This window comes from Pogoniulus pusillus, chromosome 34 (assembly GCF_015220805.1).
Source record: "Pogoniulus pusillus isolate bPogPus1 chromosome 34, bPogPus1.pri, whole genome shotgun sequence".
NCBI lineage: Eukaryota > Metazoa > Chordata > Aves > Piciformes > Lybiidae > Pogoniulus > Pogoniulus pusillus.
Window position 1 is genome coordinate 8,374,920 of NC_087297.1, and position 144,179 is coordinate 8,519,098.

Here is a 144,179-nt window from a genome sequence, read left to right on the forward strand (position 1 = left end):
AATCTACAAATCCATGAATGACAAATGCAAAGCACCTCAGAAGAGCCTTGTGAGGAATTGGCAGGATGTGATCCAGCTAATTAACTCTAGCTACTGCCAGGCGTTTGTGTACATCCAGGTTTGAGTACAGCTCAGCTTGGCTACGGCTTTACTGTGCTCTGCTCTAACATCTTTCATTGTTGTCAGTGGAATGTTAATAGATGAAGGCAGCACAACAGGGGTGAGGACGGACAACTGGGAAAAGTTTAAGATAATGTCATCAGAACTGAGTGCTGTCACAGTATAATGGTCTCCTGCTGGCACCTAAACGCAGAGGAACTCATGGAAAATTAAACATCAAGGCACGTTCATTTGCAAATCTGGAGATACAGATCCCATGGCAATGTCCTGTTACAATGGGTTTATTTCTGCTTTATTGAATGGATGTGGATGCAGTGGACCAATGCTGGCAGGTTTTCTCTATGTGACCAGAAGCTAGGTGTATTTTATTGTATAGTTCATTTAGGTGGAGGACCATCTAATAGATAATGAGTTTAAAATGTACATTGAGAATGGGTTTGGATTCTGCTGTTAATCCTACTTGTGATTGTAATCTCCTCTATCTCCTGGGTCAGGGGCACTTTGGATGTCAGCTGCAGAGCAGGAATTTTGATGTGAAAGTACCCCAAAGTCTGGATGTGGTAGGAGCACTTCCCCAAGCGGCTACTAGCACTCGCTCCGTAGATAATCGCTTAGTAAGATGCAGTATCTCAGTCAGTTTGTGTTCTGTGTCAACCGTACAATGGGCCAAGTACTGTGCCAAAAGTTTAATGAATATAAACCTGGAGTTTCTCTTCTTAAAGGAAGTAAGACAAGGCCCTGAATTTCCCCTTCTATATAGAAAAGATGTAGTACTTTATTGTGTGAATCCATTAGGACATGCTAAAAGAACCCAGAGAGGAAGGCAAGATTTGTATATATTCATATGACTCCTGCAACTACTGCTTCAAGGAAAATACTGATTACTGTTAAGAGACAAGCACAGGAGGACCATGAGAGTTGGCAGGGCTGCTTCACAATTAATAATGTGTGACAGGTCCAGTAACTAGCAACAGCTACTTGTTATTCTTTTGTTAGCCATGAAACCATGTTACATTTGGATTTGGTTTCCATAAATATCTAAGCTTGTGAGTATCTGGATCTAGGATTTTGGCTTGGATTCAATTATAAATTGGATGTTGTCTGACTAGCTGAAGCCTTTTAAATCTGTATCATTTAGTAGAGAGCAGCCACCTAGCATAAATACTGCTGGCTGACTGCTGGCATTTCAAGAAAGCGACTTCAACCCCTACATATTTTTCAAGAGTTGCCTATCCTCATACTTTAATAGGTTCATCTTAAGCCAACAATTTCCCCAAACTCGGTGAAGATGTTTTCTGAAGAAAAGATGCTTATTTTTTTTATGAGTTTTTTGTCTTTGTTTTAACCAAAGCGATTTAACAAAGCTGTCACCTCTCAGAAGGAATGCAGGATTAACTTCTCTGGTGTGTATTTCTTCAATCTTTCTAGCCATTTTAGCAGACTTGCTGCACAGATGAGAGTGTAGGTTTATGCTGTCACATTTTCAAGCTGGGTTTTTTTTTCCCCTTTATTTTTTTTCCTCTCCTTCTGCTCCCTTCTCTACCCCCCTCCCCCCCCAAACTGTATTTTCAGACATTAGGTAGTGCTGGAAGTGGAAGTTTGATGGAACAGTAGTCTTTCAGCATGACACATCACGTGTAATCTTTCACTATTGTCCTTTGTCCTGCAACAGCTGACAGAGAGAGTACCTGCACAGTAGATGATGTTTTCCAGACACCAAAAAAAGCCTGATGTTATTTCTGAAGAATGCAGCAGCTATGCTACAAACTGGAACACCACTCTAAAACTAATTCTTCTGCTGCTTTCCCACCTGCCTTCTTGCAGAAACATTTGCCCCTGCTGATGGCAATGAAGATACTTTCTAAATTGACTTCTAAGGGCTGTAGCTTCTCTACTTGTATGAATGCTGAGAGCAGAAAATGCAGTCCTCAGAATACAGAGGGGTCGTTTAGGAACACGCTAGGTTGATAGTGCTGGTTACATGTGCAGGAAGATGAGAGTGCAGAGGTGTGCTCATTCATAAACAGGAGAGCCACCTTTTGCCCTGTGCATACTGTATTTCACTCACATTGGAGCATGGGAATCATTCTGATATGCTGTCCTGTCGAGTCTAGCACACTGAACAAAACAGCACTGGCTTGGCATCAGACTTGAGGGATCCTGGAAAACTCTTAAAATATTGCAAGAAGTGCTTTCAGTACAAATCTCTCAGGTTTGAGAGGTGATCAGATTTCCCATACCTCTTCCTTTTCTGGTGATCTCTGTTACTGGCACGTTACATCAAGTTCTAGACATCGCAATGAAATCATCACTACATCTGTACCAGCTCTCTTTAGCTGGGTATTGCATAGATGACAGAGCTTAACAAGCTGCTGCTAGAGCTTCTAGATTCTGGATGACTATTGTACAGGGCTCTTGACTGTTCAGTTCTTTAAGTACAGGGATAGTCATCCTTTTTTATTTTTTTCCTTGGCAGAAGTCTTTGAGTTCTTGGCCCATCTAAAATCCCCCATCATCACGCTTGAATTTAACTTTCTCCCTTGATACACTACGTGCTTCTTTGTTCCAGTCCAGAAAACACCTTGCATTTTTGTGATGATGGAAGAATTCCAAGACAGAAATACCTTTTACGTGGCTGTTGCAGGAAAGCACTTTGGATATTTTTAGGATTATTCTTATAAAAGCTCCCCTTCCCCTGTTTTGATTCTGTGCCTAAGTACCTTTGACTTGAGGAGGAGGTGAGTGCATACCTAAGGCTAAAATATGTTAGCTGCTCTCCTGAGCATTAGTGCAGGGGCTAAGCTTATACACAGCACTGGCACTCTTAGAGATGTAAGAGCTGCTCATGTTTACCTGTATCTTCTCCTTTAGGATGAGCTCTACTGCTGTAATACATAAATCCATTCATTTTCGTGGGCATCTTAGGCTGAACGAACTCCAGCAAAGCAAAAAGATCAATGGAAATTTGAAAATTGTGGGAAACTTACCAGAGACTGCTCTGCCATGCTGGGAAAGTGCGTATTTGGGAAGTGCTGTTACATGTGCTTCCAAAGGCTTATTTGAATCAGCCTTAATAAATTAAGAAAAGTCCTGAAAGCCCTCAAGAAAAAGCTTTGAAACTGGACAAATCGTTCTCGCCACCTCCATCAATAAAGCAGTGTTCTGGCTCTGCTTTAAGCAGACAAAGTGCAGGAAGTTTAGAGCAGGAGCTGTGAGCTACAGCCTTGTGACCTGGGGAGGTGTTGCAGCTGATGCGTGTCAGCCACCACAGCAAAGCCGGTGCCAAAACGTCCTGCGCCAGCATCTCATTAGCCGGGCAGGGGGGGCCAGCTGCAAACGGAGGCTCATCCTTGTGCCCGGGATTTTTGCCTTTCTGCAGCTCTTCAGACGCTGGCCTTGCCAGCAAACACAAGGGCAGTGCCCGTGAGCGGAGGAGCAGGTGGTGGCCAAGGGAATGTTGCAGCAAACGCTGTTGCTGCACCAGTCCGCGGCAGCGGCTCCTGGGGCAGGCGGCTGCCCTTCTGCCAGGCAAATCATCAAGCATTTAATAGCCCTCTGCTAGAGAGCAACATCTTTACAGCAGGGCTGCAAAAATAAATAGGAGAACTTAACCCAAATTACCTCATAAAATGGAAGAAAACAGAGCGCTTGGTTTGGCCCGTTTGAAGTGCTGGAGGAAGCCCGAGGGCCTGGCTCTTCCTTCGCACACGTGGGGGCTGCTGGAGCCGATGGTGTTAGGCTGATTTAAAGGTGATGTGAGACCAAACAGTGCTTTTAAAGCAAGTGGACACGACTGAGTTAAATTAATCTCGGATGCAACTGCAGGGATCGAAAGGGGGTCAGGTTCCAGAACGCTCAGGCCATGTGAGCGCCGGGAGGGCAGGGGCTGCGCCCCGCAGGCCGCCGAGGCTGGTGGCCGGGCTGTGACAGCCTGCGCTGCCCGGAGCTGAGCCTGCCGGCCGGGCTGTGACAGCCTGCGCTGCCCGGAGCTGAGCCTGCCGGCCGGGCTGTGACAGCCTGCGCTGCCCGGAGCACGGCTGGCCGGGCTGCTCGCTCGGCACAGTTGGGCTGGATCACGCCTGACACCGGCAGAGAAGGCGCAGCCGCGGCTCCAGCCTGTCGGGCCGCTCGGCAGGTTGATGGATGTGCTGGTCTGCGTGCGCTCGCCACCCCGGCCAGGCCAGCCCTTCCACAATGAGTTACAGTTTCCCGGACTCCCTCCCGGCACCTCCTTCCCCTCTTCCTCCCTGCTGCTTGGCCCGCAAAGCTCTGTCCTCGCATGGCGATGCCCACGGGAGCCGGCTGCTGTCGCTCTGCAGCACAGCCTTAACGAGGCCCTGGGCGACGCCATCCTTTTACCTTACCAGCGGGACACATTTTCCTCCCTGGCTGGAAGGGACTGGATTTAACTGCAGGGGACAGTACACTGGTGTCGCCGGGGGCCTGGCTGGGGAGCGTGGCTGTTCCCAGCGTCCTCTTGCCTCTTCCCACCTCCTCCTGGGAAGCTGTCCGCAGGGGAGCCGCCCGCAGGGTGTCCCGAGGAAGTGCTCAGCTGTCTCCCAGGGAAAATGTGCTTCAGCCCTGCCGTGTTCCCACCAGTTTCTCTTTTCCTCTTCACGCATCTGTTTTCGTTTTCCTCACGTTTATGCTTTAAAGATGATGTTTGCCCCTCCACATCCCTTCCCTCTCCACCATCTCCTCCCCCCCCCCCCCCCCCCCCCCCCCCCCCCCCCCGCCCCGGAAGATGAATTTCATCTGTGCCTTGAAACAGGGCAAGAAACAATAAATATTTATGGGTACCAGGGGAAGGTTGAACTGTAAACCACCACTTATCCCTATGCCTCTTATGAAAGGAATTAGCATTGCAAAATTTACATTAGGCAAAGAAAAAAAAAAAAAGACGAGGGAGAAGCATTTCTATGATGTGAAAATGCTGTGCCTCGTACCCATTTAAAACTGGAGCAAACTACCTCTTCACAGGGCCAAATCTGTGTCGTGGCCTTTTGACTGCAGTGGCCAAATTAAAACAAGTGGCCAAAATTCAACGCTTCAGGCCTTGCTGGATGTGAAAGTTCAAGTGATGAGGAAATACGTGTGTAGCAGATTGCTTTTCTGCAGTTCTGTGTGAATGAAGTCCTAGGGTGTTGTTGGGTTGGTTTGGGGTTTTTTGGTGTGTTTCTTTGTTTTAAACAGTTTTATGCATATGCAGAGGTACTGCACAGATAAAGATATGTAAGACCATAAAAATGCCAATGCATGCAGCCAAGCACAAACAGCTTATGTGCTTCTAAATCCAGAAGGAGCCATAATAACCGACTGTTCGGTATGGGTTGTTAGATGCCCAGGCACAGATAAAACTCCAATAAAAAGTGCATTCTTTTATGTTCAGTGTTAAAGGAAAGGCAGTGTAAAAGGAGGATTTATGGTTGTGAGAGTAGGCAAAGGAATATAAGCCCTTTAATAATCTGGTGCTGCGGGAGAGGGAGCAAGCGCCAGCGAGCTTTCAGAAGCTCCCTCTGGCAGCAGAAGGGGCCTGAGGGAACCTGGCTCTTCTGGAGCAGGGCTGAAGGCTTAGAGCTAAGCAAGGAGTACAGGGATGCTCAGCAAATTGTCTGCTTCCTGGTAAATCTGGGTAGAGCATCTAGGTTTAAAGTCCTTTTTTTTGTTGTTGTTGTTCATTATCCTCACCAAAGTCAGTTTTGGAGTATGATACTGGTGACATTTACCCTCTGGCTTTTCTCTGGGCAAGGGTGATGCACAAAGGGCCTTCACACCAAAATCAGGTTACTGATCCCTCAGTAGAAGCAAGATTGTGTTCTAAAATCTCCTATTGTGATATCCCTGTGGTCCTGCAATAGCTGGTTCAAGTGTTTGGGAGTACTTGCTTGGTGTAAGGAAAGTAAGGGCTTTGTCTTTTCCCTGTTGATCTCGTACATAGCTGCTGGGGATGGAGCATTTGGTATTCTAGTGAACTTGGGCTGGTTGATCCTAACAGATAACTCGGACTGAAACTGGAGTTTCCTCTAACCAAAGCTGAAAAGTCTTTTTATTGCTTCCTGGAAAAAGCTTTAGTTCCTCAGTTTATTCATCATACTTATCCATAATAGGTTCTCTCAAAAATCTTCTTACTCCGTTCCAGTTCTTATAGAAGCATTTAGATACTCTTTTGTGGCTTCTGTGAAAGGCCCAACTGAACAGAAACAGACACCCAATAAGTCAGGTTTTGTTGTCTCAATAGAAGATCGATAACAGCATTTTCAGAGGAGAATGAGTCACGAGGAATTGTTGGCAAGGGTGTGGGAGCTGAATAACATCATCTTAAAAAATATGGTGTGACAGGGTTTCTTTGTCTCTGGGAGAGAAGTGAAGGAACAATCAGACTTGTCATTTGTTCAGTGGGATTACTGAATTAGTTTTCCTCCAGAGTAAGAAAACTACTGGTAAAATAGGCTCTTAGGCTCTGACTCTGTAAATCTTTTGGAGGATAGAAGAGGAGAGAATTTTTTTCTGTCTGTTTTGACTCCAAAATTTTTATCCAACTCATTTCTTGTGTACAATAGGGCTCAACAAGCCTTATGAAGCAGAGCTTCTGGAAATTCAGTCCATGAAAGGGAGCTGAAGCTGATATGGATGTTAATAGAAGCTGTAAATAGGAAGAAAACTTGGGAGTAGCTGTCCTAGCATTGTGGAAAACATTAGCAAGCCTCTACAAGTAAAGGTTTGCTCTCAGAGCTCTTAGAAAACTCTTAATTTTCTGCTGGTACATTTAATTGCAGTTTTCCTAAATTCAGGACTGGAATGTTTTGGACAGCCCTCCCACAGGATGGTCAGTTTGGGGCTCTTTATAGCATTTGTAGGAATCTTCAAGGGCTTCAGGGGAGCTTAAGAGACTATTGTGAGAGGTCCTTCGTAGAGGTGACATTTCTAAGTTCAGCAGCAGAGGGAGAAGAGGGCCTTACAAAAGAGGCATAGGTATGGTCTGCCAACCACCTGTCTAGTGCTTTTATTTTAAAGAACAAGTGTCATAGCAGAGGTTTTCAGTGAGTTGTGTGAGTGATGATTATCCACTGTGTGATGTGCCTTGAAGTACAGATGATGCCACTGAGCTCAGTCCACACCCGAGTAGCCTGCAAGTGAAATGAAGTAGCTGTGTTGACTTTATACCAGGGCTGTTGCTTTGTGCCTGGTGTCCTCCTGAAACCTGATTCTTTGACCTGAGTTTCTGTACAGATGCTGGTGAGATGCTTACCAAGTGAAACAGATTTTGTACAGCACATGGAAACTCTTCCCGACAGGCTTTTCTCTGGGGTAAGATGGTCTGGAAAAAGACGATACAAAGAATTGCCAACTTTTTCTGGCTACACAGGACCATTTATGTGGGTATTTTTGGGGGGTTCAGCCCCAAGCTCTGGCTTTCCCAGACTTTGGACGCTAGCTGTATGCAAAAATTAAGCTCTATCTCCACATATTTTGATTCTACCTTTGAGAACGTTGGACAAAAGCAGTAATTCCATGAATTTTACTTTCTTCGGTTCAAAGAGCTTTGACTCAAGACCTGATAGACTTAGATTGAGGTATTTAAATAACCTTGAGTTTGATGGTGTGTGAAATATTAGTACCAGGGCACATTTGCATAGATAGATTCATGGAATGTGTGTTATGTGTGTAACCAAAATAATGAAGTGGCAATTCTTCTTTTATTTCTAAGAAATAACACATAATAGCTGTAACTGGTGTGTTTTCTGTTTTCAAAAGAAAGTGATTTCTGGTACAGAGCTGTGTTTTGGAAAAGGAGAAGGTATAAAGGAAAAGGACCTTGGAGTTTTAGGAAAAACAGTGATCCCACTGAGCTAATGGCAAGTACTGGAAAGCAAAATGGATTTCATGTTATCAAGAGTAGAAGAGGGCAGAGATATGAGGGGAAACCAATTGGTGAAAACTAATGTAGCTTACCTATATGAGTTATAAAATGTAATGGCAGTTAGTTTTGGATGTAAGAGAGTGGAGCATGTTTGCAGTTAAATTCCTAGGAAGAAGTTCTTCACAGAGAGAGTGATTTGCATTGGAATGGGCTGCCCAGGGAGGAGGTGGAGTCGCCGTCCCTGGAGGTGTTCAAAAAAAGACTGGATGAGGCACTTAGTGCCATGGTCTGGTTGACTGGATAAGGCTGGGTGCTCAGTTGGACTGGATGATCTTGGAGGTCTCTTCCAACCTGGTTGATTCTATTCTATGATTCTATTCTATGTTTTGAGATATGTGAGACTATGGGAGAAGAAAAAGATCTGGGAAGGTCAATATTGAGAAGAGAGAGGATCCTGTGAAGTGCCTTGTGCAAGGGCCTGTCACTGCCTAGAGCTGTTTGGGCATTTTGGTGGGGCTGGGGTAGTTCTTGCAGCCCTTGAGCCTTGCAGTCAGCAGTAGTTCCTCTGTAGGTGGTACATCCTCACCTGAGTCAATCCTCATGTCTCAATAGGACAGAGGGAAGGAACACTGCTGATGTGGGTAGTATTGCTCAGAAAAGGTATTATAAAGCTTCTTCACAATTACTGGTCTTAAGTTCTGTAATCGTTTTTCTGGCAGCAGACTTAATGTACTTCAAGTTGCCCTAATCCTAGTTCCACTTGAGATCCTTCTGCTTACATGATTCCCTCTGAACTTGCAGGTTGGATGTGCTGTTTTCCTCTCTTTCCTGTGCTAATCTGTTGGGTCATGTTGCTGCACACCATTACACATCTCTTGCTGTGCGCTGCAGAGGCTGTGTTTCATGAGCTGAGTCTTAATTTAAGTTTACCAAAATGTTTTTTCAGTCTTGAAAAGCAAAGTGCTAAAATACTACTGTAACAATATTTACCAGTTAATTGTGTTTCAGTCACATGTGTAATGCTCTGGCTGTGTTTTAGATGCTCACCTTCTTGGAAATGAAATCCCTGTAACCTTTAATGTGATTTAGATCCTGGTTAGGTTGATAGTTCTGCATGTAAGTCCCAGTCCTTTCCACCTTGTTACATATTGATCCAGCTTACCCTATAAGTGTTTGTTAATCCACAGAATACCCTAGGGAAGTAGAGAAGTCCGTTATATATGTATATATATCAGAGGAGAGGCTGAAATGGAGGCACAAGCTATATGGTTTGGTCAGATATGCCCAGGAATTCAGCAGCAGAGATGGAGGCAGAACGCAAGCATTAGCTTGGCTTTCACAACACACCTGCACAGAAAGGGCTGGAGTGTTCCAGAGCATCACTGAGGTTTTCAGCCTGGCATCCATGAGTGGTGTTCGAGATTCAGCACAGGTGACTGAAAAAAAGTCAGTGTGGGCACACAAATGCAACAGGGAATATGTCAGTGTCTGTCTTGACAGTGATTGATGTTTAGAAGTTTGGAAATTAATGGGAATAAATGAGTTGTTCAAATATCTACCTTGGATACTGGTAACACTGTGTCATAGTGGCATGGAGCTTAACACAAAAAAACTAGCTGTGGCTTACCTGTGCTGGCCTGCTTCAGTCCTGTGCCAGCAGGGCAGGCACAGCTCAGCTAACCCTAGAACACAAAGTACATGGCAAATACGAGGCAAAATTGTCACTGTGCCATGCTGTGGCTTTCAATAAAGCCAGTTTTGAAACCTGATTCCATGGATAAAGGAAAAAATCTTTTCAAGTGTTTTCAATAAGAACCACAACATGAAATCTGGGTGGAAGTTAGCCACATCCTCACCTGATAAGGAGGTTTTCTTTAGTAAATGAGTTGTGAAAACCTGTTTGCAATTAGATGGAACAACTTCAGCTTCTACAAATGCATTTTTTGGGCCCTGATTTTTGTTCCTAGATTTGATCAACGCCCCTCTGAGTGCAGCAGCCAGGTAGGGATCAGATCCAAAGCACATGTTGAGGGCTTTTAGCTCTGGATAGCATCAAGGGAATTGGACTAAGATACTTCAGTTCTGAGAAAGGGCTTGATATCCAGATAGGAGAGGTCATAAATGCTATATGAAGGGAAGAAAGCCAGAGGATTGAGCTGACTTGCAAGTGAGTTTCCAAGGTCAGGGCATTTTATTTAAAAAGCAATTACAAAACTTGTTACAAATGCTGAGGGATCTAGGAAGGGATTAAGCAACCATTAGTTGTATCAACCCTCTTATGACAGCAAATCTACCCCTAAGCTAATGAGGCTTGTGTGACCATAATATCTGAGCAGAGTGCAGTGACTCTTCCCCTGCAAACAATGATAGGAAAAATGTTGCCTGGCTTTGAAGAGAGGCCCATTGTGTTCAGTCAGATGCAAAGACATCTTGTTTAGATTCTCGAAGGAAGAGTCTCAGGCTGAGAGGCTGGCTGGGAGTCTGGGCAAGAAAACAGTGGGGGAGGAGGCTGAGGATGCGGGCTGGGGCAAAACATCGTTAATGGTGAAAGCAGTAAAAGGAAGGTGGCAAGGGAGGAGAGGGACCCAGAGAGAGTGATGTTTTCAGGAATGTGGCTGTGGATGCGTGTGGATGCCATGTGCATGTGTGTTCTGTGCTGGAACTCCCAAAGTATTTCACTCGGGACTCAGAGGCAGGTATCTGAGTCTCCTTAGTTTCAGAAATCACAACTATGCCTATAAATCTCATCTGCTTATACGCATGGTTAAATTTGGCCTTCCTCCCCTGCGTCCACAGTTTTCCTTGGTAACAGGCCATGACACTAGCACGGTTTTTACTAAATCTCTCTCTTACAGTTGCTCATCATTTTTCAAGAAGCTGTATTTGGTTTTATTTTTTCAGCAATTGATCTTGGCTAAAAAAAAGAGGGTGTTTAAAAACTTGCAAAGTAGACCACAGGACACTGTGTGTATTTTCTTCTCTGCATACGTCTTTGCACTGATCTACATGTTTGTATTTCTTTCTTTATGGGGACAGAGAGCAGAAGGGAGACAAATAAATAAAAAGAAACATGACATTGCTGATACAAATGACCAGGCCATTGCTTCAGTGTCAGAATGCAATTAGATCTGACCTGGGACTGGAATTCACTTCTCAGCAGGCCTGCTTAATGATTAGTTTTATTGTTTCTTCATCACCCCTACTGGGGGGGTTCATTTATACTGGTAATGGAAAAAGACTGTTGCCCCTGGATAAAAAGCTGGTCGTGAAAGACAAAGGGCTGATTGAGGATGGCTAGGCTTTTCATACCACCTCTTCTTCTGCTGTCCTGGCTGACAGCAGGAAAAACAGCGGAAGGGGTCAAATCTTAAAGGGCCTTTGGGGTGAGGAGCACTGTGCTGCACGCAGAAATTAGCTGGAGAGGCTCCTGTGGCTCAGAGCAGTTCTGATCACTGGTGTAAGACAAACGGAGGAAGAATCTTTGCAGAAAGATATTGCCGGTACCAGGCATTGCTGGCGCGATTACTGTTGAGCCTAAGCAGGGGTAGCAATAATAGCTGTGGTTTGCAAACACCTGCTCACGCTCCCAACCCCAGCAAGCAGGTACAAGTACACTTCTAGCAACAGCTAGAAATTTCCCAACAGCTGCAACAGGTAAAGACTAGTTTAAATCCTTGGCAAAACCTGTGTGCCAGCTGCTACCTGTTCGGAAGTGTTTCCAAAGGGGTTTATTATAAGCTGTGGCATAAATGAGAATACAAATAGTTCCTGTTTGTTTGCTTTAGTCCACTGGGTACATGAAACATGCAGTGTGACTCACAGCGTTGTAGGATGAGTCTGAGGTAGAATTACAGACGTTGTGCTATCTGATATTATGAGATGTAACAGGTGTCTGAGAAGGCAGTTTCCCCATCTGGAAGTGGTGCTTTGGGGAATTGAGGCTGCTGATGGAGGAAAGGCTGGTTGGTTTACACCACTGCTGGTGCCTGAGCTGCCAGAGAATTGCAATTGGTGGTTTTCTTCAGCTGAGCATCTATAGACTGAGCTGCATATTGAAACCACACTAACTGAATGTCTTGACTTTGAGCTTTATGAGAAGATAGGAACCTGAGGGAGTCTTGCCAAAGAGCAGTGACACTGCTTCCTCCCTATGATGGTTTGGGTGTTACCTCCCCCCCCCCCTCCCCCCCCCTTTAAGAAAATCACCCAGACTAGACTCAGAGACTCAGCCAATCTGGAAATTAAAGAATGAAGCTTTGTATTTACAGCTTAGCACAATATGCAGGCAGATATCTGCAATATTTACAGCTATAGACAGAAATATACAAGTTTAAAAAGTAATACAGAAACACAACAGCCCTCCCAGAAACCAGAGTCCCCAGGAGGGGCTTCCAACCACCCTTCCACCTTCTTCCCACCCCTCTACCTTATCCCAGACTTTGCCTTGCATTCAGAGTGAGTTTGGGGAATCGGCCAGGAGGGTTAGGAAGCAGAAGGACTAGTTACACAGATGGGAGGTTAGAGAGAGAAGGGAAGCAGCCAAAGCCAAAGAGCAACTCTGTTATCTATATTTATGTTCCACCTATTGCTGTGTTTTCTGTGATTCATTGCTGCTGAACTTTCTGATAACATATACAATGACACTGTGATGGGTTGGGTGTTACCTGCCCCCTCCTCCCCCACTTAAGAAAAATCACCCAGACTAGACTCAGTGTCTGAAAATGAAAGAATGAAGCTTCATAATTACAGTTTAGCACAATACACAAGCAGATATTTACAATGTATACAGCTATAGACAGCCCTCTCAGAAACCAGAGTCCCCAGGAGGGGCTCCCAACCACCCTTCCACCTTCTCCCCACCCCTCTACCTTGTCCCGGACTTTGCCTTATGTTTGAGGTGGGTTTGGAGGATTGCCCAGGGGGGTTAGGAAGCAGAGGGATTAGTTGGGCAGCATGTTAGAGAGGGAGAAGTGCATGTAGCCAGAGCCAGAGAGAGCAACTCTGTTATCTATGTTTGTGTTCTTCTTTTTATACATCTCAGCAAGCCTATGAGTGCAGTAGACATCAGCATTGTTTCCTTTTCACAGCCTAGAATCTAATTCTTCTCACCAAAATATCCCAGCTAGGCTCAAACTAGCACACTCCCCACACCAGTTCAGCCAGGCAGGAATGAAAACGAAAGAAAGCTTTTTAAACCCTTGATACTACAAGACCACTCACTCATGTAAATTAGCCATCGTTCAAAGACTTCAGCACAGCTACGCTGATTGTATCAACTGTGGAACTGGCCTTTAGTGTTTCATTTTGTTATAAATCACTGAATGATGAACTTTTTTTTTTAATATAATAGAATCTAAAGCAGGGAAGGTCAAGAGGGAGTTAAAATTACACAGCATGTGTGTAAAGATGAGGTCAACTGTGAACCTCAGACTTGCTCTCTCAAATGAACTGGAAATAACAATGGCCTTTAAATTTGTCTAAATTCTGAAATGATTCAGAAGGACAGGATGTGAAATCTGAACAAACCACTGTCTGCAGTGTGTGAGTTCACCTGGGAGCTGGACACGCTCTCGTGATCTGTTCCAAGTGGAAAGGTATGTCCCAAATGTTCCTAATTAGTGCAGGTAGTTATTTGGCATTGATAGATAATTCTGGTGGTGTCAGTTAGGGCCCTGGCTGCCACATCCACAGTACTTGGTATCCCTAGGACGTGTGAAATTCATCTCTTCAGCCTGCTGAGAAGTTTGAAACAGCCAGAATTGGAGTGAAACAGCTGGAAGAGCTGGCAAGAGCTGGGGATCGACCTCGAGCCTTGTGGCAAATCTCTGACAGCCTTCTGTGCTGTCTTCTGTGTCCCTCAGGCAGCACCGTGGTGGCTCCTCTGCTCAAGGGCTTGGAGTAGATGAGGCTCCACAAGGCAGGACAGAGCAGGACATCTCTTTTGCTTTCCTCTTCTGTCAGGAGGTAGGCTTTAAGAGAACCTCTGTGCTGTTCCATCCTGACCATGTGCCCAGAAGCCTGGACAGTCACTTTGCACTTGACTTGGAGGCTGCCCAGGAAGAACAGAGAGCATGTGTTCTTGAGTGGACTGTGCAAAGCTTAGAGCCAGACGCTGCTGGCACAGAGATCTGACAAGACATCTGTATAGAGCCATGGCCAGAGAAACTTCTCTTGTTGTTTCCTATCCTTTGCAAAGCTGAGGTATCAGGATTTTGGTAAGGCACGTTTGACTCCCAGTGAGCTGCCTGCCTGCCAAGCCTCTCAGATGGGCTGGAAGGCTGTTTCCCTTGTCCAGGGCTTTGTATGACTTCCAGAGGTAAGGTCTTCACGCCCAGTCCCTTGTGTATGTGCTCCTGAGGGAGTCTTCCATTGCTCTCCCTTCCTATCTGGACTTTGCTGTGTGCCCAGGTGTTGGTGAGTCCTCCTGCTCCCATCTAGCTCTGTCATCTCCCTGCAAGGAGAGCACATCCAAGCCTTCGAGAATACCTTAAGGAAACAAAATTAATGCCTGCAGGCCTTGCTTGTGTAACACAGCACAGAGCCCCTGGGAAAGGACAGCACTTTTCCATGTAGACATTAAGGCAAGTGAAGCCTGTGGAGTCAGGCATTGTGCTGTAGGTGATTGTGCACTGCTAGAATGACTTAACAGGGCATGTTTTATATAGCTGAAAAAAAAATGAGGACAGTGTCCAAAGGCATTCATATTTTTAAGTCAAATATAATTTGGTGTAGAAGTAGGAAATAGTGCTCAATATTTTAAATTTTTGGGCCAGCCTCACAAGAAAAAACTCAAATCTGTGGAATAACTGGAGGTTGGGATCTAGTTCTTGGCATCTGAAAGACTGAAGTCTCATCCTTCCTTTGTCTGCCAACACTTCATCCCCAGGATGAAGAGAGCAGCAGAAGGATATGGCTGGAGTGGAAGAAATAAGCTGTTGTTTTGCAGACTTCTAGGCTGGTGAACACAGCTAGTCCTGGCCTTACACAAAGGGATGGAGACAGTGTCTGCAAGTGGTGCCTGTCTTCTCATTTGGCTGAATTACACACTAAAGTAATTTATAACAAAGGGGGAAAGGTGTATTGTCAGTAATTGTTCTGCAAAGGAGCAAACCTAACCTGCTGATTTAGCATCCACTTCCTCTTACAAAAGAGAGGAGAAAATGACAGTGGAGGGTGGGGAGACTTGGCAGGGAGCAGCGTAGATGATAGGAGCATTTCAGAATGATTTCTGCCAGATTTCTGCTGGGTTTGGTGGCTGCTTTATCTCATCTCTTTTCTTAACTGGAGTTTCAGGACCAGCACACCCAGCAGGGATACCACATCAATTCACCAAGGAGCACAGCTCAAGGATGGAGAACAGTGAGGCTTCTATGGAGCATCTGCTGAAAAGTGTGGTGGGAGCTGAGGCAGAACTATGGAGGATGCTAGCAAATATTCAAGTGCAAAATGGGTGACCTTAATTTCCTCAACTTGATTAAGTTAGTTGCTGCTTGGTCACTTTATCTTGCACTTTATGATTATTGATGGCTTGGTCTCTAGGTTCCCTTCCTCTGTTTCATGTGCAGGCTGCACTGTCAGAATTTTTGAGCCTGGTTTGATGAAAATTATCTTCAACTGTGCAACCCTGAAGATCACATGAAGGTAACTCCGCCTGAGTGGCAACTTCCTCCATGGTGCTGCTGGCATTTCTGAGTTTATGGGCACACATGCTGGTTTTATGAGACCCTGCAAAAAAACAGATGGGGCTGCTGGTGATTCAGACTGTCAGTGTCATGCTGGCCTGCCATGTAAATCTCTTGTTGACGTAGATGAGGACCGTCACACTAATAAAGCAGGGGGCACCAATAAGCTGCTGTTCCAGTGCCTTTTCCTGGGGAATGGAGTCGCTCCAAAGGCAAGGCAAGCAGCACTTGCTGCCCCACAGCAGGCTGTGACTGTTGTGTTGAAAATCGATGCTATGTCTCATGAGCTCAGCAATCTTCTCACCAGATGGGAAACCATCAGTCTCAGTGCAGCAGACTGTACACCAAGAAGTGGTGATTCATAAGGGTGAGTCGCAACCACCCTCACAGGAGTAGCCAGCTGTCTAGAGCCAGCCTGGAGGCAGCACTGAACTTTAGCTAGGATGTGCCTGAAGTCAGAGCCATCACCAGGCCTCAGCAGGGTTTGCAGAAAGATTGCTCTACCTAGCCATGATCATGGAATCACAGAATGGTTTACATTGGAAGGGACCTCAAAGCTCATCCAGTTCCAACTTCCTGCCATAGGCAGGGACACCTCCCACTAGAACAGGTTGCTCAAGGCCTCATCCAACCTGGCCTTGAACACCTCTAGGGAGGGATCCAGAGCTCAGCATTGTCTTTGAAGCATGCAAAAGGAAGCAGTCAATTGGTCTTCCACAGTGTAACCAGAGAAAAGCTTGCAGGTTAGAGTGCTTGTCTGGATAGGAGAGACATAGGATCTGTCTTGTTATGTATGGAGGGAGAATTAGGAATAAAATTATTTCTTAGGCTCTTCCCCTAAAAAGTTGTCTGTCTACCAAGGATGAGACAGAATGCCCTGGAGCTGTTTTCCATGTGTGCCACTGTCAGTTGCTTGCAAGACACACGAGATTAATTGAACCAGAGGGAGCAAAAAGCAGTGTGACTCTGTTGCTTAGTGCTTAGGGCACTCTGTTGGGGGGCAGGAATCCTGCTTCTGGTCCCACTTCTGTATATTATTAACCTGGTGTTGAATGGGAAGAGCAAAGATGTCACTGACACAAATTCCACTTCCTGCTTCATTAAAGCACTGTGTCCACAACTGGCTTATTGTGGAGACCTCTGTGCTGAGCTTGTTCTGAAAGAACCTGTTGAATTTGTTTCCTTGAAGGATACACACTGAGACTCAGTGTTCTAAATCATGACTGTGTTCACAGACAAAGGTGTTTAGCAATCCAAGTTCTGGTATCTTCTTGCTGCTTCATGTTTTAAGTGGTATTTTCTGTATGCCATTATGAATCTTTGATTTCTTGCCTGTTTCTTTTTGACTGGAAGAGTCAAATGGGGGGGGGGAAGCATAGAAATGAGGCTGTGAAGTGAAAGGATGTTTGAGTTAGCTACAGACCCAGAGGTACTATGGAAACAAGTCTCAAGTTGTGCTGAGGGAGGTCTAAGCTGGATGTTAGGAGGAAGTTGTTGGCAGAGAGAGTGATTGGCATTGGAATGGGCTGCCCAGGGAGGTAGTGGAGTCACCATCCCTGGAAGTGTTTAAGAAAAGACTGGATGAGGCACTTAGTGCCATAGTCTGGTTGATTGGAAAGGGCTGGATGATAGGTGCTAGGTTGGACTGAATGATTTTGGTCTCTTCCAACCTGGTTGATTCTATGATTCTATAAACTGGTCTCTCAATTGTTGCCTGAACTTCTAATATCAGCTAAAAGTAGCCATTACCTGTTAAAATATCCTGCAGTTTGAATTTTAAGAGAAGTCTGCTCTCAGTTTTGGGCTGTATAGTTAAGTTTGTCATTTCTCAGAAGTCAAAAGATCTTCCTGCCTTTACTTAGAATATGGACATAACCCAGAAAAAAAGAGAGGCCTTTTACATTTCCCTGATGCTGGTATGAACTTCTGTGGTTTTATTCCTTTTACATACCTAGCTAAAATAAACCAAATAATAATAAGTCCAACAAAACAGCCATGAGGTTTAATGATCTACACACAGAAATGTGAATAGAATGTTCTAAATTACTCTTATTTTCCAAACTCCACGTAATTCATTGACTGACTCATGTTTTACAGCAGCTTAGGCACTGCAGGCTGATGGTTGTCAGGTGGCAGTAAGCTGGCAGCTGAAAAGTTGCCTCTTTAAGTAGTCCCAATCAAATGAATCGCTCACTGTGAGCAGGGGTGGAATCTGGCCCTGTGTTTGCTGAGACACTCTTGGTTGAGGCTCTTAGGATACTACTGGTATCTGGCTCTGCCTCCTGTGGTACATTTTTCCCTGCCATGGGTTGGAAAAAGTGGTTAGAGGTAAGACTAAGAGGGGGTTCCAGAGAGTCAGTGAGTCTGAGGCCTTATCTAAACAAAAATCCTACCAAATTAAGTGAACCTATTTAGAAACAGAGGCTGCTGAATGAATGCCATCCTTTCCCCCCCCCTTTTTCTTTTTTGCTTTTTCTTCTAGGATCAAATCTGGGAAGAGGCATTTTTCATGCCAGTACAATTTATACTGTTTCTAATGGCTTTATTTTCCCCTTCATACCATCAACAGCACTTGTTTTGTAACTTCTCTGTGCGTATTCCAGCATATTCCTGGACTGTGAACCAGAAACTGGGTTCTTGCTGCTCTTGCTGCTTCATTTCTTCCTTCATACGTTATTTCCTAACCCTTCTAGTGATAATCTGAATATTTAGCTCAACTCTGGTGGTGTTCACTTGCAAGGAACAGTTAAGATGTCTCTCAGTAGGCTTATTTATAGAAATCTCCCAAATAATTTCTCTGACTCTGTTGTGCAGTGTGGTGTATGAAGTGGTGAACCTTGGCAGTCGTGGAAGGATCCTACCAAAGTTAACATTTACCACATCAAATGGCAAATTATCTGGGCTTTCACCAGAAGTTTCCATCGTATGCAGAAATTGGCTCATGACTGACAGTAGGAAGGGGGTTTTCGTCCAGCAGACAATTTGTGGCATTATATTCCATGTGAATAATGAGATATAAGGAGAGACCCAAGGAGAAGAACAGATCATTAAGCTTGGTTTGTTGTTCTCAAAGGTATTCCTGGCACCTCCAGAAAGATTTGGTGATAAGTGGTGGTAAAGCTGTGCCCAGGAAGCATCCCTTGTGAGCAGGCTTGCATGTTAACCCACATGACTTCCAGGTCTGAGAGAAGGTGTGGCTCCAAAAGGGAGAAATCCCAGCAGCGAGCTGCAAGAATGACTTTTTCCCCCTTTGAAAGAATAATGTCAGAGCTGTTATTACATTTGGCCCGGGGAGTGGGTTGGAAGTGTTTCTCAGAAGGGAAGTGCTTCCAGCTCTATGTCTCTTTCAAGAGCTCCATTCCCATGTACTTGCTGGAAACCTTTCAGGAAACCACATTGCCTTTCCCGTCCCTGTTCAGCAATGTGATCATTCCCAGCCACAGCAGCTCACAGGCTGCCTCATCAGCCGGGCCTGGGAAAGGAATGCGACAACGAGGGGGCAAAAGTGATGGCACTTCCAATCCCATCCTATGCTGCCTTGCAGAAGAACCCTCTGGCCCCCCTCCATTTTATGGAAGGGTTTTCTACATCCATAAGCATGTTTAGAAAGATCTGCAGTCTCTAATTTTCCAGCTTGTGGTGGGAGAAGAATGTGATTTTAGCTGGAAGCAGTCCCACGGCCAGATCCTCAGCCTTGTGCAAATCTGCCTGGCACTCTTGGGGTCACATTGTGGTGTGCTCGTTTACACTGGCCCAGCATCTGCCTCCCTGAGTTGCCCCTGATGCTCCTAAATGATAGCTGGGGTCTGGCAGTGCCCACATACAACTGAAGCACCACTGCTGTGCAGAGGAAATGCCCTGAAACCTCGTGCTAGTGCCAACAATTCAAATAGACAGTAGGTGAAGAAATGCTGTTTATATTACCAGTTTCAATAAGTAAGATAAGGGGGGCAGTCATAAGAGAAGGGATCAAGGAACTGTTAATGGCTCAGAGGACAGAATCGTATTAGAGGCAGAAATGTAAACTTGTTTGGCTGCTGCTAAAAGCCCAGGAGATACACATTTCATTCTGCAGAGGAATATTCTGATCAGGACTTTTTTGTCATAGCAGCAGGCAGTTGAGTTTGGATTCCAGCCAGCCTCTTTTATCCTCTCTTTAAACTAAACAATTAATTAAAAGAGAACACAAGGCAGGATAATTTAGCCAGCTCTGTTAGTTTAGACAGAATGGGTTATTGGGCAACACCATCACGGCACAGAACAATCACTCCTAGCTTCTGTGCCACAGGAACAGTTAAGCCTTCCAAGATGAATTTCCAGCCCATTGCTGTTTGGATGATTTTTGTGCTGTTTTCTTAATTCTTCAGTTTTGTGCTGTTTTATTTGCTCATAATTTTTACTGTTTGTATTGTGTGCTGCATGGGTGGCGGTGATTAGATAGTGCTTCTCAACACAGCAGCTTCTCTCCAAGCAGAGATTTACCCACCCTGAGACAAATGCTCTCCAAAACTGAAGCAAAAGAATATGGGAGGGAAGCTTTGTAGCCACCAAAGTCAAAGAGAAGCGTCTCGTTGACCTCAGTGGGCAGGAAGAGTGGCAGACAGCTGTTCTTTCCATGTTTTGAAAGACTTAAGAAGCTGAGGCTTAGGAAAAATGAAGATAGGTGGGTGACCTTTGGAAAATATTTGGGAGCTGCAGGTGCACAGCAGCTCTTAAAATCACAATGGTTAGTTAGGCATCAGAAATGGCTTCAGGGGACATGGTTTCAGTGTAGGAGCTTACTGTTCTGTTTCTGTTTTTTTATCTAAGTGGTTCAGACTGTGGACATTATGGTTAAGTGGGCAAGGCTTGGGGAACTGAATTTTATTCCCCTTCCTGACGCTCATTTAATGTGTCCCCTTGCAGTAGCTGTTGCATTTATAACTCATCTGCAAAGTGGGAATAACATTGTTGCCTCCTCAAGTTTTGAAGCCTGACTGAATAATGTTTGTAAGAAACTATGTGAGGCCAAAGTCATTCTGGGGCTAATCAGTTGCAGAGATGGAGCTAACACACAGGACTGTCTATAACTTGACACCATATACATTTCCTTTACAGAAGTGGTTCCCAACCTTCACTGGCCCAGGGGAAGGCCAGTGAGCAAGGAACGTGCTGCATGTAACATGTGCTTTGCTCTTTTTCACTGCTCTTCACTTTAACTCTTTCATTTCTAGCAGCCACCCGCAGCAGAGAGGATTTTAGTGAAGGATTAACTGACTTCAAACTGGAATGTAACTAATTTCACCTGGATTTTAGAATCATAAATGCTCTCCCACTTTGTGCACATTCATGAAGTCATTAAATAGAGGTTAGAATTGGTTTTGTTGGGTGTTTGTGTGTTCTCCAGTGGGAATAAATTTTGCACCGGAGGCTCTGTAGGGAAAAATGAAGGATTTCTTCTTGTGTTTGTGTGAAACATATTGTTTAAAACATCTCATGACTTTCTGAGTTGAAAAAAAAAGTGTCATCACCTTCATTTCATTCCACTAACTCATCTTGTGTTCAGCTTCAGCTATGAAGTATTTTTCACTCCCTATTCTGATACAGTACACAGCTGCAGAATGGCAAGGTTTTGTTAAACAAACAAACAAATCCAAAGACCACAACAAAACAATGAAAGTCAAACCTGGTCCTGAAGTGAAGCTCCTGGTAGGTGGGAACAGGGTCATGGTTCAAGTGTTGTTAAGAAGGAAGTGTTTGCTGAAGAACTGTAATGTCAAAGTTGCAAGTTTATTTACAAGATTTAAAAGGTTAAAATCAGAGGGAAAATGTGAAGTGTTCAAAGTCTGAAACTTCAGTAAAATTTATGTCCTGATAGCAGTCATGAAATTAAATCATACGGTTGGTTTGTACTGAAGCAACAGAATCAGCAGGCTTAAGGTGAATTGAAGAACAGGGACTTTCTGCTCCTGACTCATGGTGTGGCCCATCACAAAGGTTGCTGAACAATAAGATACAAATCCTACAACCTTTTTTGCTGCTGTGCTATTCATATTCTGCCTTCATGCAAGGAAACATGTAAATTATTTCCAGTGTCCTTCAATTTAAATCTGAAATCAGTGATCACCTCAGGTAGCCTTGGCTGCAACTGCTACCTTCCTTTTCACAAAATAATAATGTGTAGCAGTTGGCTTTGCAAAGTGATTTGAAACCTTCTGGAAAGAAGTTTGCCCAGGGAAGTGGTGGAAATCCCATCCCTGGAGGTTTTTAAGGCCAGGCTGGATGTGGCTCTGAGCAGCCTGGTCTAGTGTGAGCTGTCCCTGCCCATGGCAGGAACTAGATTATCCTTGAAGTCTCTTCCAGCTGTGACAGTTCTGTGATAACGTGCTGCACAGGTAGTCACCAGTAAGCAAACACAGGCATCAGCTGCACAGCAGTGATGTGCCTGCTTCCAAGCACTGATAGCACTCTCAACAACGGCCTCTTTTCTATCCAGGGGACTCCTACCAGGGGTATGACCTGCTGGATAAAGGAAGGGGACACTACCTGAGGCCGGCATGATGTGTTTGGAAGATTTAACTATGACCATTTGGCAGCCTGAAATACTCTGGGTCTGTGGGCTGAAACCACTCAGCAAGACAACCATCAGTTGATGCCTTTTAATTCCACCTCATGTGTTCTTCTGAGGATGCAGAACCTCCTAGGTTCTGCTCCTCCTGGGAGGCTAATACCAAATCATGTGCAGCAGTGACCATAGGGAGAGGCAGTTGTCAAAGAGTATTTGCCACGAAAATGGGTTCCTATCCATCATTTAAAACGATTCCAGTTTGCTCGTAGGAATAAGCTGCAAAGTCAGTGCATCTGTCTCAAGAGTAAAGTGATATGCCACACACAGAGTGGTGAGACATAAATAATCATGGCACAAGTTATGTCTTCTATTAAAGAAAAGCCCAGTATCACCTGTTTCAAGCAGAAGAGATCTATTTAAAAAACCCAACAAAAACCAAAGAAAGACTGGTAGTATGACATAAAGTAAGCTCCTTCAATATCAACCAACTGATTCAGCCTCTTTAGCTGAAACACTGTTTAAATCACATTTGATTATGATTTGCAAAGTTGCCTCCTGACTCACTGTGTACAGAATCTGCATTGCTATGTTTCTGGGTTTGAAATAAATGGATTTTTGCCCTCCCCTCTTTTCTGCATGTGGCCCTTCCTAATTCTCTCTTTTAATAGCCTGCATGTGAACAAAGACATGTTTGTATTTTGGTGTCAGCAGTTGTGCATTGGATGTAGCACTCAAACTTTTAGCCTGGCACTCCTGTACTTCAGAGGTGAGCTTCCAGACCTCTCCATCTCCCATTCTCATTGAACAAAATCTCTGTTGCTGCCTCCTAGCATGAGAAAGTGGTGCCATGGATGACACATGGCCTGGCCTCCGGTGGAGCCGAGCACTATTCCCAGCTCTGCCATTTGCTGGGTGACATCCTGCAACTCATTGAAACATTTTTGTGTCTCAGTTTCTCCAACTGTGCAAATGAGACTAGTGGGCCAGCATTTCTCACTGAAATCACTAATAGATTCCTATTGAGTTCAGTGGCGCTTCAGTGCTTCGAGATCTGTGGGGAAAGAAAAGCTAATTTTTGCTTTTCATATGTTTTCCTTGCTTGTCATTCACCAGTTCTACCTCACATGAGCATGACTCAGATTTATTCTTAGCCTTCTCCTTTACCAGTATGAAACACAGCCTCTTATATAAAGGTTTATCAGCACTTCTCTAACGGCCAGTTCTGCTCAATCCTTTTCTAATGTTTTGTAAATATTTCTTTCCCCTTAAATTTCTGCAGTGTAAGGCAAACCTAATTCCTTACTGCCATGTAATGTAATACAAACGGAAGGGACAAGACAGCATTATTCAAAACTGTTCAGCTTATGAAATACTAAGTATTAGCTGACAGGCCCCAGAGAGATAGGACTGACCAGCTGCTCTGGGTGAAACAAATAAAGAGAGAAATCCTTTATTAATGATGTACTCTGCAGTATTCTGCAGGGGAATTCTGCAGGAACAAAGTCTTTCTCATCCCTTCCCTGTAAAGGGAGTAGGGAGCAGACTGAGTTCCTGGAAGTTTGGTAGGCACGTATAGAGTGCACAAATACATAAGGAATGGTTGTACTGAGGGAGGATTTCAGCTTTGGTAACCACCACATCTTGCATTTTCTTTGGCTTCCTTTAGTCAGTTAAAGCCTGTGGGTGAGACTTTCCAAATATAGACAACTGAAATTCTGACCAAAAAATACACACATTCTCAGGAGCAGATTGGAGCAGGATTCATGGATCTGGGCCTGAGGGCTGGAGGGGTCTGTGCAACCACAATGTTTGGGCTGAAGTATCCGGCAGCTTGAACTCTAGTATCAGGTAGGGCTGTGGGGTGGGAGGTAGAGCTGAGAGGCTACGGAGGCGGTTGAGTCATGGGAATTTCTGCTGTAGTTTGGGTGGATTTGGTTAGTTTATTGCACTGCTCTGGTTTGCTTGAGGCGTGCTGGTGGCTTGACTCCAGGTCTTTAGCCTTGCTCTGCCCCAGCAGTGGGTCTCTTTGTCCCACAAATTGCAAAGTCACAGAGAATGCACTTACTGTGTTTCTGTTGTGAGGTGGAGGACAGGTTAGTCCTGGCAACAGGCAAACTTTTGCATACTGTTATGAATTCCTTGAATAATTTAGCTTGTGACAGTGATGGTGAGACCTTCTCCTTTGGCTCTCTGCTTTCTGGGCCAAACCAAGCAGCTTGCTCAGCTGTCCTCTCCAGTCACGTACTCCAGCCCTTTGTCCGCCTTGGTGGCCCTCAGCTTTGCTTGCTCCAGTTTGTAAGAGTCCCAGAATTGGATGCAGTACTCCAGATGTGGTCTCACAAGTGCTGAATAGAGGGGAATAATAATTTCCTTGACTTTCTGGATATTTTCTTAATAAAACTGCACAGTATGAGGTTGGCTTTTAATGCTGCAGAGGCACAATGCTGAATCATGTTCAGTTTGTCCTCCAGGAGCCCCTGATCTTTTTTTCAAAGCTGCTTTCCAATCAATTGGCCTCTAGACTATCCTAGATTCAGGCTTTTATTGAACATGATGAGCTCATGTCCATCTTTAGGCACAGATGCTCATTTTGCACACCCAGTGAGTAATTGGAAGTGCGGTTACCTGTTTGTATGTGTATCCACCAGCTTTATAGACTCATTTTGCTCTTTTTTGTGTTGACAGCCTCATTGTTGCCAGAGAGCAATATAATAGTACAATTCCTAAACTTCATATATATGTAGGGAGATCTCTCTGGGTGCATTTAGCACACTTAAAACGCTAAACCTCTCTGTTAGGTAGGGTTCTGTTTTATTTTTCACTTGCTCTCCTTGACTTTTCCCATTCTAAGATAAGGGCAGTGAGAACCACATGAGGTATATTGGTGTAATCAGTAACACAGACTTGTCTGGACCTCAGAAGAGAAGTCTGCACTGTATCAGCAGACAGCACCTCAGAATGCTTTTCAAAGGAGAAAGTTTCATAGAATCACAGAATGTTAGAAGTTGGAAGGGACCTCCAGAGATCATCGAGTCAAATTCCTCCCCCAACCCTGCCAAAAGCAGGATCACTCAGGGTAGTCCACACGGGAATGCATTCAGGTGGGTTTTGAAGTCTCCAGGGGAGGAGACTCCACATGGCCCCTGGGCAGCCTGCTCCAGTGCTCTGTCACCCTCACTGTAAAGAAGTTTCTCCTCATGCTGAGCTGAAACCTTCTGTGTTCCAGTTTGTATCCATTGTTCCTTGGCTTATAACTGCACACCACCGAAAAGAGATTGGCCACTTGACACCCACCCCTCAGATACTTATAGACATTGATCAGGTCCCTTCTCAGCCTTCTCTTCTCCAGGCTAAACAGCCCCAGGGCTCTCAGTCTCTCTTCATAGGGAAGATGCTCAAGACCCCAACTCATCTTTGTGGCTCTGCATTGCACTCTCTCCAGCATGTCCCTCTCTTGCAAACTGGGGAGCCTCAAACTGGACACAGTATTGCAGGTGTGGTCTCAGCAGCACAGAGCAGAGGGGGGAGAAGAACCTCCCTAGGCCTGCTGGCCACACTTTTCTTGATGCACCCCAGGATGCCATTGGGGCCACAAGGACACATTGCTGTCCCCTGCAGAACCTGAAAGATCTCACAGTTTCTATAAATATAATTTGTATTTGCTTTTTTACTTTTTCTTAGTTTTCCTCTTTATTTCCTCTTTTTTTTTCTCTTAGACAGCTGTGAGTTGTTCTTCAGCCAGCATAGTAAGCCACTGAAGATGTCTGGTTTCTACTCCAAGGAAAAATGACAAAGGGTTGGTCATGAAAAGGCTGATCTCAATGCAAACACTGCAGTCTAGTTTTTGTTTAGTTAGTTTTGTCTCACTTCTCCCCCTTCTTCTTTCCTTTCCATCTCCTATTTTCCCACCGCCTTCCACCTTTTCTTTTTCCATCTTTTCGCTTTCCATCTTCCTCTTTTCCTTTCTATCGTCTTCCTTTTCCCCCCTTTTCTTTTCATCTCCATGCTTTTCCTCTCCATCTCCTTTTTTTCAGCACAACCCTCCCCCCCTTTTCCATACTATCTGCCCCTTTCCCACCCCACACAGCATTTGCACCTCTTTCCCCCAAACGCACAGCACCTGGGTGCTGTTGAGTCTCCTCCCTCCCCAGGTGCGACCACTTTGCCCTCCCTGCTCACTCTCCTTTGTCCCCCAGACGCACAGCACCTGGGTGCTGTTGAGTCTCCTCCATTTTGCCCTCCCTTTATAACTGGCCCCAGAAGGGCAGAAGCTCCAAGTTTGCCCATCTGGGCAGAGGGATCCTCCTCCCGACGTCACCGGTGAGTCCCCGTGGCGTGCACTGGGTGAATGGTGGAGGGGATCTAAAGGCCGGGGGGCCTGGTTGGCCCCCCGGTGTTAGGGAACACAAAGGCTCAGTACTGCAAAGGCTTAGCGACTGCTGTAATGCCATGCACGGGTGCTGGTTGGGCCTGCTTGCTTAGGTTGAACTCCTCTGTGTTTAGTTGCTTCTTTCATAGAGTCATGGAGGCTGGAAAAGACCTCTGAGGTGATCAAGCGCAGCCTGTAACCTAACATCACCACATGAGCCATGCTGCTGAGGGTCATGTCCCATCTGTTCCTAAAGACCTCCAAAGGTGGTGACTCCAGCACCTCCCTGGGCAGTCCTTTCCCCTGTCTGCTCACCTTTTCTGTGAGGAAGTGCTTCCTAATCTCCAGCCCTAACCTCCCCGGTGCAGCTTCAGGTCATGTTCTCTTGTGTTGTCACAGGGTGCTTGGGAGAAGAGCCTGACCCCCGCCTGACTACTGCTTCCTTTTAGGTAGCTGGAGGGAATGATAAGGTTCCCTCTAAGTCTCCCCCAGGCTGAACACCCCCATCTCAGCCTTTCCTCAGACAGCCTTCCCTCCAGCCCCGTCTTCAGACTCATTGCTCTGCTCTGGCCCTGCGCCTCCATTTCCTTGAAGCGAGAGGCCCAGAGCTGCAGGCAGTGCTCAGGGCAAGGCCTCCCCAGGGCCCAGTGCAGGGGCAGAGCCACAGCCCTGGTCCTGCTGGCTGCTGCCTTTCAAAAGCAGCTTCCTCCTGTTGCCTTTATTGGAGGTCACATTGCTGATTGGCCTCCTCCTGGGCTGGAGAGACTCCTTTGAAGACCCCTCAGATTGCATTGGAATTATCCAGACGACTGCATGGCAGGGCCCTTTTCATTCCAAGCTACCCTGTGGCTCCTCAGAGGTGATGCTGCTTTAGAATCCCCATTGCAGGTAAACAAGAAAACCTTTTTCTGGCAGCCTCCCCTACAAAATGTGCCTGAAAAGGCACATCCAATTGATTTAGAGCCTCAACTGCTCTCTCTAAGTAGTGTCTGCACAGTGGAAACCTCTCCCAAATTAGGCATCCAGAGGAATGTGTTCATCAGCAAAGAGTTACAGAGCAACATGTACCTTTAGTGGCCTTGTAACTACAAAACAGAATAATTCAGATGTACAACATGAAAATGGTTACACATTTCACCAGTCACAGCACAAAAGAAGGGTTCTTGGTTTTCAGGTGTGCTGCTGGGTGCTAAGAGTGTGAAAATCGACTGATATAACAGTGGCCTAAGCAAGATCTTTGGACCTTAACCTGCTTGAGAATAAAAATCACTAAGCTAGAATGAGATGGGTTGAAAATAATCCAGGATTATTCAAATGCCAAAGCTCAGGCTGAGTTTGGCCTCTGTGTAAATATTGTTTGGTCTTTCCCAGGTCCAGGAGAGATGAAGTCCCTGACATTCTTGTGGGAGAACTTGTAGTTCATTCTTTCAGAGCTCTGGACTTCATCCATTATTTCCTGCAGGGAAAACCTTGGTTAAAACTGCCCAGAGACTCTGAGTACAGGCAACAGCATGGGGGTGAAAAACTGAGCAGCCTTGTTGCAGTGACTAAATAAAAGCAACAGGTTATATCTTTATTGATTCTGCCTTACTTCCTTTACACAAAATAAGACTTTTTGCTGCCTTATTATTGGTAGAAGTCCTTGGAGTGTATAACTGTTAGCACCAGAAGGAGATGTTGTGGGCAGAAAACTGAGGGAAAGCTACGAGTGGAGGTCAACCTTTGTTAAGTGTAATTAATATATATGAAAACACAAAAATGTTTGTTTTTCAGTTTCCTATCACATTTTCCATCTGTTCTCTGCAAAGGTTTTCAACTTCCACTTCCTCTGTGCCGTTTTGCAATATTCCCATCCACAGGAAGTAAGAGGAAGAGCTTTATGAAGGATATGTTACAAATAGACTCTGTGTAGGTGTTTGGACAAAATAACTGGGCTCAAATCTCCTCTAGTATAAACTGAAGACTCTGCAGTGTGAAATTCAGCTCGTTTGGGATCTGGTGCTTCATTCTGCAACACTGCTTTTGGGGTTTTCTTTTGGGTTTGTTTTTTTTTGTTTGTTTGTTTTTATCCTGTTCCTTTTAATCTGTGATATCACAGAAACATCCAGGCTGGCAAAAACCCTCAGGATCACCAAGTCCAACCTAGACCCTACTCTACAAGATTCACCTTAAACCATATCCCCAAGCACCACATCCAAATGACCCTTCAACACATCCAGGGTTGCTGACTCCACCACCTCCCTGGGCAGCTCCTTCCAGTCCCTGACCACTCTTTCCATGAATTTTTTTTGTCCTAACGTCCAATCTAAACTTGCCCAGACTCAGCTGGAGGCCATTCCTTTTGTTCTGTCTCCAATTCCCTGTGAGAAGAGCCTAGGGCAGCCTCTCCACAGTGTCCTTTCAGGTAGCTGTAGGCAGCAATGAGGTCTCCCCACAGCCTCCTTTTTCAGACTAACCCTCCCCAGCTCCTCAGCTGCTCCTCATAAGATTTATTCTCTAGCCCTTCACCAGCACCTTGCTAAGCAATGGTGAAGGCCTCTCCAATTTTAGAGTTGAATGACTGCAAGTATGGCCTATGCCTAAGAACTGCTTCCAAGGCCAGCAGTTGGTAGCAGACTTACTGAGCCAGGTCCCATTATTCCCAGTTCAAGACAGTATCAGTGTGCTGCTTCCCAGAGAGAATCAGCATTTCACAAACAGAATGAACAACAGCGAAGTCTGCTAAGAATGAAGTGATCAGTTCTAGCTTGGGATCACGACTGCAGAGGTTAGTCATAGGACTCATGAATGTGGCAGGAACAGGAGGGCACTGGTGGGTTGTATTGCTGTGCTCAGATTGCCCTCAGCAACAACAGGACCCCCAGTTCCAGTAAGGACAGGCTGTTGCTCACATAGTTTTGCAACAGCAACACTGACATTCTGCCATGTACAGGTTACGTAGCAAGGCTGTGGAAGCCTCCACAGAGACATTTTTCCTTTTTTTTCCCCCCTCTTTCATCACTGAAGCCAGCTAGAGCCTTCCAGTGTGAAATTTGAGAGGGGAGCCAAGCTTCCTCCCCTCGAAACATTCCAAAAGATTGATGAGCTCCAAATCTGCATCAGGATTAACATCCAAGTTCTGCGAATGGCATCTGTCTTACTAATTAGCTGATCCGAGCCCCCAGATCTCAAAATAGCAATTTAAATATTCCATCACTTTATCTCCAGTCCAGCTACAGGATACCTATTCTGTTACTTCTGACAAATTTAATTTCTTACTAATTTTACTGTTCAGAAAAGGAAATTAATTGTCATAAAAGCAGAGTGGTGGAAGTTACTTCACTTTTTCCTGAGAGCTTGCAAGCATCCATTTGCAAAGCTCTCCTCCCTCTTGTGCCTTCTCCTGCCTCTTTCCCAGCCCACAGGTACAACAAAACAACCTTGCAAGATGAGCCTTACAAAGTCTCCAAACACAAGCTTGTAAATCTGGCACTCAAACAAGCTCTATTATTTTTAACTGCTTTTGTGTAAGAGAAGAGGCTATGTAAAGAACAGGATGTTTTGAACGTTGAGCTCTGGTGCATTACCTAATGCTGCTGCTACAGATTTGATGTAATTTCTATGCAGGTGTCAAAGGCATCCTAAAGAGCATGCTACTGGGATATGAGGCAATTGGCATAGATAAGCCTGGTGGACTTACTGATAGTTCTTTTATGAACAGAAATGCCAAGTTTGCAGTTGGTGTTACAGACGATTTCAATTACAGCACAGCTCATTCTTGCAGCCTCTCAGGTTTTGTTTTTAAATAACTCTAGACAGGATACTTAAACTTTTGTTAATCTCCACTTTTTAAGGAGATGCATAAAGAGAGCCACCCTTGGTTTCCTCAGAACGTGGGGCTGCTGTAATTTCCTTAAGCAGGGAAGGATAATTGCACCCCTATCTACTCCTCAGGATTGCTCTGCAGCCAGGTTCTCAGTTGCTCATCGTGTCTCAGTCCCTGAAGGAAATTCACTGATACAGAAAGTAATCCTTCCAAATAATGCAGGTGTCAGAGGTCTGAGTAAGAGAGAGGCTTGGCAGAGTCTTCTGTGGAAACTTACACAACATCTGCCCACACAATGGCTGGACAGTACTGTCCTTCCTTCAGTTGTCAGGTGCACTGGAATGTGTATAGAGGAAAACCCAAAGAAAATAGTAGATCCAAGATCCTAATGCACGATTGCTGTTGGAAACATGAGCCATCATTTCCTTTGCAGGCAATTACGATTATGTTGTTAGTGCTTTCTGTCCTGCAAGGGGGCACATTGTGTTAGCTTAGCCATCAGAGAGATGTTATCACACCGAGTGAGCCTTTCAGTTGATCTCATCTTTTTCTGAACGTCTGCCAGGAAAAAAATGTCCTTTCTGGTTATATTTGTGATAAACCTGAGGCTAAGTGGCTGCACTTATGATACACATAGAAACAAGGGCTTGATTTGATACTGTACAAATACGGCTAAAACTAAAGTGGAAGAGCACAGTTGCTGTGAGTTAAGAGCATAAGACTGAGCTGGCCTTCTCTCAATAGGCACGGGACTATTTGCTCTGCCGTTCCTTTCTCACTGATTCATTTTCAACACCCTCTTCATGCTTCACTTATTTTGCGTCCTGGTTTCTAGATACATTCCTCCATGGTCACTTAGCATTGTCTGATATCATCTTACCATCATACAAGGTTCTTTACAGACAACTATTATCAGCTTTACGCTCACTTATTCTCAAATTAGTGCCATTATTGTGGTGGATGGGCTAAGGACTGTGCTGCTCTTGGTGTCCTCTAAGTATCACAGTTCCCCTGGGCCACTCATTCAACATTGAGTGGGAAAAGTCACATTCCTTGCTAAACTCAGCTACTGTCTAATGAGACCCGTCTGTGTTGCCTCTCTGCATGACAATGCTGCTTGTAGAAAACACCTGTTCAATCGCCCAGTTCGTATTTCTCTCAGTGTAAGGGCAGTGCTGGGTGTACATTTGCCACTGCTAGGGCCACCCTAATTTAAAACAGTCAGTTTTGAAGGTAATTTCCATCCCAGTTTCAGTTTTGGGGGTAATTTCCATCCCAGTCTCACCATCCTGATTGGATATGCTCGGTCTGTGTTCATTTTGTCCGTCTGTAAGCTGTATAAGGCATAAAGCAATGGTGAGAACTCTCTTTAGGGGCTAGCTGGGGCATGAGACTGAGATGAGAGGAAGTGGTCAGCACAGAAGAGCTGATGTGACACATAGGCTTGGCATCTTTGGCAGGTGCACTGCTGCTTGCTGGAGGCTTATTGAGCTTCTCTATTGCCTGAATTCTAGGGTAATGATCCCAATGCCCTCGGTGTTTGAAACACCAGTATGGAATTTATGCATAAAATGAATCACATTTGCTTCCATTGTTTAATCACATAAAACTACATGTGTTCTTTGCAGTCAGAGTCAGAGCACCACGTAGTCTGCAGGATGATTGAGTTAATCTAGAGGGAAGGGAGCTTACTACCCCACCCTGTCACTGGGGGGGGGGGGGGGCAGGGCAAATCAAGTCCCATAGACAACTATTTGTTGTGTTGCCAACTGTTAGGGCTATAGTTGAACCCAAATGATATTTGATGTTTTAAGCCTTCATTCCTTAAATGGAGGGATACTGCAAGAATCTGAGCATTATGTTAAAAACCCCCAAAAACCAACTTCCATACTCCTAGAGCTTGTTCAGTAGGTCTCCTCTCCTCAGCAGCCAGCATCAGAACAAGGGCACACAGTCTCAAGTTGTGCCAGGGGAGGCCTAGGCTGGGTGTTAGGAGGAAGTTGTTAGCAGAGAGAGTGATTGGCATTGGAATGGGCTGCCCAGGGAGGTGGTGGAGCTGCCATCCCTGGAGGTGTTCAAGAAAAGACTGGCTGGGGCACTTAGTGTCATGGTCTGGGTGATTAGATAGGCCTGGGTGCTAGGTTGAACTGGATGCTCTTGGAGGTTTCTTCCAACCTGGTTGATTCTATGATAAGTACACAGGAAGGCTGAGAGGGGATCTTAATGTCTGTAAACATATGAGGGGTGGGTGCCAAGATGAAGGTGCAGGCTCTTTTTGGTGATACCCAGTGATTGGCAAAGAACAACAGGTGTCAGCTGGAAACCAGGAAGTTCCACCTCAACATGAGGAGAAACTTTACTGTGAGGGTGATGGAGCACTGGAACAGGCTGCCCAGAAAGGTTGTGGAGTCTCCTTCTCTGGAGACTTTCAAAACTCCCCTGGATGCGTTCCTGTGTGACCTGCCCTAGCTGATCCTGCTTGGGCTCATGCTCTATGAAGGTCCTTTCCAACCCCTAAAAGTCTATGCTTCTGTGATAGAACCTTTGGAAAATCTTATGACTTCTTTCCTTCAGCCTCCTGATTCTTTTCAGCTTTGATTCATACTTTTTGATCATGTGGAGCAACTGACAATATTTGCCTGCTTAAGGTGCTGCCATTTAGCCTGGATGGTACCCAAAGGAGAGCCTCCAAAATGCAGATCTCGTTTTTTACCGCACAATGGAACAGGGAGCCTTTGCTGAGGATTTCAGGCACAACCACAGTAAAAATAATAAATAAATGAGGCATTTCATTGTGCCCAGAGATGCTGTATAGAACTGCACACTTGAAAATAAAAGCAGCCTAAATTTAACTATGACTCAATTACACTAAATCTGACCCGTTTTGGGTCTGTGTTTCAAGTTTACACTTATTTACATTCTTAGACTTGGGGCTGTTGGAAGAAGGGGGGGGGGGGAGGCAGGCATTTTGGTCCTCAGATTTGCTATTAAAAAATGGTGATTAGGAAAACACAGCTACAGTCAGCTCAAAGCTGGGTAGCTCATTTGAACCCACTATAAAAGAGAAGATAATTTTCTCATCCTATTAAAGCTCAGTTAGCAGTGGCTGTGTAGGCGGCAGCAGATCAGAAGCGAGCATCCAACTTGGAGCTAGGACAGCTGGGGCCGGGTCCAAAGCAAACTGCCTGATTAGCGAGACAATTTGTATTTTACAATGACAGCAAATAGGTAAATCTTGTGAGCGTCAGGAAATCCTGGAGGATCTCGGATGGGAGCACTGGCTGGACTGCAGGTTGCGCTTTGATTAGGAGGCAGCTTGGCTTTTTTTGTGCTCGTGTTGCAGGGATGTGAGCAAGAGAGACTTGCGAAGGGTATTTATGCCTCTGTCGCTCTCTCTCGTTTTCACAATCCGCATGCAACGACTAATTGGCTGTGTTTTCCCAGCCGTTTTATGTCGCTCTTGCCCTGGTTACAAGTCGTACAAACCCAGCACATCCACGGGGACCCATAGACAAGCCCACATCACCGAAAGCTACGCAGCGTTCCCCTTTCTCTCCAAATGTAAAACATTTACGAGTGAATTTACAAATGCATTAAGGACATTTCCCCCGTTGGCTGTTAGTGTTTATTTCTGCCCCTTCTCCTCCGGGGAGCGGACACCTTCCAGCCCCTCACCTTTCACACACTGCTCTCCCGTTATTTGCCTCCTTCCCTCCCTGTCGCCCCTTTCCCTCCTCTCCCTCCTCCTCGTTTTCCAGTTCAGCAGCGCAAATTTCTGTTTGTGCCAGTGGGGCGGCCTGGCGAGACCGCAATTGCTCTACCCCACAGATTGACGAGCCCTCAGATGCCGATTTACTGTAGATGGCAGCCACGCTGGAGCCGCGGCACATCTGGAGTGGAGTAAGCTTACTCAGAGCTGGGGGCCAGCTCCAGCCCGAGCCAGCGGAGCCGAGCGCGGCGCTGAAAGGCAGCCCTCCTGCCTCCCCTTCCCCTCCTGCCTCCCCTTCGCCTCCCCGGGTACATTTCCTAATGTAAACAGAGGCCAGGGGGGAAGGACACAGTAACTCTTTGCTGCGTGTTTGTCATTTCGTGTTCTTTATCTGCTTGAGGTCAAACTCGAGCGCTGGAAAAACAGAAGCTTTGCTTTTCTTCTAAACAGCCGAAAGCCAGCGCTGCTGAAGGGGGAAAAGAGGAGGAAAAAAAAGAGTTGGTTTGCTGTTGTGTTTATTTGTTCCACTTTATGGTGATTTGGGGGATAATTTAATTATTTGCAGCCAAACTGAACACAAGCTGTTGTCGATGCTAATGATACCAGCGCATTATTTCATGTACAGGAGTGGAGTGCTTTAAGCCACAAGTGGAGTGGATTTCTGCATACAGCTGTACCAATGTAGCTTCCCCCCCTGGCCTTCTATTATCTGGAAACAAAAAGAAGTTTATAGATGGATGCTTTGTTTTCCAAAATGGCCAATACCTTACACAGCCCAGTGCCATCTTTCTGTCCCACAAATGCGTTCTAGCTATGTAACTGCAAAGAAAAAGCATGCCCCTTTTTGGGGTAGATACACTGATTTTATAGTCCACCTCCCTGGACTGCTGAAATTTAGTCTCTGTAAAAAAGGGGGAAATATATATATATATATATATATATATATATATATATTTTTTTTTTTTTTTTTGGAGACACTTACTGACTGTCAGCAATCTGGATGAGGACACTGCAGTTCTTTACAAGTTTTATCTAGTTTTTATTTCTTCTTTCTAAATGATAAAGTTTGTAGGTTAGTTGTTCAAATGACATGAAAATTATGAACGTGCCATTTAAAGTGGCATTTACACCTCAATATCCCTTGCAACTGAATAGATTTTGCAGGAAATAAAGGAGAGCAAAACCTCAGAAGTGGGTGCTTAGAACATACTGATGCATGCTATGTTGACTTAGCTGTCTTTAAAGACAACGACTCTCATTCAGATGCAATCAGTGTTTTACCCAATATGAAGAATGTTAAATCAGTCCTGATGAGTAAATTTATGAATAAACCACTGCAGGTCAGCTCCTTGAAACATTTTTGCCTATAGGAGTAGAAAATTTTTGATCCCTGTAGAGTTTCCTAGGACTGTTGATTCATTGTCTCAGTTCAGAAGCCCTTTAGTGGATAAAATTGTGACCTTCCAGATGATTAAGTGGCTCTCTTGATGGAGACTTTCCTATCTATTACAGAGGAAAATCTGACTTGGATAGCAGGTGTGGTTGGGCAGCAGCTCTTGCAACCCAGGTCGCAAAGTTTCAGTAATACATCCCCCCCATAGGATTCTTATGACTGATATATGTCCATACACTGCAACAGGACTTGAGTTGAATCCCCATCCCTGCAGATGTTTAAAAGATGCAGACATGTGGTGCTGAGGGACATGTTTTAGCACCAGACTTGGTAGAGTTAGATAATGGTTGGGCTGGATGGTCTTAGAGGTCTTTTCCAACCAAAACAAGTGCTCTGACTCTGTGTCTCGATGCCACAATCCTTACACAAGAGACAGCACTATAGGTTGCATGCTTCTGTGTTACTGTTTTTAATGGAGCCTCTTCTAGCTGATTTTAGTAATTTTGTCACAATTAAGTTTTCTCTTACTTTCCTGGCAATTCACATCCCAGTAGGAAAAGGCCAAAATTCCTCATGAATCACCTTGGCTGGGTGTCAGCCTTCTCACCCAGGGAAACACTGATCATTACCTCTCTATGGCTGCTTGAAAACCACTCGAGATGAAATTCAGTAAGGAGAGGACTTGACTGCGTGGCAGAGATGTTGCTCAGTGTGGAAAGACTGAACTGCTCATCTGCAATAACCTTTCTGTGTCAGAAGCCTGAAGCCCCATTGTGGATCCAGGGACAAATCTGGAGATGTTACAGCATAGTACATGTTTTGGGTGATTACTGAGGTAGATGAAATGGTTTGCTTGGAATGAAATATTTATTTGGAAACCCCAACATTTCTTTGCTGAAAAGCTGATGGAACCAGTCTCAAAAGTAAAGATGTTTGGCAAACTTCAGAGACTTTGGCAGCTGACTTAAATCTAAACTTTTTGCAGGGACAGTTGGATTTTGGCTAAGTTCTGGAAGCCTGCAGGGCTCTGGAGGAATCCTCTCTGGCTGGCAGACCATTGCTCAACCCTCTGACTGCCAGGGGAAGAGGATTGATGGCCTGTCATTGAAGGGTGGCCCACCAAGTAGTCTACCTTTGAACTAGAGACCTCAGGGCTTCCAGGTTTCAAAACTGGGGACAATACTTGTTTTGAAACGTTGTTGATATATTTTGATATGCCTTGGAAGTATTTTGATTTCAAAGAATTACCAAATCCTGACCCCAAAAAATGTTCCATAGGCATTTTTTTTGGACAGCTTATTCCAGTCTAAGTTTAATGACCCTGAGGGGGGAAAAAAAAAAAGAGAAAAGTTTCTCCATAAATAAAGTAGAAATAAAACAGTATCCAGTGAGGGAGTCTGAAGCAGGATTTCTTAGATCCTACTTACTGGGCAACTCTCTGTAACTGTTGTTCGTAGACCTCCATCAGACTGGTGTGGGCTCACACAGTTTTTGTCTTAATTTTGACCATGACATCCTGATAATAATTGTTTAACTATTTGATATCCCCTCCCCCCTTTCCACTTAACACACATTTGAAATGAGTTCAACTCCTGGTCTTGCACTAATGCCAAAAGTGTCCATGAGGTCTCAAAATGAAATCTTCTCAGTAGATGACTATGCATCCTGCTGCTTATGCTATTGTGATTATATTAATAGCATGTTCTCCAACTTAAGCAGCGTGCAGGTGCAAAACCCTCATTCAGCAGTACATAACTCTTTCATCTGTCATTTCTTGCCAGTAGATTTCCTGCCCATATGAATGTTTCTTGTGAAATTTCTGGAGAATTGTTGCTGGGGTTTTGCCAGTTGTAAGGAAACAAATACACAAACAACCCCCTTCTGAAACTCAATCACAAGAGGAGGCTGGTGCACGAGTACACAAACAACCTCCTTCCAAAAGTCAAGGGCAAGAGGTGAGTGGTGCTAATAGTGCCACTGTGTATTGATATGTCCCTTTGATTCTCAGGAGTGCCTCATTTGTACAATGTGCCTATGGCTATCCTTATTCAGTTGCTCACTTCTGACTTTTTAAAGAGGTCTTAATGTTGGTTTGTTTTTTTTTAAGCAAACACAATTTGGGTTCTATATGTATGCTCAAAGAGCAGTGAAACCTGCATTCACAAAGTGTTTATTCCAGTAGGTTTTATGCTCTGTGACCATCATCTAGAGGAGCACTCTGACAACCAGAGAAGATTTAAGGGTTTGAAAAGTGCATCTGAAGGTGTTAGCTTGGAAAAAAAAATGTGTGGGGAAAAGAGCAGTTGAACTAACCCAGCTATTAAGACTGTGCTTTAAAATACAACAGATCTCTTTAACATCTAAACAAACGGAGAAATCTGCCTGAAAGGACAAAACAGAATTTCCAGTTTCAAGTGTGTTATTTCCTCCCAGTGTGATTATTCACAGTATATCTGTTCCAGGTTCTTTGCGAAAGATGCTATTGACATTTGAATGGCATTTCAGCACAAGATTATAGGAGATGAGAAACAGTCAAACACCAACATTTGCAACATTTTTTACCCTGGGATAAACTGCTGTCCTTAAAAAAAAACCCTATTGTATTTCCTTTGCCTGCTTCCAGTGTTTTGGGTTGGGGTTATATTTTGTTACAGCAGTAGAGGATTCATTGAACTGGAGCCTGCCATTTGTTATTGGCGTTTCTCAGAAGAATAAGAACAGTTCTCAATTACGTATTTCTCCAAGAAAAACATATACTCAGTATATAAATGTTCAGATTCCACCCCAAATATACATGTATCCTAAAAATAAACCACAATAAATGTTAGACTAAGGAAAAATTAAGAACAGTGAAAGAATGAAGCAGAGGAAAAATGTAGAAAGAAAACCACAAGAGTAAAAATACAGGCATTAAGTAATATAGTGGATGTGAAAGAGCTTAGAGATGAAGTTAAGAGAGAGAAGGGAACCTATCCACTGAGTTGTTGCAGAAGCATAATTTATTACCACCAGGCAGGTGAAATTCTCATCACAGTCACTGCAGTCAAGTCAAGTGTCCTGAAACAGCAAGTAAAACCCAAGGGCTTTTAAATTCTCAAGATTAAAAAGAGATTCCAGTGAATTTCAATGACTATCAAATGATGAGTTAATAATTGTGTCAGGCCAGATTTTTTTCCCCTCTGTAAGGTTTAAATTGAGTTACACAAATAAAAGCTGCAATTTTCTGAAGAATGATCCTCTTCTCATATTTTTCTGAAGGAAGAAAGGAGCTTTGGAGGCTCTCTTTTAGAATCAGAGTTGTGTTTTGAACCTCCATAAAATGATGATGCATTTTGGCTGAGGTACTCCAAGCTGGACCATCTCTATTTCTGTTGTCCACCAACTAGGAAAATATAATAGACCTCTTATGCAGAGCACGACCAAAGTATGTGAGTCGAAATTATTCCTCTAAGTGAGTTTGAACAAACTTGATGCTGTTTAGTGGATTCAGTGCAACCACAGGACTCGGCTGTATCTTTAGGTAAACATGTACAGCTCTTGTCAATCTCAAAGGACTGCACAAGTGCAACAGTGGCCAGTGCTGTACTTGCTTGCTATTTTTTGCAGTAAAGCCTAGTCATAGTGCATGTTCCTTGTTAGTAAGAGTGCTACTATATTACTTTTCCAACAACACTCGCAGAATATTGCATTACTTTTTGGTCCCCTGAACTACTGAACTGCCAGTTCTTAACAGAAAAGGGCTGTAACTGAATCGCTAGTAAAAGGGGCAGGAAATTAGATAAAAGGCTAACACTGGTTTTACATGCCTAAATGAAAAGGTGTTAGTTTGAAATATATGGCCTTTTGGTGTATTTTGCAAACCTTCAAAGTCCCTGACTTTGATTATCTCAATGCTGCACTAAATTAAGCGCCAGTGCCGCCCCATGTGATGTGATGGCTTACTGCCCGTGATCAAAAATTCAGGTGAAAATTCCTTATGTCCTGATAGGCACTCTGCTGTCTTTGAAAAATAAAAATCATAGAATGGTTTAGGTTGGAAGGGACCTCAAAGATCATCCAGTTCCAAGTCCCACCATAAACAGGGACACCTCCCACTAGAACAGGTTGCTCAAGGCCTTATCCAAAAAGCTTAGGGCTTGCTTGAATGCAGCACAGCCACTGGGTAGATGATCTCTTTTCTGATAGTTGCTTAATAAGGCATTGTTTGGAGGAAGCTAGCAGGTAAATATCTTTGCTCATGCTACATGGAAAACTGTGGTAGCAGCAGCTTTGAAACCCATGTGCCACACATTGTGGTGAGAAGAAACTTTTGAACCATCACATCTGGTAGGGAAAAGGAGTTTTAAAAGCAAGAAAACAGGTTAAATTGGGAGGGAAGTATCCTATTTAACTTTAGCCACCTGTGTTAAGAGTGTGCCTATTTTAGTGTTCCTTTACAACCAGCAGGGGCTGAGAGATTTCCAGAAGATAAACGATCTTTTTGGTCCTTAAGTTGTCAGCTGCTGGAGTATCTCCCATCATCGACTGCAAAGGGGATTTAGGAGTTCTACAGCCCACAGGTAGCTGCCTGCATTCAGTGCCTGTATTTAAATGGGATTAAGCTGGGACTTCCAGTATAAGTTATAGATGTAGGATGTGGAGTTGCTGAGCTATGTAGCAAATGGAGTTATTAGTCCTGTCTAGGAAACCTCAAGTTAAACTTTTCTAGGTTAACACCAAGTCTACTATACTGCTAGGAGGGGAGGAGAAAGAGGAAAGAGAATGCATCCTGGGTGAAGAAATAGAACATTTTCTCAGATGCTTACTCAATAGTGTTGTGCTTCAGGCTCAGGATGTTGCTTCATTGTCAAGTGGCTGATCTTTCCTTGTCATGCCTTCCTATTGTTCTCCATTCCTTAAATAATCCTGGCTTTCAGCTGCGTTTTTCATCCATTTAATTAATTTTCAAACACCCTAAAAAACTAAAGATTAGTTTAGCAGATCAGGGATGAATTAGAAATGTTACGTAATGGGCAGAGTCACTACTTGCCTTTGCGTAGTAATAAAGATGCAGTTAATAGCTTCCACTTAATTTAGCTGCTAAATTCTGCTTTGTTTCAGAGATCAGCTCCACTGCAATAACAACATTGTTCTTTGCTCATTAATCACTGCTATTTGCTCTCCTTTGGATTGTTGTGAAGTTTTGGGGCATGGGCAGTCCTCTGGCAGATAGATGAATGTGTTGATCTATTAGATGGCTTAGGTTCTATAATTTAGACAAAGTATCACTATTATAATGGCTTGCAGACTTCAGTGGCTCATTTTAGGGCTGCTCTGTGCAGTCAGTGATATCACAGCAGCTCTTAGGTCCTTTGGTGTCTTATGTAAGACATAAAGGAGCGGCATTGTTAGCTACTGTGCAGTCGATATTTGTCGGTAGTTTCCAGACCACTACAGAATCACAGAAACGTTATGGTTGGAAAAGACCCCCAGGATCAATGAAGTCCAACTACTCTACAAAGTTCACCCTTAAACCATGTCCTCCAGTACCACATCCAAATGACTTTTGAACACATCCAGGGTTGGTGACTCAACCACCTCCCTGGGCAGTCCATTCCCATGCCTGACCACTCCAGCTGTGAAAAAGTTTTTCCTAATGTCCAGCCTAAACCCACCCAGTGGCAGCTTGAGGCCATTCCCTCTTGTTCTATTGCTATTTACCTGTGAGAAGAGACCAGTAGCAGCCTCTCCACAACCTCCTTTCAGTTATACTTGCAGTGAAATCAGAAAGTAAACAGGGGGTTACAATTAACACCTGAGGTAAAAAGAAAGCTTATATGCATGCTACACATGTCCTTGCAATACTGTGTGCTGCAGAATGTTGCCACAAACTTACTCCTTGAACAGAAGTCTTGTATCATAACAAGGTCTGGCAGTGGATCTGTAAACAGTTGTAGGCATACTGCAGTGTTCTTTGGCAAAAGAACAGCGCAGTACAACAGTAGTATGAATACAGATGGAAGTGTTGGAGCAGATTATTCTATCAATTTCATATTTACGTAAGTATTACAATTGAGAGTGAACAAAGCAACAGTTTCCTTTTTTTCTCACTCCCTCACATATTTTTTACAAAATCTTGCAGTTCATACCTCCTTAAACATGCAGGAAAATTCTCCCAAGCAATTCCTTTTGCTCAGACCTTATAATCAGTAAATATCTGTGGAGCAAAAGTGTCATCTAAATTTCTTCAGTGAGGTTTTCTTGCAGTCTGCGATTCACAATCACTTTTTTTACTCAGTGTCCTGCTACATCTGCTGTTCAGTAGTCATAGTTATAATTTCTACCTGTATCTGTTTAATGTGCTTTTCCCTTTGATGGAGCAACTCCTTCCATTGCATGTGCTTCATTTAAGATGCTCTTTGTTTTGGTCAAGTGTAATTGCTGTGCTTGCTCTTCTGTCTTTTGGGTGGCAAAAATAAAAACAGCCGGAGGAGACTTGATTGAGCTCCTACATAGAAACTGTAGCAGAACAATGTCTGCTATTAATTAGTCTTGTACTCATTAGTCCTATATTCTGCGCAATGAAATTGATTACAGCAGTTATGCACCTTTCAAAGAACCCAGCTTGGGCTAGGTGCCAAACTCTGTGTCTCCAGGAGGTGCTGCAGCTACTGAATGGCTTTCAGACCACCTGGGATGTGTCCCTGCAGTGTCCTGCTGAGACCATGTTGTGCCTCTTTGCCCAGAGAATTTGGACTCTGTCTGGCAGAAGTCCAGAAATCTGATAGGTTAATGCCCGTAGCTGTAACCTGCTCTTCAGAGTAATGGCTGTTGGGCATTGTCAAGTGAAGCTAACTTTGCCGGTCCAGTTATCTCATCTTCTGTGTGTTTATTTGAACTTGTAAGGTGCTTCCTGCAAAGAATCTTTCATGAGGGTTCTGTATATGTTGAGCTGTTTGAAGGCGTTGCAGTGCTTCTTTTCCAAGGCTGCACTTTGTGGCTCCTAAACACTTAGGAGAATGTGTGTGTGAGGGCACTCTCTAGCTGCACAAATATGAGTTCCAAAAAACCAGTGGAGAACTTATGAGCAATGTTTGCATCTTTTCCCATCTTCAGTCACGGCTCTCTGCCTGTATCATTGTTCAGAGTAGCAGCTCAGAGCAGCATGGTAAATAGCAGTCACTGAAGATGGGCTGTCATGTGAACAGTTCATTTGGTTTTAGAAATGGTATTTCTCACCTCCTCCACACAGGTCACTTCACTACCCTGCTGGCTTCTTCAAGGGGAAAAAAGAATTTCATTCTGGTTTGAGGTGTTTCAAAACTTGTATGAGGAGAAGCTTATTTTTTTTGGGTTGTATTTGTTTTTATCCCCTCGCCAGGAATATTAGCTCAGGTATGCAACTCACTTCTAAATAAGCTGCATTTCAGGAAGCTTTTGTGTAATCTCTTCACAGCAGGAATGCTCAGAAACATTCACATCTGAAAATGCTGTTGCACCAGTAGATCTCAATAGCTATGTCTGTGGGAAGAACTGGGTCCTTGGTAAAGGTCAAACAGTTGTGGCTGTGCTTGGAGCAAAATTTATTTCAGCTTCTGAGGGAAGTTATGTGTGTAGCTACTTTCATTTGCTGAAGTCCTTCTACAGTGAACAGCATGCAAGTGCACGCTGAAGATGCCTCTGGAGATGTCTGTCCTTGCTGAGTACAGAAGAAGCACCTGTAATCTAAGCATCTTTCAGGAGATGCTTAACTTGAAGACTTAAGAAATGAGGTGAGGTGAATCCTTGTGCTTGCATTTACATATAAAGCTTCTGCAATGTCGATTCCCAGAACCTGACCTTTCAAGTTTAGCTTGATATCTGAGCCACTGACTGAAGTCAGACTTGCTGGCGTTTCCCACTGTGCTGCCTGAATGCGAAACCGTGCAAGGAGTGACATTGAGAACCAGAACATCTGCTTCCCATGCTGTATTCTTGTGGACATCAACGCTGCAAATTAGTGTTATGTGAACTAACTCTTCTCCTTAGAAGACTCACATTAGTAATTCTTAGGCCTATCTTTTAGGCTTATCTTCAGCTTTCCACGTATTGAAGGCTCTTCTTTGTTGATTTAAAATACAAATGTCATTTGCCGTCTCTGCATAGGGAGGTATAGGCATCACAGGCAGTGAGCAGCTGCTGAAAGAGAAACCGGGACTGCAGATACCTGTCCATAGCTCAGCATAAGATCAACAACTTGGCTACAGAAATAGGGAACTCAGTGCACAGTCAACACCTGAGGCTACTTATTATGGATTAGTATTGGGTAGTTTCATCCAGCAATACTGTAGATATTACAAACCATCTATGAACCAAGCAATTGCTGTAGAACACAGGAGCAGTGGCAGGAAAAGCACAGCCTAGTGCTCCTGAGCTGTACAAACCATGGTGCTGTGCCAAAAGCAGCAGTGGTAGTGGCACCTGAAAAAAGGATCAGTCTGCAGTCCCAATACTGCTCCACTAACAACTGGAAGCTTTGTGCAGGAGCAGAATTTTGGCAGACTTATGAAAGTGAGAATTACCATTTTTGATCGGATGCCTCTGTGAGCATCTTGTCTTCAGCACTTCCTATCCCCTTCCTTTGTTATTCTACTTGCATCTCAGTTATGTCCAGAATTCCCAGTAAAACCAAGACTCCACTGCCTAAGCATGCAAAAAACTTTGCTGCCCCAAAGAATTTAGTCTGGAGCTGGGATCTTCTCCAAACTGTTGGAGCTTACCCTATTGCCATAAACCCATCTATCTTACAAGTTCACTCTGGCCAAATACCCTAAACTTCTACTTAGAGGTGCTGAGTGACCTCATTTAAACCAATCCTCAGGATTAGGCACAATGTTTGTTTAAGGCATTTTGAGATCCTGAGATATAAAAAGCTTTGGAAGTGTAAAGATTTTTTTTTTAATTGGCTTAATATGTTTTTTATGTTTATTTGTAGCTGTGGAACTTAGGCAGTATAAAACTTGACAGTTAAGGCTCCTCATGAAATTTCTCCAGGAAAATAAAAACCTGTTAACAATTTGCTGACATTCATGAAAACCTTTAAATGCTTCCAAATCTGCTTCCAGGTACTCATATGCAAGAATCTGAAGTCTTTTGCATTGCAAATATTAGCAAATGCTTTTAAATGATGCTTGCTTTTCACACAGGGTTTATAGAAGAGCTCTCTGAGTAGCAGCAAATTGTAGTCCTGTCCAATTTCAGTTCATCTTCATGATGGCATTTCTGCCAAAATTGGGGTGGGTTTTTTTGGTGGATTTTATAGACAATCCATGAGTACCTGTCAACCATTAAAGATCTGAATATGAGGTTACAAATAAGAGTATATGCTATTAATAATGAATGGAACAAATTCTGTCTGCTTTCCCCGGGTGAGCAATCAGTCACTTTACTTATCACTTTATTTGAACAGAGGAGACTCTGTAGCCCTTTTGCTGCCTTTGGGATTTATTCATACTTTGGGAGAGCAGCAAATAGAAAGCAAAGAAACAATTCATTCTAAAGTCTTGTCTTAATTACCAGCTTTGGATAACATTCTGTTTGAGGCAGTCATTGAATTTTGAATTAAGAATTTTTAAAGACAGTAGCATTTAATTTTACAGTTCTAATACTTCTCTATGGGTTAAATTCTAGGATATTCACCCTAGTTTAAATTTAGCCATCTGCAGAGTAAGCACTGTGGGAAATGCAGAGAAAATGTTACCCCTTTCTCTTGTGTATAGCAAGTTTCTTGAGCCTATCCTGGTGAGTCATGTCCAGCAGCTTTAATAATTTAGTCTCATTATACATTGATTCACCTGAGTTTATAATGGGTTTTGATCATGTACAGTTTGCTTCTTAGTGGTTCTGCCATCGTACCCTAAGGGGCACAGAACTGGGCCAGGCAGGGAAATAGGAACATTTGCAGTTCAGCAACGTTAGATGAATTAATCTACAAGCCTGGATGCTCCTCCTTATTAGCCTTCATTAGTAACCCTTTCACTTCCTTTCTCTAACCTCTTCTGTTGCAAGTTGAGATCCCAGTTGTGTGGATCCCTGGGAAATTCAGTAAGGAGGAGGAGCAGCCCTGGCATCCTAATGTTCAGGTGGAGTCCCATGCACCTTATGCATCCCAGAGGTCTCTTTAGGGGCAGAAGAAGTGGCAGTGTTGACCTTCAGAACTGTGCTGGTTTGAGCCTAGCTGAGATATTTTAGTGAGAGGAATTAGATTCTAGGCTGTGGAAAGGAAACAGTGGTGATGTCTCCTTCACTCATAGGCTTGCTGAGATGGATAAAAACAAGAACACAAACACAGATAACAGAGTTGCTGTGTGTCTCTGGCTGCCTCCTTTTCTCTCTCTAACCTGCTGTCTAACTAATCCAGCTGCTTCCTAACCCCCATGGCTGATTCTCCAAACTCACCTTGAACATAAGGCAAAGTCTGGGATAAGGTGGAGGGATGGAAAGGAGGTGGATGGGTGGTTGGGAGCCCATCCTGGGATCTCTGGTTTCTGGGAGGGCTGTTGTGTTCCTGTATTACTTTTTAACTTGTATATAGTTATATTTAATATTTAACTGTACATAGCTGTAAATATCTGCTTGTATGTTGTGCTGAGCTGTAAATATAAAGCTCCATTCTAATTTCCAGTTTGGCTGAGTCTAGTCTGGGTGGTTTGTTAAGTGTGGGGGGTGGGCAACACCCAAACCATTACAAAAACCAAAATGTACTGTTGTGGATTCCTCCTGATGTTCACACTTTGCTGCAAGTTCTACCACAGCTTGAAGCAGCCTGGCCATTTAAAGTTTAGATTTATTCCTCTGAGCCCAGTTCTTCCTATCCCATTTACTCCCAGGATTTGCCTTCCTTTTGGGAATTTCCAGGAGGAATGTGATAGCAGAAGTTGCCTGTATGCCATGTATGCACATGAAGTGTAGCTTTATGTGACTGTAGACCCGAAATCAAGGCTGTCTTCTGCTTTAATTTATGCCTCTATCTCCTGGAGAGAGGCTTCTCCTGAACCTGCACCTACTGCAGTTTTATGTCATCTGTGGCCACCTTTTGATCTACTCTAAACCCAGTCGTCAGGGCAATGCACTCCTACAAATTCACTGTAAGAGCAAGGAAACAGAAAGAGAAGCACTTTTGCTACTGCCTTGCAGAACCTCTTTTCCCTCCCCCCATCGTTTCTATAAACAACTTTCAATGAGGAAAGTGGGAATTTGGTGTGGAGAGTGAGAAGCAAACATCAGCTTGGAGGAGGCAAAGGAGACTGGGAGGGAAGGGCAGGAGTCTGGGAAGGGGGTTGCAAACTGGAGCCTGGGGGAGCCCAGCTCTGTCTGGAAAAATAGAGCCCGGAGCTCACTGTGACTGCAGATGTGTCATCGCTGCAGTGGGCTTGGTGGCCCCGGCTGCCTTGCCAAAAGCTGAAAGCACACAGTTGCCTAGGGAGCATCGGTAAATCAATCTTATCATTCTCTCTCCATGTCCCAGATAGGTTGTTTAGTCTCTTGTTATTTCTTCTCTGAGGGTCTCTTCCACGAGGTCTTGAAGGACACCTTAATTAACAGCAGCAGTAGGGGCTGGCAGGGAGGTAGCAGCATGTCTCTCCTGCCATTTCTTCGGTCAAGAAAGTCACTTGCACTTTCTTTCATCATTCCTCCTCCTCCTCTCTCCCTCCCCCGTGTCCCGACTCCCTGCCCTGATTCAAGAGCTTGAAGGTCTGCTGGTGGTAGCCTTGGTGGCTGCAGGGCGGAGGGAATGTGTGTGTGGGGGGAGAAGCAGAGGGAGTAAAATAAGTGTCAAGGAATTCATTGTCTGTTCTCCACCTGTTGTTATTCTGGTCCCAATCAACCTGCTAGCCAGGCTGGAGCCAGTGGCCATCTGGAAACACTGCTCTGTTTATAAACTTGGCATGAAGCAGCACTCCCGGGCCCTGACCTCCCACACAAATCTGGAAACAATTAGAGCAAGATGATAGGCAGGGAGAGGAGGGGAGAGAAAGAGAGAGCCTGAGAGAGGAGGCTGTGGAGAAGGGGAAAACCAGACACAGAAAAGGGGAGCCTGGAGAAGATGGCAAATGTTTCTGGGATGCAAATATTTATGCCCACCTTAAACGACCATTGGCTCATTAATTATTGGCCATGCCAAAACAGCCTTCCCCCCCCCCCCCCCCCCCCCCCCCCCATGAAGGCTAAGGTATGCTTCTTTGCCTCCTCCAGCAACATAGGCTTTCCAAATGATATTGTATGTTTTATACTGCTGCAAGTTTGGCTTTATGACTATTAGGAAATTCAGATGGGTCTGTTATGTCCACATGCTCTCAGACCCATGCACATTCTGTGCTCGGTGGTACTGAAAACTGGAGTGCAAACACTACAGCTCCCTCCCATCTGTACTAGCAGTGATGTCTTTGCAGCACACTCCAGCATGCTGCTTTCCAGAAAGGACTGGAGCTCCCAGTCTGCAGCTCGCTGGAGTGTGGGAGTCATTTGGGCTCAATTCTCTCAAGCCTTCTTTTGCCCCACCCTACCCACCCACTCTTATTGCAACTCATCATCATCTTTACTGGGAAGGCTGCACTTTTCCTCGTCGAACCAGACCTTCAGTCACTGGGTTACTCCCTAGCTCCTCTTTGGATTTTGGACCCTTTCCCAGTCCTGCTCTTGCTGTGCAGGTAGGCAGCCTGCCCATCACCAACCTGCTGCTGTGGAGCCTTCAGGGGAGCGAGGAAGAGCCACAGCTCATCACATAACAAAGCCATGCGCTTCCCTTTCTGGATATATGGTATGGCAAATGCTGTTCATGCTTTGGGTGGTTTTAACATAACTAGTACAGATGTCAGAGTGCTAATTTAGTCCCCACAACGTGTCCTTTCAGTGTAAGGTCTGTGAGAGTGAGTTGTGTAGGAGACAAGCCTGACATTCACTTCTGCTGGCCTGCCTAAGGGGAGGATCCCTTTTGGCTCACCTGACAAATCTGTTACCTAGACGTCCTGAGAAGCCAAATGTTGTTTTAGCTGCAGTAAAACACATCTCCATCCTAGTGTGAGGAGATGCTGATGGTGACACTGATTTTCTCTTAGAGTGCATGGAAACAGATCCCTGTACTGGACCAGGTATTGTCCTCAGAGCCACTTTCAGAGCTGCTGCTGGGCACTGGTGCAGCTGAGAGTGGTGTAATGCACACGTCTTTGTTTCCTTGATTCCATTCATCCACCAGCCTTAGGGCTGGACAGTTGTGCCTTGCTCACAGGGTACGTGAAAGGTTTATCTTCCCTGTAATTCATCCAGAAAAAGCTATAGCTCAGAATGCCTGAGGTCAGTATTTTCCCTTGGTACAGGCTTCAGTGGACTTGTCTCTGGTGTGGCTGTCAGGGCAGTCTTTGGCCTATAGGCTCTCAGCAGGGCGAGTGGCTTGGCTCAGCTGTTTTGTGCTGGCCACAGTACAGGCATGGCCCGAGTTAAGAGCAGGGCAAGTGATGATGAATGTAATGCCTGCAGTTGTGCAGAAAAAGAATGATCAGCTGCAAGATGGGGGCTGTTTGAATTTTACAGCTCCTAAAGGGTGGTGGTGTTACACAGAGGTAGTTGTGGTTTGAGGAGGGAACCCTTCTGCATGCTATGGGAGGCACACAGGATCCGCTCTGTCTCGTGGTGTACCTCCATTATCTATGGCTTGTTCTCATCCAAATGATGAGCTAACACCATTGGATACACACACAGTATCTGTGGTCTAGCTCTTTGAGGTGGTGGAAATCTGCTGAAAAGCCCTTAAAAGGGAATTCAGTAGTTCAGATTAATTAATGTGAATTAAACAATCTATTTCTTTATATCTAATTTCTATCCTCATAGTGCAAACTGGCAGCTTTGTTTGCAGCCTCATCATAGCCAGTGATTACTTAGAATGAGGCAGCTATAAATGCATGTCTATTCTATCGATAATCTAGATGATCCTAGTGGGTCTTTCCAAGCGTGCCTGATTCTATGACAAATAAAGGACCTTAAGGTCAACTGCTGCTAACCCAGCACTTTTGAGAGCGCTGTGCTGATGCACTGCCTCCTTCCCTTACCAGAAGTGTGTGTTTCACAACAGCTGGTTACTTTTCTCAGATTTGCTGTAAGCATCAAGTCATTACGTTGGTGTCTGGTGTGGCTATTCCTATGCTGACCCACTCAGGAATGCACTTTGTTTTGACACGACCTTGGAAACTTAAAGGAACACAAAATGCACAACGTGTAGGCGTGTAAAAACAAATACAGGGAACCCACTAGACATGACTAGAGAGGAGGCTAGAAACAATTCAGCCATAGGGCTAAGAAAAATTGTTTCTTTATGTGGTTCTGGCTGTTCGGTAGCTGTACTTCAGAGCAGTGTAATGGGTTTTAATGTTCATAAAAATGTTCAGTCTGGTAAACCAATTTTTAGACTCTTACACAGTCTTGTTGAAATTGGATTCATTTGAACTGTAATATAAAATATTGTGTTTACTTAACCCCTGTAAACTGATCTCCTTTGTCTTCACGAACTTGCTGGCCAGTTAAGGACCTAACATTCCTTCCACAGTTAATAAAAGTTTGCATTTTTCTCTCTATTCATAAACTTAATTACAGTCAGACCTGGTTAATCAACATCAAACTTTTTAGTGCTTATTCTTTCAGATAGCTTTTGGTTGAAAAATAAATATGAGGGTCATACACTGAAGCTTTGTGTATTATTAAGGTTCTTAAAGCCTGCTTGGAGTTTTCCTGTGTGCAGCCCAGCAGATAGTGCAGCAGACTGAGCACTGCTTGTACCTGCGATGCAAGCCTTAAATTGCAGCAGAGACTTTGCTCTTTATGAAAGGTGATAATCCATTTCTGCCCCCATTTTCCACTCAAAAGTTTTGCTGATGGGAATGGCAGTTCAGCAGTCAAAGCTGCTCCTCAGTTCTTCTCCCTACCCATTTCCTGAATTCTCATCTGTCTCAGGCCAGGCCCCTGGAGACATTTCATACAGGCAGCACTGTGTTACTTGCAAGTGGGCAAGTATAAACTACATTCCATATGGCCATCGGGTAGCCTTTTGGTTACATGTACATTGCATTTCCCAAGGCACCCAGGATTTACAGAAATCCTTGAATGGTGCAGTTGATGCTGATCAAAGAGTTTGTGATTGAAGAATTTATGAAGCAGGATTTTGAGATTTTCTGTCTGAAATTTTGCAGGGAATACAGTGGCTGGAAGAGTGTTTATAAATCTTACAGCTTTTTCTGGAGGTAGCTGATAGGTAGGACTGAAATCTCTTTACGGCCTTAGAAGATGCTATAATTTGGCATGCACTTTTGTTAAATAATTTAATGCTGCATGTCTGCCACTTGGTTTGCTCTGCATGGATTGTTGAGCTCCTGGGGACCCTTTTAGCCCACTCTGGGAGTGGAATATGAAAGTGCAAGATTAGAATTTTAAGTAAAAATGAATAGCAAAAGGATGTAGGATGTTTTAACTTCAGATTTTGTCTCAGAACTGATTAATGACCACAGAAGATAAATGTGAAAGGTTAAACCTATCAATTTTAGAGCAAGGAGCAATAACAGAGCTGCCATTTCTTAAGTTCAAGCTTCCTGCTACTTTAAGTCCTGCTTGCAATGGCTTAAGCTGGGTGCTTAGTAAGGCTTATGGTGTCACTTTGCCTAAAGCCAAATTTTATCAGGCTTCTACCCAAAGGCATATCTGATTTGAAGTTCAATATTTTGATACCACCAAGACTGATGTGAAGCTGTGCAGAATTTCAGCAAAGCAGACACCAAAATGAGGTGAGAAAGTATGGGACCCTTTTGTGTGGATGCCTGCACGACTGCTACTTCAGGAAGATATCTTCATCTCTAACAAAGCATCTGTGTTTCATTGGGGTGCTGCTTTTAACCCAGTTTTATGACACAACTAATCAAAGCACTGGGAGATCAAGTCCCTTCCTCAAGGTCACAGATTGATTTGGTGGCTCTGTCTCAAACCTAGATATGAGCATGGCTCCGACTTTGCGATAAGACAGTGTCTGTGAACTCTGAAACTAGAAGCAAGCCAAAAAGCTCTGTGTAGGATAACCGCTACAAAGACTTTTTGTTGTTGCTTGACGTTCTCCTGTAAAACAATGCACGAGGAGGGACTAGGAAGGGAGTAAGTAAAAGAAAACAATGTTCTGTGTCCACAAAACAGTAGCAGGGACTTGCACAAGCCACGTTTGTACCTAGATGGTGAACACACAGCTTGCATGTTTCCAAGTCTTTTCCACAGAGTGCCTTGTAATCACTACCCTCAGCATCCTGTTTAAGAGAAGCTATTAACTACTTGCAGTATTTTCCTTCTATTTTTCAGTAAGATAATATGAGGCAAAGGCCAAGAGCTAACGTCAGGATCTGTCCAGAGCACTTTATTTTATTTTAGTTTTTTAAAAGAGGTCTGCTAGTCGATATTTTTGAAGTGGCAGAAAGGAAGCACCGGGGCAGTGTCCTTCCTGGCTCTGCACAGCTTCCTGCGCGCTTCCCTGCCGGAGCGTTAGTCAGAGCCCTGCAACAATTTGTGCTCAACCTCCCACGCCATTGTCTGCCTGGCTTTGATTCCTCTGGGCTTGTAGGATCGGATGGCCAGTCCGTTCTGGCTTAATGATGAGTGTACAGGTGGCAGAGCAAGGAGCCAGCAGGAGCAGTGCCGTGACTCAGAGATTGCGCCCGATCTCTGCCTGTGCGTCCCTGAATACACCTGCCTTTGAATGGGGCGCTAGACGGGGTTGTGCAATGTACCCAGATGAAAGTCTGCAGGGCTCTTGGATAAACTGGTTGTGGTTAAACAAAAAATCAAATTAGAGGTGACTGATTGCTGACTAAACTGTTTTCAGGCGCACATTTCTCATATCCCTGGTGATGAACTCTCTCCAAACTTCTTCCCACCTGTTTATGGCTTGGCTCTCTGGGCCAGGTACTGTTCCCATTGGCACAAGTGCAAATCCAGTTACCTGATGTAAATTAAAACCAGTTGGGCTACTCAGGCTTCGCATTGTTGTAGTCATTGTGGAGCCACGATTTGTGAATGGAGTGATGTCTAGCACTGTAATTTCCTGCAAGTGGTGAAGAAGATGCTGATTTTGCCTGTAGCAACAGCTGCTGAGAAAGGGAAGAGAAAAAAACTTTGCAAGAGCAGGAGGAGATAACGAAGGCAATGTGCAGGGAGCGAAGGACTGTGATTAACTTAGGCTAAGTGTTTGTTCACTGGAAGAAACGAGGATTCACAGGCATGTTGGTTTTCAGCTTTTTGTCAGTATGCCTTTTATCACATTTCCATTTTTGATATATAACCAGCCTTTTTCTTCTCTCTCTATTTTAATAGAACAACTCTTGTAGGAGCTTCATCTTGAGAGCCAGTGCAGTCTTGCAGTCCAGTCTTTGCTCTCTCTCCTCACCTCTTAACAGTATTCGACATAGTTTTGTGTTAAAAACAAGCCATCTCCTCAAAGAGAGCACTCAGTTCTGGTTCCTCTTGTCACTGCAGTGAGAGACTGGCTTTTACCACCCCATGGCCTAATGCAGCAAGGAAGGCTAACAGAGAGACTCGCAAGAAACAAGCAGGCTGTGACTTTTCTTTAAGTGGACAGAGGATAACAGAGTTTGGGCAAGTTGTACCCTGTGGTAATAGAGCTAATCCTCTGCACACCACCTTACAGCTGTGTCATGAGGGATCATACCTCTCTGCACGCTTGGGACAGATTTCAAGGCAAATGTTTAGCAAGAAACCAGATATTGAAGCAAGAGAGATGAAATGTTATGAGGACAAAAGGATTCTGCTGTTATCAGAAACACCTGGGTCCTTGGATCAGCCAGGGTCAAAGAAACCACCTACGTTCTTCCTGCCACGTATATATGAAATGTAATTTGAATAAAAAGACTCAGCAGCTCATAAGAGATGAGAGCTTTTTGCGCCTTCTCTATTACCCTATTATTAGCTTCCTTTGCTGTTTGCAAGTCAGGCTGTGTTTGTGCACTTCAGTGGGAATGGCTTTGTAACAGAGCTTTGTAGATGACTCTTGTAGTTTTCTGAGCATTAACCATCATGTGCTAGGAAACCATTAAGAGAGGAGTGGATGGGTTGATGTGCTCAGTGATTTTACATATTAAGGTGTTTGCTGTGCAGCTGCTAAACCAGATCTGTCCCTGCCCTTTCTAATTTTTGGGGGGTTCAAGTCCTTTTTTTTTTTTTTCTTGTTAGCTTTGATCCAGCCAGAAAATTGCCCACATTTTTTTTGTACTTGGGATAGTTTATTGTGTGTTTAGTGTATTCCCAATGCAGCATAAATGTTTGTGTTATTATAGTAGCTCTGAAATGTTCCCAAGTAATATTAGCTGAGATTTGATGAGTGACTACTGTTGCTTTTAATGTACATGCGACCCATATATAAAAAGGAGTTTCTTCCAGCCCTCTCTGATACTAAGGCTTGTTTGGTGCATCAGCTGACTTTTGTACTGAGCAGCTGCTGTAATGGCATTTGCAGTAAGCCATGAAGTGGAATACATCTCAATCAGGGGAAGTGGCTCTCCTTCTCTGCTCGTCTTGGACTGAGCCTCAAGTTTCACATAAGTCCCCCCCAGATTTTTGCCTTGAAACCTCAACAGCTCTATTTTGACTTCATCTACCAAAGTGCTTTGCTTTTTTGCAGAATGCTGCAGACATATGACTCTGTCAAGCTACATTTGCTGTTGGTTTAGAAGAAACCTGTGAACTTTGTGAAAAAGCATGGAGAGGAAACTTGTGGTGCATGGTGTCTGTTTTACTGCTTTGTTCACGGTCGCATTATGTACCTTCAGGTGGCGGATGGAAGCGATCAAGATATCAAAGCTGGGCTTTTATCATCATAGATATTCATTTTTCATTATTTCATAATAAAATGCTTCAGTGTACCAAGGCACTGACAGCATCTATAACTTTTAAAGTATTCATTTGTCTTTCGTATTACTGTTTCATAACCCTAAGATGTTAACACAAGGTTTCTGGGAATGGTTATTAAAAAATAGCCACTCTGCAGTACGTGTGTGAATGTGTTTAGTGGTGGTAAAGATTTTCCCTGGATCCTGGTGAAGAAAAAGGCTAGAAAAATGGAACTAGAAGGAAATTCATCTGCTTCAGCCCTCTGATCCAGGCCTTCTCATCTTGGGTATTTCTGGCAGATGTCTGTAGAAATCTTCGAGCTGAGTTTCTCGCAGTAGGACTGTCTGAATGTTGCAGTTTGTATAACCTTGGAGAGACATCTCTGCTACCTTTTAGATTAAACTGTGCTCTGCTTCTGAGGGGTCTGCTGCAAAGGCTTGTCCCAGGCTGCAGAAAGCCACTGCCTGCCATGGCTATTCTAAGTGCCGTATCAATTAGAACTTCTTGGGGGCAGTCTGTGTCTTGGTGGCAGAACATGTTTAGATCACGACCCGCAAGAATGCCAGTTCTAGAGGACCTCAGCTGAGACTGGCCGTGGCAAGAGGGTCACTCAGCACTGCACATTGCTACAGCTTTGCAGAAACAGGAAGGAGGATGCTGGGGGGTTATTTTCAACCACTCTTTCATTGATTTTGCTGTTCCAAGACAGCAAACTTTCCTTATTTTCCTTGGGTGTTTACAGCTTGATGCGGTGATGTAGAAGTGGTGTTTTTTACAGAAGGTGTGACCAGCTGTCATGCCTGTAAATCAGAATAATAAATCATCAAGCTATTTTAAATTCTTTCTTTCTTTCTTTTTTTTTTTTTTTGGTGGGCTATTTCTGCCTGAGAGTTGCATTCCCTGTGCACTAGACAGAACACGTTTCCTGACCACTAAACACCTTTTCCGCTTCATGTAAGCTGACACTTGTGTTTGCAGCATCAGGAAAAGTGAAATCCACCAAAAGAAGTCAGGTTTTGTTTTTCATATGGTCTGTAGGGCACAGATAATTTATGCATCATCATCATCAGGTTACATAGGGGGTTTGTTTCTTTTAGCACAAACCAATTTCTTGAATGCTGAAATAGAATCCCGAGTTCCAGCAATACCCAAGTGTTTCAGTTTTGCTTCTGCTGCCTACAGGAGTTCATAGAATCATAGAAGCAACCAGGTTGGGAGAGACCTCCGGGATCATCCAGTCCAACCTAGCACCCAGCCCTATCCAATCAATTAGACCATGGCACTAAGTGCCCCATCCAGTCTGCTTTCCAGCCACTCTGTCCCCAGCCTGTAGTGCTGCTTGGGGTTGTTGTGCCAAAGTGTAGGACCCTGCACTTGGCCTTGTTAAATCTCATCCCATTGGCCTCTGCCCACCCATCCAGCCTGGCAAGGTCCCTCCTACCCTCCAACAGATCCACACCTGCTCCTAGCTTGGTGTCATCTGCAAACTTACTGATGCTGGAGTTAATCCCCTGGTCCAGATCATCAATAAACATATTAAACAGGACTGTGCCCAGCACTGATCCTTGGGGCACACCACTAGTGCCAGCTGCCAACTGGACATGGCACCATTCACCACCACTCTCTGAGCCCAGTCTTCCAGCCAGTTCTTGACCCACATCAGAGTAAATCTGTCCAAGCCACAAGCTGCCAGCTTTGCCAGGAGCTTGTTGTGGCAGACTTGTTGTGGCTGGTGTTCCTCCTTAGGGAAAACTGATTGCAGAGGACACCCATTTTCCAGAAGGTTTTGGGTGCCTGGTACTGCTTTTATTCATGCTCCATAAGCACATATTCTTTTATAGAAGTGTTGTCATTTGTTTCTCAGGCTTTACCATAGATGAAGTTCTGCAGCAGTGATTTCAGGTGTAAAGAAGGTTGGTGTTTACATCTGTTTGTTTATTTGCTTTTTCACTCATTGAAATGAGAAGATAACAATGCAGTTGTCTGAAGACTGAAAGTTACTCCCTGCTACCTGTTTTGCTATTCCCTATTCACCCCTATTCCTAAAGTTGAAGCCCCAAATTGCAACAGAAGTGCCTGGAGATGTAAAAGTGGAAGTGGGGAGAAAGAACATTTCAGCAAAAAGAAATTACTTCACCAAAACTGTATTTGTGAGTCCTTAAGATGTTTGTGTTCTAGTCAGAGCTTACTCCTTCGTAATCCAGATTCTCCCCTGGCTTAGTGCTGCAGTGAAATCATCCTTCTGCGCTTCTGACATTGCAGGCTGTTGCCAGCATAGAAATGATTGTGATAGCACAAATCCACCAGGGATGGGCAAACTGCATCCATAAAAATAGCAACTGCCATGAACCTCAGCCCAAATTTTGAACTCTTTCCCCACTGCTTCTTTCTTTCTTTCTTTTCTTCTTCTTCTTCTTTTTGTTTTTTTGAGGCTAAGATGATTTCAGTAAGTACCTCCCTGAAATTAATCATGAGGGCTCTACAGTCTTGGCTGTCTTCGCCGATCCAGCTGCTGTCCTCAAATCTGACAATTTCCAATGCTTCCCTTGGGTTAGAGGGAGTGAGTACATTTTGGGGTATACCTTTGACCTGAGGAATGCATGGGATGGGAAGACATCAGCCAGCTGAGCCCAGAAGAAAACGTGCCAAAACAGACTCCCCTGATGAAATATAGCTTGGAGAGTGAAGCTCCAGGAAGCCAGAGGGAAGGATCTGCTTTAGGTGCAGGGGTGGGGTGGGGGGAGATGAGAAAAGGAGAGAAAGACTCTGATTGTGTTGAGAAGAATAAACTGAGAATAGAAGAAAGATATTTCTGAGCATTTCCATAAGCCCTGCAGCATGTGGTTTGGGGTACAACTAGCTTGTGCCTACCTTGGTGAAGTACAGAAGAGCAAGGCTCTGTCTCTCTGTGTGGATGTGCCCTCATGGCTGAAACACAGCCCCTGCTCCCGCGGTTGCCTGTGCAATCTCAGCTGAGGAGAGGAAATGGTCTTGCAGGAGAAAGCAGCTTGGTTTGGGACACAAGTAGTGCAGTTAATTAGCACCTCTGAGGAGGCTAATGCTGAGAAGCTGAGGAAAGTGAAGGAAATGTGCAGTTAATGCCAGTTTTCTGGTGAGCTTTCCAGAGCCTGGAAGTTTCTCTTTAAGCCACGTCCACGCTGCAGAGCAGGCGTGTGGGAAAGGTTACAGTGAATTTGCCCTCACATAAGAATCACTTTAGAGCGAATAACAGTCCCAACATGAGAAAATGATTTTGAGCCATGAGAAGCTGAAACATTGTTCAAGGACTTGTCAGATCTGCTTTCTGCATGGCTTTCTTTCATATGTTTAGCTTAGGTAATATTTACGGGTTCAGGCGCTTGGTTTATTGGCCACGGTGTTGGCTTTAATCAGGCTATCACATGCTGTATGTGCCTCGCTGTGGTCTGCACTGCATGTAATTAAGAGGTAGCTATGCCCTGCTCCCCCAGCATGAAATGTGCTGGCCTTTAGGAGCTGTGCTTCCTCCTGGCTCTGGTGTTTAGCTGCATGCCAAGTGTGAAAATGAATCTGTCCCGTATAAAAATAATGGTATGTGTAGAGTGCCATTGATCTTGCAGTTCAAAATATGGTTACAAGCTATAGAGAATAAATCCCCAGCAAGTACTTCTGAATGTTTCCCCTCTGACTAATGGAGGGTTTGCTTGTGCCTGACAGCACAGAGGAGGCTGCCAGGATGGTGAGGGAAGGAGGCGGCAGGAGCCCAGGGCAGTTCCCATGGGTCTGGGGGTAAAAGAAGCCTAAACTTCCTTTCCTTTTTATTCCCCCCTCCCTGGTTGCTTAATGCAGCGATCTCTATGCTGCCCAGGGAAACTTTGCCCCATCCATTTCAGTTCTCCCTGACTCTTTGTGCAGCTTGCAAGGGGCTTCACCATGACTAACAGGAGTGAGGAAGGGGCGGTGAAGCGAGGGATCAAGGGGGACAAGGGGACGAATGATTTATTAGCTATAGAGCTGCCATTCTGCAGGGACTTTTGGGGCTGCCTGCAGCTGGTGCATCTACTGGGCTTGGCTAGCTGGTGCTGGCCACATCTGCAAGGCTGCCTTGTCCCTCTGGGGTCCCTGCAGCAGCTCTGTCTCTGCAGTCACAGTGTGCTGGGACTGCTGTGGTGTGAAAATCTAGGAGTAATGACTGTTCCCTTCTCCTCCTTCCTTACTGCCAGGGACAGCCATGGGGGAGTTGGTCACTACACACAGGCAGTTGTCAGAGAGCCTGGGCAGGTCTTGCAGGCAGATGTGATGAGGACTTGCTAATGCATCTATTTTTTCCACTCTGAAGGATGGCTTTCTCTCAAATAAGTGTGTGCTCACAGGGCTCCCTGAGCACTGAAAAAGAGAATTAATGTCTGACTGGGAAATGAAAGCCTCAGTAGTTTGATCCACGTTTCTCTTTCTTCCTTCATGCCTTAGCACTCCAAGTAAGGTTCAGGTGCTCAGCAACCATTTTTCAAGAGGTGGAGGGAGGCCAGCACGTTTCAGCGCTTTTAACTGTGCGTGTGAGATTCTTGGATGCTAAGCTGTCAGAAGTCTGCTGTGGGGCCAGTCCTTTGTACCTGCAGAGGAGGAGATTGGTGTTCCAGCCATAATTTAGCCATTACATCAGGACCTTGGATGTTAGACTGTTATTCTGCTTGGGGTAATTTCAGAATTAGGTCATGGTGGGATCAATTGTGGACCTCCTTCCCACAAGCTGCTCTTTTCCATGTTCAAATATCATCTCAGTAACCCCTTGTGGATGCTAATTGTGGTTGCACAAGCATGCTGTTATTGCAGATGTGTAAATTGAGGAAGCCAAAGCTCAGGCACGAGTTCCCCCAGCAAGACTGCTCTGCAGGGCGATGTGATCAGAGGGACAGTGGAGGCAGCTGAAGCTGGTGACATCCTTAGCCTCTTTGCCAGACCCATCAAGTTCCTGCCAGAGTCAACTCTTGCCACTTTCTCAAATGCCACTGCTCTGAGCATTTACCTGGGCACCCTGTGTAATCTGAGTAGCACTGTCCTGAATTCAACATGTTGTCCAGGAAACAACACAAGCATTTGTATTTGAAGGGTGAAAATGAGGATTGTGAATGCTAATCCTACTGGATGCACAGCAGATGATTTTAAATGCAGCATTGTGACAGAGAAACGACAGGTAAACCCTGATAAACCACAGTACACTAGATCTCACCCCATCAAACACTGATCTGGTCATGAACTCCATAGGGTCCTTAATGTTAAAAATCACACAGGTTTTTTTCCTTCTCCTTAATGCTTATTAATCTCTACTGATATCTGCACTCAGACATGATCTGTAGGTGACATGTTCAGTCCTGGCTGTGGAGCTTGACTCTTCTGGGATGTCTATATGATTACATCTCTTTCCTCTTTCCCAAAGGTCTGTAATTCATCTGAAAGAAGTTCAGCACTCCAATGCTTACTCCCTTCCTCATCTTGCTTTTTGCTTCATTTTTTCTCTGCTGTGTCTTATTGATTTCAGAAGCTAAATTTCCAAATCATACTTTGTTGCTTGTTTCTGCTAGTGGTGTTGAGAGCTTGAGTGCATGTCCAAGATGTGACCAAATCGCCGAGAGGCTTTGGCACCTGAATGTCTTAATAAATCTTGTTTAACAAAGGAATTTCTCAAGGGTAGGGTGGAGGGAGTAGAGTAGTAAGAGATATAAAGGAGATGAATAAATGTGCACACAGTGTCAGCTCCCAGGGTCTGGCTGACCTGTTCCTCACACAGTTTCAAGAGTAGAGGGAAAGTTCACCTCTGAATGTAAGACCCACTGGATGGATTTCCTCTCCAGTTTCAGTAGCACTCCTTACACAGTTTGGATCAGTGTTGGAATACACAGAAAAGTGGGTGATGTGGCTACTGTGGTATTCCAGGATGGATCATATGGAGTACTGTGTACAGTTCTGGAGCCCTCTACACAAGAAAGACATGGAACTGTTGGAGCAAGCCCAGAGGAGGGCCACGAAGATGCTCAGAGGGCTGCAGCAGTTCTGCTGTGGGGACAGGCTGAGAGAACTGGGGCTCTGCAGTGTGGAGAAGAGAAGGCTACAAGGAGATCTTGTAGTAGCCTTCCAGTATCTGAAGGGGCCTACAGGAGGGCTGGGGAGGGACTATTTACAAGGTCTTGTCACGGCAGGATGAGAAGTAATGGGTGTAAACTGGCAGAGGGGGAAGTTCTTTGCAGTGAGGATGGTGAGACACTGGCACAGGTTGCCCAGGGAGGTTGTGGATGCTTTTTACACAGATGAAGCAACAAATTACCACTGCATCTTTGAAATTAACTCAAGAGAGAAAGATTTTGGCCATTGGAGGCAGAAAACGGATCTTGTGAAGCAGTCACTGTGGCTTTTGGTACAATGAAGTTCAGAGGTGTTTGGCTAAGACTTTTTATTTTCAAGTGTTGTTTGGTTTGCTTTTTTTTCAAACTGTGGGTTAGGAAATAAATCTTTTCAACAACATTGCACCCTAAAAATGACAAAATACAATGAAGAAAAGGAAAAAAAAAGTCTTGCACTGAGATTTACTCAGCTGACCTTAGCATCAGAAGGGAAAGCATAGTGTCTGTGCTAGTTTGAGCCTAGCTGGGATATTTTCTTGAGAGGAATTAGATTCTAGGCTGTAAAAAGGAAGCAGTGGTGATGTCTACTGCACTCATTGGCTTGCTGAGATGTATGAAAACAAGAATACAAACATAGATAACAGAGTTGCTGTGTGTCTCTGGCTGCATGCACTTCTCTCTCTAACCTGCTGTCTCCCTAACTAATCCCTCTGCTTCCTGGATGATCTTGGAGGTCTCTTCCAACTTGGTTGATTTTATGATGATTTCAATGATGATGATGATTCTGTGGAAACAGCTATTGAATATTTACATTTCTCCCCTGTCCTAAAGACATCCCTTTAAGACAAATACAGGAATGTGATTCTGTGAGGAGAAGTTTCTATTTCATGTTGAATAGACTGTGGAAGGGTCGATGCTGTTGCCTTCCTTTTATCCTTTCTAATATTCTATAACAATGATTGCTACAGAGTCTATAAATGGTAAAAGTATGTTTATATATTATGAATCCTAAAATATCCTCATGTTTTTCTGTGGCTTTTAGCATCCAGGGAGTTGTGTAGTCTTCAGTGCCAGAAGATGACCTGGTTCTGGCAGAGAAGCCAGTGTAGTCAGGTTGAGGATGTGAGCCTCTACATGCATTTACTTTAGATGAAATAAACATTTTCTTCTATGAACACAGGATGTACCAGCATGTGTGTAAAATATTTATACTGTCCTGGGCCTTCCCACGGGCATCGGTAGAAGTTCTGTGTGTTAATGATGGGGATCTTATTCTTCAGCCAACCTCCAGACTTGTACATGTAGAAGATGCTGTGTTTTGAGTCAGATTCAAAGTGAGTGTGAAGCTTCATTGAGTTCCTTCATGTTTTGCTGATATACAGCAGCAGAATTTTGGTCTCCTTAAGTTCTGTCATTTAGAAGGTGGTAGCAGTGTTCAGCATATGGATCTGACCAGCCAGCTGATTTGATGAACACACACAAAGTAATCAAGTCTGCATTTAAGACATTTGCACCTTGCTATTCCCTTTAGCAGAAGTATCCTAAGGCTGGAGCATAAATTTCTCCTTTATTAGAGACCAGAGAGACGAGATGGGAGAGAGACATATGAATTCCCTCAGCATGTGAAAATCTTGACCTAGAATCTGTGACGAAGCTCAACTGACCTAGATAGTGTGCTTAGCAATTTTAAAAAGGCTACAAGCTACTGCCTTCATTTATAAATTGCAAGGGATTTTGCTCCTTTCAGTTATTGAAATAGAAAGCTTGTGTCAGCAGCATAACCGAGAGAGTCTGGTATCAGTGTGGTACCGAAGATAGTGACCCCAAAGAGAATGGTGAGAGATGGAGAGAGAAGGAGAAACAGTTTCTGAAAGCAGGAGGTGAATGATGAGGGCTTTTAAGAGAGCAGGAAGGCCAATGGAGACTTCTGATCCCAGACTGTCAGACGAGCCTTCCCTGCTGAGGTGGCAGCATACATTCACCACCACAGCAAACATGCAAAGCTCTTGTCAGTGTCCAATGGCTGATACATGATGATGCCTCCCACAGTCTTCCATCAAGGGATCTCCCTTGGCAGTTTCTAAAAAGCAATAACTTCTTGAATTGTCTCTTATTTGTAACCTGCCATGTGAGAGCTCCTACTCTGCTTCAGGGCAAAATTGAGGAGGAGACCAAATTCCTGCTAGAAATGCTCCTGTGCTGTGGTGAGTCCTTTGTGAGCTCCTGCAGTGTTCATCAGGATCAGGATGTTCAGGAGTCTTCTTTGGATAGATTACCTACAGGCTGGGGCAGAGGGACAATCCTGGTTCCTTATCTTCTTCACAGAGAGAGTGATTTGCCATTGGAATGGGCTGCCCAGGAAGGTGGTGGAGGTGTTCAAGAAAAGCCTGGATGGGGCACTTAGTGCCATGGTCTGGTTGATTGGCTAGGGCTGGGTGCTAGTTTGGACTGGATGATCTTGGAGGTCTCTTCCAACCTGGTCGATTCTATGATCTGTAAGCAGCTCTAGTTTGTTCTCTAAAGTAATTTAGAAGCCTATGAATTGTTTTGCCATCTCATTCATTAGCTGTTGCTCCTGTTTAGAGTCACCATGCTGTACCCAGGACATCCAAGGTTCTGGATTCATTACTTGTCAAGGGAAGAAATGAAAAAGAAAAAAAATTCAAAGCACTGCAACATTTCATTTGTAACTATTAGAATTAGTCAGCCTGGAGCTCAAACCTGCATACTGTGCTATTCCACTCTGTGGAAATGGGGCTGGGATCATTTATTTACTAATTAAGCGTTGTCATGGAGGGGACATTGCCAGCTATACATTGCCACATCACCACCCTTGAAAGTCACACAGAAGGGGAGCATGTGAAAGTGCTCTGTATTAAGAAACACAACAACATTATTTCCAAACCTGCTAAACTGGCATTATATTCCCTACATTATTATATTTGGCTACTGTTTAGGGATGGAAGAATCAGGAACCTATAATTTAAAGCCTTGTAGAATACCATGGTAGAAAAACTTTTAGCTCATTTAAAGGTTTTATTCCATTTTGGAAAGTGTTAGACAAAGAGAGAATATTTTTTTCCCCCTATGAAAACTATTTTTGACTAAAGTGATATTTGAAATAAAAGCTTTTTATATCTTCTGGGAACCTCAACATTTCTCCTATCTTCCCTTCAAGCTTCATAAACTCTTCTTATTTTCTATGTAGCAGAAACTAATCCCGTTGCTGAGGGTGCCCCTTAATGCCAAACAGAAATATGGCTTGGGTGATGTATGCAGTCTTCAGGATCAAGACTGAAATTCATCCTCCAACTAAAAATTATAGGAGTGCATTCAGTGATTAGTAGGATCAGATATAAGAGCTGACATCAGCCTTTGGCCATCCCTTACTCAGGGATATTCGTTGCAAATGACAGTTTGATTCTACATAATGCTGCTAAGAAGCACTCGAAGGCTCTGCTTTCACAAAGTGCTGAAACTCCTGCCCTTGCTGTTCAAAAATGGAGTTGAGCAAATGCCTAGAGCTTCTGAAAGTCTTACTGTGATTGTGCCAGCTTCACTCACCAACATCTACACCTCACTCTGAACTGAGTCAAATTATTTTTGGTGGAGCTATTTGAAACAATTCTTCCACTCCATCTTTCCTCTTTCAAAGCCTCAGCTGGAGACTTGTGACCATTTTGGGTACTGTATGCCAAGACAGACAGAAAACAGTTGAGAAAGATCCAGACAAAGCTAGGAAATCTGAGATATGGGAAAGAATGGAAAAACTGAGTTTGTTTATCTGGAAAATGAGACTGAGGAGTACAACATCAGTATTTAAACACACAAAAGGTGTCAAGAAAGGGAAAAGAATAAACTGTACTCCAAAATGATTTGAGTAGTACATTCAGAATAACCTCCCAGTTGTAAAGATAGCTGAATGTCTTAAATAAGATATTGAGGAAGGCTGCAGAATTGCTGTAGTGAAGATGTTTAAGAATAGGTTGCACACACATCCTACCAGCCTTAGGTCAGATGAAATTGAATCTAGCTTGTGTCAGGGGGAATAGTTTAAGGGTTTTTTTTCCTCCTCCCCTTCCACCCCCCATATCGCTTCAAATAATCTTCTGACATTTCTTCCAACCTATTTTTTATCATGCTGGAAGTTTCTTTGTTGAAAGAAGAAAGCATAGCAAAATGGGGTCTTTTGTTTCACATGAAGAACAATTTCCAGGAATAGTGTTCTTGCTGAATGTGGCATTTGGATAAAAGTTTCACCCTACAAAGCAAAGGAATTTGATATCTGCTGTGTGCTTTCTAGTAGCTCACAGTTGGTTCATAGCTGCATGCTACAGAGTTGTGCCAGAGCTGAGCTGGGGAGTGACTGAGCTGGATGCTCTGTTTCAGACGAGGAGGCCATGTGAGAGGAACAAAGAATGGGACAACCTAGAGTGACTTGTCCATCTCATTCAAGCAGCAGCAGCAACGGTGAGAAGGAGAGGGAGCTGAAGATCCAAGAGGCTGAAGGAATGTTACAAGAAGCATGAGATACCAGAGGGTGGAAACCTCTCAAGAGTTCAATGGAGAGTTGAGAAGAGCCTTCAAGGGCATAGATGAAGTTGAATGAAAGGTAGGTATGTATTCTCTGTGTGAACCCAATGGGATAGACATTCATATTACATAAGCCTGTCTGGACATCATCCACATCTTTTCCCTCCCAGCAAGACTGCCCTCACTGTTAAGACACAAGAAATGTATTGTCTTGCTATTTTCTTTCTTGCTTCTTTCTTGCCAGCCCTTGTGTATTTTGTGTGCTGGACTGTCCAGTGTCCCAGCTGCCAAAGGTGTGGAGAACATCATGCTCCAGGGCAGGATGTATCCTAGCACCCAGGAGCAGGGCAGGCTTCTCGGGGTCGTGTATACAAGGTGGGCTGTGCTGATGCTGCTTCCAGCTGTGATCCAAGAGAAATCAGAAGGTTGCTGTGCACACAGGCAGAAGCTGTAGATTCCCAGTGCCAGAAATGGCAGACCAGTTTCCCACAGGTGCTTTTAGCTTGAGGAGAGGGGCAGGATGGCAGAAGAGCTCCCTCCCTCTTTTTTTAACCCATGTTGTCTCGATGATGTCTCTGCTGATGCCCTGTGAGCTTCACACTGCTCATGGTGAGAGGGATGTAAAGCAGGTAAATGAGGCTTTCAGTACAATGGGTTTAACACTGGCCCCAAAAGTTAGCTATGGCAAAAGGAAGAGTCCACCATACCTACACCCATTCCTGATTTCAGCCCAGATCCCTACCCATAAATAGCCAACTGGTTTAACAGTGCTTACACTGCTTGGGTTTTGCATGAGAAGGCTTTTTTTGCTGAGTTAGTAAAACTCCTCTGTGATATGGACATATTCCCCTTTGCTTCCTTGGCATGATTGTTCCTATTTATGAATGATTACTCATATTCAAAAGTTATTTTCTATCTTTTGTTGGTTTGAACTTTAATTAAATTTTAATAAATACATTCAGCTTTTTGAAGATGCAAACCGAGCAGCTGACTAGCTCAGCATTTTGATTCATGTAATTGTTCCTCATCTCAAATGCAGTGAAGTGCCCTAAATGTTAATAGATAATTAAAATGAACGTGGCTGAATCACTTCTCCTCCTCCTTTTGCTCATCCCAGGGATGTATCCTACATCCTGGTCTATTCTTTGTCTCCCAAAGTAACAAATTACTAACATGAAACTAATATTGTATTTTCATGGTAAAATGAATTATTTTGGGTGGTCCAAGAGAGGATAAGTACTGCACTGGGGCAGAAACATTTCCTAACTATGAGGGTTATTATTAGAATAATTAGACCTGGTAATTGTGTCTGTAGAGGTAGATCAAACAAAACCCAGTGCGTGTCATTGTGTGCCCTGAAATACACATCTAATAAGGGAATAAAATGCTCTAGAAATCCAATTGGGAACAATGATCATTTGACAGTGTCAGTGAAAACTAACCCAAAAAGTTAGCAACTGATTTATTGAGAATCAGACACGTTGTGAAACCTTCTCAGCCCACATCCTGTTCAAGGTACTGTGCGAGATGAAACTTGGAATACACCAAAGCCGAGAGGTCCCTGGTGTAGCAATATTAATAGGCTTTTTGTTGTGCTACTTCTGGTTTAATTTGTTCTGGACTTTATTAAACTGCTTTAAAACATAAGCTTTATTAATCTCCATTTGTAACAGACACCCGAGCATGCCAGGCTATTCCTGGAAGACTGAAAGGCAGGGTAAGTAGAAAAAGTAATTTATTAAAACCAGAAATCATCATGGGATTTTTTTTTTTTTTTGGGGGGGGGGGAGGGTGGGGTTGGTTAGATTTGAAGGAATATCAAAATACAATTCATATTCTAATGCTATTATTTGTGAAGACTTGAAGGTAATATGCTCTGAGCTATGTAGTCTTGCTTCTAAAACACTGATGAAAGCAAAAAAACCCATTTCTCCCCTTTACTAACATCTTGCTTAAAAAAACAAAGTGTTTAGACCAATCAAGAACCTTCAGAACCCTGTGAAGAAGCCATTTAAGGCATCTCTAAGGAGACAAGGGACCTAGTCCTGCTGTCTTTCACTTGAGGTCCAGCATCCAAGGCCTCCAGATGCAGAGTGGCATCATTGCATTAATCACAGGATCATTCAGGTTGGAAAAGCCCCTCAGGATCACCAGGTCCAACTGATATCCCTACTCTAGAAGGTGCACCCTCAACCCTATTGCCAAGCACCATGTCCAAATGACTTTTAAACACAAAATACATCAAAAGGTCTTGCGTGACCTTGAGACTGACAAGGTTTCTGAGCACTGAAAACAAACTCTGCATGGATTTTCAAGCCTCATGATGCCCATCACTCATAGCATGTGGAAAGACCTCTCATGTGGAAATAAAATCATGCTTTAATGAGATTACATTCCACCTCACCACTAATGATCTCACTGGGAAAGAGTGGGGCTAGCCTCTGCAAATGGAAATGGCTTTTTCTGCTAAGCAGGCAGCATTAGTACCCTAAGAGCACACCTAACGAAGCTGTGTGCAGCTCGGGTGCATTTTCATCTCCATCCGATTTAGGCTGCGCACCATATGTGAGACTCAGAGGGAAAAATTCCCCTTTCTCCATGAGAAGCCCTGACATGTGGCACTCATTTAGACAAAGAACTCATGCAGAGACATGGAGAGGCCTTTTTGATTTTTCATTTCTCTTATGAAATATGCCATTTTTGTTAAGCAATTTCATGCTTGGAGAACCTCCTCCTTATTTGTCTAACTTAGCCTTTTCCAGAGCGAGGACATCTTTCTCCAGCCTACGTGAAGGAGACATTCACGTCTGAATGAGGTGTAAGGGACATGGGACAAATGTGTTTTACCCAGGGAAGGAGTTTTAAAAAAGCCTATTCCATTCTGCAGAAATGACCCACCCTATCAGATATTAAGTGTGAAATTGTTTTTCCTCTCTCCCATTTTCTTCACCTCCACCCCATGAAAATTCTAGTTCCAGACCATTAAAAGAGCAGGTCATGCTTCACGGAAATCCAGAGGAAGAAAAGAAAAAGGAACAAAGGAAATGTTAGGAAGGTCACCAACACAACTCTCTTACCCTCACGAACATGAAAGCATAAATTCTGCTCTGTAATCTACCCTTTCGTGTCACTCCTCCTTCAGAATGGGTTGTGATTTTTTGAAATCCTACTCACCCTACATTAGAGAAAGACTTTAAAGCAAATCCTTATTAGACTGGCCTGGTTGCTCAGCTCATTAAGAGCTATCCCAAAAATAACAGAGGACAGCCTGGTCACAGAGTAATGAAGTCCAATTGGAGCTGTTACTTTTGGCATTTCGCTTAATCTCTTATGCATACATGTGATGTCAAAGTTTCTGCATTTGAGGAAAATTAGATAGGTTTTTGGTTTACCTTTTTGGGAAGAGCCTCTACGTTCTAACGTGTGTGTTTATGCATCGTGGCCTTCAGTCTTTCCGATGTAATTCTAGGAGCAAGCACTCTGTGTGGGTTACTAATCGCAAAAGCATGAGGCTGGATTGCGCAATGTTAGGGATGGAGGCAAACTGTCCTGCAGACTGAAAACCTTCTGATGCCTTTGCTCCTCTCAGCTGAGAGAGAGAAGTCTCTCTTGATGGGTACCAATGGGCATCCTGATGTGGGAGAAGAGCTTGGGAGAGCATAGGTGCCAGAGGCAGCTGGAGCTGCAGTTGGGGGTGCACCACTGCATTTTGCTCCCACTCAGTCTCCACAGGTGGGTTGAATTCAGCTGCTTCCCAGCCAGCAGCTTCTCAGCCCTTAGAAATGGCCAACCCCCAAAATAACTTATTAAGGCAGTGTTTCAGAGAGAGAAGTCTTGCTCTTGCCACAGCCTCCCTGCTTGCCCTGCTGTGTTTAAGCAAGAGCTGCTGATGAGCAGTGTGGAAAGTGTTTATGCAGTGCTGTGCACTGCCCAGGTGGGAAGGTGAGATGGGCTTTGGGGTTTTCGTTCTTCTGACTGCTCTGTTTTTGACACCTCTGGATGAGGAGTCCATTGTGCTGTTGGATTTTTTATATACATATCCATAGGGTGACAGCAACTGTGGAAGCTAACAGGATCATAATCTTACCCCTTTCTAATTTCTTATAGAAAAGAAAAAAAGGACACAGCAGGAAAAAATAGAAAGACTGTTCATAGCTGTGTCTTACCAGAGATTTGAAGTTAATAATGGTGTTAAATCCTCCATTAGCCATCTTGCAGAAGTGACAATGCCCACAGGGGCAATCAGGTGTCTGCTTTCTCATTAAATAGAAGAAGTTAGACACTGAGGTCCCTCCATCCATAGTGAAAGAAGTCTTGAGATACTGCAAAACTGTGCTAAGTGCATGGTCCTGCTGTGGCTGCTCGTTGCCTTGAACAGTCGTCAGCAGTGCTGGACCTGCTCTGCACAGCACATTTCTGATGCTGGGGAAACAAGAGCGGCTGCAAACCCCAGGCACAGCTATAGTCCCAGCAGCTTTGCATGCCTCACACCACAACAGCTGAGCTGCAACGTGTTTGGCCTCTTTACCTTCTGGATCATGTCAACAGACCTACACATCTCCATGCTGGGAAGTGCTGTAGACATATGTAAGTCCAAATCTACGTTGTCCTTCGCTTGGGGAGTGTTCTTCTCTTCTGGCTTTACAGCAGCATTCCCTCCCCACCCCTTTGCATATGGAAGAATGCGATCCCAAACTGAGAACAGACCTTTCAGTGTTCAGACCCAAGGAAGTGTTAGTTTAGCTTTCTGCTGCAATAATGAGTTGTCACAGAGGAGCTTTGCAAAAGTGCAGCATTGTCTCAAGACTAGTAAGTGATTAGGTTTTGTGAGGCTGGTTGTTTACGTGTACCCAGCAGAGACTGCATAATCTACAGATTCCTCTTAAAAGGGAGATTATGGCTTTGAATACTGCTTTGATCTCAACATTGCAGCTTCACTACCAAGCCTTAAATAAGCCACAGTGTATAGTGATCTTCTGTGTAAAATATGTGATAAGGACTTGTCTTCTTTTCTATCTTGAAGAGGATTACATGAACTGGACCTGCTCCTGTAGTTTCTCATACAGACTATAGAAGTTGCGTAAGTGATAAAAATAGTCCTTATCTAGCCTTTTGTTTTAAGATACCAGGCCATGTCTGAGATAGATGGAGATAAAATCTTCTCAGTTTTCTACTAATGAGCTGCTTTCTAGAGCTATGCTTTTGTGAAGCTGGAAAAATTCTGATACACTGAAATAACACCTGAAAATTGCGATTTACCATCTCAGACCATTGATAACTTTGATGTAGACATGACCTTAATACAGAGAGAAATCAGCTCTGGTGTCTGTCAGCAACAGCAGAATCTGGTAGAGGATTGCCACAAGGAGTTACTGATAGCTTGTGTCAATCTGTGCAAGTGCAGCCTGTGCATGGGCTTGCTGAAGGTGGTACAAGGGCTCAAACTCTCATGTACTTGTGTTTGGGTAGGACTAGTCATAAGTAATCCCTTGGAGATTCTCACATGCTTAGGTAGTCTGAAGAGAACAATGATCTTGGACTTGGATGATCTAACCCAGGGAAGATGAAGTTTTAGGATTTCTCCTTTGTCCCTCCAGCCCTACTACAGTCAGAGCACCCATGTGTGCCATAAAAGGCTGCACTGGAGCAGGAGAGGGGTATAGGGGAGGAAGAATATTGTCTGTCCTAGGATGGCCACTATCAGAGGAGGGGACTTGAAGTGCGCTCTCAGATCTTCCTTCATCCCTTCCAGGTCTCTGGACCAGACTATTGGCTATCACAGGGAGAGCATCTTGAATGTTGGGTCAGTGCCTGCTGAAGGAGAAGCTGATTCCTGAGCCTCTTGGATTGTGAGCCACATCTGGTTCAGAGCTCGGAGAAGCTATAGCCAAGCAAAGCCTTGTTGGAGTCTGCAGTCCTGTACAGATGCAGCTGAGTGGTCACAGCAGATGTGTGGTTTTAGTTCATTAAATAGAGACCAAATGTCCAATTCAGGGAATTGGCATGAGGGAGCTTTAAAGAGAAGACACCACAGATATATTTGTGATATGTCACAGGCTTAGTGAGTGGATGATTCTGTCACACTCATAATCCACATTTGGCTTTGCAGGACCAGGCAGCTAACCTGTGGCCTGACTACTCATCACCTTCTTCCTCAGGTCCCTCAGATACGGGGCTGGAGGACTAAATTTGCTTCTGAGGCAGTATGCTGGTGTTATCTTTGGCATCATGCAGGCCATCTCCATCAGGTGCACATGACAGTGTGTATGTGTGCGGGTGTGACCAGGTGGAGTTCTGCTCTCCTAAGGTGGTCTGCTTCCATGGAACTGCTTCTGTACCCAATATACCAGCTGGGCACATGCCAGGTGAACTGGTGCCATATATCTGGACACATACCTGCCAAGCAGCTGCAGGAGCATGGCATGTTGACAGCAAAGTGCATGTGCTGCTCCCTGGTACTAATCACTCCAGAGCTCATACTGACTCTACATCTGCCTTGTGGGTGCACCAGGAGCTGTAATTGCCCATCTGGTTCATCATGGCCAACAACTCAGTGGAAATCCTGGGCAGATCTTCCTGGGGGTTTATCTGATAAGCACCATTTGCTCAGATGACCATGAATGAGCTGTCTGAACTCTCTGCTTTTGCAAAAGCAGAGCAAAGCAGTGCAAGAAGATCTTTTGGTTGTTGGTTAATTTCTTCCTCCAGTCCTGGACAGCAAGAGACAAATCCCTTTCCCCACCTATTTTTTAAAGGAAACTCACAGTCCATTTTTTTTCTTCTTCATAAGACCAGAAAACTTAGGACTGATTTTGGTTAGGCCTTTAGATCAAGGTTTGTGTCCTGTCCTAATTAGTTTGCTAGACCTTATAGCAGAAGCAGTAAAACAACACTGTAACTCTGGTGACTTATTCAGGAGATATTTGCAGGAAAAAATTCTATGTTTAAATAAAGTGAAGGTTGTGACACAGGCTGAAAAGTCAGGAAATCCACACTTAGGGCTGACACTAATGCTCATGTGGAAAATAAAAGACAGAGTGACTCGAGTTCAGCAGGGAATGCCAACCATAACTCTGAATTTCCAGGCTTTGTGTCAGGTTCTGTCAATATGATGTTATTTAAGTGGAGTTTTCTGCCTGGGAATTCACTTGTGTTTTAATGGCAGGATTATTTTAAGAGGAATAAGAATAGATTTTTTTTTTTTAAGAAAAAGTTGCTTGAAAAATCTCTGTACTTTATAAATAGAGTCATTGAATCATTTTGGTTGGAAAAGACCTTTAAGATCATTGAGTCCAAGCATTATCTAGCTCTACCAAGGCTGGTGCTAAACCACATCCCTCAGCACCACATCTCTGCCTCGTTGAAATGCGTCCAGATATGGAGCTTCACCCAGCTTCCTGGGGAGCCTGTTCCCATGTTTGATAACTCCTTCAGTGAAGAAGTTTCTTCTAATCCCTATGGCAGGCCAGAGTGGATAATCTTATACCGAAGTCATACATAGGCACGAGGCTAGAACTGGCTTCATTTCCTGGCCTGGATGAGGAACAGTGTGGCCAGTAGGATGAGGGAGGTTATTCTTCCCCTGTGCTCAGCGCTGGTCAGGCCACACCTTGAGTGCTGTGTCCAGTTCTGGGTTCCTCAGTTCAAGAGAGATGCTGAAATACTGGAAGGTGTCCAGAGAAGGGTGACAAAGCTGGTAAAAGGCCTGGGACACAAACCCTATGAGGAAATGCTGAGGGAGCTGGGGGTGTGCAGCCTGGAGAAGAGGAGGCTCAGGGCAGAGCTCATTGCTGTCTCCAACTACCTGAAGGGAGGCTGTAGCCAGGTGGCGTTGGTCTCTTCTCCCAGGCAACTGGCAACAGAACAAGGGGACACGGTTTCAAGTTGTGCTGGCAGAGGTCTAGACTGGATGTTAGGAGGAAGCTGTTGGCAGAAAGAGTGATTGGCCCTGCAATGGGCTGCCCAGGGAGGTGGTGGAATTGCCATCCCTGGAGGTGTTGAAGAAAAGCCTGGATGAGGCACTTAGTGCCATGGTCTAGTTGATTGTCTAGGGCTGGGTGCTAGGTTGGACTGGATGCTCTTGGAGGTCTCTTCCAACCTGGTTGATTCTATGATTCTATGACATTTCCTGGATGATCTTTGTCATCTCACTGAGCTGCACCCGATTTTCCTTGTCTGCAAAGTATAGGGGTAGCACTGACTTCCTCCTAATGTACTTCATGAATCTGCTGAAGCATCCAGCCCAGGTTTTAGCAGAGCAGCGTCGTCAGAGCGTGGGAACACAGCACACCTCTCACCTCCAGTGAGATGTATTTCATCCATCTCCTTTTGCCACCTGCATCTGCACTGTGCTCCTGTGGCCGCTGAAGGACCCCTGACTTGGGCAGGGCTCCCACCTGGGGGTCAGCAGCCAGCTCTGGCTGCAGCATGTGATTCATCACTCGTGCCATCAGCCTGCAGGTCACAGCACGGTGGTCAACCCAGCACCTGCGTGGACTCCTAGGAGAGGGCTGGAGGCAGCCAGCACAGCCGTCCTGAACGGTTGGAGGGTTTCTCTCTCTCCAGCTACTCTTACAAAAGACCTTCTCTCCTCTTTTCTTTTTCCTTTCTATTTTGTGGTGTCCTCTTTTACACCTCTGCTGAGTCTTGTACCTCTCAGAAGCTATCTCTGAATCCTTGAGAAATTTTGCCAATTTCAGATGGCATGATGGAGATTGAAGTTTTCTCACTTGGTGGCAGAAATCCCTGCAAGTTCAAGAATTTAGTGTGGAAGAATGAACTGATTTGATGATATGGGCTAAGAAATTGCCCAACTTCTTTTGCTCATGGTGGAGCTTCGTTACTCTTTTCTAATGCCAAGGAAATTTGATAGGGCACCAAGATCACAGCATGAGCTGACCATAGTGGTTTCTGGGAAGATCCACCACAACAGGCAACAGTAAATTAGGCACCTCTGAAAAGAAATCCTTTTATGATACACTGTAAATTGAATGGAAGGGCTCTTGTTGCCAGTGAAAGAGAGATCAGAGCAGGCACTAGGTGAAGACAAAGAGCAATCTTGACATCACAGCACAAGTAAAAGGAGAAAGCAAATGATGTAGCGGAGTCGCTGATCCCCATTTTGCATACCAGGGCTGCTATAAGGAAAGCACCTGTAAGGATAACCTAACAATGACTCCCACAGGAATAAAAAAGATGGTGAATACCATTTGTTAAGCTGATGCTTTGGAGGTTTTCACAAGCATTTGCGGAGTAGTTATGACTAAAACCAGCCAAAATTCAGCAAAGCTGACTTTTCTAGCAGTGTGAAGCAGCTGTCCGTAATCAAGTGGTAACACTCTGCTCTCTATAGCTTGGCAAAGTTTCTACTCATAAATAAGCTGAGCAAACAGGCTCCTCTTTATGTACTTCTAGCTGCATAAAGACTTTCCCCTAGGAGTTTCTTTAGGGTGATTTGCTTCTCCTAAGCATACTACAATTAAGGGGGAAGAGGATATAGGAAGGCAGAGGCCAACTGTGAAAACCAAGAGGAACTGGAGGAATTGGACAGACAGGGAGTTAGATTTGGGAATAAGTAAACAATGGGAAAGGTAAATCTGGTTCCTCCATGCTGCTTCTCTGTTGCCTTGATGTCACCTGTAAGATGTTTTGGCCTAAGGAGCTGTGTGCTTTTCTCCCTTATGAAATGCACCTGGGAAACTCATGGGTCCTGGGGAGAGAGGTTGAAAATGAGTCACGGGCTCCTGCTGGGACTTAAAATGGGGGAGGTCGAGGTCTCTGTGTTCAATGGGATAGGATATTGAGAAATGAGGTAGGGAAAGTTCTGTAATGAGAAAGAGCTGTCAAGGAAGCACAGAAATCAGGGAAATCATTATATGAAGAGGGAGCAATCAGAAAGCTGTTGGACTGAAATGCTGTTATAGCTCTCACTAGAATTTCAAGCTTTGGAGAACTAAGAATATGTTTGGAGGGAGTGATACTGTGTCAAGTCATCAAGAATTATAGGGAGATAACAAAAGTTACAGATCTCATCCTTTCACTTATTAGATTCCCATGAATGTGATACTGAATCCTCTAAGATCAACTAAATTCAGGAGTATTTGGTGTATATTGAAGACCCAAGCTGGCTTTTGTTGGCGTAAATCTTTGCTGGGATAGCAGATGTCTGGCTGAACCCTGTTCTACAAAATAATCTTGGAACAAAACTTCCCTGAGCTTTTCTTTTGTCTTTTAATTTTTTTTTTTGGTGTGTTTTGGTTGTTTTAAAATTTATTTTACCTGAACTAGTGAATGGGAGAGAGAGGGACTTAAAGACAGCACTGGCAAGACAAATTCTCTGTAATTTCCATGGCTAAAGTGCTTCAAGTCAGTGCCCCTTCTGTGCTGCACAAGTCCCACTAACTGAGGCTATCTATATATGTATACACACACACACACTGTAAATGCATCTGGCTTCTGTGGATGAGATGTTAAAAAGGTTGGTTGCATTGCTTTGGCAGTGTAGAGGTTTCAACTGATTAAAGCCATGGACAATGTTTTTCCTGTAACCTTCCTCCGATACACGGCAGTAGTGACTCTGCAGAGAACTTCTCTGGATTATCCCTATTACTGGCTAAGACTGGAAGTGATCTCTGTGTCCTTTCCAATCCGTCTTATGTGTCCCTCTATAGATCTATCAATACCTACTCAAGTGCATCAGATAGCTTGGTGCCACTGATGCCATGGAGACACCCGTGGGCTAAACCAGTCTGTGCCTTTATATGTGACCTCATTGCTGTCTACAACTACCTGAAGAGAGGCTATAGCCAGGTGGGGTTGGGCTCTTCTCCCAGGCAACCAGCAACAGAACAAGGGGACACAGTTTCAAGTTGTGCCAGGAGACGTATAGGCTGGATGTTAGGAGGAAGTTGTTGCCAGAGAGAGTGACTGGCATTGGAATGGGCTGCCCAGGGAGGTGGTGGAGTCACTGTCCCTGGAGGTGTTTAAGAAAAGACTGGATGAGGCACTTAGTGCCATGGTCTGGTTGATTGTCTAGGGCTGGGTGCTAGGTTGGACTGGATGCTCTTGGAGGTCTCTTCCAACCTGATTGATTCTATGATTCTATGTGGCAATTTGGTTTAAGCATCTAAAACCTACCAGGTGGTTTTGCACTCGGAAGCCTGCTATCCTCAGCCTTTTCCTTGCTCTCTGGCCACAGATGGGCTTAGCTCCTGGCGTATGCCAGAACAAGCTTAGTAACACATAAAGTGATGTGACTCGTGAGTCTCACTTAATTACATCAAAATGAAGTTTACATGGAGTGTGCTGTATATCCTGTCTGCTGAGCCTTTTTTTGTAGTCTGTAGGAAGGCATTTTCCCTCCCATGAGACAAACCTTCCCTGCCAAACAATGCAAAACAGCCTCTCACCTTCCCCTTCCAGTCGGAGAAAGGAAGCAGGAGGGTTGCCAGCTAGAGTAGGGGAGGATAAACACACCACATTATTTTGACCTTAATGATTTAAAAGAAAAAAAAGGACAAAAAAGTGTTGTTGCAATATAGTTTGGATTTAATCCCATGGATTTACAAGACAAGAGTTGATTTCATTGTCAGCATAGTGAATTCTAAATGCCCACTCAGACTAAATCTCAGGTGATGTTTTGAACTTAAGTTCTAAAAAAACCAAACCCAAAATGCAACAACAGGAGGCCAGCAGCTTTTGTGATAACAAATCTTAGTCACTTTTAATGAGTGGAAGGGGTTTTAATAGGCTGTTAATCTTTGTTCCCTATCTCTTGCTGCTCTAAGGCTGTGGTAGCAATGAACAGTACTCTCATTGGAGGGAACAATGCAGTTGGGGATGTGAAGTTAGTGCTGTCAAAAGAAATAGAGCATGATGAAGAGAATTAAAGTAGTTATGTTTGTAGTCACTTTGTGCCATGTCTTTTACAAGGACATTTTATGTGTCATTGAAGAATTAAAAGTGGTTTATAGTAATCCTTGGTATGTTCTGTGCTCCTGGATCAGGAGTTTGGATTTTCCCATTTCATCATGTTATAGAGATAGAAGCGAGACATAATATGAATGTGGAACTAGATCCAGACATCCTTCACATTTGGTTTGGGCCAACAGTTAGATCTAAACTTCCTCCAGGTGCATCCTATCCCAGATTAATTTACCTCTTATTTTCCTGAAATAAATACATTTTTGCCCCAGGCTTTTGACATTAACAGGATTTGGTGACTATTTATTAGCTACAATTAGAGCGTGCTTGTTTGATAGTTCATTATTTTGTCCCAGTAAAAACCTCTGTTTCCCACTATAGTATATAAACCAGGCAATCTGTCCCTCTTAAAGCTCACACTGTGAGGCATTCAATACATCAGTGCAGCAGCAGAATGGGGCAGTGGTATCTAAAGATGGAAGTTTATAGCTCAGCAATGCATGTGTATTGGGCAGCCAGGTGATTTCTGGTGTTTCTTCATTTCCTCTCCAAACACAGTTGTTTTATTGTCATAATTAGGGTACAAGGAAGTTCTGTTGTGTGCTTTGGAAGAGTATTAACTCCATATTAGGAGTTAATCCATTTCTGCTCAGAAATGTTTAGAGGGTTCTGTTTACTTTAGTTGTCTTCAACTCCTCAATATAGGGTCCTTAAATTGAACTCTTAGAAAGGAAGCCCTGACAAAGAAAAGGTCAAGGAAAGTTAAAGGAAACCTCTGTGGCTAATAAATCTGGGATACTGAAAGGGTTAAAATCTGAGTATGTGAATGAGGTACCCTGGTCCTAGCCATGAGGTATTTTATGTGGAATTTCTTGTAGCTAATGCTAAGCAGGTGCATTTGAACCACTGGCTGCCAACCTGCCAAGATGTGTCATGGCTCTAAGGCTTAGCCAGATCCTAACCTGATGGGACGCTGTACCCAGGTGGGGTTGGTCTCTTCTGCCAGGCAACCAGCAATAGAACAAGGGGACACAGTCTCAAGTTGTGCCAGGGGAGGTCTAGGCTGGATGTTAGGAGGAATTTCTGCCCAGAGAGAGTGATTGGCATTGGAATGGGCTGCTCAGGGAAGTGGTGGAGTCATCATCCCTGGAGGTGTTGAAGAGAAGACTGGATGAGGCACTTAGTCCCATGGTCTTGTTGATTGTCTACGGCTGGGTACTAGGTTGGACTGGATGCTCTTGGACATCTCTTCCAACCTGACTGATTCTATGATTCTAATGCTTGGTGAGGTCTGTCTGGTGCTGGTGAGCTGGAGCCTTTCCAAGATGTTGCTCAGAGTCTCTCTGTCAGACCAGGGTAGGTGGTAAAGACACCTGCAACCACTGCCTGCCTGTTGGGGCTTGCTGCGGTCAGGGCTGCGGCAGGAACATCCCAGAGTTCTGTCCTCTGGGTACAGCTGCAGTTTGATAGCCACAAATGCCTAAGTGGTGTGAGGATTTCTCCAGCAGCAGCAATGATTGTTTGCAGTGGTTTTATTCTGCATGTGACCTTCTCCTTCAGCAGTGCTGCTGTAAATCCGCTCCTGGATGCAGAACAAAAACTGTGTCAAAAAAAAACCCCACTGTGTCCAAGATCTTCAACTTAGCCTCACCATGCCCATCAGCTGGGCAGCCTAAAAATACACAGCCATAACATTTGTTTTATTGCTTATAATTGCTTAGAAGCATGAAATGGTTTGTGAGGGCCAAGCTCACTCGGGGCTGTTGGATTGGCTGCCCTTGATGTCACAGCCCTGCCGATACGTCCAGGAAATCTGTGGGGCTAACTGGTTCCTTACCATGTATAAACTCCATTTCATGACAGCAATAATACATTCCAGGCAGTGCATTTCAGGGTGATAATTATGCATCTTGGGTGGTTAAAGGTACTCCACCTTAGCAGTGTGAATGAATGAGAAGCAAGGAGAAGAAAAGAAGAAAAGAAAGAGGTACCACTGGCAAAAGTGGGAGAATTTCCTGCTTGCCAGGAGTTTAAAATAAAACCAAAGGGGAGGATTTTTTTCCTCCCTTTTTTTCTTTCCCCCCTCTCCATATTTCGGTGAGCTTCTGGCTGAATAAAGGTGGGATGTAAAATGAGTTCAGCCTTTGAGGTAGGGCCTGTGCCAGTACCTCCAATTTTTTTTCAGCCAAACAACCATTGCCAAACCTCAATTTTTATTTTTTTTGTGGACCACTGCCTGCTGTTGCAATTAAACTTTATTTGAGAGCTGTGCACTGTTTCATAGGGGGACAGAGAGCGTGACCTCAGAGCCAATGAGTTCTCTGTGAACTGTGGTTTCGTAGGATGACAAGAATCACAGAATTAACCAGGTTGGAAAAGACCTCAGAGATCATCAAGTCCAACCTATCACCTTTAAAATGTTTTACATAATGTTGAGTATTTCACTGACATTTAAGGCAAAAATACATGAAACCAAATACATTAAGTACATCAATTTCATGTCCCACAGCTGATCAGAGAGCTGGAGCACCTCCCCTATGTGGACGTGCTCTGAGAGCTGGGGCTGTTCAGCCTGGAAAACAAAGTCCCAGGGAAGATCTTCCAGCAGCCTTCCAGACCCTGAAAGCAAGCCCCACAAGAAAGAGGGAAAGGGACTTTGCTCTGAGAGCTGGGGCTGTTCAGCCTGGAAAACAAAGTCCCAGGGAAGATCTTCCAGCAGCCTTCCAGACCCTGAAAGCAAGCCCCACAAGAAAGAGGGAAAGGGACTTTTTCACTAGTGGTAGGATGAGAACAAATGGCTTGAAGCTTGAAGAGGACAGATTTAGACTAGATATTGGTAAGAAATTTACAGTGAGGGTGGTGAGAGACTAAACCAAGTTGCCCAGAGAGGTGGTAGATGTCCCCTTGCTGAATGAGTTCAAGGCTAGGTTGGATGAGGCCTTGAGCAATGTGGTGTAGTGGAAGGAGTCTCTGCCTAGGGCAGGAGGCTGGAACTAGATGATCTTTAAGGCCCCTTTCAACCCAAGCTATTCTATCAATCTATGAATTCTATGCTAACTTCTGCCCTTACCCCTCTTCTGCTGCTGAAGCAACAGATATTCCAGCTACAATCAGGGTATGCTTTTTCCATACAAACTGCAATGGGCACCTTTTCTCAGGTTACTGATAAACAAATATCAGAAGCCTCATGTATTCTCCACACACTACATACCAGAAGGTAGAGACACACAAACGTTCCTGTCAGTTTCTCAAGGACAAAAATGTTCTCTTTATGTCCTTATAAAGTAAATCTGCAGCTGATTTGAAACCAGAAGAGCACTTAGATTTTCTTTGTATTGAAGCTCCTGTGCAACATACTATGATGTATTCAACCTAGGAATGCAGAAGGTATTCCTGAATGTCTCTGTTCATATGCACGTACATGACAGAGCTATACTCTGGAGGCAGTGTCTTGTCTTCACCACAGTGCTCACGTTCTAGAGGAAAACATTGTTCCCACAAAACCAGCTCAGCTCCTAGGAACCACTGCTGGCAGCACTGGAGTCAACCATTAGTCAGGAGACCAAACTGGAGCCCCCATTACAAGAGGGGTGTGGATGTGCTGGAGAGTGTCCAGAGAAGGGCCACTGGGATGCTCAGAGGGCTGCAGCAGCTCTGTTGTGAGCACAGACTGAAAGAGTTGAGGCTGTTCACAGTATCATCAGGGTTGGAAGAGACCTCACAGATCATCAAGTCCAACCTATCCCCCAGCCCTATCCAGTCAACTAGACCATGGCACTTAGTGTCTCATCCAGTCTTTGCTTGAAGACCTCCAGGGATGGTGCCTCCACCACCTCCCTGGGCAGCCCATTCCAATGCCAATCACTCTCTCTGTGAAGAACTTCCTCCTAACATCCAGCCTAGACCTACCCTGGCACAACTTGAGACTGTGTCCCCTTGTTCTATTGCTGGTTGCCTGGGAGAAGAGGCCACCCCCCACCTGGCTACAATGTCCCTTCAGGTAGTTGTAGACAGTAGTAAGATCACCCCTGAGCCTCCTCTTCTCCAAGCTAAACACCCCCAGCTCCCTCAGCCTCTCCTCATAGGGTTTGTGTTCCAGGCCCCTCACCAGCTTTGTTGCCCTTCTCTGGACACATTCCAGCACCTCAACATCTTTCTTGAATTGAGTGCCCAGAGTGTCCTCTGGCTTTCTGACAGCTCACACCAATGTAGGAGGGTTATGGTGTCTTTTCTGTCCTCTAAGTGCATCTTGCTGTCATCTTCAGATTTTAGAAGTCATTACTGATACTTGCAAATTTATTTTTAGTTTTGTTTGTTTCTCCCCTGAAGAATAATGGAAACAGAGGGTGCAGGAAAGCCCCTTTAACCATTGCCTGCTGCCTCCTGAAAAGAGAATTGTTGTTTCTTTTCACCTACTCCACGCTTCCAGACCTTTCCCTGGAGCACATCGTGTCCTGCCGTCTGGTACATTTCTTAAGAGGAGCTCTGTCACAGCTATGACTCCTTTGTCCACAACTCCTGTTATGTGGTTGTAGGAATTGCTTTGGTTTTGCACAGTTTGTTCTGGCAGATGTAAACTGGCTCATGCTTATCGCCTTGTTTATTTCCTAGGTATTTACAGATGGTTTGTTGATTATTTGTTCTAGCATTTCTCTGGCAACACGGGGCTGTAGTGTAAAAATTGCCCTTTTCCTCTTCTGCCTGTGTTGGTTATTGAAGATGGACACTGTGTTGTCCTTTCTCAGTCTTCTGTCTCACCTGAGGGTGTCTCCAGTCATATCTGTCAGTGGATCCAAGATTTAATTAGTCAATTTGTGATGCATTGGGTGTGCATTTTAACATGGAAATGAGCCAAACTCTTGCTAACCTTTTCTTGTGTAATTTGAGTCATAGAATCATGGAATGGCCCATGTTGGAAGGGACCTCAAGGATCATCCAGCTCCAACCCCCCACTATAGGCAGGGACACCTCCAACTAGAGCAGGTTGCTCAAGGCCTCATCCAACCTGGCCTTAAACACCTCCAGGGAGGAAGCAGCCACAACCTCCCTGGGCAACCTGTGCCAGTGTCTCACCACCCTCACTGTAAAGAACTTCCTCCTAACATCTAGTCTAAATCCCCCCTGTGCCAGTTTAAACTCATTCCTCCTCATCCTGTCATTACCAGACCTTGTCAATAGTCCCTCCCCAGCCCTCCTGTAGACCCCCTTCAGATACTGCACTATAAGGTCTCATCAAATCCTTCTCCTGTCCAGTCTGAAGAGCCCCAACTCCTGTAACCTGTCCTCATAGCAGAGCTGCTGCAGCCCTCTGAGCATCTTTGTGGCCCTCCTCTGGACTCATTCCAACAGTTCCATGTCCCTGTTGTGCTGGGGGCTCCAGAACTGCACACAGTAGGGGTCTGACGAGAGCAGAGTAAAGGGGCAGAATCGCCTCCCTTGCCCTGCTGGCCACACTGCTCTTGCTGCAGCCCAGCACACTGTCTGGGCTGCATGTGCTCACTGTCATCTCATGTTGAGCTTTTGAAGCCTCAGTAGGAATCAGTAGTCTGATTTTTCTGAGCAGGGAAAAAAAAGAAAAAAGCCTGCCTTTGGTTAGCCAGGTAGAATATTTGTGCATTTGTATGGTATGGTTCCCATGCAAGCACATTTCTGATAGATCTGAGCTAGGAAAGAGAGTGCACTGCAGAGAAGCAGCCTAGGTGCCAAGTGGAAATTGGTCCAAATTGGTCTCCTAGCATTTGCTGATAAATCTAAGGTAAGAATCATGTGCATTGGCTGCATTTTGATTTTATTTACTCTATGCTCTAAACACTGCAACATGGTGAAGCTAAGACACAAAACATTCACTTTTAAAAAGTTTTAACAGTGCTTCCTAACCTGATGTCTGTTTGTCACTGCTGTGCTTCTGAGAAATCCTCTGAGATCTTGCTAATTGATTGAACAGCAGCCCTTGGATTACAGCAAAATCTAGAACATGTGTAATGGACTTTGCAAACCTGTGAAACGAAGAAACTACGGATCTTGAGTCCACCCTGGGGGACTTTTCTGTGTCTAAACACCAAAGGAGCTGTGTGTCCATTGCTACTTCCTGCAGTCATGGTGCAGAATGATCTTCTCCACACATTCAGGAGCATCAGGTGGAATTTCAGGAGCATCAGGTGGAATTTTGTTTGATGTGACAGCTCTTGTGGAAGCAAGCAAACAAGGCAGTCCTTGCGTATCAGCAGCGGAAAGAGCTCCGCAGCAGCAGCAAGTCAGCGGGTACAAAGGTCCATGCTCTCATACCAGCATCCAGGGCTGACTTGGAGCAGCTGGGAATCAGGCCCATCTGCTGAGGCTGTGGGACCTGGCTGGTTTTGTTTACAGGAGACTAAAGGTTTTCAGAACCTATTTCCATCCAGGCTGAGGCTATAATGAGAGACGTGGCTGATCCCACACTATGCATCAGCTAACCTCTCCCTCTAGAAGCTGTTTGATTCTTAAATCAGTTCAATGTGCAGACCTGGTTGCATTGTTTTTCTGTCACTTAGGGTCATAATCTGTATTAAAATTCAAATTTTCCCTCATAAAAGAACAATGAGTGGGACAGGTTGTTTAAATTATAGCTTCCCTGGTCATGGGAAAATGAAGGTTCAGACGTTATAGTGTGCAGGTGGAGCCTTTTTGGTTTTTACCTACAAGCCAGTAATTAGCACCTTTGCTTCGAGTTAGCCTTCAGCATGTGGACCTTATTGCTTCATTGAGTGTCTGAGGGCCCAGCTGCTTTTCATCAATGAACAGCACTATTGACTATGAAAGGGCAGAAAGAAAGCTTTGCTAGCAGCAATAATCACTTTTCCTTGCCCACAACTCATTCCTCGCTTGACTTCTCCAGCAGCCATCTTCTCTTCCTCTCAGTTTGCAAAGAAAATGATGTGGATGGCTCCAGTAACTTGTGTATGAATCAAGAATATTCTGGTGTCATGGGAGAGTAATATATGTTAATGACAGAGGCTCCCTCAGCTTCTCCAACTGGATTTGTGACCAGAGGGGAGAGACTCATATTGAAGTAGTTTTTGAGCTCCTTATCCTACTTTTCTTCAAAGTCTTTGAAGTGATGGTGTTCCCTAAGCATCTTCTTAATGCAGAAACTGTCTCTCTTAGGAGCTGGGTTGTGCTTTCATCATTTGTTAAACAGACCCTGAGCAGCTACTACACAGCCACTGTGCTGCTTTACGCAGTCTTCTGTTTGGGGCTTCCAGTTGTTACCTGTGGATGTCCTCTGTGTCTTTGTGGTAATACTGGTGCTGGAGATACCAGCTCTGTCCCCTCACAAGATTGGTGCTCCTCAGCAGCTGGATCAGGCCCAGTGTATATTCCATGTTGGAGAAAACGTTTCTCAGCTGGTCGAACACAGTTATAACTTTTTTCTACCCTCCTCTCCTACTCCACCCCCACCTCCCCCCTACCTCCCCTTGGCCTGCTAAGTCAAACACTGAACGTGATTAATGATGACAGAGATTACTGTGAGCACAAAGTTCAAGAGCTGAGCTGTTTATTTGTTTAAGAAAGTTGTTTTCTGAGTGTTTCTCTATATATCTAGCCACATGCTTAGACTGAAATACCCCAGCACAGGCACTGATTTGTAGGAATATTGTTTTGACAGCAAAGAATGCTTGTAAACATCCAGGACTGGGAGAGGAAATGCTCAGTGTCTTAGGACTAGTTCGTTTTTCATGTGGTCTGTTCTCATATCAGTTGCATGGAAGGAAATGTCTGTAGAATAATAGTGAGGAGACACTGTGTGGTCAAGTACAGTGGCTCAGATGAGCAGCACCAGAACACAGGCAGGAGTTTAGTGTCAGCTTCTGTCCGTCATCTTCAGCAAATAGGCAGTAAAGGCAGGCCTGAATTCAAAATGTTCAGTTACGGGAATCAGATTAGGTTCCCCCAGTCCAGAGCATAAAGCAGAGGATGGCTGTATCCCTGCTTTGCCTGGGAACTCTGCCTAATGTCATCATTGACAAGCCAAGTCATGGATTTACGTAGCTGGCTGCATATATTTGTCATCCTGTTTCCCAAAAGAAAATAGGGGTCAGGTTCTCAGGAATGAGATGTGCTGAAACTTTGCTTCATCTTCTAGCACCAAGTATGTTCACTGCTGTTCACCTGCAGCTCTCACTGGTGTTTCAGTTGCAGGTGTATCCCAGGTCAGGATTTGACTCATGGACCATGAAAGCAGAGATTTTGATATGTCTTGGGCCCTGGGAGGGCAAAGTGAGTCTTCCTTCAGTTCATCATTCTCCCTTGACTGTGTTTGACTTTTGGGGTTAAGTCTAGATGATCTCCAGAGGTCTCTTCCAGCCCCTTTCATTCTGTGATTCTGTGACTTGACAACTTAGATTTGCTTATAACTGAAATACATTTTAGCTGCCAATCAAAATATATTAACAAAAGGAGGGGAAAAAAAATCCCAACCCTGTCCAAATAATGTTCAGGTGACTCTAACTGCCTTTCTAAACCCTTCTGCACTTGATTATTCTCTCACAAACTTGCAGAAGAGGTTCTGGGAAAGGGAATGGTGGTTAAGAAGCATTGCTTCCTTTTTGAAGTTATCCCCATGACACACACATTAGGTTTTTATGAGGGCAGTTCCTTTGAAAATTATCTTCTCGTGTTTTCCTTCTCTCAGAATTTATTCTCACTGCAAATAAACTGATTTTTCATCGTGACACACTTTTCTCCAGAGAATTGCATTGTTTTCCTTTTATTATTTTCTAGTTCAGTCCATTTAAATCATGCTCCTCCTCCACTTCCTTACTGCTCCAAGCAGAAGCAGAGGTTAGTTAAGGAAAGCCGTTTCTGAATTGCATCCAATTTTAAGCTTCTGACTCAAAAAAACCCCAAAACAACCCCCCTCTCAAGTCCCCTCCCTTGATTTCTTGCTCTTAATGGGTTGATTGCCAGATTCTTTCTTTTAAATTATAGCACTTGTTTCCTGTTTTCAAAGGCTAAAATCAGCCACTTAAGCACGACCGAAGAAAAAACAACCAAGGTGCCTAAATTAGTCTGCATAGTTAAGGCAATAACAGCTCTATCAGACTGCAGGTGTCACAATACCCACACACAGGCAGAGACCTTAAAAACAGGAGGCAGTCTTACTGAACCCAGAGGAATCTTTTTTAGCAGAGTTCATGCTTCGTAGCTCATGAGGTCAGGCTATAGAAAAGCAGCTGACACTATGATATTAAAGGCTCCAGTGGTTTTCCTGCAGGAATAGATGGATGACCTGGTTGTTTTATATTGCTGACTTTGTCCATTAAAACAGCAAAGTAAAAACTGGTTTTCCTCATGTGGGTTTCTTCTTAATGAGATTTGTTGCTTGTCATCAAACCTATTTGTATGTTTTTCCCCCCCCCCTCAGACTCTATTTTTTTTTTTTAATAGTCTCTCAATTTCCTGACTTCCTGATTTGGGTTGTCAGGATAGAGTTCATCCAAGGCTAAAGTGCTCTGACACAATCCTTGCCAAAAATAAGAGGAAAATAAACCAACTTATTGGTCTTTATATCTATGCCTTATCATTTCAGCACAGTGTTTAATTCTTATTAGAGTTGCCCAAATTCAGAAGGCTCAGAAATGATCAGGAGTATTTTCAGGTGTTAAAATACAAGGCTGCTCTCCATGCCAGGTTTCAGCTTTAGTCACTGCGTTCTGAGGTGTTTTATGGGCAGTTCCACATAGGGCAATCACCAAAATTCAAGGCAAATATTCAGAGAGAGGAATCACAGCTCACATATGTTTACAGAACAATGCAGCTCCTCCCACGTATGGTTTAAGCTTCCATAATGCTGATTGCCTGGCAGAAGAGACCAACCCCCACCTGGCTACAGCCTCCCTCTGCAACTACCTGATGGGAAGTTGTAGCCAGCTGGGGTTGGGCTCTTCTGCCAGGCAACCAGCAGTAGAACAAGGGGACACAGTCTCAAGTTGTGCCAGGGCAGGTCTAGGCTGGATGTTAGGAGGAAGTTGCTGTCAGAGAGAGTGATTGGCATTGGAATGGGCTGCCCAGGGAGGTGGTGGAGTCGCCGTGCCTGGAGGTGTTGAAGCCAAGCCTGGCTGAGGCACTTAGTGCCATGGTCTGGTTGATTGGCTATGCCTGGGTGCTAGTTTGGACTGGATGCTCTTGGAGGTCTCTTCCGACCTGGGTGATTCTATGATTCTGTGAATGTGGTGGGTTTTGGAGGTTTTTTTATAGGCAGCTTTGTCTTCTTGTCCTCAGAATTATAAGGATTAGAAACAAAGATGTTCATCCAGCATCCCATCATCTTCCCATTGTTATGATCAGATCAATCATTCAGACAACTCATCACAAAATGGTAGCTTAAAAAAAATAGCTTCAGTCTACTCTTGAGCCTGCTCTTTCCCCACTCTTTCTGCAGCCATATCACATATGTCATACATGTGTAGACAGAAGAGCTTACTCTTTAAAAACAGAATCCTTGATTTGAGAAAATGAAAGCTCAGAAGGTAGAAAGTGCAACAGGAAAGAATATTTTCAGAGAGCTTTTGTTATGTGATAGCAGCTTCTTTGGAAACTTCTTTTTGCCTTTTTTTTTATGACCTGTTTATGGCAGCAGAAGAACTGTGGGAGAAAAAATGCTGAGCAGTACACTTTTGTCCTGATCCATATCCTGATAAGGGAGAGCAATCAGCACCAGACCCACCGGAGGAGCTGTTTTCTACACAACCCCATTTATTTAGTTCCTGTGTCTATTGTGCTTTCTTCCCCCACCCCAAACATCTCTTTTTTTTTTCTTTCCAGGCTATGTACATACCACAATTCCAAGTAATTGGATTTCTGAATCATTTAATCATTCAAAGAGATAAAACTGCCCAACTGAAATATTTTCAGGCAAGCTAGAAAGGCAGCTGAAATGATAAACTTACTTGGCACCCCTCACTGGAATCAGACTACCTATTTGTATCTTCAGCTGGTTGATGTCCTATGGTTTCAGAGCTGGAGAAGACTTGCCCTGGGTGCTGTTTGGAACATGGCTAAAATCTCACAAAAGAGATTATCTCAGTAAAATTCTATTTCAGATCTAGCTCCTATTTCATTTTAAATCAACTTTCAGACATTTCCTCAGTTTGATTTCCAAACCTGAGCTCCTGGTGCAGACCCAACTCAAAGCAGCTAAGAACCCCTCAGTCTGTGTTGACTAAAAGCTCTGGAGAGTGGCTCCAGCTAAAACCTTGTGCAGGGGAACCTGCATTGCTTTGGGTTAGCTACTTCCGAGCAATTTCTCACCTGCAGGCCACATCTGTCGAACTCATCAACAGAAATGGGCATATCTGTGCCCAGGACCAAACTACTTTGAGATGCTCATGGAAAAGCTAGGAAATCCCTGTCACTCCCTATTACTATTAAGCAATCACTTTCCCTGGGAACCTGCTTTTGCTGGAGCAGACAAGCTGCCAGCCCTGCAAGTGGTCTCTCTGTTTATGTATCTTTTCTGTTCCTTTGTTTACTTAAAGGGACAGAATTGTCAGCTCTTGTAAGGCTGGGCTACATAACTGATGGCCTATCCACCTCAGACTTGCATTTTTTATTTCTACTTCCCCCACCCCCCCTTATTTTTTTTTCTTTAAAGAAGAATCTTATCCAAACACGAGTGAAACAAGCAGATTTATGAAAGCAAAGAAGAGCAAAGTGGAAAAGGAAGTTTATGGGGTTTTTTTTGGTAGAGATTTGCTGCTGTGTAAATGCACTGAAAGAATCTCTTGGCTGTTTGGGCTTTTGCATAACAGCTAGAGACTCTGAGCAATTAGATTTTCTAAGTATAAGCAAGAGGAGCTGTTTTGTTTATACAGAAAAGTCCCCCCAGAAGAGAGGCAGGAGCAGAGACATAAGTAATAAGCACATATGTTTGGAAAGAGTATAATGTACTTATAAATATTATAGTGGCGTCGCTATAGTTAAGGGTCTGGCAAGATTTCTGTTGTAAACCCTGCTTGTCAGAGGTTCAGGATGGAGCTGTAAAAATTCCAGGCTGCAGCTTGGCATGTGAGGGCTCTAGGCAGGAGCACAGGTTTCCCTCCTGCCCCCTCGACCACTTGGCACAAACCTAATAGTCCGTAGGGTGATGACATTAGGCAGAGCCCTCTCTTTTCTGTCTGAAAAGCAGATGGTTTGTATTGCTGCTTGTCAGGAAAGCTGGGGTACTGAGAATGCACCGAGGCATCACTTTGTGCTGCAGAAAGGAGCTCCAGCGTGCTGAGGTGTGCTGCATGGAGACGAACTCTGCGAAGGAGTGAATGCTTTCATGTTCGGATCTGGCCTACGTGTCTCTAGACGTTCGGCTTCCCAGAGGGATTGTGTCACTCTCTAGGAAGTCACCTTCACAAGCAAATGCTGCAAAGGGAATGGAAACCAATTAATGATGTTAGAACTGATAATTTCTTGAGTCTGCTTGCAGCTAACTGCTTGCATTTAGCTAGTAGTTGAACTCAATGATAAAAGGAACCACCAGGATCCCTCCTTGATCCACTGACTGTAAGGCTGCTCTGCTTTTTCTATATTAACTGGCAAATCTGGCAGTGATAACAAAGGAAAGCTTAACTAGGAGTAAAAAAGAATTCATCTGCAATAAATCTAAGCTATCCAGAGAGAGAAAAAAAATGCATTTTAATGTGTGTATTGGGTGATGGAGCAGTGGAACAGGCTGCCCAGAGAGGTTGTGGAGTCTCTTTCTCTGGAGAGTTTCAAAACCTGCCTGCATGTGTTCCTGAGACAACTACCCTAGGGAATCCTGCCTTGGTGGGGAGGTTGAACTCATGATCACAGAATCAAAGAATCAATCAGGTTGGAAGAAACCTCCAAGACCATCCAGTCCAACCTAGCACCCAGCCATATCCAATCAAACAGACCATGGCACTAAGTGTCTCATCCAGGCTTTGCTTGAACACCTCCAGGGATGGCGACTCCACCAAGTCCCTGGGCAGCCCATTCCAATGCCAATCACTCTCTCTGTGTTAAGAACTTCCTCCTAACATCCAGACTATACCTCCCCTGGCACAACTTGAGACTGTGTCCCTTTGTTCTACTGCTGGTTGCCTGGGAGAAGAGCCCAACCCCATCTGACTACAGCCTTCAGGTAGTTGTAGACAGCAACTCTCTGGAGGTCCCTTCCAACCTCTAAAGTTCTTTGATTCTGTATATGCTCTTTAAATTAAAACAAAGCAAGTTAATCACAAGTCCACTGTGTTGAGCCCAATCAAACACCTTAGGATTTCTGCACACAGTATCTGAGTTTGGTCTTTACCAAACAGGAGCTGCAAATCTGCATGCAAAGGCTCAAACTGAGCACTGGAAGTTTTTATATAGGAGATGGTGGATGCACCTGCACTAAACATAGTGATAGCAGTAATTACACAGGGATTTAGGGACCTACTTTTGGGGCTAACATTTCCTGTGGATGTCACCTGATCTGGTCTGCACAGCTTATGTGTGTATCACTAACCATTAAATTACCATTGATATCATTACCTTTTGGTAGTGGCTAAAGGGGAACAATTTCTACTCAGGTATCAGTTTGACAAGAGCAATGCCACAAGAGACATCTCGGGCTGCCAAGGCAAAAGAAAAAGTCTTCAAGGCAATAAATCAGTGAGTTATGCAAAATGTTTCAGCTCTGCCATAAAAGGCTGTAGACTACAAAACATGTTGGATTTTTTTTGCCATGACGCTTTCTAAGAGGATTTAAGCTGAAAACAGGAATGTCACTTAATTCATTTTACTATAAATGGTTAGTCAGGCAAAAATCTGACTTGTCAAAAGTGCTGCCCCTCCTGCTTCCTTGCTCGTGGAGTAAGTTCAGTGCCTGTAGGCCAGCTTTTGTACTGAGGTACATCCTGTACCACCCCACTCAGTTGAGGGCTAGAAGGCGATGCTGGGATTTTCCCCTAGGATTCTGCCTGGCTTCAAGTAAATGTCACCTGAGAAGCCATGGTGTCTAGTAAGGTAGTTTCATTCTGAAGAGAGGAAGTCAGGGTAAGTTGCTGTTGGCCTGAATATGTCATTAATATGATTTTAGGAGTCTACCTCCAGTGCAGAAATTTGGACCCAAGGCTGAGTGTTCCTCTGTGCTCTGTGTTAGATAGTATGGCAGGGGGGTTGGACTCGACGATCTCCTTGGGTCCCTTCCAATCCCTAATGTCCTGTGGTCCTGTGACTGTCCAAACAGTGGGACATATGGAAGTAAAGTTCAAAGTAGGGCATAGTAATGCTGTTGATTTTAATATAGTGGATTAAATGCCTTGTTTCTGCCTGTACAAGTAAAATGACTTGAAAGAAGTAATCTTTTCACAGTAATTCCAGTGAGTATTTACTACTTCCTTCCAGTATAACTGAAAAGGGAAAGCCTTTGAGACTAAAGTAAGAAAGGTGTTCCATTTTTTGGCCTTTTAAAGTAACAACTTGATCACTATTCTATGATTAGCTACATAGAAAAATGCTTTTTAATTTCAAAAGACAAAGGAAAAACAGAGAGATCCAATGAGTGGAGGCTGAATCTGTGTTAATTAAACTGTGTTAATACAGAGACAAAATAGGAACATATTTCTAAAGGTGAGGGCAATTATCTATTGGAAAAAATTACCATGGGGACTTGATGGATTCTCCATCCCTTGAAATCTTTAAACTGAAACTGAACATCTTTCTAGAACTGTGATCAAAGCCTGCTTGCAATTACGGCTGTGCAAGAATTACTGGGTGAAATTCAAAGGCTGGTCTTATGCAGCAGGTCAGACTAAAGGCTCACAACTGTCTTCTGACCATAATAATTCCTGTTGCTAGAGGGAGAAGAGGTATTTATATTCTTGATCTTGTACCAGCAGAGAGAAGGGGCCACAGTCCCATGTCTGAATTTCAGTAGTAGAAGATGGACTTTTGGAACAGTAGCTGACTTCAAATTGACATACTTTAGTGTCGCTGCCTGTGTCATCCTCATTCACATCACTGAATAAAATAGCAGTGCCCTTCAGTGTGTGTCTTCCAGGAGGTAACAAAGCAAGATAAATAGTTGGGATGATTTAATTTATTTAAAAATAATTTTAAAAAAATCAAAGAACCTCCTTGGAATTGCCTGTCTTGGCCCCATGCTTTGGTGACAATTATAATTCCAATGGTAACTACTCATTCCTTTCACCTAGTTTGCTTTGGAGGGGACGGTGACCATATGTAATATTTAAGTTGCAAATAGCTACAGCCTTATAGCTAAACCAGAAACTGCACTCTGAAAAATATGTATGAAGGTGTGGAAATTAATTTCTCCCTCTAACTAAACTGCAGCCAAACCTTGTCCAACATTACCTTCACTGCTATACAGGAGCACTTTGTCTGCGAGCCTGTTTGTGTGCGTGCAGGGGTGCATGAACATGGGTGATGTGTGATTGCAGTAAAACACAGAGAGAGAGAAACCATGGAAAATCCAATCCAGTACTACTGAATTCCTGGACAGGTAGTCCATGCATCAATCTCTCCTCACTTCACATTCTCAGGACAGTTCAATGTGCCTGAGGCCTCAGAGGAATTTTTCTCATATGCCTCCAATGTTTTTATAAGACTGCCTTGGCAGGAAATACAGATGTTCTTAATAATGATTTAAAAGAATAAATTCACCTTTCAAAATCAAAGTGCAAATGGCATAGCAGGTGTAATTGAGGCAAATGATTATGGTACTTATCTGTCTTTACAGAAAAAGCTCAAGGGAGTTTACTATCTCCACAAGGATATAGTATTTTTAGTAGAGCTTGAGTGTATGGTTTGCCAAGGACTGAAGGCTGAGTATAAAACATGCCATTGGAACAGTGAATGTGAGCATTCAGCTGGGGTGAAGAACAAGTTTTGAAATCAGAGAAAACAATAAGCAGGGTTTGAAATAACCCAGGTATAACTTTAACATGTGAAATCCAACAGGGCAGCTGAAATGAAAAGGAAGATTGAGCATAGAATCAGTCATAGAATCAACCAGTTTGGAAGACACCTCCAAGAGCATCCAGTCCAACCTAGCAGCCAGCCCTATCCAGACAACTAGACCATGGCACTAAGTGCCTTATCCAGGCTTTTCTTGAATACCTCCAGAGATGGCAACTTCACCACCTCCCTGGGCAGCCCATTCCAATGCCAATCACTCTCCCTGGCAAGAACTTCCTCCTAACATCCAGCCTAGACCTCTGCCAGCACAACTTGAAACTGTGTCCCCTTGTTCTGTTGCCAGTTGCCTGGGAGAAGAGACCAACCCCACCTGGCTACAGCCTCCCTTCAGGTAGTTGGAGACAGCAATGAGCTCTGCCCTGAGCCTCCTCTTCTCCAGGCTGCACACCCCCAGCTCCCTCAGCCTCTCCTCATAGGGTTTGTGTCCCAGGCCTTTCACCAGCTTTGTCACCCTTCTCTGGACACCTTCCAGTATCTCAACATCTCTCCTGTGTTGAGGAACCCAGAACTGGACACAACACTCAAGGTGTGGCCTGCCCAGTGCTGAGTACAGTGGAAGAATGCACTGCAAACACAGGAAGAAAATAGCTTTCATGATCAGGTGGCTAGGCTGAGGTCCACCTGACAACATGATTAGGTGAAGAATGTCAGAATTACACCTGACAGCATGATTACATAAAGAATATGAGAATTACACACTTTGCATGCAAGTCTAAGGATCTTTAGTGCTCTTAGTGTAGTTTTGGGGAAGTAAGAAACAGTGTCTCTGTAAGCCTCATGTATGTTTCTGTGATGCTGTGAGAAATCCTGGCTCCTAGTACTCTCTGAAAGCATTTTTGAGATCAGACTCTCACCTTGCAGCATCTTGCCCCTCCCAGCTGACATGTACATCTGGAGAACTGTAAAGAATACAAAAGGAACAGAGAAGTTTAGGCTCAAAGTAGTGCATTCGACCATCTCTTTCTTCCCAGCTGAAGTACAGAGGATGGAAGGAGAAAAATCACATGTTGCTCACAGATTTCACAACTCCAATTCATGGAATATTTGTTGTAATTATTTATTCTATTTGCCTATCACCATGGCAGCTGAGTCCATGTATTAACACAAAAAATTAGAACCACATTTGAGCTACATTTCATGAGCTCTCCAATGTTACTCTGTGGTGTGTAATTGTTTCTCTTTCATTGACTAGCAATTAAGCTGCAGTATGCCTGGGCTCACAAATCCAGCAAACTTGGAAAATTCCTTTAATTTTTAAAGTTTATTTGTTTGCCAGGTGGTTTGTTTTCCCTCCAAGCATGTCCAGCTTTGAAAATTACAACTTCAGTAAAACCAAGAACTAGAGTGTCAGGGATGGTTGAGGGATTACCTTACCGCGTTAATATTCAGTGATGCCAGCTGCCTTTGTTCAGCACACGAGGGCCTAAAAATGTATTATAGAGAGAGGAGACTCCTTCTTATGGAGCTGGTCAACATTTCCAAAGGGTTTCCCCCCTCCCCAGATACACAAACTGGTTACAACAGTTTCTGGTACAGCAAAAGAGTTGGTAATATTGCCCCCAGAACGATGTGATTTTAAACGCTGGGAAACGAAACCCCATCAAGCTCCAGAATTTTCAACCCCCATCCAATGGAAATAATTAAATTAAACCTTCTTGCTCCTTTATTTTTGTGATGGTTTGGGTGTTAACTGCCCCCCCTCCTCACTTAAGTGAAATCACCCAGATTAGACTATACCTCTGGAAATTGAATGAAGCTTTATACTTACAGCTTAGCACAATATGCAAGCAGATGTTTACAATATTTACAGCTATATGCAGGAATATGCAAGTTAAAAGTAATACAGGAACACAGCAGCCCTCCCAGAAACCTGAGTCTCCAGGAGGGGCTTCCAAACACCCTTCCACCTCCAGAGCTTGGAGGGTCAGCCAGGAGGGTTAGGAAGCAGGATTAGTCAGGCAGAGAGCAAACAACTCCTTTATCTATGTTTATGTTCTTATACATCTCAGCAAGCCTATGAGTGCAGTGGACATCACCATTGTTTCCTTTTCACAGCCTGTAACCTAATTCTTCTCTCCAAAACATCCCAGCTAGGCTCAAACTAGCAGAGCTTTTCACCTCTTTACTAACTTCTGCAGAGCAATTCGTGCCTTTGTTTTATGTGTATGCTGTAATCTGGTCAGGCATGCAATGCATATGAAAGGGAGAGAAAGGACCATAAAGCATGACACCATATTATTATGCAAAAGCTTTTTTGAGGTGGTCAGGCAATATTTTGCAACAGATCCATTTGCCAAAGCATGCTCTGGTGATAGAGCCTTAGTGTGTGATGTTTTCTTAGTCAAGACGTTAATGATGTTGAAGGTGAAAACAAATGGTTGCAGGTGAAGACAAGAACTGGAGCAAGCCAAGTTAATCAGTCTGGGAGGTGGTTTCCTGTTCATTCAGCAGGGAGGGAAAGGAACTTCAGCTCAGAAGTCCTGTGTTACTTTAAGCCCAAAACTATAGGGCAACACTGTTAACACAGCAAAGTGCACAAGGGGGCAGTTGTGGGAGGAGGTGATGGAGAGTTTGTCTGCTGCAGCCTTCACTTGCTCTCCAGGCTGACTGTGATTTCATTAGACCCACTTGACTGAAGGGATGGGACCTTGTGCCACTCCTTGCAGAAGGAGCAGCAGGACTCGAGATGGGAACTGGCTTCAGGCAGAGAGTTTTTCAGTCTTCAGGAAATGAAGATTTAGCACTCTGGAACCATGGGCAGGAGAAACAGCCTGTTTTGCCAGGAACAGTGGGAGCTGAGACGTTGGCCTATCTGGCTGTGGGGCCGGGCAGCAGGCATCCTGCGGGGAGGGAGCTGTGCCTATGGCTGAGCCCTCACCCCTTGGCTTCTTGAGCTCAGTACCTTGGTGCCTCGTTGCTCCCACAAGGCAAAAGTGTTTCCAGATGAATGGATCTTGTCCAAGCATTTGCCTTTTGGCTGTTAGCACTGTGAGAGCAAACAAGTTTTCTCATGGTTAACTAACTTCCCTCGAGTCCTTCCCCCCAGAAAGTCGCTTCACATTTGTCCTGCCACCGCCGCACTCTCCAGAGCAACTGTGTTAATCCAGGAAGGGACACATCCCAGAGGCTTGGCTGGCAGTTTTTAACCTCCAGATGGCCATTCCCCAACTACCTGTGGCCTGAATAGGAAGTGTGTCTCCCGAGAGGCTCACTTCCTTCCGTGTGCATTGTTTGCAGCACAACCAGAGTCTTGATGCCTCCCGCAACATCGCTCCTGCAAGGTGCCGCCCGCAAAGCTTAGCCTGAAACAGGGCAAACAGACTGCAATGTCTGTGCACTTTTCACCTATCAGTGGCCTGTAGGGCCCTGTGGGCTGGGGATGATTATTAACAATGAAATAGGAAGTACCCTCAGAGTAAATATTCAGAGAATCAGAGAATCAGTCAGGGTTGGAAGAGACCACAAGGATCATATAGTTCCAACCTCCCTGCCATGGGCAGGGACACCTCACACTAGATGAGGCTGTCTAGAGCCTCATCCAGCCTGGCCTTAAACACCTCCAGGGATGGGGCTTCCACTACCTCCCTGGGCAACCTGTTCCAGGGTCTCACCACCCTCCTGGTGAAGAACTTCTTCCTAACATCCAGTCTGAACTGACCCACCTCTAGCTTTGTTCCATTCCCCCCAGTCACTAGCTGACATCCTCAAAAGTCCCTCCCCAGCTTTCTTGTAGGCCCCCTTAAAATACTGAAAGGCCACAATAAGGTCACCTCAGGGCCTTCTTCTCTCCAGACTGAACAGCCCCAACTCACTAAGTCTCTCCTTGTGGCAGAGGTGCTCCAACATCCTTGTGGTCCTTCTCTGGACACCTTCTAGCACATCCATACCCCTTTTGCAATAGTGGCTCCAGAACTGGATGCAGTACTCCAGCTGGGGTCTCAGCAGTGTGGAGTAGAAGGAGGATCACTTTCCTCACCCTGCTGGCCACAATTCTCTTGATGCAGCCCAGGCTCTGGTTGGCTTTCTGGGCTGCATGTGCACACTTCTGGCTCATATTGAGCTTCTTGTCCACCAGCATCCCCAAGGTCCTCTTCTCAGGGCTGCTCTCCAGCCACTCACTGCCAAACCTATATTGGTGCTTGGGAGTGCCTTGACCCAGATGCAGGACCTTGCACTTGGTCTTGTTGAACTTCATGAGGTTGGCCTGGGCCCACTTCTCCAGCCTGTCAGGGTCCCTCTGGATGGCATCCCTTCCCTCCAGCAATATTACTGAGAAGTGCCCAATATCCAAAATCTGGGAGCAGAACCTCAGCTGCTGCAAGTCTCCTGAGGGATGCTGGTGAAACAAATGAAATCCATTTTGTCACTGATCTTTTCTAATTCATCCAGGCCTCTTCGTATTGTTTCTTCTCATACCTATTTGCTGTGCATTAATGTATCACAGCTGAGAATGTGTGGAGCAATAGATGGCTTTGTTTAGTTTGCTTTTAAGCTGGCTGTAACTTTTCTTCAATGACTGATCTGTTGTTCAGTGCTTAGATTTCCCCCCTAATATGACTATGCTGCTCTACCTTGTGCCAAACTTCAGCAGCATTTCGGAAGATTCCTATATATGTAGCAGTGGTATTCAAAATCTGCACTTCAAAGGACACTTCAAAGCTCTTTCAATTTTTCATACTGTCTCAAATACTTCCATTATCCGTGCCAAGAGTTTGATTAGAGCCAGTATGTGTAGCCACCTGCTACAGAGCTTCTGGGAGTTGAGACTCTCTCCTCCCCTCCCCTCCCCTCCCCTCCCCTCCCCTCCCCTCCCCTCCCCTCCCCTCCCCTCCCCTCCCCTCCCCTCCCCTCCCCTCCCCTCCCCTCCCCTCCCCTCCCCTCCCCTCCCCTATTTTAGACTCATTGTTTTGCACCACAGCCAATGAAACATAATTTAAATGACAGTGGTATGACCATAGAATCATAGAATGGTTTGGTTGGAAGAGAACAACAAAGGCCAATTAGTCCAAACCTGCTGCAGTGAGGAGAGGTATCCTCCCTGCTCAGACACCTGTTGAACCTCACCTTGAACATCTCTGAGGATGGGGTCTTAGCTACCTTCCTGGGCAACCTGTGTCAGTGTTCCAGCACCCTCATGGTAAAGAGCTTCCTCCTAACTTGCAACCTAAATTGACTCTTGTCTAGTTTAAACCCATTGTCCCTCATCCTATCACCATAGGCCTTTGTAAACAGTCTCTCTCCAGCCTTCTTATAGACTCCTTTCAGATACTGGAAGGCTGCTATTAAATCTCCCCACAGCCTTCTCTTCTCCAGGCTGAGCAGCCCCATATCCTTTAGCCTCTCCTTGTAGCAGAAATGTTCCATCCCCCTGATCATTTTGGTGGCCCTCCTCTGGACCCAACCCATCAGGTCTGTGTCCTTCCTGTGTTAGGATACAAGAGCTGGACATAGTACTCCACAAGAGGTCTCACCCCAGAGCAAAGTGGCAGAGTCACCTTTCTCTCTGTCTATTGGCTGTGCTTCTTGTGATGCAGCCCAGGATGTAATCGACCTTCTGGGCTGCAAGTGCACACTGTCGGCTCCTGCCGAGCTTCTCACCCACAAGAACTTCTCTAAGTATTTACTAAGCTTTTTAGTTGCAATAGGAATGATTTTGAAAGGTAATTATGTCACATAGACAAGCCAGAGCTGATTCAGTACAGGAACCAGTCTCACTACTCCTATACTTTGAATTTTGATAGACTTGACCTGCTAATTCAAACAGAAACATTACCAAAGTTATGGTATTCCCTTTTCCTCCCCAAGACTCATCCAGAAATGTGGATCAAAGCCAGCCCCTCTAATATTTTTATTCTCTATGCTTTATGAATACACACACACACATACATATATATATATATGTAAGAGTTTCCAACAGTTTCAAAAGTTCTCTACATGACAGTTTTCCATATGACCAAATCTGATGCAGTAGCAGAACCTGCTAGAAATTGTTCCTTCACATTACATTAGCCTCCACCTGAGTTAATTACACTTTTCCACACTGGCTGTTCCTTTCTGAAGTCCATGAGGCTTTCCATATGTTCTCACTAACTCACACTGGAGCTGGGGATTTTGTTTTTGCTCTATATATAGCCAGTAAATAGCCCAGATATACTCAGATTTGTTTTGAAAACTTTGGTCTGGCAAAAGTGAAGGATGTGACATTTAGAGGTGAATTTATGAAGCTAGGAACCACAGCAAGGAGCAGCTGGGAAAAGATTCAGGGACAGAAGCACTATCTCTTAACAGTCTCCACTCTTAGAGAGTGATGATTACTTCAGAAAGAAATCATGCTCTGCTATCACTGGAACTTGGAGCAAGAAGGATTGAAGGAAAAGATCAGTGGTAGGCTGGGAGCACTGGTTCAAGTGGTTGCTGTGGAGCAGATTGCTGGGGATCACTTCTATGAAACCATTCAGTTTACAAAATCACCAGCACTGCTACATGTCTGCAAGCACCCCCATATAAACCACCCTGTGCTTATGCATGGGGTGCAGCTACACACAGCTGCTGTGTAGGGGAAAGCTTGTGAGCTTTGGATACAGGGCAGAGGAGACAAGCACAGAGCACAGAATGTCAGGGACTAGAATGGACCTCAAAAAATCATCCAGTCCAACCCCCCTGCCAGAGCAGAATCACCTAGAGCAGATCACACAGGAGTGCATCTGGGTGGGTTTGGAATATCTCCAGAGAGGGAGACTCCATAACCCCCCTGGGCTGCCTGTTCCAGTGCTCTGTCACCCTCACAGCAAAACAATTCCTCCTCATGTTTAAATGAAACTTCCTATGCCTCAGCTTCCACCCATTTGCCCTTGTCCTGTCATTGGGCATCATCCAGCAGAGCCTGGCTTCAGCCTCCTGGCACTCACCCTTTGCATCTTTATAAACACTGAGGAGGTCACCTCTCAGGGTCTTCTTCTCCAAACAGCACAGCCCCAGCAAACTCAGTCTCTCCTCATAAGAGAGATGTTCCATTCTCTTCATCATCTTTGTGGCTCTGCGCTGGACTCTCTCAAACAGTTCTGTGTCCCTCTATGTCCCTTCTATGTCCTCTATGTCCCAATCCTGGGAGGGACACTGGCAGAGAAGTAGGCAGCAAGGGAAAGATAAGAGGAAAAGCAGCTGTGCATAGCGAGGCTGGGGACACAGGGTGGGAAATCAGGCTGTGTCAGGCTGCGTCACTAAGAGAGAGGCTGAGGACTTAAGAGAGCTGAATACTGTGGTTTCATGGATGGTTAATAAAAACAGTGGAGAATGAGCAGAAGGGGGAATAAAAGTAGAAGGCTCACGAGCAGATGATGTGGCAGGAGGGAAGGTCCCAATTACAGGCAGACAAACAAATGTACAGAGAGCAGGAAAGCAGTGATGGATTTGCTTAGGAGAAGCTATTGCCAAGGGGAGAGCCAAGCCAGGATGTGTGAGATCAGTTGATCGCTCTCCATCCTCCTCTGTGTCCTCTCCTCTGCAGGTGTCTGCACATCTCTGTGTTTGTGCCCTCATCCAGTCTTTTCTTGAACACCTCCAGGGACAGTGACTCCACCACCTCCCTGGGCAGCACATTCCAATGGCAAATCACTCTCTCTGTGAGGAGCTTCCTCCTAACATCCAGCCTATACCTCCCGCGGCACAACTTGAGATGTGTGACTATGTATGCATGCAGAGACAGAGAATGAAGCAGTAGGATCTTCTGGAGTGGAAATGCAGGGTAGCACCATGCATCTGTGATTCCAACACTTAATGCACAGTTAGGCTGAAGTGATCAGTACTAAGGAGGAAGCCAAAGCCTTTGGTAATTGCCTCCACACTCAAATGCATGCACACACTGCCTTTGTGTGACTTTTTTCACTGAACAAGCACTCGCCGCTAGGAAGAGCAAACAAGTTGGCAAATAGAACTGCAGCAGAAGAGATTTTTGTGCTTTGAGTAAGGTTAAAATACTGTATGAAAACAAAAATATGTATTATAGATTACACCTTAAATTTGCCATTCATAGTTCTCATCCACATAGTGAAGATGCTCTTGGTTTTTTCCCCCTTGTGAGGCATATTCCATCGATTTTCACCTACTAATCCCTAGTGTATACAGTACAAATAAAACGGCAGCATCTTCATCTCCGGGCTTTAATGAGGGGTGGACAAGAGAGCCAGTGGCATCCTGGCTTGCATCAGGAATGGTGTGGTCAGCAGGAGCAGGGAGGTCATTCTGCCCCTGTACTCTGCACTGGTTAGACCACACCTTGAGTACTGTGTCCAGTTCTGGGCCCCCCAGTTTAGAAGGGACATTGAGATGCTTGAGCGTGTCCAGAGAAGGGCGACAAGGCTGGGGAGAGGCCTTGAGCACAGCCCTACGAGGAGAGGCTGAGGGAGCTGGGATTGGTTAGCCTGGAGAAGAGGAGGCTCAGGGGTGACCTTATTGCTGTCTACAACTACCTGAGGGGTGGTTGTGGCCAGGAGGAGGTTGCTCTCTTCTCTCAGGTGGCCAGCACCAGAACAAGAGGACACAGCCTCAGGCTCCGCCAGGGGAAATTTAGGCTGGAGGTGAGGAGAAAGTTCTTCACTGAGAGAGTCATTGGACACTGGAATGGGCTGCCCGGGGAGGTGGTGGAGTCGCCGTCCCTGGAGCTGTTCAAGGCAGGATTGGACGTGGCACTTGGTGCCATGGTCTGGCCTTGAGCTCTGTGGTAAAGGGTTGGACTTGATGATCTGTGAGGTCTCTTCCAACCCTGATAATACTGTGATACTGTGAAAAGGGTTGTCTTTGCTTCCTGGTTATTATTTTTGGTGTTGCCTTTGTCCTTTGTTACAAAATCCTATTTCTATTTCCTAGTAAAGAAGGCTAGCGTATAATTAAGGTCATTTGGCTGCAACCAAGGATCTGAAAAAGGTGAGTGATGAGGCATGTGTGATTAATGCAGAAACAAAAAAGCAGTCCTAATCTTTCCCTCTCTTATCGGTTTTTAATCCCTCTGACGTGCATCACTGGCTGCTGTTCATGTCACTGCTAGTTTTATGCGGCCTGTGAATTTTTCAAGGAGCAGCTTCAAGTTCCCTTTGAGTTAACGAGAGGGGAAAGAACAGAACTGTACTGCAGTAAAAGTGCTATCATGAGAATACTAACGGTGAAGAGCCTATAATGCCTATGGTGTTTTATACAGGCGTAACATCTGAGAGCCACGAGATGGGGAACAGATTTTAAGTGGACAGCAGCAGATAAACCCATAGCAGGATGCAAATAATTGTGACTGCCTGAAGCAGCAGTGGCTAAAGTGCTAAGGCTTAGTGGAAGTCAGCAAAAGAGACGAAGAGAAGTAGTGACTCAGAGATGTCCTCTGATGTAGGGGCAATCTGATAGCATCGCTTCATACCTCCCTCCAAAGCGTGAGTGGGAAAAAAGACCTCATGAGGTCTACATTACCCTCCTGTGGGATTTTCATGCATCTTGGGGAAAGTGTCAAGTTCACTGGAAGTGTGGGAGCGTTGGTTGTCTCCAGAGCACCAAAAGGAAATAGAGAAAAGGAATCAACCGGCCCAAAGCAGCAGACAAAATTACGATTCTGTGGCAGCTCGCTCTAGGTCTCATTGACCTTGGCAGAAATGCAGGGGTCATTTTTTATATGAGGGAACTGTCCTTGAATAATTTCTCCAACTTCTACAAACAAGCTTTGCTTCCACATCAAACATGCTTGTCATGCTCTTCTTTCCAGAAAAATGACAAATAAAAAGGATGGGTTTTTTTTTTGTTGTTCTTTTATATGCTGGGAAAATCCAGCTTTTAGCTATTATTCTCTTAGCCCTCCTTAAAAAAGATTATCTAGACACTAGCAGATTAAGTATGTGCTTCTATTTTCTCTCTTGTGAAGAAAAGATACAGTTGTGGAACAGCAGACTGTGTTTGAACTCTTGCAAAGAGAAGGTTGGTTTCATATACAAGAGTATGACATTTGAGACAAAAGTAGGAGCACTGCACACTTGGTAGAAATGCTGGGTTAGGACTCCCCCAAAATAGGAATATCTAAAGGATAATCACTCCCATCCCTGCTTGCTTTCCATTCCAAAGCCTGGATTTTTCGGAATAGAGACCTATGTTTTTGGTACTGTGAATTGCCTTCTGGAAGCCTTACTCTCCTGTGACTGCAGAGGACATTAATCTAAATGAAACACCTACATTAGTGGCTGAAAGTGGCAGTAACAACTGATTTTCAAAGAGGAAAGTGGCAATCTAATTTCTTTTGTTCCTTTGAATAGATGTGTAGGTTTGGTACCTTCAGGAGCACTCTCTTTGAGCATACACCTGAAGGAGTACTGCCTGCCATTTAATGGTTTCCCTTTCCAGTCCTATAGAGTCAGTAATGCTCAAGAATGTTTTAAACCTTCTCTACTCTGCCCTGGTGAGGCTGCATCTGGAGTACTGTGTCCAGTTCTGGGCCTCCCACTTCAAGGATATAGAACTGCTTGAGAGAGTCCAGCACTGAGCCACAAAGATGGTTAAGGGAATGGAGCATCTCTCTTATGAGGAGAGCCTGAGGGATCTGGGGCTCTGCTGTTTGGAGAATGAGAGGTGACCTCATCAATGTTTATACATATGTGCAGGGTGAGTGCCAGGAGGCTGGAGCCAGGCTCTGCTGGATGATGCCCAATGTCAGGACAAGGGCAAATGGGTGGTAGCTGAGGCATAGGAAGTTTCATTTAAACATGAGGAGGAATTGTTTTGCTGTGAGGGTGACAGAGCACTGGAACAGGCAGCCCAGGGGGGTTGTGGAGTCTCCCTCTCTCAAGATATTCCAAACCCACCTGGAGGTATTCCTGTGTGATCTGCTCTAGGTGATTGTGCTCTGGCAGGGGGGTTGGACTGGATGAGCTCTGGAGGTCCCTTCCAGCCCCTGACATTCTGTGATTCTGTGATTAAGGACAAGGAGGTCCAGAACTGGTTTGAGTGGGGTTCTTAGCTATGACTTCTATGAAGTGCACTTGGCATGGTGTGTAGAATGCTCACAGAGCTATCTTGTCTCCTGTCTCTTCTACCCTGTATCCTGTAAATATTAGGCTTTTTACCTGCTTCTCAAAATGTATCACTTATCTTTGTATTTGCTTATGCTGCAAACTCTTCTTGTATTGCCCTATTAATATCTCCATCATGCTCAAAATCTTTCAGGATTGATTTTCTGTTCTCTGTTGCACATCTTATTGAATAACTACACCTTTCCCTACCCCTCCAAAACTCCTTGGTCCAGCAATCTGGACCAGGAGTCTTTGAGTGTGCCATTCTTTGTTCTCCAATCCCCTGTAACCATCAGCAAGAGGCAAAGATGGTTCACATATTTTCCTGGGACTTGTCAAAGCTTTAGTCAGGCAAACTGCTTGTACTACAATCTGAAAGGGCACTCAAGACCTCTCATTTTCCCTCAGAAATGTGTGTGGATATCACCCCAAAAAGGGGCATCCCTTATTTGTCTTAGAGGGAGATACCTTGTTTGTTTGTGGTCTGTTCTGTCATATAAAGCAGAACATAAAATTGTGGCTGACATAATTTTAATGTGAGAACAAATGATTTAAAAGCAGAGGTAAGGATGTCTGCCATCCTGGGATCCTAAACCCCATCCTCTCCTTCTCCCTTGCCCTCTCCCTCTCCTCATATTATTCCTGAAATCCTTAGCAGGAATACTTTGTCCTCAGTTGTGAATTTTAACTCAATATTTAGCTACCAATTTTTTTTCCCTCTTTGAAATTCCAAAAGGGATTAAAGCATAAACTGGATTAACTACTCGTCAGATGCAATTTTGTTAAGTGAAATTGTATTTCTGGGGCTAGGATGGCTCAGTGGATTGATGATGAGATACCATTCTAGGTCACTTGTTCAAAGTGATTTTACTCTAGCAGTGACTGAAAATGCATTGTCTGCCACCTGGGAGCTCTCTAGCAATGAAGCCAGGAAGAAACTAGTTGCAGTCTAGATTTGAGGAGATCTCCATATCCTAAATCATGCACTAAACCAGTCAGTACCTACCTCTCCCTTTCACAGGCCTAATGGAAAGGTAAAGTGCTAAAAGGGAGTAGAGCAACATCTGACACAGCAGACAAAGAGTTTTAAGGCAACCTCTGCAAATCACACTTGAGATACTCCGGCAAGGCAACGTCAGGAAAGCTGCTCTGCAGAGTTTATAATGCAGGCATTGGTCTAAAATTTCCTGTAGATGCTGAGATGCTTCTCATAAAGGCTGAGAAGAGAATGAAATGGCTTTGGAATTGAAAAGAGAGCAAGCATTTAAAGTCATCTGATTGTCAAGGAAAGCATTTGAAAAGCAAGGCTGTTAGGTGGAGTAATTTCCAGAGAAAGGTAGTGGACATGCCCTTACTTGAATCAAGTGAAAGAAACATGAGCTCCTCCCAACACTGTTATCTAATTACAAGGATGAGTAAATAGGTATGGGCAACATTTTCAAACCTGGGTTCTGAAAGTTTTGACACAGTATCCAAAGGAAGATCTGCAAAAGGCGGGGTAGTTTTCACACAGACTGTCATTAAGGGTAGTGAAAGCTCAAGGTCTCAGCTCTGATTCTCAGGAAGTCAGTGAGAGGAAGAATTAAATTGTCTAAAAGTGTAGGCTAATCCCTTTTCTGTTTCCTCCCCATTCCCACCCCTGTTTGTTCTTTACTATATGTAAAAATCCTCAAGATTTTTCTGAAAGCAAGAGAAAATGCAGTTATTACATGGCTGACAGTGAACATCCACCTTGTTGTTGAAATTCCTGCCTGGAGACATGGGTTAAAGGACTGCTATTAATAAAGAAGAGGTCAGCAGCTGAACAAGTGACATTAGGACCAAGAGGTCCCAGGAAAGTGTGCAGAATTGACTCTTCCTCTGCAGCTTCCCCAGGTGTGAACCAGAACCTAAACCCTCTCAGAGCACTAGGGGCTGGAAGGATCAGAAAGAAGGGGAACTGAGCACCTTGGTTTCTAAAGCAGGTAACAGAATTAAAGACAAAAAGTCACAGCCAGAACTTGTAAGGGCTTAGGTTTCCTCCCTTTCTGCTTCAGTCAGCACCAAGGTCCTAGCCTGTTGTGACAGGACAAGAGGAAATGGTTTTAAACTAAAAGTGGGTGGATTTATACCAGATATAAGGAAGAAATATTTTACACTGGGGGTTGTAAAACACTGGAACAGTTTGCCTAGACAGCTGGCAGATGCCAGATCACTGGAAATATTCCAGATCAGGCTGGAGTGGGCTCTGAGCAAATGGATCTGGCTGAAGATGTCTCTGCCCAGGGCAGCAGGCTTATTAGTAGATGACCTTTAAAGGTCCCTTTCAATACAAACCGTTCTGTGATGATTAAGGGAAGGGCTCTGGTGGAGTCTTAGCCATGGGCTAAAGTAGCCTTCTGTTGAGGAAGGCCTTGGGATGGCTCCCCATGGGATCAGGGAAGGGGAAGCGGTGCTCAAGCACGTGGCTCTGTTCTTCACTGCCTCACTCTGGCCTGTTCCTGCTGCCATTATGTTCAGCTACAGGATTGTCCGAGCCTAATTCAGGCTGTCACAGTCAGCTGAGGAATTTTGACACCCTCATCTTGCTTAGAAGCAGTTTTTGCATTTGGGCCCCCCTTTCCCTGTCATCCAGCACTGGAGAGCACAGCTCTGCTGAGATCAGAAGTGACTCTCACACAGGTGCTGCCATTCACACACTGAGCTCCTCTGCCTCAAAGGCCTGGCCAGGCAATGCTAACAATAAACAAACCATAATAACTCACAACTGTGGCCGAACCCAGCCCTTAATGACATCGTTCGTGACAGCCTCAGCACTGTGAAGAGCTGCATCATTTCGTTCCCATGCTCCTAGGAGCATTTCCAGATTGGCTTTACCAAGGGTGATTCCAGCAGCTCATTCTAATTGTTTTCCTGGTAGAGCAGAGGGAGACTAACCTGCTGGGAATGCTGATGCTGTCTGCAGGAGCAGGTTATTGCAGGGGAGCGAGTAGCTTTGCTTTGCTCAGCCTCGGCTGACAGCAGAGTACCACAGGAGGGCACTCACATTAACACGTACACCCACACCACCTGGCAGGTGTGCACAGCTGTGCGGCAGAGCTCAGGCAGAGCCTTGGAAACGTGGCTGAAACCACCTTTCCTTGTCTGTGCCTCCACGTAGCAAACTGTCGGTTTGTATTTTGGGAAATAAAAAAAACAACTCCAACCCCCCCAAAAAAACCCCATGCAAACAAAAAAACAACACCCAAATCCAACCAACCAAAACTAACAACAATGCAAATCCCCCCAGACAAAACCCCAACAAACAAAACCCAGCTCAAACCCAACCAAACAACCCCCCCAAAAACAAGCAAACAAGAAAATCCAAGCAAAAGCTGAAAGAAAAGGTGAAGCTGAATGGAAAAGCAGTGTCTGCTAGCACCATTTGGGGTTTGTGCATGTGCTAAAAGAGTTTTGACCCTGGGATAAAAGTCTCTGGGAGAAAGGTGGTGAAGTCATAATGTCTGATCTCCATCAAGAAGAAAACTACTTATGGAAAGTCCTCTCTGGTCAGGCAGTGCAGCAAAGGAAAGTGTGCTGCAGACAGATATTGCTGGCAAGGCTTGAATAATCACTGTTTGAAAGGGTTTATCTGCCACTGTCTCTCAGAGTGCCTGAGCACACTGTGGCTGATTCAGAAGACTGCTTTCTGGCAAGTTTTTGGCTATTTCAAAGCAAAGTCTGAACTTACAATCAAGTTGTTTCTCCTTGCTGCTGCAGATGGTTTGATCAAATGAAACCATGCACCTCGGTGCACACGTTAGAGCCAGAGCAGACAGAACTTTGATGCTTGCCTCAATGTTTTATTTCTGTTTAAGAGGTGCGTTAGGATTATTAAGTGCTGCCAATAATGAAAGTGGCAAATGCAGTATATTTGTTTCCCAAAGTTTTTTGCTTCTCTGAAGCTCGGGATCAGAAGGGATTGATGGGTAGACACAGGGAGGTGTTACCAGCTTCTCAGGTGTGAATGAGTAAGGATGAGAACATGAACAGTCCATCTGGAACTCTGCTTTTCTTATTTTTTTCAGTCATGCCCTTAAATACACACCACCAGGTCCAGCCACTCCCTGGAAGCCCACCCTTTCCCTGCAAGTCACCTTTTCTTTGGGTGCATCACATTCTGTCAAAAACAGGCCAGTGCATATTGTAACTTGGCAATGAGCAGCTTCAGCTTCATGCTGGTCCCACTACGGTTTAGTATTAGCCTCTCCTGAAAACTTCATCTTTGGAGTCAAGCAGCACTAGAAGTACATATGAAAGGAGAATGTGACAGTGATCAAAATCTGCCTGGTCCAGACAGATAAATATCAGCCTAGCTTGAAGGTTTTCACTTCTTTGCTGCCGGGAGTTATACTTTTATTTCATGGCAGAGCACCGTGGGCTAATTTCATAGCTGGTGTAAATCAACATTGCACAATACACCCTTGGTAGAGCGATGCTGATTTATGCCAGCTGAGAATCTGGCTATGCATACACCTACCAGCACTGCATTGACTTACAAGTCTTCCTTTTAAAGACCTGTGGATGAACCAGAGGAACTGTTGCAAGTTTCAAAATTGGCCTGGAGAAAATAGGGAAGACTCAGTTTCAAATCAGGATGATAAAAAAATGTGGATAGGCAAAGTGGGCTTTTCCCCAGAGGTGCTAGTTTTACCTCTCTGGAAACCAGAATGCCACAGCACCCATGAAAACTGGATTTAGAATCACAGAATAATAACCCTAGAGGTTGGAAGGGACCTCCAGAGATCATCAAGTCCAACCTCCCTGCCAAGCAGGATCCCCTAAGTTAGTTGTCACAGGAATGCATTCAGGTGGGTTTTGAAAGTCTCCAGGGGAGGAGGCTCCACATGGCCCCTGGGCAGCCTGCTCCAGTGCTCTGTCACCCTCACTGTAAAGAAGTTTCTCCTCATGCTGAGCTGAAACCTTCTGTGTTGCAGTTTGTATCCATTGTTCCTCGGCTTATAACTGCACACCACCAAAAGAAGATTTGCCACTTGACACCCACCCCTCAGATACTTATAGACATTGATCAGCCTTCTCTTCTCCAGGCTAAACAGCCCCAGGGCTCTCAGTCTCTCTTCATAGGGAAGATGCTCAAGACCCCAACTCATCTTTGTGGCTCTGCATTGCACTCTCTCCAGCATGTCCCTCTCTTGCAAACTGGGGAGCCTCAAACTGGACACAGTATTGCAGGTGTGGGCTCAGCAGCACAGAGCAGAGGGGGGAGAAGAACCTCCCTAGGCCTGCTGGCCACACTTTTCTTGATGCACCCCAGGATGCCATTGGGGCCACAAGGGCACATTGCTGTCCCCTGCAGAACCTGCTGAAAGATCTCACAGTTTGTATAAATATATTTATAATTTGTATTTGCTTTTCATTTTCAGTTTTATTTCTTAGTTTTCCTCTGCTGTTGAGTCTCCTCCCACCCCAGGTGTGACCACTTTGCCCTCCCTGCTCACTCTCCTTTGTCCCCCAAACACACATCACCTGGGTGCTGCTGAGTCTCCTCCCACCCCAGGTGTGACCACTTTGCCCTCCCTGCCTGCTCCCCTTTATAACTGGCCCCAGAAGAGCAGAAGCTCTAAGTTTGCCCATCTGGGCAGAGGGATCCTCCTCGGATCGTCACCGGTGAGTACCCATGGTGTGCACTGGGTGAATGGTGGAGGGGATTCAAAGGCCGGGGGGCCTGCTTGGCCCCCCGGTGTTAGGGACCGTAGGGACTCAATAATACCAATGCTTAACGATTGCTGTAACGTCGTGCACGGGTGGTGGTTGGGCTTCTTTTCCTAGGCTGTGCTCCTTTGTGTTTAGCTGCTTCCTTCACAGGGTCATCGAGTTCAGTCTGTAACCTGTCCCGGGACTCCGTCGTCCTCCCCGTGAAGAAATTCCTCTCCATGCCGAGGTGAACCCTTCTGCCTTCCAGGTTGTGGCCGTATTGCTCCTTGTCTTTCTGTTGCAGGCTACTGAAAGGAGGCTGGCGCCCACCCCCTGAATACCGAGAGATGTGGATTGGATCCTCTCAGCCTCCTCTTCTCCTGAATCCGGAATTTAGCTGTTCAGATGTGCTCAGCTTGGGTCCGTTTTGAAGTGATTCACTTTCCTTCCCAATAAACAAATATCTGTATCTTAACTGTTCTGTTGCTTAACCGCTCTTCCTTCTTTCTCTGCTTTCTTCTTCTGTTGTCTGTCTTTCTTTCTCTTTCTTTCTTTCTTTCTTCTTTTATTGTCTGTCTTTCTTTCTCTTTCTTTCTTTGTTATGTACATCTGTATGCCTGACTCCTTGGAGATGACTTTGTCTGTGAGTGCTGGAGTCAGCCAGCAACACGACAGAACTTGCTTGTTTACATAGCTCTGAGGGTTATGACAACGCATCAGAATGTACAGGTGCCACACGGAGATGCAGCTTGCAACTCGGGTCAGCAAAGCTGACTTTAATAAAGAATTCCTTCACATTATAACCCCCCAATCTCATTGTGTTACACACCAAAGCACCAGTCCTATCTCATTGTTTTACACACCAAAGCACCAGCCCCGTAAAGCCCTTGTAAAAAAATTACTCTCCCTTGGTATGAAATATCTGAGCAGAAGTTAAGAATTAACAATTGCAAAACCATGGCATTAATTGAACAGAAAATTAACCCCTGTAAATCGTGGTTAAATGCAGTTTCCTGGTAATTGCACTGAATGTGCTGCCAAGACAATTACAAAACAAGTTTTAATTATTATTTAATTTAAGTTTGCCTTTTGTTTTAGTCCATTTGGTGGCATTTCACCTCTGCAATATAGCAGATGAGTGAGTCAGGGGAGTACTTCTCCAATGCCAATTTGATTGAGGTCTTTACTTGCAACATGGCTTCGAGGCCAAAGCAGTGCTGAGATCACTCAGCAGAAAGGAGAAGACTTCTTGCAAAAGCCTTCTCTCAGGTGTGAGCACTAAGCATGGGTAATTTCAGGAGTAACCTGCTCCTTTCAGTAGTAAAAAGCTTATCAGAAAAGCTGTTGATGGGGAAATTCAGTGCTCTCGGGTTGCTTTTGAAGGACAGCTTGAGAAAGGCTGAGTTTCCTTTCAAAGACAGCTCAGAATGCCCACCTTTTCCTACTGGGTCAGGGTCTGGGTGATCTATCACTTCAAATGGGGAATTTTTTCTTCTTGGTATTTTTCCTGGAACTTTTTTCTCACCATAGAACAAGTCTTGTTAAAAGACTAAAACAGTCCTGGAGTTGCAGCTTCTGTTTAAAAGTGCAGTCACATACTCTGACACTTGTAGTCAGGTGCAATGTGAGGTCGCTGCAGGTGTCTGCCCTTAGCTAGGGGATTGGAGATTGCTCAGGTGTGGTATGCCCTTTATGCAACAACATGTTAACTTGTCACATCTTTATCCCTCTGTCTCAGAGAAAAGCAAAATATGCTGATGATATATCAGATACTCCTCCTTTGGGTTTATTCTTTTTAATCAGCTTTTCCTTTTCCCTTGACTTTTTTACTTTCTACTGTGTGCCTGCACTGCCTCTCCTGCAGTGTAGTGAGAATTATTTTCTCTGGAGCTGTTCCTTTCATAGATCAGCCAATTCATCCACACTGGGTGAATTTCCTAGTCTGTGGAAAAGAGCTGAGTTTATTGACACTAAAATAGTCCTTGGCCCAAATGACTGAGCATGGAGAGGCAGGCTGGGAATCTGGAGGGAGCTCATGCTCTGAGATCTTGGATCACACTGTCCAGTATTTTCTCAAGTCTCCTCTGCCAAGCCATCCTCTGTGAAGCAAAAAAAAACCTCCTATCAGCAGGAGTTCACATCTTCCTTACTTGGAGCAGGCCACATGGATGCATCATCTTATTTACACTTATAGCATAAACTCTGCAGAGAGGTCTGTACAAAGCTGATATGAGACCTTCAGAGCTATGGACACATTTGTCTGTCAGCCTTTCCCTGCTGTCCTCTTCCCAGCCAGCCTGTTTCTGTACTTGCTAAGTTCTCCTACTACTCCCACTGTTTTTCTTTCCTGTCATTATTTTTATGTTGTTGGTTTTTTTATGGTTTATTATTGTTTTTTCTGTTTTTTCATAATGGTGATGAATATCTGTGAAGATAGTCATGGTCACAACTGTTCAGACATTTTCTTGCTTCAAACGTTTATCCTAATAAGGTTGGCCAAACAGAGCTGTGTTCCTCTGCACCCAGGGCTCTGCTTCAATTTGAATTTAAAAGTGTTGAAGCTCAAAACCCCACACAGGCTAAAAGTTCTACCAGCACTGACTCCTATTGGAGCAGACCTACAGCAACGCAGCCACTGTTACCTCAAACACACATGGCTGTAGGCTCTGCAGCTTTGTTCACTTTTTACCTGCCCAAGCTCTTTCCATCCCCTGGCTGCTCCTCTTGCTGTGCTGAAGTCCTGTTCCCACCTGCAGCCCTCGGCTCATGACAAGCCCAAGTCCAAGCAGTCACCACAATTGCTTTCTAACCAGCTGGTAGCTACGAGCTTGCAGGCTGCAGAGCTGTGCCAGAAGCAAAGTGGTATTTTTGATCTGCTTTTGCCCTGGCCCTATGGCTTATCTGGCTCTCAAAGGGAGGCTCTGATCAGTGAATTACTTCAAAACACACACCTGGAGTGGAGAGGAACTCTGGATGGGAAACCAGGGGAAAAGGATGGCAGGGATGTAGAAGTCAAGAAGCATCTGGGTTTGATGTGGAAAGATCAAGTGCACTGTGGCCTGACTTGTGAGGAAAGTGCCTGGAAGGCTGGTGAGGAGCAGGCTAACAGGAAACCGCTGCAATAACTCTGCCTCTCCCCTGCACGCTCTCTACCTGTAGGCACCGAAATTCCTCTCTCCAGGGAAGTGCTCGGTGATCCCTTTGGTGGCTGCCAGGGAGAGAGAGTTGCTGCTGGGACAGGAGGAACTGCATTACCAAAGGGCTCTCCTACACAGATCTGCTCCCGGCTGTGCACTTGAGGCAGGAAGGGTGAGAGACAGGTGTGTGTTTGCGTGCGGGGGGCTCAATCACACAAACAAACAAAGAAAGGATACATCCAGGAGGGAATTTTCTTCCTGGCTGAAGAGCCTCTGCCATCTGCTTTGCAAGGAAGTTTACTGGATTGTGCAGTCCTTGGTGCGTGGCAGCTGCTGCTGATAACGACTCACTCAAGCACTCCTGTCCTTTAAGCCTCTGTTTTTCAAAGCTTCCTCTGTTTTCCTGTCTCTTACTCATATCATCACGGGCTGGGACTGGAAAAATGCAAGCAGGTCAGTGCCTGCTTCTGAGTCTTCCAGGTACTGCTGAGCTTGAGCAATAAGGTATAACATAAATTTGGCTGCTTCCATTTATTCCTTCCCCCCCACCCTGCCCCGATAGTGAGAAGTTGAACATGTTTTTAAGGATCTTCAATTTCCAGTCCAAATTAGTAATTTCCTTTAAACTCGATCCCCAGCACTTCTTACTTTCAGTGGGAGTCTTCAAAAGAAGGCAGCTGGCAAAACAAATATCAGTGTGCTATCACACAGCCATGGGCTTGGCCGAACACATTGGCACCTCTTGACGAGTCTGATATCAAATGAGTTCCTTTGTCTGTTTCTGTGTTTTCTGGCAGCTTGGAGAGGTTCCTCACTTGATGATTCATCAAATCTTTAGGATTTTGCTTTGCAAAGCTTCCATCTCTTTCAGTGTGTCTTTTTGGCCTTGCTTTGCAGGCAATGATCTGAGCAGAAAATGCTCTCCTGGTGTTGGCAGTGGCTTCTGCTAAGTGTGCATGGGAGCTGGGCTTGGCTAACTGGAGAGAGCAGCATGTTACGTGGTGATAACTGGGCCTGAACTTTGGACCCTGGCTTTTGGAAAGCCAAGTGGGTGAGAGGGTCCTGCTGGACATGACAGGCCCCTACGGGAGCTGTGTGATGTTGAGCCTTGGGCAGGGCTTTGCTGCAAGAGCCTGACTCATGCCAGGGGCTCACAATGGCTCCCAGGTCACACCTGTACCACAGGACATAGCTGAACCCTGGCTCACTGCATGTTCTGGCTTCCTCAAGCAAGGGGATTTAAGTAAAGGGGTTTACTTACACCCTAGAAGGTGAGTCCCCAGGGAGCCTGTGCAAACTAGGGCCTGGTGTGAGATGGCAATGAGGACACAACACTGAGCACAATGGGGGCAAGCATGTCTCAAAAGCAGGAGGACCTGAACACCTAACAGCAGAGGGAAACCAAGGAAACCAAACACTTCAAGTTTTCAAGTGGCAGCTGAGGTGAGGTTGACATTTTTCCTTCAACCCATAAGCAGAGTCAGACAGCTGTGAGTCAGCCTCAAATACTGTCCTTTGCCTGGCTTACAGCAGACACATACTTTAAAGCTCTGCCATATCATCTTCGTCACGAGAAGAAATCTCCTGATTCAGAGACCTCTCTAAACCACTCAAGATTTGTGTGTGTGCTCTCCCTCCCCAGTTGCTCAGAGTCCTGAAAACCACAGCCTTTGCTGGCAGACAATAAAGATACAACCTAAAGCATTCAACAAGGGAAAAAAAAAGAAAGGGGGGGGGGGGGGGGTAGGGGGAAAGAGAGAGAATGGCTGTTGAGGAGGCTTAGAACATGCCCCAACACTTTCTGCAGGTTTTTTTCCTTTCTTGAGGCAATCAGAGCACTGCCTAAGTTTTGCACCTGCCATGGGCAAGTGCCTCTGTCTTTTAGTGAAATAACTTTATGCATTTTTAGTGCAAGCCCTGGCCTGCTTCGTATCCTGCTTTACCTGAATGATTATATCTTCTTTACTTCGTTAACTTTTCAATAGGCTATGAAAACAAAAGCTGTCACTCTGATACCTGCCATCTGATATTCAGCAATGTCTTCAGCACAAAAAGAGCCCCTCCAGCTCCCAGCCCCCACCTCCAAGCATCACTTGGCATGATCCTGCTTGTAGCTGTTGGCTGTATCAATACATAAAACTTTTCCCTGTCAATGTTTCTTTCACCCTTTCCTATATCAGTGAGTCCAGGCTTTGCAACACTGACATGGGTCTGATAGAGGAATCAGAATTTGCTCTCCTGTGAAGGATCACTTTGCAATGAGTGTTAGAGGATCTCAGGGGAGTACTTGTTTGGACAGACACAAGGCCCAAGATACCTGCACATATAAACCAAAATGGTGTAGTTTGGACTTAGAGACTCCAAGCATTCCTAGAACTATATTTCAGGTCTGTGGACATCATAGAAGTGAGTTCTGTTCACGTTAATCTGTGGCAAGAAGCCTATGAAAGTCAATTTTTCTATGATATCTGGGCTTTATTTGCCTGTATCTCTAAATTACTAAGTTACAAACCACTACAACTAGTCACATTAGCAAAGGAATCCCTCCAGACCTTTGCAGTCCAAAGACAAGGTCTTGGTTCTCTCAGAAGACAGAGAGTGGGATTAGAGTGGGTGGACTGCATCATCTTCATTTATTCAAATAACCTTCACTTGAGAGATCCTTTAGATGAGGAAAATCTGCCTGGAAAACACAGAGACCACATAATAGAGCAGTGTAGAGCTCAACAGGCAGGAGAGTAGGCAAAAATAAACAAAAGGATGTGTGTTTTGGGGGAGGAATATTTTTTTGGAAGGATTCAAGCTGGAGGTGTAAGAGTACACAGAAAGCCACAAATTGCTGAGGACAGAGCAGTTTGCAGATCAAACGAATCTAGTGTTGCTTTGGGATGTAATGGCCCTGAAGAAGTGATTTTCCAGCACCTTCTCCTCAGAGGAGTTGGGAGAACAACTTTGAATGTGTTTCTGGCAGCCTCAGCTCTGGCAAGTCAGGGAGCAGCTTCTCTAGTCGCTGATTTGGTTTTCATTTTAGGTTCACACTTGGATGCAGGGAGGAGGACACTGAAAGTCCAGGTTTTCAAATGAAGTGAATTTGTCCTGGTATCCCAGTTTAGGGTGAGCAGCTTTAACTGCAACATTAAGAGAGCTGGGATTTGGGGGAGTGTGGGGCTTGTGTCTGCTGAACATGAGTCGTCTTATGTCCCACTCAGGTTGGGTCTTACAACAGAAGACCAGGAAGATCTGATACCCTGTGTTCAGGAGGCAAGGTTATGGAAATGTAGATTCAGATGTCTTTAATGTATCAAGTTTGCAGTGATGTGAATGGCAACCAACAGGACCTTGACTTCTCAGGACTTCTCAAAGTTGGACCCTTTCTACTGAAAGGTTTAACCTTGGATCTAATGTTCAATGTTCCTACTTTTATCTGACACTCTAAAATGCGTTTTCCTTGCATCTCTCACTGATTGTGGACAGAGTAACAGCAAGCTTTGTCTTAGAGGGCAACCAAACTCATCATTTTAAGGAAAAATAAATCCCTCTTTTTGGGTTAATTTTTGTAGGAGTTGGAAGGTCTCTCTGGAGAAATTTGACTGTGCTTGTGGAATTCTGCTCTGCCCAGCATCTCTTCAGAACCTTCTGGATAAGTATGAGTGCACCTCTGTACAAACCAAGCACTGCAATGAGACTGGGAATGGTGATTTCATTTCTCTTTAGGACACAGCCTTTAGGGGGTAAAGGCTCTGGGCAGGTCAAAGAATCCCAAAACTGGACTTTGTATTTGTTCCCTGCAAAAATAACCTCTTGTCCATCTTATTTCACTGGAGTTAGCACATTGCAAATGACTCAGATGGGAATCAAGCATCTCCCTTTCCCCTTGGCTTTGAAACCTTCTTCCTGACTTTTGAGTGGGTCTGATAAGCAGTGCCATTAATTCCCAGTCTAATTTTATGTCGTGTGTTTTGTATGAAGAACCTGGCAGCTTGACAGTGAATAATAATTCCAGGTCAAGAAATATGCTCTTAATTATTTCATGATCTCAGTGTCTTTGGGGAGGACATTGAACAGGCCCTGGAGCAAGGATATAAAATAGTTCTTTGACTCCAAAAAAAAAAAAGCCTCTGAATTATTTTCTGGACTTCTGACAGATAGCAGCTACTCTGCTCTTTAAGATGTCAAACCTGTCTTTGGCCAACTCTGAGATGAACCATACAATGTAATACAAATAAATGCTTGGTTATTCTTAAATGGTTTGGGCATCTAATAGCTCCTCTTGTCCAAATGGGGACAGCAGGACATGTTTCATGTGCTTCCACTTGAGTTTGCAGGAGCAGCTTGTGGCACATGTTGTTGAGAGCGTGACTCTAATATTACAGGGCAATCTAAATCCAGTTTTCAAGCTCCACTGTTAGAACCTGTTGCAAGCTGGTGGTAAAACTCCTCTTTTGGCCTCCCAAATAGTGGCCCTACCTACAGTACAAAACATTCCTAGTTCTATCATCTTGGCATTAATTATCCTAATCTCTTTTCTAATGTTCAAGCTGTTAATTTAACCACGTTGTCTAAACTTGCATTGGAAGTGGGGCTGGATTTGTTTCCTTACATGTGCAGACAGAAAAGCTGAAAGTAGCTTATCAAAATAAGGATAAGATAACAGAACTTGGGGTTGGCATGTAAGGAAAAAAAAAAAAGAGGGGCAGGAAAAAGAAGGAAGATATTTATAAACTATTCTCTCAAGTTGCAGATTCCTGGGTTCATCCAAAGCTAGCTTTAAAAACAGGTGGAGCTGCAAGATATCTGCCTTCTTGAGTGCTTTCTCTAATAAATGTGAGGCTAATTTCTTGGCCCCATCTGTGGGGAATTAAGCACAGGGCACTGGGCTATGAGCAGGAGTCATGAATGTCAGCTTGGTGCATCTTTACCTTTTATGGACCATGAAAAATGGTTCCTGCTCAAATTGAATTTTCCTACAAATCTCAGTTTGCCCACAGACGTTTTGTAAGCATCACTGAACTAATTAAATCTACTAATTGGCTGGCTAAGGGCTCCAATGCAGTGCAGACAGAGTAACTTAATCTGCAAGAAACTGGGAAAACTCCATCAAACCTCTAGGGAGCAGGTGGTGGTCCAGAGAAGGGCCATGAGGATGCTCAGAGAGCTGCAGCAGCTCTGCTATGAGGACAGACTGAAAGAGTTGGGGCTGTTCAGCCTGGAGAAGAGGAGGCTCCCAGGTTACCTTCTTGTGGTCTTCCATCTGAAGGGATCTACAAAAAAAAACTGGGGAGGGACTTTTTAGGCTATCAGGGAGTGACAGGACTAGGGGGAATGGAGCAAAGCTGGAGGTGGATAGGTTCAGCCTGGATATGAGGAGGAAGTTGCTCAGCATGAGAGTGGTGAGAGGCTGCAATGGGTTGCCCAGGGAGGTGGTTGAGACCCCATGGCTGGAGGTGTTTAAGGCCAGGCTGGATGAGGCTGTGGGCAGCCTGATCTAGGGTGAGATGTCCGTGCCCATGGCAGGGGGGTTGGAACTGGATGATCCTTGTGGTCCCTTCCAACTCTGACTGATTCTATGATTCATTACAAGAAATCTTGTGGGCCACCTTAATAGAGGTGACAGTGATTGTGTGGGGTGTAGAACGGTCTATTCTCCTGCTTTCAGAGGGTGGCATTTTACCTGTGACACAGCTATCCTCCAGCTCCATAAATGTTTTTAGTGCAGACCATTTAGCACCTTGCCCAAGTATTAATTTAGAAGACTATCAGATTTTCAGGGACTGGGGCTTCAGAGTTAGAAATCATAGAATGGCTTGAATCAGAAGAGACCTTAAAGATCACTGAGTTCCAACCCAACCCATCATGGGCAGGGACACCTTGCACTAGGCCTGGTTGCTCAAGGTCCTGGTGCAGCAAATTGATGCAACTGAGGAAATTAAGTATGCGAGTGAGAAAGGTCAGCCCAGATGAGCGCAAAGGTCCATTCTGACCTGAAATGGTGTAAACTGGAGGAGAATGTGGCCTCTCTTCTCTTTGTTTGACAACAAAGCACCATGTACATCCCTTGTGCTGTATAAAGAATGGTGCTGGTAATTGCACATAAAGTACATGGGGTGAGCACCTGTACTCCCATGTAAGTAATGGCTTGTATCAATACCCATACATCAAATACACATTCACATACAGCTGCCTGTTGTTGTATCTTGTATAGACTGTGTTTTCTGCCAGCAATATTGACCTAAACCACCTGAGGACAGAAAGGAGCTGTTACTATTTAAAACCTCTATATCATTCATTTCTTCTGCACTTTGGCCACAACAACCCCAAGCAGCACTACAGGCTGGGGACAGAGTTGCTGGAGAGCAGCCAGGAAGAAAGGGACTTGGGGGTACTGGTGGATAGTAGGCTGAAGATGAGGCAGCAGTGTGTCCAGGTGGCCAAGAGAGCCAATGGCATCCTGGGCTGGATCAGGAACAGTGTGGCCAGCAGGACGAGGGAGCTTATTCTTCCCCCATACCCAGCACTGGTCAGGCCACACCTTGAGTGCTGTGTCCAGTTCTGGGCCCCTCAATTGAAGAGAGATGTTGAGGTGCTGGAACGTGTCCAGAGAAGGGCAACAAAGCTGGTGAGGGGCCTGGAACACAAACCCTATGAGGAGAGGCTGAGAGAGCTGGTGTTGTTTAGCCTGCAGAAGAGGAGGCTCAGTTGACTGGCTAGGGTTGGGTGCTAGGTTGGACTGGATGATCTTGGAGGTCTCTTCCAACCTGGTTGATTCTATGATTGTTCCTCCTCTGGCCAAGAGCAAGGGTCTGCCGTAACGGTCTGTGTCCTAGCAGGGCTTTTTGAATGCAAGCTTTCGCTCCTTCTCTGCCTTCCTCACTTGGCTGCTGCTCCATCTGACTCCAAAAGAAGGGAGTGCAAATTAAAGAAAGAATGCAGCCCTAACGCCTACACCCAGAAGCTTTCAAAACAGAAGGCTGCTACACCTGTGGGGATAGAACAAGTGTATCAGTGTCCCGGGCTCTGCCCCGGCTCGTCCGCCTTTGTTAGCTGGAATGTGCCGATGAAATAATCAGGTGCAGTAGGCGCGTGGCAGCCTGTTTAAAAACCGATTCTTTGGAGACAGGGAGTGGGCTGTGAATCATGCATCCACATAATCTGATGATAGCAATTTAAAATGTGGTGATTAGTGTATAATGGAAAGTATTGTGTTATTTGGTATGGTTTGTCTGCCACTGCGCTACCCAGCGTTTAAGAGGTCCTGTCTTCCGCGCAAATCCTGATTCATTCTGCTAGCAAATGCATAAGGTAACTTTAGGAGTGTTTTATATGCATGTGTGCCTTGTGGTATTACTATACCAGCCTAAAATCATGGCAGTGCTTCTGGGCAGCACACAAAGCAGTGTGCCTCGCTGTGGAGGCTCCATTGTGAACTCTAGGCATGGGCAAACCCAGCCTCCTAGAAGCGTGAGCACATCTCGCACTGAGAAAGTGGTGTTGAGAATATCAGCCCAGAAATCCAGATGCATCTACCTGTTCAGCATAATGAATAAGGCCAGCAAGGTGCAACTTCATGACAGGCCCTTTGTTTCAGCTGCTCCACCAGACTACACCTTCTGCTCCCTGTGAATGCAGGGGAACATGAGTAATCGTTTCATGCAGCTGAGGGGCATGTGTCAAAAACATTAGAGAGGGTCTCTCTGGGGTTTGGTAGGAAAAGTGTGAGGCAGCAAGGCTGTGTTTTAAGTGTGGCAGTGATTAAAAAGTACAATACAGTTGTCTCACTTTGAGATTAGAGATGTGTCATGTTTGCTTTTGGTGAGATTCATTTTGTAGCATCAACTTTCCATTTCAGGTCTTAGCTCACTGGACATTTATAATCCAGATAGAGTCAGTGCAAATATCTGTTGACAGGGGGAAAAAAAAACCCAAGAAAAAAAAAAAACCAACAAAGCAAGCAAAGAAAAACAGAGAAGAAAAGCTGTGGCAAAGCCAGGTGCCCTCGTGAAGTCCTCTGACAAGATGAATCATGATTTGGGAGAATTAATAACTGTAGACAGCATTGGTAAGTTTTTCCTTTTCTTAATCACTGAACCTCCATGTGTCCTCACTGTGACTACATAACAAATAGGATCAGGAAGTGAATTAGTAGATCACTTACTTCTATTTACTCATATGAAGGAGTCCAAAAATAAGAGCTGTTTTTTACATAGCTTCAGTGCCAAACCTAGCTCTTCCTTTGGCCAAATTATTCATCATATATGAATGACATGCGGAGGAAATGTGAAAGCTGAAGTAGTTTTGTTGTAAGGAGAAGAGAGATACAATGCATGAGCGCAGTTCATACTCACATGTTTTACCTCAGTTTTAATTCTGAACAAGGCAAGCTCAGGTGGAACATCTCCATCCAGCACTGGCACTTGTTTTCTCTTTGACTGATGTGGCCAGAAAGGTATCTCCATAATGAGGCTTTCGATAGCCCCCTGAACTGGCTGGCCGGGTGCTCATATGAGTCTGATTAAAGCTGCAAGCAGGTTTGAAATGCCAATGGCCAACTCATACAAGTCACTTGGATTGCAGACAGAACTTAGTTTCCTGGAAACATTTGCAATGGAGCAAATCTTCGTTACACATACACACAATAAAAAGAAAAAAAGAGACAAAAAGGAGAGACTGTGTAAGAAGGGCAGGTTTTGTTGGCAGTGGAAAAGCCTCCTGGGCTCCACCTGCCTTGCTCGTGCCAGTACCTTTAAGTACCACCTCCCCTGACATGCTGAATATACATTACTGTCAAACCTGAGTATTAGGTGGATAGATATGCAAGCCCACACTAGCAGCCAGCACATTTAGGGGAAGTGTCAACAATTTTCTGCAAACATTGTACGTGGTATCTTGCTGGGAGTTTGCTGAGGAGCACACGCACAGCGTGAAGTAATGTGCTCTGATTTTACAAGCTGCAAGTTCAGCGCCAGTCAGCTGCACTGCCCAGCAATGGAAAAAGTGATAGAGATGGGGGATCTCTGACAGCTAAGGATCAGGCTGCTGGAGCTGATGCCAAACAATAATAAATGTACAAGTTGAGAAACCTCCCTGGGTAGCTGAGGTTACACTCTGACCTAAATGATAGAAAAAGTAAGAGAGTAAATTCTTCCACGCGCTGATCTCTAAATCCCCAGACTTCATTGCACTATTGCACTATAATGAACCTGACCTGCTAATACCAACTCTGCTTGGGATCCTATTGCCTGCTGAATGCAGGGCTGCAGTTGCACAAACCTTGCAAGAGAGCAGAGGTCAGACCTGCAGCAGCATCAGGGTCCAAGATGTAGCACCTCAGTTTTGAAGGAGTCCTGCAACCGGCAGCCAGGACTGTTAAATATGGCTCAGTCCTGCTCTGCTCATCAGGTTAGGAGCTGCAGGCCTGGAGTGTGAATGTTGCACGTCAGGAGGTGCATTTGGCTGGAAGCTTTGCTGGTGAGTAGGACAGATCACAAAGCCTGGTGTTATGCAGCCAGGTGGGAGTGAACCTCGGTTGGAGACCCAGCAGCAGAGGTAGGGTGGGGCGAAATTGTGATGGGCTTTGAAGATAAGGCCAAGAAATTTGTGCTGGATGTGGTGAAAAAGGGGAAAGGCTTACACAGAAGGTAGGACATAGCCACCAGGAGGAGAGAAAAGGTTAGCACCAACATTTTGAGTTATCTGCAGGGGGAACTCTTTTATGGTTGTTGATAGAGGAGCAGAGAGGATTACAAAAACCTGACGTAAATTGTCCAAGGCTTGGACAAGAGCTCTGCCCTTAGAGTTGGCCCTGGAAATGCTTGTCGGTTATGCTTAGCAGGCATTGTAAACATGCAAGGATAGACTTGTTTCTTTGCCTGAGGAGCTTAAACAGATACACAAAAACCCTAACAGCTTTTAAGTGTGGCTCTCCTGTTTGTACTAATCACTGCAGCCCACTCTCACTGTTTCAAACCTAATAAAATGAGGAAATGAAAATGAAAACTAGCTCTGGTCTGTGACTATCTTATCTCCTTGTGGACTACGAGGGTAAGCTGGCATTTTAAAACAACAGCTACCTGCTTACAAAAGCCCTTTTAGTTAATGGGTCTGGGGAATCTCTCTCAGAGAGCAGTTGTTAACCCCTTCAAAGTGATGTGATTGAATTTGGCTACTCATGATGTTCCAGTTGGACAGAACCATGCATGCTACATACCAGGCTTCAGCTAAAGTATGGAAGTAAATCCACATCTGTTTCAAGCCCCTCTCTGACCACTCTGTTTCTTTGTTGTCCTCTGAGGCAGGAAATCATCCACTGAACAGAGGCAATTTTTCCATGTAATAACAGTGGTACTACTGCTAATCCTTCCCTTCTATTACACAGAATAGCTGTCATGAGGGAAATTAAGGTGATACTGTTTTTTCCATTTGGAAGCACTGGATTTTAGTTCCATTAAAAGAAGTGAGACAATCACAGAGTCCTCCCTACCTATATTCTGGTTAAAATGAGGTGGCATACCTCATGTTGTAGCCTTAATGCATTGCTTGGGTGAAACCACAGAAACCTATGCTAAAAACTTATGTCCAGCTGTCTGCATACAATTTTCTCAGAGATAGGAATTATCCAGTATTGTAGAAGTACACTGGGAATGCAAGAAGTTAAAAGTGTCTTCTGTGCTGTAGAGAAATATATTCTATTGAGTCCACTTACATTTTTTATATTAAAACTACCACTTTAGTTGTATTATATCAAATCTGGTCAACTAGCACCAATAGGTATAAGAGGTAAACTGGGGAAATTAATTCTTTGCACTGGGCTAAACAAAATGGAGAGAGCATACTGAGAAACTTTCACCTCTCACTATTCCCTTTTCCCCTTTCCCCTCTCCCTTTTCCCCTTTCCCCTCTCCCTTTTCCCCTTTCCGCTCTTCCTTTTCCCCCTTTCCCGTCTCCCTTTCCCCATTTTCCCCTCTCCCTTTTTCCCTTTCTCCCTCTCTGTTTTTCTTTTCCCCCATTCCCTTTTCCCCTTTTCCCCTCTTCCTCTCTCCCTTTCCCTCTTTCCCCCTCTCCTCTCTCTCTTTTCCCATTTTCCTCTCTCCCTTTCCCTCTTTCCTTCTCTCCCTTTTCCCCTCTCCCTTTCCCCCTTTCCCATTTCCCCTCTCCCAATACTGATTAGATCCCCTATTTGCCAAATCTGGCCAACGGTAAGGTTGGACAAACTTTCTGGAGATGGCCACAGCTCTGAGATGATCCTCTTTCCTTGACCTCCTCTGCCCCATTTCATTCCTATTAAGTGAGGCTGTAGCTGAGGTGCACTCAGAAGGAGTGCAGACCCACAGCCCTGGTCTCCTTCCCTCTCTGAAGGAGCCAAATCTGCTCCTCTGGAGGAGACGTGGCAGCTTGAACAGGAGCGAGCAAAGGCTGGGGAATGCCTTGAACCACCTGCTGGTGGACAGCTTTCCTCATATTAGAAACAAAAGAAATTCTGTCCTGTCATTTGAGTTTAGGTATGCTGTTTGGAACAGCAAAATGTAAGAAGACTGCTTGTGCTGTTTTGTATGAACAGCTCAGCCACCCCAGTAGAGGTATTACTTACAGGTGACAACGCAGCCCAAGGCCCCATGGCACAACTGCAGCATTGCAGATGTGTAGCTGCAAACAGACTTGCAGCCCACTAAAAAGGAATGAAAAAATGAAGATGTGTTCTCCTCATCCCTGGTGCCAGCCCATTGTTACAGCACTGTGACAGCAGCAGAGTCAGGAGGGGCACTCTTGAATCGTTTAATGCTGGTATATGACTACACTGTATGGTATTTCTTTTGTTGCCCATGCTGTGTTTCAGTGCCATATTTCCCTCTTCAAATGCTTTTATGATTCTCCCCCCCCTTCCCCTTTTCTTTTTGCTTTGGTTATTTTCCTCTAGGCTTCTGGGCTTTTATATCCCCACACTTCTCCTCAAAAAAAGAAGGAAATGAAGAAAAGCCCAAACCCCAGCAAGTAGCAAACACCAAGTGTGAAATTTCATTACCCGGGGTCAGAAGCAGAGCTCTTTGTTTTGCTTATCTCTATGCTCATTTCACATATGTATTGTCCTGAGTTTTGATTTCCTTCACACAAACCCACTGGCACGAAGAAAGAAGCTGTTCAATGTATTGTGTTCTAGCAAGAGCTGTCTAATTTTGGGTTTGCTGTTTGGCTGATTTAGTGCCCTTAGGAAGTATGATGCATATCCATTAATGCATCATCTGTAAAAACTTGTGGATGTACATCCTAGCCTTTCATTAATGTTAATGGTGCCCAACCCCTGAACGTACACTGTGTCTCAGCACTCCACAAGTGAGCTGAGTTCATGCCATGAACATCTTGTTCTCATTTCTGTAGCACAGGCTAACTGTCTTGGTGGGCAGCAGCGAAGCGTGGAAGTGCAGAAGTGCTGTCTCTGCACCCAAGAAGTTATTTCCAGCTCTCAAGCTGGATGCAGGCATCTGTGCTGCTCTGTAAGACAAATGCAATAGTGTTTGCTCTGGTTTCGAGCAGCTCCTTGCACTCTTGTTTAATGAGCTGGTAGCAGGCATATTAAATGTGTTATTCTATTTACATTGCTGCAGTAAGGAGATGAATACTGAACATCTTCTGCAGAGTGCTGCCTGTAGGAGGGCAGGACTATTTCTCCAGCAGGAATACTGTATTTAAATTATCTGAAGTAGCTGGAGCCAGTGAAACCTGCATATGTTTGGAACCACATAGTGCATTTAGACAGTTGAAATCTGTAGAAACGTTGGGGTTTTGCTTTTGTTGCCTTGGCTTTTCCTTAAAATAACTCAACCAAACAAAAAGTGTGTGTTATTAGGCTTAGAGAATCTCCCCTGGGATTTAGCCAAAAGTCAACTCTACTGGAAGTTTGGTGCAGATGTAAGCAGCTGCAGTATTCCTTGTTAGAGTGGGGAAGAATCTGTTGTGACCATGCCACTGAGAGCTGTTTTGGCACAGGGATTGGTTGCATAAGTCAGGACTTCAGCACAGGGTTTCTTTAATAAAATGTTGATTCTTCAGGGGCAAGATAACTTCCTCAGCTTTGTTAACATTGACCTGATGAGATATTGGAATACATTTTGCCTAATCCTCCTTCATCTCTGCAGAAACCACTTTTTGATTGAGGTCAGACTTTTGCTCTGGCAAGTCACACAGGCTCTCATTAGGCTCTGATTGCATGCATATGATTGTCCAAAATGCACAGTAGGCGAAGGGTCAAGGATACAAAGGCTGCTGTTGTGTTTTGCTTCTTTTCCCCAATGCACTAGCATGTGGAAAACATTTATCAACCTTCACTGTCCCCCTGAAGCTTCACTTGTGGTGCACCTTTCTAGCTTCTTCCATGGAGTCTTCTTAATCTTGGACCCACACATCCATGAAGTGATGTGTGACTATTGTTTTTGACATAAAATGGGTGGCAATGTGACTGTGACTCAGATTAAATCTCTTCATATTCCAATGTTTGCATTTTTGGGGTAACCACAGCACATGTGAATATCTGGAATATATGTAATTGCTGCAAACAGGGGTGCTCTCCAGGCACAAGCTCTTGTTACTGAGGTGCAAATGTCTTGACAGTCCCAGTAGGTATTTTGGGACTAAAGCCTCCGTAGCTGAGAGTGAGGAAATAAAATTAGCCTCTCTGTTAGTATGTGGGTCTGTGGCATCCACTTTGTTGCATGAACAGCAATGGTTTGGACTTACTAAATATAGGACAAAGCCACAGATGAAACTGTATAAGCCATCTAGGTGTATTTGGCTTGGCTTGGTCTGGTCCCATGAGCTATCAGGAGGAGAAAGAGACAAGTTAGGAAGATGTTTATCTTTCTGAGGGACTTCAAGCTCTCAGCTACAGACACATGCTCTACAAGATGCTCACATCAAATGTGTTAAGGAATAAAATCCTCATCTTTCTCTAACTGGGGCTGATGAAGGAGCAACATTTTAACTTACTCCATGTAAGCCTAATTATTACCAGATAAGCTTTATCTCTTTAAATGGGGTCTGCTCGTTTTCCAAATGACAACTGTTCTTTCTATATTATTGTTAGCTTCTCTTTTCTGTAGCAAGGAAATAATGCACATCACAGCAGTGCTCTGGAGAACTGACAAACTCAATGCAGCACACAACTGATGGGCAAAAATAAAGCCCTTCTAGGTGTCAGTGAAAAAAAAAGTGAAATTACAGCAATGCTGCTTCCTTTCTTGGGGGCTATTTTGGGCATTGTGTCAAAAAAAGGAGATGGACTTTTTATAAGCACAACTAAGAGTGTTTCAGGATGAACAGAAATACTTTGAAAGCACTTTTTTTTTTTTTTTTTGGCCTCTCTTCTCCTTAAGAGTTCCTGAAAATTATCATTAAAGAAGAAGACTCCAAAAGGAAATCTAAACCACAGATTTTCCATAAAGGAAATATCTATTCCAGTTGCTTGTTCTGTTTCTGTTGCCATTTTTCTTTTACTCTCTGAACAGTGTGGTCAGCAGGACAAGGGAGGTTATTCTGCCTCTGTACTCAGCACTGGTCAGGCCACACCTTGAGTGCTGTGTCCAGTTCTGGGCTCCTCAATTCAAGAGAGATGTTGAGATACTGGAATGTGTCCAGAGAAGGGTGACAGAGCTGCTGAGGGGCCTGAAGCACAGCCCTGTGAGGAGAGGCTGAGGGAGCTGGGGGTGTGCAGCCTGCAGAAGAGGAGGCTCAGGGCAGAGCTCATTGCTGTCTACAACTGCCTGAAGGGAGGCTGTAGCCAGGTGGGGTTGGTCTCTTCTCCCAGGTAAGCAGCAACAGAAGAAGGGGACACAGTCTGCAGTTGTGCCAGGGGAGGTCTAGGCTGGATGTTAGGAGGAAGTTTTTGCCAGGGAGAGTGATTGGCATTGGAATGGGCTGCCCAGGGAGGTGGTGGAGTTGCCGTGCCTGGAGGTGTTGAAGCAAAGACTGGATGAGGCACTGAGTGCCATGGTCCTGTTCATTGGACAGGGCTGGGTGATAGATTGGACTGGATGCTCTTGGAGGGCTCTTCCAGCCTGCTTGATTCTATGATTTTCTATTCCTTTATTGGAGTTGAAGACTCCAATGTGTTCCTTTTTATTTTTTTTCTCACAGTTTTAAGCTAATTTGAAAGACAAACTAAGATGATCTGTAGCTCAAATTTTACACCCAGTAGGAGAATGTACATTGCTTCAACATAGTTCTGTTTGTTACAGCATCACTTCGATTTGCAGCTGGGATCCTAGAATGCCTTTACCTTCCACAGCTGTTGACAGGAGTGGAGAGCACGTAAGGTGGCATCCTCTAGACTGACATGAAGGGTTTGAATGCAGCTACAAAGCTTAGCTGCCATCATACTGAAGCCAAAGCTCTTTGGCTGGCTGTTTAATAGTCTCACAACCTCTGCAGGTCAGGCTCCTGAAACTGGGTGGGTTTGTAACGCACACTGACTAGAGTTACACGCTCCAGGGTGTACTCATCCAAGTGTATGTGACCACAGCAGCCTGAATCTGGGACTGATCCCAGTTTATCTGTCAGCTGCCCTCTTAACTGATGCATCAGGGACCCAAAGTGAACAGCACAAGTTTTAGTTACTGAGTTAAGAGCCAAAGGTCTGCAGCTGGGGGTCTTCAGCCACATATATCCAGAGTGGGCTTGACAAAAGCAGAGGATTTGTCATGTGTGCTTATTAGTGGCTGTCCTGAGAACCTTGCAAAAGTCCAGCTTTAGAAACAAGAGAGTAAGTACTCATGTAGGGGTGTTTTTTTTTTTTTTTTTGTTTAAAATAATTAATAACATAAACCCTTTCTTTTTCTTCACAATTCAGATTCAGCAAGTCAGTTATGCTCATAACTAGCAGAAAGCATAGGGCTGCTCGATGGACAAAGTGGCTTGACTGTGCCTTTTGGTGGTCATTAAAGGATTTCTTTTCATCAGAGTGGGATTATCAAGATGGATTATGTTAGATATCATTCTGTCATGCAATCCAGTGCTAGAATTTCACTGGATGGTGACTAGATGATGTTTGAGGTCCCTTCCAACCAAAATGATTCTATGATTCTATATTTTTGAATGCTGTAGGAAACATTTGTGTAAAACAATCACAAGTTTCTGACATAAATATCTGCATTCTTGCTCATGTAAGTTTGACCCATCCCTCTGTGCTAAAACATCATGAACAAAAGCCTGTAACAGTGAAATTGGTAAGCTGTGTGCTGTATTTCTCTTTCCACCATGGCATTTTTTACTAATGCAGGCAATAAGGTAATTTTTTCCACAGAATATCACAGAATAAATCTACTTGGAAGAGACCTCAAAGATCATCCAGTCCAACCCAGCACTGAAGGATCAACACCTAACCCCAAGCTCCAGGTCCACACAGTACTTGAACACCTTCTGAGATGGTGGCTCCAGCACTGCCCTGGGCAGCCCATTCCAGTGTTTGAGAAGTCTTTCACTGGAGAGATCTTTCTTAACATCCAGCCTAAACCTACCCACTTTTTAAATTTAGTGTAATTTCTCAGTTTACATATATGCAAATGACACTTGGCAGACACTTTAGTTTTGATTCATTTTTACAGACCTGCTTTTTGAATCAAATCTGGATACTTGGCTCTTGAACTCATTTGTTTTTCTCCACTGTGTGTCATATTATGATTTATGAGATGGGTTTGACTCAAAGGGGATTTTGCACCTTCTTTGGAGGACTAGCAGACTCCAGTCCTGGGACATCTTAGCAATTTGAGCCAAATATCCATTGCTTAGCATGCACTGCTTTTATATTCTCTTGGGCCACCTGAAGCAGTCTTTGAGTACAGGAGGTAAATTCCTAAGAGCACTGCCCATCTGAGGACTTCTCTTGGGGAGACTTTGTGGAATTCTCTGAATTGCATCAATGTCATGTCTTGGTTTTGTGAAGACATTACCTAAAGCAGGTGGACAGAGAGGTGTTATCTACCTACCTATTCTGAGATGTGTTATCCACCTACCTATTATGGAATACACTCCCAGAAACAGTAAGGAAGGCTCAGCTTTTCCATGTATGACCACAGTTTATTGTTCCTTTACTCCTTTTACTACTATCTACTATGGAGACGATTTACCTGTAAGCAAGGTGGAACCAGAGCAAATAGATTTCTGAGAATGCTCTCTCATGTTCTCTTTCTAGATGCTGTGATGATGAGTTTGAGAAAAGTAGCTCTCCACCTGGATATTTCTCCTTGTTTGACCCTTCCTTTCTTTAGGATCCTTGAATACCTGTTTTAGACATGAGTTTTTCTTTCAGTGCCAGGTATCTTCTGTTGTCCTTCATGTAATCATTCAGCCATCCAACTGAAATCAGGTCTATGGCACTAACTCAAGAGAAAATTAACCTTTCCTGAGGTTAATGAAAGACAAATTTCTGTCCGTTCCAGAACCCTTTCTCTCTGTGTTCATCTCTTCCTTCCTAGGTTTATTTGAGTGTAGCTTTGTGGAAACACTGGCACAATTCTGGTAGTTCTGGATTGCTTCATCCCCAGCTGGATGCAACTTTCCTTGGTTTCAGGCTCGATTGATGATGTAAATACAATCTGTACCTACATCATGATGCAAGTTTTGAACAAACAGTCTGTTCTCATGCAGATTGCAACTTTGAAAGCTGTCAAAAACAGTTAGAGAGAGAAGAGGTAATAGAAGATATAGAAGGACATTGAGCTTCTACTCTATAATAGTTGTCTAAATTGGAGTTCAATAACTGTTCACAACTACCTGAAGGAACATTGTGGAGAGGCTGCTGCTGGTCTCTTCTCACAGACAGAACAAGAGAGAATAGCCTGAAGCTGAGACTGGGGAGGTTTAGATTGGACACCAGGAAAAAGAGAGTGGTCAGGGACTGGAATGAACTGTCCAGGGAGGTGGTGGAGCCACCCACTCTGGATATGTTTAAGGGTCATTTGGATGTGGTACTTATGCATATGGTTTAAGGTGAATCTTGTGGGGTGGGGTTATAGGATGGACTTGGTGATCCTGGGGGGCTTTTCCAGCCTGGATGTTTCTGTGATTCTGTGAACTGTCCTGTTTTCTGGGCCTTTTTTTCCCCCAGTTTCTATTTCTCTGAGGGGATATTTCTCCTTAAAGAGGCACTCTGCACAAAGTGAATAGATGCTTTTCATGTGAGGATGACACTTTGCTTCTGTGCACCCCAAATACTACACGGGTTTAGTGTACAATATGCATATTTACCCATGTTCCTGGGTGTGGACAGACACCCAAGCATGTATGCAGACACATGTACTCTGTAACCTGAGATGCATTTGTGCCCATGTTTGTGTGTTAGAGAATGGACAGACACCCGAGCATGTATGCAGACACAGGTAATCAGTAACCTGAGATGCATTTGTGCCCATGTTTGTGTGTTAGAGTATGGACAGACACCCGAGCATGTGTGCAGACACAGGTAATCAGTAACCTGAGATGCATTTGTGCCCATGTTTGTGTGTTAGAGAATGGACAGACACCCGAGCATGTGTGCAGACACAGGTAATCAGTAACCTGAGATGCATTTGTGCCCATGTTTGTGTGTTAGAGAATGGACAGACACCCAAGCATGTGTGCAGACACAGGTAATCAGTAACCTGAGATGCATTTGTGCCCATGTTTGTGTGTTAGAGAATGGACAGACACCCAAGCATGTGTGCAGACACAGGTAATCAGTAACCTGAGATGCATTTGTGCCCATGTTTGTGTGTCAGAGTATGGACAGACACCCGAGCATGTGTGCAGACACAGGTAATCAGTAACCTGAGATGCATTTGTGCCCATGTTTGTGTGTTAGAGTATGGACAGACACCCGAGCATGTGTGCAGACACAGGTAATCAGTAACCTGAGATGCATTTGTGCCCATGTTTGTGTGTCAGAGTATGGACAGACACCCGAGCATGTGTGCAGACACAGGTAATCAGTAACCTGAGATGCATTTGTGCCCATGTTTGTGTGTTAGAGTATGGACAGACACCTGAGCATGTGTGCAGACACAGGTAATCAGTAACCTGAGATGCATTTGTGCCCATGTTTGTGTGTTAGAGTATGGACAGACACCTGAGCATGTGTGCAGACACATGTACTCTGTAACCTGAGGATCCTGGTTTGAGTCTGACTCCTGCTTACTGTTTGGGGATTATTTTGTTTTACTTTGTTTTCTTGGCAAAGACATAGCATTTAGCTCTGCAGTGCCTGAAGCAGAGTTTAGAATGGAAGAAATGAGACCTTCTGTGAGAATCTAGAGGAAATGTGTCACCTATAGTCACCTAGGACCCTCCTGCCTGCCATAGCTAGACATATGCTAAACCTCACCTCTGCAGGGATTCTCTGACCCTTGCTATGGGAGCACTAAAAATAATTCCTCAGGATTTTTTTTTTTTCTTCAGGCTGTGTGTTTGAGAAACCTCAGGCTTGATTTAAAGAGTGAGCCTGGAATTTCTGAGCAGTGAACATAGAGCAACAGAAAAATTATGTCCCAAATAGAAAGGTATCCAGACTTCTCCAGCAGGCAGCAGACCACCTATGTGGCAGAGCTGAGATTCCTCCAGAGCCACTAGCTGAATTTTCTGTGTGTGTGCCAAGGGAAAAACACTGAAGGGGTATTTTCTATAACTGCACATTAGAGTCTCCTGCTCCCTGCCCAAAGTGAAGGAATGATGCCCAGCAAACAAGACTAATTGCATATCCTACTGATGCTCAGGAAAATGCTATTTAGCAGCAGTTTGCTGCTGCTGTGTGAATGGTTATGAAGCTGTGCACAAGGGAACACTTGTGATGTTCTCCCAGCTTTTGTACACCTCAGGTACTTCAACTGTGATTTCTGTTTTAGGTTCATTCCCAGTTCTCTGTGTTTTTCTGTTTGTGATCCAGCTGCAATACTGACACATGCAAAAGGCATCTACAAAGACAAAACAGTAGGCTGTGATCTCCAAGTAGCTGGTGCCACTTGTGGAGTGTGAAGCACATGTTCTGAGCTTTGGCATTAGCAGAAATGAAAGCATAGCTTTTTAGTGTATTAAACATTCCCTCCCCTAGACTCCAAAATATGTGTTGCAGTCTATGCCAACTCACCTGAGGGCAAAGGGTTCCACAAGTCTTTGGAACTTGCCTAGTTTTGATAACAGGCTGTGCATGGCCCTTCACTGTTCAGCGTGAGGATGTTGCAACAGTGTCTTGACCGTCATGATATCGTTTATGTGAGGATGGAAGGTCTGTGATATTGTTAAATGATGTTCATCTGCAAAAGAAAGACAACTTTATGTATGGATCTGAAATGCAGACTGTATTCAACAGCTAAGTTACTTGGCTGACATTATGGGAAAGCAAAAAGAAGCATGCAGTAGGGGAGGTTTTGTATTTGGGATTTACTAATCACATACCTTCAGATTATTCTAGTTATGAATGTGTGAATTGACCCAATTAAAATAGAACCAACTTAGAACCTCAGCCTTTTCCTTGAACCAAAACTAACATCTGTTAGGTTCAACAAAACTTTGAACCACACAGGCTCTTTTCTTAAGCCTTTGACTTGGGTCTTCCTGACCCCAGACACACACTTTTCCACTGTGCATGGACTTCCCTCTCCTTTCTGTGATATCCAGTGGGTTTTCCTCAGTTTCCTTCTCACTGGAAATTCCTGTAGGCTTTTCCATTTGACTGGAGAGTTTCTGTGGTTCTCCTCTCATCACCCTCTGCAGCAACTCCCTTACCTTTGGAGAACCTCAGAGCTGAAAGACCCATCAAGATAACTACTGAATGTGTGTTCTTCCCTTGTGCCCACCTACAGCTAATGGGCTCTATGCTTTCTCTGATCAGCTACAACTGTAATTCCCTGTCTACATTACTTGGGAAGTCCTTGACAAGCCATAAAAGCAACTTTGAGGGAAAGACAGAGATGGGGAAGTGGTGGATAAGAGGAAACAAGTCATGTTTTCAAAACCCTCCTGAAATCCTCAGATGGATGACAGGAAAGGCAAAAGCAAAATGAGCTGAGGAATACCACAGTAACATTTTCTGGAAACGAAGAGGTCTGAAATCTACAAAGTAAACTCTTCCTAGTGTGAGCAGTGCAACTCTACATTATGCAACTCTTCACATTAGCACGGTGGAGATACAAAACCTTCCCAGTCTGATGTGGCACAAGAGGGATAGCAAGATATCTGTTGGATGAGCAAAGTGCATCCCCAACACATCATCCTTCTCAGGACTGTAGCATTTTTGTCTCCTGTCAGCACAGATTTTCTCTGACTAGCATCTAGCCAAGGAGTTAAAAAGTGTACTGCACAGGATTTCAGATGCTGTTTCATTTTTCTCTTTTGAGCAAGTCTGTCACTGATAGAGTTAAATTGGGTCTGAGTAAGGATGAAACCATGATCCTATGTGCAACATACAGAGTCTCTGTGTATGTGCTTACACAGTGTTGCAGTGGTTCTCAGAAATCAACTTTTAATGGTAACCCCTGGGCAACGAATCCATGTACCCTACTGACCACAGCTGAGGTTCTCACCAAGAAGGTCCTGACTTGGTCTAGGAGGTAGGTTTTGGAAAGGTGATATAAAGCTGACTTTGTTTCTTGTGGTCTCTATTTGCTAGGCCAGTTCTCCAATTTAGGTTAGAACACCACGAGTAAACAGTAGCACAGTGTATTTGGCAAAGACCTACTGCTAGCAATGAAAGAGGAATCCCTGCCTAGTGTCCCCCTCACAGCTTTCTCTAGCCATCTTCCATTTTCACAGCCTTGGATACTCAGCTTCTGCAGCCCTGGAACCTTGAGGCATTCTCATGGCTTCCACATCCAGAACAAATTCCTTCTGGACTGGCTTGTGTTTCGCTCTCGTTTAGCACTGTAAGCTTGGCTGCACAGAAGACAACATTAGGATGTTCACAGTTGCCAATACACCATCTAAGCTCTCTTTACCTGTCTTCTTAATAGAAAAGCATCCCATAATCTTTAATGAGTGTTTTCTCATATGACCTGTGTGAGATAGGGAAGTGTGGACTAGGAAGAGGGCAATCAGTTAACATCAGCCATCAGGTCTAAACTATCCATTTGGGCTCACCCTTTAGATAGATGCAGTAACTCTGAAGATAAGCTGGACCACCACCATCTGGTTGCCTCTGGAGGAAGCCCAGGTGTCAGTTGTGGCACCTGCTTTCTAGGTGGTTAAAGAAAGGGGAATTTGCTTCCAAAGTGTTCAATAAGGTACCTCAGGAAGCACGTGGAATCAGGCTGGGCTTCCCAGAGCAGAGACTAGATGCTTCTTCTTATCTATATCTACGTGGGCCTGCTGAGCCCATGTTAAGGGCAGCCACATGGTGCAGCATGAAAGAGCTGCACAGGAGCACTGCCTGGTACCAATACCTACCTCAGATGTTCTGCACATAGAAATTATGTACATGCAGAAACACAGGTGTGCATATACTTTTGGGGCCAAAAGGGAAAAGATCACAATTCTTGGCAGTTTCTGAGAAGTTGATGAAGATATTAAAAAGCAGAGGGGACTTTAAAAAAGCCCTCTCTGGCTCTGCTAGCCATGTTGAGCAGGCATTTTATTTGTCAGTAATCCCTTCTGAGTTGTCAGCCTGCTCAGACCTTGCTCTGGTGCCCTGCTCTCTGGAGCTATGGCACACAGGATTAATATCCTCACTGACTCCTATGCATTTGGCAATAGACTCTTGCCCAATTTTTACTGCCCCCCTAAGGAAATAAGAGCACTGTGTATTCTAGGAAAAAAAACACACTTCAAAATATTCATATTTCCATGGTTGTGTGTGCCTGTTGTGTAAGTTTTCCTTGGTGGCAGTGAACAAAGTGCTCTTCTGTGGAGCAGGCTCTCCTGTCTCCTCCAGCAGACTCCGTGTCTGTACAGGGAATTCCTGTTCCTGGCCCAAACCCACAGGCCCTCGGCACTGGAGGACAAGCTCGGCCATCTCACACTCTCTCTTTCTCCTGGCCTGATAGCTGATCTGCATGCTGGAGAAATGGGCTCCACAGGACAAAAGGAGGGGGGCTGAGGCAAAGGAGAGAGAGCATGTGTATGTCCTTCCAGCTCATCCTGGGAACCTCAGCAAACATTTTCCCCCTAGCTCAAGCTTGTTCAACTTGTGCAGAACTCCTGGCAGCCTCTGATTTACACTGCCCCTGATTCAAACCAATTAGTGGTACCTGGCTGTGCCCTTTTACCAGCACTGCGACAGCACCATCCAAGCCTCATTTCACACCTTCCATCCCACCCACGAGGGCTTTTCTTTTTCTTACTTTAGCAGTGCCTGAGCAACAGCATCCACTGCTAAGCAAAAGGCTGCCTACAGAGAGCTTGCTGTGTTTAGACTTCAGTCAGAGGACCCAGGGAGCATACTTTGTGGCTACTTATGGCCAGGGAGGTATGCATAATTTTTAAAAGCTGTTCACTTTCAAGACAGGTAATTGTGTAACCTTAGCTGCACTCTTTTTTTCTTTCCCCCCCTAAGGCTGGAGTGGCACCTTGCATTCCAGCTGGTGCCTAGGGCACGGTGGAGTGCTGCTCCACAATCAGTTGCAGTCTAGCTCATGTTCTCCTGTCCTTCACTGAGAAGGAAGATATCAGCCCTTTCAGGCTCTCCCTGGCTACATATCCCTTTCATGCACAGCACAGGAAACTACGGGGTGCAGTGTCTGAGGCCCCTCAATTACCCTCTGCAGCTCAGCTTTCCATTGGGAGCAAGGCAATTACCCCGGTGCTGCTGCAGTGTCAGGTACCACATGGTTTATGCATTTGTCTCTTCCAAAACATGTTTTGCTTTGATGTTTGCTTTTCTAATGGGGCTCGTTTGCATAATACCTTCTGCTGCAGAAGAATGCTGAATCTACAGATGAGCTATCACTTCTCAAAATACTGATTGCTATCAGATGGCTTGCCCAAGGCCTTGGCTGTGGCTGTGCATGCGTGTGTCTGTGCGTGTGTGCACAGTCGGGGGAGGGAGGGTGCTTAATTTCCTGTCTTTGACCAGCTTTGACATAATGCATGAGCTAAAGGAGCTGGATCCATCAGGACATTAACATTTACCTGCTTTTGCAGAGCAGCGTAGCAAGCTGTCTGCCTGCAAAGGGGTGGTTGTGCGTGGGGGAGCTGGGAGAAGGCAGGGAAATGGGAAATGTAGTACTCCTGACACTGGTGTCTGCTCCTAAGGGCACGTCACAGGCTCTGTAAATGACTTTTACACCTGTGGAGGATCTCCAGTGTTCACCTTTAGCAGTGAGGTTGAAGTCAGGCAAAGCATACAAAACCGTAGAGATCCAAAAGTGAGGTCAAGGGACATGAAACAGAATAGCTGTAGGGAGTGTTATGGGATACATGTGTGCATACACAGACATGCATAGGAGCCTGTGTGTCAGATCTGCACTGCCTCTTCCTTTTCCCCAGTGATACCTCACCAATCCTCGTGCTGACCTCTTCCCAAGGAAATCCCTTACCTGCTGCCTATTCAGCTGACCGTGTTGCCTTCCTATGCCTGGATCTGATGTTGGACTAACTCCTAACTCCAGTGGGGAGGCAAAGGACTCCTCCTTTCCTTCTCTCAGGAGAAGCCTGAGCCAGAACCCACCCCTCCTCTGAAAGTGCACTGCTATACCAGGGAGCAGAGCTTAAAGACTTCATAGAATTATGGAATCAACCAGGTTGGAAGAGACCTCCAAGAGCATCCAGTCCAATCTATCACCCAGCCCTGTCTAATCAACTATAGACCATAGCACTCAGTGCCTCATCCAGGCTTTGCTTCAACACCTCCAGGGACAGTGACTCCACCTCCTCCCTGGGCAGCCCATTCCAATGCCAATCACTCTCTCAGACAACAACTTCGTCCTAACATCCAGCCTAGACCTCCCCTGGCACAACTGCAGACTCTGTCCCCTTGTTCTGTTGCTGGTTGCCTGGCAGAAGAGACCAACCTCCACCTGGCTACAGCCTCCCTTCAGGTAGTTGTAGACAGCAATGAGCTCTGCCCTGAGCCTCCTCTTCTGCAGGCTGCACACCCCCAGCTCCCTCAGCCTCTCCTCACAGGGCTGTGCTCCAGGCCCCTCACCAGTTTTGTCACCCTTCTCTGGACACATTCCTATATCTCAACATCTCTCTTGAATTGAGGAGCCCAGAACTGGACACACTGGACTTCCCACTGGCAGCAAGCTTTGAGAGTCAAACCTGAGCATTTTGGTCTCAGGATCTTGCTTTCTAGGCTATGGCTTTAGGTGCTCATCATAGAATTCAGGGGGTGTGCTTCCTACAGCACTGCATGCTCCTTCTCTCTCTGGATTCACATGAAACCCCAAATTCTTCACCAAATACCCCTGCTTTCCAGTGCCAGCTGAGCCTATCTCTTTCCATGTATCTTTGGGCCAGAAATTGAGTCAGAACTCCAGAGTAGAAACTTTCTCACAAGATTTTTGGAACTTCTTGGCTTTGGTGAGCAGAGACAATTGGAAATGCCACGAGAATGATAACCACTAAGAATGATTTGTGCTGACATAATGCCTTCCATCTGCAGATCTCAGTGAGCTTCATCCACATTAATGAATTAGTCCCCTCACTACCCTGTGAGACAAGGATATTGTTATCCCAGCTTTGCAGGGAGAGTAATGAGGGTACTGTTGGGAATCTAAAGGCCTGATCCAGTATTCACTGGAGTCTATGGGAAAATTCCCAGTGACTTTACTGGGAGCTGGATCAGCCTGTTAGTGGATTGCTCAGGGCCACACAGCGAGTGAGCGATAGCTTTGGGAACGGGACCCAGAGCCACAGGACTGCTTTGTTCCTTTCCAACCCTCGACTTTCTTCAGGCCTTTCATTACTTTTCTGTCTGGATGAGGTGCCTGAAGTTGAAAGCATAAGGCAACAATATAGAAGGTTCATTTACAGAGTTTCAAACCTCAGCAGAAAGCTTGGCTCTGGTCTGGTGTGAGGGAGGAATTTTAGCAAGACCCATTTTTTTCAAGAGGTATCTGAGTGCTTAGTTCCATTTCTATGGGCCTGGAGCCCTTTGAAAATCCATCCACAAATAACAACATTGCTGCAGCCAGGGAAAGTACCCTTTGTAGGACAGGGCTAAAGCCTAGCTGAACCAAACCCTGCAAACAGGTTGGCTACCCAAAAAGTCTCTCCACTCTGTGGAGACCTCTCCCCATCCAAGTATGCCTGCAGACCAAAACCACGTCTGCTGCTGCCAGGAGACACCTGCCTCACTCAAGGTAACAGCCTACACACTCCCCCCCACCTCAGGGTGGCCCTGGCAGCTTCCACTCCAGGATCATACCCTCCTCTCCTGGCCTGTCTGCCCGCCCAACTTTTTCCCTTTTAGGCTGAGAACTCCTACCACTTTTAAAACCTTTTTGCAGCTGGGTTGCTTTCCACCTGCTCCCTGGGTTAACCCCTTCCTTGTCGTTATAAACCTCCCTGCAGATGCATGCAGATGAAACACAGCTGTACGGAAGCTGAAGTCAGCACTGAGCAATGCAATGTGACTTACTAAGCACTTCGGTGCCAGTAAGAACTGAATGACAAGTGAAATTTCTGATTGGAGGGAAATGACCTTTTTAATAGTTTGGGATAGTTTTGGGGTTCTGATCTCACTAGGAGAGACCCTGTGAGGCAGGGGTAAGGCTGGCCCTGCTGGGGCTGATGCTCACACAGCAGCCCAGGTCTGGCAATCTGACATTAGCCCAGATCCACCCCAGTGCACAGCCTGACAGCCACAGTCCTGCTCTACTCTTTACAAGACCTTGAGCGCCCAGCACACATCCAGGCAGGGCTGTGGGGACCCTACCTTGCCCTTGGCAGCAGCTTATTATATAGGTAGAGCTTTTCCTATTGGAATGGGCTGCCCAGGGGGGTGGTGGAGGCACCGTCCCTTGAGGTCTTCAAGAAAAGACTGGATGAGGCACTCAGTGCCATGGTCTGGTTGACTGGCTAGGGCTGGGTGCTAGGTTGGACTGGATGATCTTGGAGGTCTCTTCCAACATGGTTGATTCTCTGATTCTATTCATCAAAACTGCAGGAGAGTTTTGGAGCCATTTCCATGCTGAAAGCTCATCTCGTGGCTTGGATTATTTTTTTTGTTGTTCTTTAATGAATAAAATAAAATAAAATAAAATAAAGCAAAGCTGAAGTTTTGATTTGAGACTGTGAGCTAAAGGGAAAGGTAACAGAATAACCCTGGAGACTTCTTCTAATTGAATTCAGTACCAGTCTGGGTAGCTGTTTTTTGAAGGATTGTAACAAAATCTGGCTACCCATAGGGCAAGTACTTCCACAGACTCCACAGTAGTCCCTTTCTGAACCACTCCATACAAGGCAAAGCTGTTTAAGAGCGAGCTGTGTTGCTCAGCAACACTATGTATTTAATTTTTTTCCTTCTTTCTTAACATTTCATAGCTCATGGGATTTTAGGCACTAGAGCTAATGTATAAGAAGGCTCCACTGCAGTTTTCTGAAGTTTATTTAACTGTATGAAAGCATTTCCAAATATATTATGTAATCTACAAGATATGTCTGATATTTGTGTGCTGTTTTGTTGGTATTTCTACTGAAGTACCTTTGGGTAAGGCTGGAAACTGAACTGAGATATCATCCGTTCATTCACTGGCTGAAATGATTATTTGGGTCATTTTACCTCTCCCCATGCTGCTCACTAAAAGATAAGGAGAACCCTTTTCCAAGTCAGCCCATCAGTTATCTTTCTTGGGTTTGTACAGAACAATAACAATCTGGTTAAAAAGAAGACAGGTGATAGAGCTCTTTGTGGCTCTGTGAGGAGATTATGGTTACAGCCTGACTGTGAAGACACAGATCATGCTTTTTTCCCTCCTCATTTAAATAAACCATACAGATCAATTTCAAATCATTTCCCACTTGCACCATGTTTATGGAATTACAAAAGTTGTATGGGGATGTATCTTCCTGAGTTCACCTTCAAGCCACAGGAAAAATCTCAAGAGAATGAGCCCTAATAAATATTTTTTTCTTAAGAGTGACCATTAAGAAGTACAAATAAAGCCTGAGGAAGTTTTGTAGCTATGTATTGGTGAGGCAATTTTTTCTCCACCCAACTCCCCCTGCTCCTGGAAACCTTCCACACCTTTTGGCCTTGTTACCCATGTTCCTAGTTTCCTCATTACTTGTTCTCCTTTAACGCTGGGCAAATGCTGCAAAACAGTATTCATAACATCTCTTCAAAGACAGCCCACACTCCAACTGATGTGCCTTTGTAATGTGCTCTCTGTGAACAAGGGGACAAGCAAATGTTTATTCACAAAAGTGCTGCTGGAAGAGAAACTTCCATGGGTAGCCACCCCTGACTGCAGTTGAAGGAGGGAGGCAGATGTGGGGAAGGGAAGGCAGGTTGCTAGGGTCACTTGGAAAGCACTGTGGGTTTGACAGGAAGCAAGACCATTGTTTGGTGATGCCTTCTGCTGTTCATGCTGCTTAGTCAGATCCCCAGATCCACGCTTTAGGAAGCAAATCCTGCCCCAGAGAAAAGAGTAAAAGCAATCTGAGGAAACAAATAGCAATAAACTGGTTGATGAATAATTGAGGGTAGCAAATGATTTTATACTAACCCAGGTCTTTCCATGGACAAATCACAACTGGAGCTGGAGGCTTGATAAGATGGTGTTTGATGCAGAAAACATGTTCACTTCCATTCCTATCACTTAGAGGAGTCCCACAATAAGCTGGCTGATACCTCAATCAAATCATCTCATAGCCCTCATCAGGGGTTTATGACTGGTGATAAATGAAGGGAAGCTGTGACAATGTCAGAGAGGCTAATTTGGAGCAGCAGACAGCCATTGCAACGTGAGAAGAGCTCAAAATGTGCTGTTTTCTGGGGAGCTTAGGATATGGTTAGCATTTATAAAAAAAGGAGTATTAGCTGCTTGAAAATGAGAAGGGTTATCCTTAGTAACTATCCTTTGTGTATTTGCATTTCAAAGTGGTAATTATGGGTAGGTGAACACACAATTAACCAGGCTGCGCGGAGTGAAAACAAACAAATAATCAGTGCTATGAGCCAAGCCCTAATGAACATTTTTTGTTATGACATAAATTAATGCATGTTCTTTGAAAGAGCAGCAAAATGAAAACATTCCCAGTTGAGATTCTCAAGGAGCATGCAAATGGCAAATGAGTTTAAAAAAAATTCCAGTTGTGAAAGCCTTTGACACCAGCAGCTCCTTCTAAACAGCCGGCAGTGGGACCTGGCCAGCTACCCTGATGCAAGCTTTTTCGTTCCCCTTGGTAATGCATTCAGCAAGTTCCTCTGAACTCCAGGCAATCAGACACATAGATGGCATACCTAAGGCTTGCTCCAGCAGGCTCCATTGACGTTTGCACTGTTGGAAGCCATTCTAACACAGCTCTTTATGAATATGTAACATGCAAGCTGGATCTTACCCAAGAGCTGCTCCGCTTTTAATGACTCTGCTTCTGTTTGCACACACACACACACACACACACACACACACACACAGAGACTCACACACTGCAAACTTTTTCTCTGTAGGTGAGCTAAGCAGCTCCAGGAAATGTTAGCCATTTCAGCTGTGGGGTTTGGTGACAGGAATTGTGTGCAAGCTGCTGCTTCTTGCAAGCATTCCTCACATTTCTGACACACAGTAGGGTGGATACATGTTGTGAAACACTGCTTTAACCTTAGCATTAAACTGGTCAAGTGACAAAATGCTGAAAGAAAGAAAACTAGTGTGTTCAAATGATATTGGCCAATACTTATCTCACATACCAAATAACCACTCTATTTGCTGTGGCTAGTGCTGAAAAAGAAAAAGTATTTTTTCTTAAAGAAAAGGGCTTTGTAAAGTCCTGTCTTCACTGTGTCATAGTGCCTGAGGACAGCAGCAACAGCAGAGTGACCTGCTCCAGCCACATGCCTGAAAGGATTGTCTCAAGAAAATTAGAGTGTGGCTCTTTGTGCCCATTCAGCCTCAGAAGAGTCTTCTGTGCAGAGTGTGCTCTCTCAGTGAGCTCTCTTCTGGTTTTAGGCTCAAACCCAGCAGCTAGGCAATTTTTCCTCTCTCCTGAAATATTTTTCAAGGCAGTTTCCTGCCCCCTTGGTTCTCTTTTAATGCCTGCATGGCTTGTTTTGGGGTTCGATGTGGAGTTCAAATAGGTCCCAAGCTTGTTTGCTAAAGCTCATCATTCTCTTGCATTCTCAGCATGCTATTGCACTGCCTAATCCTTGGTGGTAATCTGCCTTTTCAGATCAGTGCTTGCCTGGTATTATCAGAGAGATCAAAAAGAGTTTTCAGCTGGCTGAAGGCATCACTTAATGCACTGAGGATATCTGGACCTGCATCTACCTATGTGTCTGCAGCTTTAAAATGTGAAATTCCCTTTGAAACAACCCAATACAAGTAAATCAGAGTGGTAGCTAAGCTGAGCTCTTAGCAAATGCAAAACAAAACAGAAGATGAGGATAATAATTGCTCTGTTATTACATCTCTTTCTGAACAGTGCTGTGTTCCAGTTCACCAATTTGTATTTCCATTTCCAACTCCAGGTCCCAGTGGGATCTCAAGAGATGAGATCTTCACCAGACAGGTTAATGGCAAAGGTACAATTTTCCTGTTGCCTTTGAAAAAATAAAGAGGATGAAAATCTGTTGCCAGTCCTCCAGCAAATTACTGCTTAATTCACTCCCCCCTCTCTCCCCAGATGTGCTTGAAACATTTCACTACAAACTTTTGTGTTTTCATAGAATGGTCAGGCCTGGAAGGGACAATAAGGATCCTCCAGTTCCAACAACCCTGCCATGGGCAGGGACACCTCACACTAGATCAGGTTGCTCAGAGTCCCATCCAGCCTGGCCTTAGAAACCTCCAGGGATGAAGCTTCTACCATCGCCTTGGACAACCTGTTCCAGTGTCTCACCACTCTCATGGTGAATAATCTATTCCTAACATCAAATCCTTTTCCTTTTCTTTGGGAAAAAAAGAGCATTTTAAACAACAACAACAACAAAAATATATATATATATATATATAGTTTCTTCCCCTCTTAAAAGTCAGTTTCTTGGAAAAAAAAATCCAATCTTCCAGAACATCTTTGACCAGTACTGTGTGTTGTGAAGAAGACTCTTTGTTTTGATGTTCATATAGCTTCTGTTCTTAATACAGCCCTGAGCATATAAACTATCAAAAGTGCCAGTAGCTTTTCACTAGGTTAAAATCAAGTCCTTTAACCTCTTCAGAAACCAGCTGTGTGGTCTTAGAAATCATGGAGTTTAATTTTATTTAAGATACCTCCCAAAATGAGATTTTCAAATCCTTCACCTTAAGGCTGTCTGTGAAGATGCTCTGATTTTGCATATTATTCTGTCAAGTGGCCTCAAAGCCACTGCCAGATAAACGTTGAAGCTCCGTT

At 44.6% G+C, this 144,179-nt stretch overlaps 2 long non-coding RNA genes across 2 annotated transcripts; both read left to right on the forward strand.

The window, feature by feature from the left end:
• Positions 1-26,429: 26,429 nt before the first annotated feature.
• On the forward strand, positions 26,430-53,699 carry LOC135189896 (uncharacterized). The gene is made up of 3 exons (XR_010308356.1): positions 26,430-26,530; positions 37,271-37,441; positions 52,839-53,699. It is a non-coding gene; the product is annotated as an uncharacterized LOC135189896 (long non-coding RNA).
• Positions 53,700-64,883: 11,184 nt separating this feature from the next.
• Positions 64,884-110,083, forward strand: LOC135189908 (uncharacterized). The gene is made up of 3 exons (XR_010308361.1): positions 64,884-65,081; positions 66,676-66,719; positions 109,913-110,083. It is a non-coding gene; the product is annotated as an uncharacterized LOC135189908 (long non-coding RNA).
• The last annotated feature ends 34,096 nt before the right edge of the window (positions 110,084-144,179 follow it).